This window comes from Alexandromys fortis, unplaced genomic scaffold, assembly GCF_014885135.2.
Source record: "Alexandromys fortis isolate MF-2015 unplaced genomic scaffold, M_Fortis_MF-2015_v1.1 scaffold_6, whole genome shotgun sequence".
Lineage (NCBI taxonomy): Eukaryota > Metazoa > Chordata > Mammalia > Rodentia > Cricetidae > Alexandromys > Alexandromys fortis.
In genome coordinates, this window is record NW_026067902.1 from 6,942,971 (window position 1) to 7,066,820 (window position 123,850).

General features: G+C 42.0%; 1 protein-coding gene across 3 annotated transcripts; it reads left to right on the forward strand.

Annotated features, from left to right (window-relative positions):
* Window positions 1-49,395: 49,395 nt before the first annotated feature.
* Gpcpd1 (glycerophosphocholine phosphodiesterase 1) lies at window positions 49,396-107,458 on the forward strand. Of its 3 annotated transcripts, none has more exons than XM_050134093.1 (20): window positions 49,396-49,560; window positions 55,968-56,040; window positions 57,342-57,438; window positions 62,154-62,238; window positions 69,084-69,159; window positions 70,887-70,928; window positions 74,342-74,465; window positions 81,381-81,612; window positions 84,463-84,625; window positions 84,913-85,045; window positions 86,583-86,637; window positions 89,682-89,774; window positions 92,018-92,095; window positions 92,926-92,965; window positions 94,363-94,424; window positions 96,939-97,004; window positions 97,945-98,081; window positions 98,685-98,820; window positions 99,471-99,631; window positions 105,806-107,458. In XM_050134093.1, the coding sequence occupies exons 2-20, from the start codon at window positions 55,992-55,994 to the stop codon at window positions 105,993-105,995; spliced, it is 2,019 nt and encodes a 672-aa protein (XP_049990050.1). In that variant the 5' UTR covers window positions 49,396-49,560; window positions 55,968-55,991; the 3' UTR covers window positions 105,996-107,458. The 3 variants fall into 3 exon arrangements, with proteins under 3 accessions (XP_049990050.1, XP_049990051.1, XP_049990052.1); XM_050134094.1 differs by having other exon boundaries at window positions 49,407-49,560; window positions 55,965-56,040; XM_050134095.1 differs by lacking the exons at window positions 49,396-49,560; window positions 55,968-56,040; window positions 69,084-69,159 and having other exon boundaries at window positions 57,379-57,438.
* The last annotated feature ends 16,392 nt before the right edge of the window (window positions 107,459-123,850 follow it).

Below are 123,850 nucleotides of genomic sequence, written 5' to 3' on the forward strand. Positions count from 1 at the left end.
CTCTCTCTCTCTCTCTCTCTCTCTCTCTCTTCTCTCCTCTCCTCTCCTCTCCTCTCCTCTTCTCTCCTTTACCCTTTTCTAAATAAACTCTACACTCAAGCTCTGTCTGCAAGGCAGCGTATTTGTTTCCCACCCACTGTGAGACCTCTGGTTCTCACCAGCCAAGGTCTCTCTCAAGCTGTTTTACAACACATACTGTTAAATACATGGCTGCCCATCAGTCTGGTCTGAAGGGCCACAGTAGTAGCAGTGTATGTTTAAGTATAGTACAAATAATGTATTTTGGCCTAAAGAGATGGCTCAATGGTTAAGAGCAACTATTGCTCTTATGGGGGACCCAAGTTCAGATCCCAGCTCACAGGGGGTCTATTTCCTCTTCTGGCCTCTGCAGAGACCTGCATAAATATGGTGCATATGAGCAAGCGCACAATTAAGAGCAGATGATCATAGAGGACATGTCCTTTATATGAGGTGGAGAGTGTAACAGGCCCCCAAACCTTAGCACAACTGACTTCCGAAAGGTTTCCATACCCCACTATTAAGTCTCTCAGCCAATTCAGGAAGCCAAATTAAGCCGAATTAAAAGGAAAAGACCAGGTTCATTGGGAAAAACATTCCCAGATCAACCCCAGAGATGAGACACGGATAGGAGACCGGAAATATCACATGACCACTCTCTAGAAGGCAGTAGGCACGGTCTTGAACAGCTCCAGAGGAGGAGCCATCACTTGGCGGGCTTTCTGAGGAGCAGGATCTGGAATTGCGATGAGTGGGGACTGAAGAGGAGCTTCCAACTGAACAACTTCCATGTTGAAAAGTACCATGCAGGCCATTAAACTCAGCACACAGCATCATGAACCAAAACAGAGACCTAATCCATCAAAGTCCATCATTCTGGTGAAGTCTGTAAATGGACCAACTTGCTTTTTTGACTTCTGTGGTTCCACTTCTGGCTGACTATTCTTGTTGACGGAAGTATGTCAACCCAGGAAATGTTTTTTTGTGCTTAGAAGTTCACCCTGAGAAAGGCTTGTACTGCGCTAGGACTCAGAACACTCAGTGTAGTCTATTGGCCTAAACCCATGTCTGAGCAGTCTTCTCTGCTGAATACCCCACAGCGTGAGCACCCCAGTGGGCCTTTTCTGCACACCCCAGAAGCACTCCCAGGCTAGAGCCTCTGTTCAAGGCCACCATTGTGATCACTTCATCAGCCGTGTATAGCTGTCCTTTCAAATCTACAAGATCCCGGAGAGCTTAGTCTGGCTGTGATTAAAGGTGGAGGACAAGATGGTCAGTAAGACAGAGAATAGCATTAACAACTGGCAGGGCGGTGGTGGTGCACGCCTTTAATCCCAGCACTTGGGAGGCAGAGGCAGGCGGATCTCTGTGAGTTCGGGACCAGCCTGGTCTACAAGAGCTAGTTCCAGGACAGGCTCCAAAACCACAGAGAAACCCTGTCTCGAAAAACCAAAAAACAGGGCTGGAGAGATGGCTCAGAGGTTAGGAGCATTGCCTCCTCTTCCAAAGGTCCTGAGTTCAATTCCCAGCAACCACATGGTGGCTCACAACCATCTGTAATGGGATCTGGTGCCCTCTTCTGGCCTGCAGGCATACACACAGACAAAATATTGTATCATAATAAATAAATATTTTTTCTTAAAAAAAAAGAAAAACCAAAAAACAAACAAACAAAAAACCAACTGGCTTTTTAGTGGGAAGGTTTCAGAGGAAGACCATGTGGGCAAAGCTACCAAACATACGTGTGAAGCCCAGGGCAGCCTGGCCACACCTAGGAACCAGGCCGCACAGCTACCATAGCAGGCAGCACGGGATTCCAGGAAAAGCCATAAGCTGGCACCACTCAGAACAGACCATCCAAAGGAAATTCCTAACATTCCAACCACTGTGGACAGGATCATCTGCCAGCACACATCCACCGCTTTTCACCAGGACACCCCTAGACAAATGTCAGCCGATCGGGGATCCTGAGCCTTAAAAATCCCTCACCCCTACCTGTACCACTATAAAAACATAAACCCTAACTGAGCTTGAAGCTCTCTGGTCATTCCAACACGTTGGACACACAGTCCAAGTCTGCAAATTTGTATAAGAATAATGGCTCTTTGCTTTTACACACAGGACTTAGTCTTCTAGTTGGTTTTGAGGGGACACTGTGATCTGGGCATAACACACAATCACCTGGGTTGGTGTTGCCATGACTGGCCTAAAGTCTTTTGTGTTTTGTTTGTTGGTAGAATTCTGTTTTACTTTGTTTTGTGATAAGATCTCACTATATAAGCCTATCCCCTAATGGTTTTGCTTTTCTTTTCTTTTTTGAAATAAGGTCCCACATGGCCCAGGCTAGCCTCAAACTCATGAGACAGCTGAGGATGACCTTGAACTTCTGGTCCTCTTGCCCCCCCCCTTTCTAGTGCTCTTGCTATATGTGTGCATCACCACAACCAGTTCTCGTGGTGGTGGGACTCGAACCCAGGGTCTCCGATTACCTAGGAAAGTGCTCAATCAATGATCCACATTCCCAGCTCCCCCTAAAATTTTGTGCACATAGCTGACTGTCCTTTTCTAGGGTGGTAACTTTCCATCCCTTACTAATTTTTCAAAAGAAAGAACAGTAGGAATTGTTTGTAGTTAAAAACAAAATCTTGGCCGGGTGAGGAGGTTGCACACCATTAATCGCAGCAGAAACAGGAAGATCTCTTGAGTTTGATGCCATCCTGACCTACAGAGTGAGTTCAGAACAGCCAGGGCTACATAGTGAGGCCCTGTCTCAAAAAACAAAAGTAAAAGTTAAAAAATTAAATTAAGAAAATCTCAGCCAGACTAGGTGGCCGATGCCTGTAGCCAAGCTCTTAGATCTGGCTGAGGCAGGAGAATAGCTGAGAAGGCAACAGAAAGAAATTTTGTTTCAAAAATAAGTGAATAAATACATAGAAATCCCCTGCTGGGAAAAAAAAGAAAGAAATGGCAGTGCTAACATTTTAAAATGTCAATTAATTGTTATTTTAGTGATCTGGGGTCACTCAGAGATTCACCAGTCTGACCATGAATAAATTTCAACACATAAAAGGCTCTAGTAAATACTGGCCAGGATCATGGATTCTGGCCAGGCCCATGTCCAAGACTCATGCTCAGAGTATGGGCCAAATTACATTAGCCAGGGGCTTAAACCCACAAGACTATGTACTTCCTGCTTTCATTCCATCAGGGGCAAGCATACATCCTGACAATACTTCCTGACTACGTACTTCCTGCCTTACATGTGATGTGGGGGTCAACCAAGCTTGTTTATAGAAGCAAAAATATGCGGCTTACTATCTTACATTAACAACAGCCCCCAGCATTCCAGAAGTCAGCTGGCCTTGGGCAAGTAGTACTTACAGGTTAAAAGCCTTTGTGTTTTATGCCCCTGAAGCACAGTAATTTAAACTGAAAACATAATGTTAGCCATTACATATGGATTTGGGTGTTCTGTCTGTATGGATGTCTGTGCACCAGCTCATGTGCTTGGTGCCCGCGCACACCCTAGGACTGGAGTTACAGATGATTGTGAGCTGCCATGTGGGTCCTAGGATTGGGTCCTCTGGAAGAGCAGTCAGTGCTGACTGCTGAGCCATCTCTCCAGTCATTGTACTGGCATTTTGTTGTTGTTATTTTGTTTTGTAATTTTAGAGAGGTGATTTTTCTTTTGTATAGCTCGTTATTTGTTAAAAATCAAACATTTTATCCAGGGGTGGGAGGGTGGAGTGGCACACTCCTTTAATCCCAGAATTTGGGAAGTAGAGGCAGGCAGATCTCTGACTTCAACAGCCTCATCTACAGAGCAAATTCCAAGACAGCCAAGGTTACATAGAGAAGAAGAAGAAGAAGAAGAAGAAGAAGAAGAAGAAGAAGAAGAAGAAGAAGAAGAAGAAGAAGAAGAAGAAGAAGAAGAAGAAGAAGAAGAAGAAGAAGAAGAAGAAGAAGAAGAAGAAGAAGAAGAAGAAGAAGAAGAAGAAGAAGAAGAAGAAAAAGAAGAAGGAGCTGTTCTTTATGAGGCGTCGAATCTTCTAGCACTTTGACCTTGGACTTCAGAGCTTCAAGTACTGTAAGAAGTACATTTCTGCTGCTTACAGGATCATCCTGTGTGTGGTATTCTGTTCCAGCAACCTAAACTCACTAAGAGAATATTCAGTAGTTCTCAGCTGGCAGGTTTAAAACAGAATGTTCCAGGATGACATAAGCTCATACACTGCATAGTAATCGGATCGTGTCCTCCTTTTGGTGATGGTAAAATGTAGACTACCATCCATCTATACAGAACGATAAGTCTGTTTCCATGACACCTCAGGCCCGGAATTCTCATTCTCCTCCCTAGAGGCCACTCTTTATTCTCACCGTCATTTCCCCAATTATCCCAAACAGAAAGAGGCATTTTATACCTTTTAATACTTCAGACACAAACTTTCTAACACCCACTGTTTCAAGTCTTGCTTTCCCCACATGGAAAAAAAAAAAAAAAAAAAAAAAAAACAACGGTCGAGCTCATTCCAGAAGTGCCTGTGCTTCACCAGGGTTCCTCAAACGTGACAAGATGACACAGGAGGCAGAGACTGCTTTGACTTTCTTCTTGTGAAATGGATTGGCATGAAGCCCCCACTGTGCGGTCTGGCATTCAGGGGAGATGAGTCGGAGGTCAGAGGAACCAACCAGAAGCACGCACGCGCCAGCAGCTTGCCCAAGCATTTCCTGGTCAGCCTTTGCCAGGATTTTACAGTTGTCGCTGGAGCTTGGGAGACAGGGTAATGCAAAGAGCACACTTAACGCAGGGAAATATTAAAATAAGGAGGATACACCATTTCAGAACCACTGGATTGGCTAGGTTTGCAAGTCAGGGATCACAGCAACGGTGGTGGAAGTGGAAGGTCAGAAATGAGGACTTTCGCCGTGGTCTACAGAGCTAGTTCCAGGACAGGCTCCAAAGCCACAGAGAAACCCTGTCAATTAAAAAAAAAAAAAAAAAAAAAAAAAAAAAAAAAAAAAGAAATGAGGACTTTCAGACCCAACTGTGGAAGTGAAGGTTGGAATTATTACAATTGGGAGCAATTCTACAGAAAGGAAAGCTGGATGGAAGCATACATATATATGCAAATATGCATATGCAGGCTTGGATATGTGGGTATGTTTGTGCATAAATGCATATACGCATATGTGCACTCAAACAAGATTCTTGCACGTATGCTCTGGTCCCCACGCACATAACCTGCTCAGTGTAGGAGGGTGAAATGATGACGCAGGAGGGAGTTAAAATGGACCTGTGAATTAGTGCTGCAGTTTTCAGCACGGATAAACAGCAAAAATAAAATGGTGCTGGGTGTGGTGGCACAGGCTGCAAGCCCAGCTACTTGGCAGGCCTACACAGAAGATTTATAAGATCAAAGCCAGCCTGGGCCACAGAGTTCAAGGCTATCCTAGGCAGTTTAGCAAGACCTGGTCTCCAAATAAATAGGAAGAAGCCTGGAGAAGTTACTTGGTGGTGGAACACTTGGTCTACGGCTGCAGGAGGTCCTAGGTTCAATCATAGGTACTGCAAACGAATAAACATGTAGGAACACCAGTGAATGAAAGAGCAAACAAGAAAGCCAAGAGTAAAGGTGATACATATCAATTTGTAAAAGCACAGAAACAATGCCTTGTGTTGTGAACACAAATTCCCCGTTATCTCTACCAATCTCTGGCATTAAAAGCTTTATAGAAATCAGCAGCACCTCTCCTCCTTTTACCTTTACTTTTATTTACTTAAATTATCTCTTTTGATTTTGGGTTTTGAGTTAAGATTTATAGCCCAAGCTGACCTCAAACCTGTGATCCTCCTGCCTCCACCACTTGAGCGCTAGGATTATGAGCTGCCCTGCTTGGCTCTATTTATTTACTTTTTTTTTTATTTGATTTTTGAAATGAGATCACACCACACTGTTCAGGATAGCCCCATGCTTCCTGGTTTCTTTTAACCCCCCTGGCTCTTATCCAGTGGACACACACTGGTAGGAAGGAGTTTAGAGGGAGCAGAAGAGGGAGACTGGTAGGCTCTGGTCTCTTCTTCCAGTCACAGAGCCTGGCTTTGTGGGCAGGACTGTGTCAATTCTGGGAAGACCACAGCTACTGTCAGGGGCCTCTGCACAGGGACAGGCAGGCCTTTCTGGGTTCTGTATTGCTGCTTGTTGCCACTCTGAAGACTTCACACCCCTCACTGTGTCCCCTTGAACTTTCAGGTTTGCAGGAAGTCTTTGTTCAACAGGCATCCCTTCCTACTGTCTGTAGCCTGCCAGGGCCTGGAGGGTGCACATAGGAATGTGGGCTGACCTGGACCATACTGCTCTCAGGAGGCCGATATGTTTATGATAAAAAGGAGAAGAGAAAAGCTGGCAGGGTACAGACAGCAGTGTTAGCTGTATTTTCAGTTTTATTTGTTTCTTTTCTTTTCTTTTTTTTCGAGACAGGGTCTCTCTGTAGCTTTGGAGCCTGTCCTGGAACTAGCTCTTGTAGACCAGGCTGGCCTCGAATTCACAGAGATCCACCCGCCTCTGCCTCCCGAAGGCTGGGATTAAAGATGTGCACCACCACCACCCAGCTGAGTGTGAGGTGTTTCTTTTCTTTCTTTCTTTCTTTCTTTCTTTCTTTCTTTCTTTCTTTCTTTCTTTCTTTCTTTCTTTTGTGTGTGTGTGTTTCTTAAATTAAAAAAAAATCTGTCATCTTGGGGGGTGATGGTGCACATCTTTAATCTTAGCACTCTGGAGGCAGGTGGATCTCTGAGATCAAGGCCAGACTGGCCTACAGAATAAGTTCCAGGACAGCCAGGGCTACACGGAGGAACCCTGTCTTGGAAAAAAAAATCCAAATAAAGAAGCCAGGAGGCCTTTAATCACAGCACTCTGGAGGCAGAGGCAGGTGGATCTCTGTGAGTTCAAGGCCAGCCTGGTCTACAGAGAGAGTTCCAGAACAGGCCCCAAAGCTACAGAGAAACCCTGTCGTGAAAAACCAAAACGAATAAAGAAATACAACACATCAGAAGCAATTGTGTTAACTCTGTTTGAATCCGTTGTAGGACAAGAGTAGCATCTGAGACCCAAGGTAAATTGCACGGGATGAAGAATTCTTCCTCTCGCTGGATACCTTGGATGGGCTCTTCTTCATCAGGACCCCCTCCAAAGATACAGACCCTACTGGAGTGAGGTGAGTCTGTCCTCAGTGCCTGGAGACAGTGAGGAGGAGCAAGATGAGAGCGGGAGAAACTGGACCTCCTCAGGCGAGGAGGTGAGTGCTAAGGTAGCAAGTTTGCCTTCATCATTGTTGTTACTGGAGGCGCTGAAGAGCACACTCAGGGCCTTGTGCACTGGGCAAGTGCTCTATCTCTAAGCTGTTCTCCAGCTTTGGGTTTTTGAGATAGGGTCTCAGTATGTAGCCCGGGCTGGCCTGGAACTCAAGACCCACCTGTCTACCCTCCCTCTCCAAGACCGAGATTACAGTTGTGTACAACCAAGACCAGTTCTTACACACCATCTTTGTGAACTAAGACCCAAACTCAGCAAAAAATGGACACACAAAACATGTACAAAAGGGGCTGGAGAGATGGCTCCGTGGTTGGGGGCATTGCCTGCTCTTCCGAAGGTCCTGAGTTCAATTCCTGGCAACCACATGGTGGCTCACAACCATCTGTAATGAAGTCTGGTGCCCTCTTCTGGCCTGTAGACATATACACAGATAGAATATTGTATACATAATAAATAAATATTTTTAAAAAACATGTACAAAAGTGGCATGACTTTTTAAGTTCTTGAATGTTGGCTGTTGTATAGCTCAGGGACGAGAATCAACCTTGTATTGCCTTGCCTAAGGTATAGCTCGGAAGGGGTGCCTGTGTGGGTGTGAGAGTATGTAGGTGTACATACATGTGTATGCATGTAATGATGGTATTCTTGTTCTTTGTTTGTTTGTTTGTTTTTGTTTATTCGAGACAGGGTTTCTCTGTGTAGCCTTGGCTCTCCTGGAACTAGCTCTGTAAACCAGGCTGAACTCACAGAGATCCACCTGTCTCTGCTTTCTTAGTGCTGGGATTGAAGGTGTGTGCCACCACCGCCCAGCAATGTGGAGGTTTTAAAATAGTCTTCTTGCAGCCAGGTATGGTGGTAAACATCTGAAAATCCTAGCACTTGAGATGCTAAGGCAGGAGGATTTCTGTAAATGCTAAACTACACAGTGAGTTACAGACCAATTACAAAAGATGAGCTTGTCTCAAAAAAAAAAAAAGGCAGGGATAGATTGCTTTTTATTATATTTATGAAAGTTACATTTATTTCTCTACAAAAGTAATTAACAGCTGTATAATCTGCTTCACACACCCCCCCCCACCATATCCTCCCTTCCTCTAAAATGAACACTGCTGGGACTAGATAATATAATCCCACTATTTGGGAGGCAGAGACAGAAGGATCAGTCTGTGAAATCACCTGGCTGGTCTGGGGTATATACTAAAGCTCTGTCTTTAAAAAGAAAAAAAATGTGTTGGGGGAAGGGTCACTTGTTCATTCCAACCACCCAGCCATGAAATAATTACTCAGAAAACCATATGCAATACTGTTTGGCCAATAGCTTAAGCGTATTTCTGGCTAAACTCGTATCCTAAACTAACCCATTAATTTAACCCATCCCCATTAATCTGTGTATCGCCACGTGACAGTGGCTTACCAGCAAAGTTTCAGCACGTCTGACTCTGATGGCGGCTCCATGGCATCTCTCTGACTCCACCCTTCTTTCTCCCAGCGTACAGCCTAGCTTTCCCCGCCTAGTTCTGTTCTTCCTGCCATAGGCTCAAAGCAGTTCTTTATTCATTAACTAATAAAAGCAACACACCAGACAGAAGGACCTCCCACCCCACAAATGTCAAAAATCAAAACAAAACCATAACACTACTCTTAACAAGGTATATTTATATTTATATATAGACACATGCATATAGATACATGTTTGTATATGTGTCTATGAATATGTATGTATGGTGTATGTCTGCATGAGTCCAGGCACGTGTGTACCATGGCGCAATTGTGCAGATCAGAGGACAATCTTAGATGTTGATCCTCACCTTCCCCGTGTTTGAGACAGGGTCTCTTGTTCACTGATGTTGTCTGTCAGACTAACTGACCCAGGAGCTTCCAAGAATTGTTCTGTCTCTACTGCCCATCCCTCCACAGAAACACTGAGATTACAGACAGAATCCAACTTAATGTAGGTGCTGAGAATTCCAGTTCGGGTATTCACACTTGCATGGCAAATGCTTTCTTTCTCCACCAACTCATCTCCCTAGCCCTAGATACATTATTTTTCATGTAAAAACTTTGACTCCTTGCTTGGTCTCAAAAAACTTGTTTTTCTTTTTCCTTTCTGTCTTTGAAACAGGATTTTATATAAGTTTGTCTAGCATTCACAATTAGCCAAAGATGGCTTTGAACACCTGACCTTCTGTGATGGCTCTTCATGGTTGTCAATTTGACTATGTCTGGAATGAACTACAATCCAGAAATGGAGGGCACACTTGTGATCCGGATCTTGAGGCAAGAAGACAACCTGCCTTTGATCCGGGTCGTGAGCCTGGAAGATACACACCTTTAATCCAGACTTTAAGGTGAGGAGGCACACCTTTCATCTTTAGTTCTTCTGCGGGAAGTCTATATAAGGACAGGGAAAGAAGGAATGGTGCCCTTCTTCACCTCCTTGCCCTCGCCTTGTCAACACATCCACTCCTGCACTGGCATTGGAGCAACTTCTTCAGGATTCCAGCAGATACAGAAGACCAGCTGGGACATCCAGCCTGGTGGGACTGAGCAACCACTGCTAGATTCTTGGACTTTCCGTTCACAGCTAGCCATTGGTGGACTGTAGCTTGTAAGTCATTCCAAAAAATTCCTCTGTGTGTGTGTCATTCGTAGATAGATAGATAGATAGATAGATAGATAGATAGATAGATAGATAGATCCACCAGAACCTAATAACCAGGACATTCTGAGCACGATTTCAACACTGGCAGTCCTCATTGGTTCCCCTTGTGCCAGATTTTGTCTTGTTACTGCCTCTGGGTCTGCTCAAATCATCGCTGTAGGTGTTACATGTTGTCAATAAAATGTATGACTCATGGCTCACATAGGCACTCTCATGCAAGGCGTTGTGCTGTCTGCAGCCTGTGACTCATGCCTTGTCTTGTAGTTGGCCCTTGGTGGATATGAGTAACAATTTCTTTGGACTCGATGGCTAAAATTTAAAGTGCTGTGTCATATACTCACTCTTCTCAAAGGCTTGGCCAGTTTTCAGTACCACCGACAGTGTATATCCGTGGAGGTATTGGACATCATCAGTGCTTTGAAAGTTTTTAAGGAAGTATGGCTCCCTACTAACTCTGGATATTACCATTTTTTACAGTATTGTCATAAACTGAGAGTGGTAGAATATGCCTGCAATCCCAGCTCTTGAGAAGCAGAAGCAAAGGGATTGCTCTAAATTCTAATCTGGGCTGCTGTCTAAAAACACTCCCACGCCAAGACCAAAGCACAGGGGTGATGCCTGTAAGCCTAGGACTCAGGAGGCTGAGGCAGAAGGATCCCTATGAGTTTGAGGCCAGCAAAGGCTACACAGTGAGTTCAAGGTCAGAGTGTTGGGACTATAGGCCTATACTATCAAATCTGACTGCTTTTCTTATTGGTTCATATCAATGTATATAATGACTAAAATTCTTTCTTTCTGGTGTACATATAAACATTCATTTTGGGGATGGGCATGGAAGCAGAGGTAGGTAGATCTTTGTGAGTCTGAGGCCAGCCTGGTCGATTGGATGGATAATTCAAGGTTGGTCAGGACTACTTACCTAGAACCTGTTTTTTTTTTTTTTCTTTTAAAACTTGGGTTGAGGAGATAGTGGTAAGGCATTTGCGTACAAGCAAGAGGACCAGAGTTCCGGTCTTTAGGATCTGTGTAAATGCCAGGTGAGAGTGACAACTTGCCTGTGATTTCAGACTTGGAAAACAGACAGGCTGTAGCACAAATAAGAAAAACCCAGAGACAGACATTGGGTTTAAGCTGAAGATCAGAAAAGCAAAGTAGCCAAGCCACCAGAGAGTTCTTACCTCTACCAAGGCTCAGACAAAGGGGCGATGATGTGGAATTCCCCTCTGTATGCCATGAATATGTTTTATTGCCTTTGGTTAATAAAGAAGCTGCTTTAGGTCAATGTCTTAACAGAATATAGATAGGCTGGAAAAAATAGAGAGAGTAGGTGGAGTCAGAGAGATGTCACGCAGTTGCCGCAGGAGACAGATACAGGGTGCCCGATGAACCTTACCTGTAGGCCACACCACATGGCGATATACAGATTAATAGAAATGGATTAATTTAAGATATCAGAGTCAGCCAGAGATATAACTAAGCCAATAGTCCAAGCAGTGTTTTAATTAATACAGCTTCTGTGTGGTTAATGAGCTCTTGTCTACTCCTGTCATACACACACACACACACACATATATATATAATATATAAGATTTATTTATTTATTTATTTATTTATTTATTTATTTTGGTTTTTCAAGACAGGGTTTCTCTGTGGCTTTGGAGCCTGTCCTGGCACTAGCTCTGTAGACCAGGCTGGTCTCGAACTCACAGAGATCTGCCTGCCTCTGCCTCCCGAGTGCTGGGATTAAAGGCGTGCGCCACCATCACCCGGCATAAGTTTTATTTATTAAAACACAAATAAACTCCTACATTGCTGGTGGGAATACAAGCTGGTACAGCCCCTTTGGATGTCAGTGTGGCAATTTCTCAGAAAATTAGGAAATGACCTTCCTCAAGACCTAGTAATACCACTTTTGGGTATATAGCCAAAGGATGTTCAATCGTGCCTCAAGGACATGTGCTCAACTATGTTCATAGCAGCTTTGTTTGCCATAGCCAGAACCTAGAAACAACCTAAATGCCCCTCACCCAAAGAATGGATAAGTAAAATGTGGTACATTTACATATTGGAGTACTACACAGCAGAAAAAAATAACGACATCTTGAATTTTGCACACAAATGGATGAATCTAGAAAACATCATATTGAGTAAGATATGACCCAGACCCAGAAAGACAATTATCACGTGTACTCACTCATAAGTGGTTTTTAAACATAAAGCAAAACAAGCCCACAAATCACAATCCCAGAGAACGTAGGCAACAATGAGGACCTTAAAAGAGACATACATAGATCTAATCTACATGGGAAGTAGAAAAAGACAAGATCTCCTGAGTAAATTGGGAGCATGGGGATCTTGGGAAAGAGTTGAAGGGGAGAGGAGAGGCAGAGAGGGGAGCAGAGAAAAATGTAGAGCTCAATAAAAATCAATTTAAAAGGCACAAATAAAAATATCACTATATGGGGGGGGGACGTTGGAGCAAGCTGGTTATCAAGAGTAGCAAAGATGAGGAGCGCTGAGTTTGATTAAAAGATCATGCCTCAAAAGAATAAGGTGAAAGAGCAATTGAAGAAGGCTCTTTTTTGTTTGTTTTTGCTTCTTGCTTTTTGTTTTTTGAGACAGGGTTTCTCTGTGTAACTTTGGAGCCTGTCCTGGAACTCACTCTGTAGACCAGGCTGGCCTCAAATTCTCAGAGATCCACTTGCCTCTTCCTTGAGGGTGATTCTTGACATAGCTTTCATGTGTACCTGCACACACATGTACCCAGATACATGCAAATACATACACAAATACACGTATAGCACATAAAAAGAAGAAAAAGAAAAGAGCGCTCAAATTGCTGATGTTTTCGGTACTTCTATCAACACTTTAACCTAAGAACAGACACAGCTCACATTTATATAAATAGGTATAATTTGTAACACATATTGTGTAATATGTAATATATGTATTTTGTACAGGGGATTGAATGGCCCTTATGTATACATGCTAGGCAAGTGTCCTACCACAGTCCCTAATCTCTCTCTCTCTCTCTCTCTCTCTCTCTCTCTCTCTCTCTCTCTCTCTCATTAAATTTAGATATGGTCTCATTATGTAGCCGAGCTGGCTCCTGCCTTCTGAGTGCTGAGATACATAGATATTACAGATATACACTACTATGTCAACTTTCTCCCTTTGGTGTCAGAGACTGAACCAAAGCTCTTTTTACATTGGTAAACAAATATTCTACTACTGATCTACGGCCACACCCCTGACCAGTTCATTCTTGAAGAACAGCTGAACTGTTTGAGACACTAGAGAACGTAAGATCATTGTTGTGCATCAACGAAACACAAGGTCCTTAGCAGGCTGTGTAGGGAAATGTAGAGGTTGAAGCATCTGCCTCTGATATCAAGATGACAATTGGATGACACCCGGAGAAGTCCAGGGAATCCCCTTTGCAGTGAGGAGGCTCTGCTCGCACTAGGATCCTCCACCCTAGATGACTCTGGCCACCACCCCTTGTGATGGAAACCCTTGGCCGTGCCCCTGCGCTTCAATCCTCCAGGTTGCATGGGATTCACCTAGGCACAGAAGCAGCAAGTGTCATGTGGAACTTCGCTTGAGGCCCTAATTCTCATGGGTCTCATTTGCTGTCTTGCCACAGGCACTGAAGAACTAAGGGCAAACTTTCCGATGTTTTCAAAGAGGATGTCACAATAACCGAGCTCCCGAGTTTGGCTAGAAAACTGTGTGGCTTGTCCCACTAAGGTGGCATATATGGTGGGGGAAAGAATGTACCGTAGAAGCATAACTTCAGTCTCAAGTCAGACTTCTGGGCTGGACAGTCATTGTGCGAAGGGATGCCATGCTTCATCACCACCTGCTTCACACTAGTGTGAGTGTGTGGCACGGGGTCTCAGCTGCCACTCAGGCGGGGTGGAACTCCGTATGCTGCCCGACTTTGCCTTCTGAAAAGATGGGATTGCAGGTGTTCCCCACAGTCTTCGTGACAGTTTCCCTTGCTGTGAAGAGACACCATGACCACAGCAACTCTCAAAAATGAAAGCATTTAATTGGGGAGATTACAGTTTTTACAGTTGGAGACCCTTCCTTTCTTCTGGGAGGATGCACTGTGACATGGCAAAGGTACGGGTGAGAAGGAGGAATAGAGAATTAGGACCCTTACTGAATGGTAGTTTATGATTGAGCACTCTGGAGGCAGAAACAGGAGGATCTCTGCAGGATTGGAGACAACTTAGTCTATCTACAAAGCAAGTTGCTACATAGTAAGAGCCCCTCTCCCACAAAAAAGACTAGAATTAGGACCTTTAATACAATCACATTCTAATACCCTTGACCCTGGGACATGCCACTGATATATCAACACACTGTTTTAAAAAAATTCTCCTGTTAAAAATTCTCCAAAGGGTAAACCAGACCCAGGAAGATAAATATCACATGTTCTCACTCCTATGTAGATCTTAGCACTGAGTCTTCAGCATGGAATGTTTAGATTGCAGGACCTGTCCAGTCCAGGAAACTAGAAAGGGACCACTGGTGAGAAGGGAGAAGAATGGTTTTAAGGGCTGGGGATATTAGAGCACAGGTTATATGAAAGAGAATAATTGTGAGGGAGGTTTAGGCAGGGGGAGGGATGGGAGGATAGGGCACAGGAGAGATCTGGGGGAGGAATGACAAACTCTAAGGATGCTTGAAAAAGCCATATGGAAAGATGCTATTTTAGAAGCTTCATATATATTCATATATATGCATATTAATATGAAAGTCTAATTGGAGCTACTCTACACAGAGGACTCGCCCCAATAGCCATAGGCTGCCAGATAAAAAGCCCAGTAGTGCCAAGTATGAATACCTCCTCTTGAGTGGTGGTCAAAGATACCCCAGAGACCCTTAAAACAATACAGACTATCCCCATTGCTCTTAGTGTGAGCTGGATTTTAAGACCCTATTGTTAGCCTGGCGATGGTGGTACATGCCTCTAATCCCAGCACTCAGGAGGTAGAGGCAGGTGGATCCCTGTGAGTTTGAGGCCAACCTGGTTTACAAGAGCTAGTTCCAGGACAGGTTCCAAAATGACAGAGAAACCCTGTTTCAAAACCCCAAAAATATATAAGCGAAATAAAAAACCAGACCCTATTGTTGAAGACTCTACATACCTTGGGACCTAGAGAAGTCAAATTGGTACCAACCAGGAAGTTTCCTCCCTGCTGGCTAACTCTCCTAACACCTGAAGAGACTATGCAGCAGGCTCCTGGGTTGGGTGGGGTGAATCAAAAGTCATCAACAAGATGTGACCAGCACAACAAGATACAGCAATGGAGGCATGAATATTTTGGGAGTAATCAACCACTTTTGGGTTGAATTTAATTCCTACTCCATAGGAAGAAACACATGCCTGGTACTGCTAATTTAACCAAGACCCTGTGGTTAGTGAGCTAACCAGCCTTAGGGAAGAACCTACTACTATTATTTGCTAAATGGAATACCCTCTAAATTCATTTCTCTACCCATACCTCATCAGAGGTCACCAGGTGTGTGATCTTGAATAAAAATGGCTCCCATAGGCCCATAGGGAGTGGAACTATAGGAGGTGTGGTTTTGTTGGAGGAGTTGAGGTGTGTCTGGGTCACTTCCTGCTGCCTGTGAATCCAGATGTAAAATTCTCAGCTACCTCTCCAGCAACACGTCTGCCTGCACGCTACCACGCTTCCTGCCTTGACAGTAATGGACTAAACCTTAGAGCCAGCCCCAATTAAATGTTTTCTTATAACAGTTGCCATGGTCATCTGGTGGTGGTGGCTCACGCCTTTAGTTCCAACACTTGGGAGGCAAAGTCAGATGGATCTCTGTGAGTCTGAGGCCAGCCTGGTCTACAAGAACTAGTTCCAGGACAGGCTCCAAAGCTACAGAGAAACCCTGACTTGAAAACAAAACAAAACAAAACAAAAAGCCTCAATATGTTCATTATGAAGACAATATGAATAGAGAGACCCCTAACTCCCTCTTTAAGGCCAGCAATGCTACCAGATGAAGACTCATCTTTCGTGACCGCATAACTTTACCACCTAAAAATTCTATCTCCAAGTACAGTCACTGGTGATAGGGCTTCAGCCTTAAGAGTTTGAGGCTGCTGCAGTCCACAGCAAAGAGTAAGTAGTCCATCTCTAGTCTCAGCATGGAGCTCCCTAGTGACCCATGAGAGCAGCTGTCATTCCTGAGGCAATGGCAATTGGGAGGAAGAAGGGAAGCGTGGCACAGGAAGAGAAGGCCTGAAGGAAGCACCCTGATTGAGGACTGTCATGGAGTCACGAAGGTTGAATGCAGTTTTTCTACACTGTGACTCCAGTTGTGTGACCACCTTGATTGCCAACTTCCTGTTGCTTTTGTGAGAATACCCAGACTCTGTCTCTGAGGAATCACCTTGCTATCCGACTGAACACTTTCTCTGGGGCCAAGAATTCCCTTTTGCCTTTAGTGTTGTTGCCGGTTACTTCCCAGGACACTGATCCAGGCAGCAGCTCCATCTCATCCCCTCTCTTCGGTTTGTGCCAGATAGTGTGCCCTTTCTCATCTTTGAGGTCTCAGCTTAGAGGAACAGGAAGTCTGGAATCTATAGCATGACATGTTTGTGCACGTGCAAACTCTATCCCTAAGAGACACTCTGAACTGAAAACTGAATCTAAGTTTAGGAGGCTTCCGAGCTCTTCCCTCTCCCAAGATCCTCTAAATATAGCCCGGTGCTTAGGAAATCTGCCTTGCTCTTAACACAAACATGCTCAGATCTGAATCCAACAGAAAAAGACTTTCCTGCCTGGGAGAAAACCCAGGGCTCCTGCTGAGTGACGCGGGTGGTTGAGGAACTGTCTGAAATCATTTACCCTCCCTTGAGAGCGTGTCTCCTCCCACACTCCTGAGCTCTGCACTCTAGTCTCTGAGCAAGGAGACCAGGAGATTCTTGGTGAAATCAGGTGATCACCAAGGAGAAAAATGCAGAGTGTTGCACTCTGTGTACCTCATGTTCAAGAAGGAGATTCGGATGAGCCAAGAACAGAGCAAAATTTATATTTCACACCAGCAACCGATCAAATTCAGTCTCATCCAGAAAAGCTGCGTGTTTGGCTGTTCCTATGGGAGCCAGATGGAATTAAAACAGTTTATTGGATTCAGCTTCCATGGGTTGACCTTCTAAAGTTGAGTTGGAGTCCTTCTTTGACGTCAGGTGTTTAAAAGCTGCAGGAAGATTGCTTCTTTTAAAGTTTTATTCACGTCAGGCAAAGGTGGTGCACAGCTTTCATGCCTTTAATCCCGCACTTGGGAGACAGAGGCAGGTGCATCTCTGTGAGTTCAAGATCAGCCTGGTCTACTGAGTGAGAATTCCAGGACAGCCAGAGCTGTTGTATAGAGGAACCCTCTGATGAAAAACAAAAACAAACAAAAAAAAAATAAATTTTTATTCATTTATTTGTGTGTGTGTGTGTGTGTGTGTGTGTGTTCATGTGCACCAAAGTAGAAGTCCAAAGACAACCCGTGGGAACCATTTTTCACCTGCTACCATATGGGTCCCAGGACTCAAATTCCAGGCATCTGACTTGGCGGCAAGTACCTTTACCTTCAGTTATTTTTCCAACACTGGGCTATTTTCTTCTGCTGCTGTGTTTGTTTTTATTCTTTCGTTTCTTTGAAACAGTCTCACATAACCCAGATTAGCCTTGAAATCACCATATAGATGAAGTTGACCTTGAATGTCCTACCTCTCCCTCCGGAGTTCTGGGCCTGCAGGTGGGCATCGCTGTGCTCAGTTTGTTCAATGCTTGTGGATTGAACCCAGGGCCTCAGGCATACTAAGCAAGCGCTCAACCGAATGTGCTACATTCTTACTTCCTGATGCTTCTGTTCTCATGAGAAAAAAATGAGCCTGGTATTTGTGGGATTTTATTTGTTTTGTTTGTAGCCATGGCATACTGGCCAGAGGAAGGCTATGACCACCGATGGCACACATGTGCCCTCTGAATTCTGCATCATCGTATGAAAGGGGGATCTTGGGAGCTGTAGCCACTGCTGTGCTGCCTCCTCCTCCTCCTTCTCCTTCTCCTCTTCTTCCTCTTCCTCCTCCTCCTCCTCTTCCTCCACAGGACCTCACTCTGTAACTCTGGCTGGCCAGGAGCTTGCTATATAAACCTAGGTGGTCTCGAGCTCTCAGAGCTCCTCTTGGCCTCTGGACTGCTGGGGTTGAGGATGAGCACCCTTACACCTGGCCTCGCAACCCCTGCTTCACAGCCTGTTCTGCTGTCTGTTCTGTTAACAAAAACATTCATCAGGGAGGCGACTTCTCTGTAACCTTTCCATGTTCTTCACATTCTCATTTGTTCAGAGTGGACAGTCCCCGGGTGAGACTCTGGGGAGACCTCTTGTCTCCTTAGCTGCCCAATGAGGTATGTCATTGCTTCCTCTCCCTGCCTGCAGCCCTCTTAGCTACTCATAGGACACACACGGATGGGCAGATGCTACTTAGAGATTGGGTCAGCTTCTCTCCAGAAATGCCCTCCAGCAACGAGTGTGTGGAAACAGAAAGAGTCAGCAACAACGTTGAAGCCAGGGCAATGGCCTCTAAAAGATCCGAGCTCGGATTTGCAATGCTTGTGTTTGGTCTGTTTGCTGTTGCTAGAGACTCAGTAAGTTATTTTTGCTCGTGGATCTACGATGACTTTCTTAGGAGAAGAGGTCATAGGGCAAGGGAGGGCATGCTGGGGACCTAGCTCGTGTTAAAGGAGAGCTGCTCCCCAGGAAATCCAGCCAGCCCCTAGCACTGGCAGGCTGGCAGAATTCTGGATTGGTAATTCAAGGTTAACCTGGACTACTGTGAGGAAAACAAAACAAGAAAGAAGGAAGGAAAGAAAAGAGGGAGGGAGGAAACCCATTGGCCCAGGTTCTACCTCTCACAGAATGCGTGGGTGTACTCGTGAGAAAGACTTCTTTTGCTTTCTTTATTTCTTTCTTTTCCTCATTTAAAAAAAAAGTCTCCCCTGTAACCTATACTGTCCTCAAGCTCACTATTTAGCCCAGGCTGGCCTTGAATTTGAGCTCTTCCTTCCTCTACCTCCCAGGTGCTGGGAGCACAAGTGTGCACCACCACACTCAGCTTGGGGACAGACACCTGATCGAGGCTTAAGGTCTCACCTGGCCCACATCTTAGCATCTAATCAGGCAGCTAGAGTTTCAACCTAAGTATTGGAAGGGGAAAAACCTGGGTGACTTTTCTTTTTTTTTTTCCCCTGTAACTGCTTCCTGGTTACTTAATACACTCCCCAGATTCCTCTTCAGGTTGGGAGGGCTCTTTCTCCCAGTGACTGGAAATGTTATCAGCAGAACGATTATCTGAAAAGTAGTCATCCCTTGAAATTATCCTCCTTCCCTTCCTCCCTCTTCCTGCCTTCACAACACACAGACTACACTGAGCCACCAGGGTGTGGGGACAGCGGGAGAGAGTCCCTGGTCTCTCTCATACTCCATCCATATCAGGGGCTGGAGTCCTTGGACAGACTGCCTGACGTCCAGCTTTTCCATTCAGCCCCACTCCTTCCCTTCCTTCTCCTGGGCACTGGTCCCCAGGGCTCTCTCCAATAAATCTGTACTTCAAAGACTATCTCAGAATTGGCTACCCAGGATACAAATCTGCATCTCCCAGGGTAGGAGGTGGTACTTTCCCTATTTTTACAATTCATTTTAGGGTGAATTTTTTCTCCATATTTAACCTTGCATTTAAGACACTAGAAAAAGTCTATCTCCTTCCCCAGTATTGACCATGCTGGTTCTGAGTTAGGGCCAGGGAACAATGAGAAAAGCTTCCCCAGTACACCGAAAGGGTAAGCAGAAGACATTTTCTGTCACCGGATATGAAGGAAGAACACACTGTGGCTTCTGAGTGACTCACGTACTGTGAGACGAACATGGGAAGAGCGTTTTAAACACTGGCAGAGCAGAGCTTGACCTACTGGATCAGATTATACTTGCCCAGCCCCCTCTGAAATTAACCTTTCTCTGCACTTCTCAACTTGTAAACCAAGGATTTCGCTTCAGCATCTCAGGCAAATTCACATGTCCCACTGAAATACACCACGCCTCTAACAGATGGAAAAAGCTGCGCGAAGCTGGCTGCGGTAGCGCACGACTGCAGTTCCAGCTTTCCAGAGCTAAAGTCAGGGGGATTTTGAGTTCAAAACCAGCCTGAGCTGCATTGGTTAACTGTTCTGAATAGCCAGGCCTGGTGGTACATGCCTGCTATCCCAACAATGAGGTAGAGGCAGGAGGATCATGAATTTAAGGCCAGCTTGGGTTTCATAGGAAATTTGAGGCTAACCTGTGCAACATGACACCCTGACTCAAGGATAGAAAACATGTTCTTAATGTTACTTATTACTATGTTTCTCTCTCTCTCTTTTTTTTTTTTTTTTTTTTTTTTTTTTGGTTTTTGGAGACAGGGTTTCTCTGTGGTTTTGGAGCCTGTCCTGGAACTAGCTCTTGTAGACCAGGCTGGTCTCGAACTCACAGAGATCCGCCTGCCTCTGCCTCCCAAGTGCTGGGATTAAAGGCGTGTGCCACCACTGCCCGGCTGTTTCTCATGTTTTTGTGGCTAATTTAACAAAAGTGAAGACTATTATTTCCTTTATTATGGCCTCCTTAAAGGTACAAGAGTTGTTCATTCACCGTAACTAGGCCTTTGAAGTTTGGTCTAGAGCTGAAAGCATCAAATATTTTCAAAGCTGCAGTATTTTTATTTTTATTTATGTTTATTTATTAGGGGTGTGTGTGTGTGTGTTGGTGTGTGGGTGCTAGTACCAACATGTATAGTGATCTGAGGACAACTTGTAGGAGCCAGGTCTCTCCTTCCACCACGTGGGTCTCAGGGACTAAATTCAGGCTTGGTGGTAAGACCTTTACCCATCGGTCTATCACACTGGCCCTTCAGGGTTTTTTTTTTTTTTAATGGGAATGTATAATCCATGGTTCTAGTTAGCATTTAAGTATCAACTTGACACAGTTTAGACTCACCTGGGCTGGGAGTCTCAACTGAAGGATTGCCCAGGTCAGACTGGGCTGTAAGCATGCCTAGGGGGTATTGTCCTGGATGTTAACTGATGCAGGTGAGTCCACTGTGAGCAGTAACATTCCCTGGGCAAGTGGTCCTGGGCTGTATTAGACAGCCAGTTAAATATGAACCAGTAAGCAAGTCAGCAATGTTCCTCTGTGGTTTCTGCTTCGGGTTCCTCGAGTTCCCTCATTAGTGGACCACGACCTGGAAGAATAAGGCAAATAAACCCTTTGCCACCAGCCCCCCAATGTCCTAAGTTGTTTTTGGTCAAAATGGTTTATCAGAGTCACAGAAAGGAAAACAACACCCACAGACAGTTACAGACGTACCAACAATCAAAGCTTCCCGTGTGCTGGGTATGTGTGTGCTTGTGTCAAATGTGAATTCACTGTTTTGCTGGAGACTCCTAAGAAGCCTGTGTAGTTAGCACCATTATTATCACTACCGGATTACTGGAGAACCCGTCTGGTGAGTTTCAAGAGGGCATTGTAGCTCACGCAGAATTTGACAGCTCTTTTACTCTGGATTTAGACACTTCGAATGCAGCCTTGAGTCACAAGACTTTTTGTTTCCAGAAAGCAGGAGACAGAATGTATACAGGGTTTGTAGTCTTGAACACACACACAGTCACCTATGCACGCACGCACGCATGCACAGACACTGCATAGATTTTGGTTTCTCGCTGTCGTCTAGAGCAGTCTGTACCGTGCCATTCGGCGAGCAGCTTCAGCTGGGTCTCTTCCGTGCTGCGGAGAGCAGCTGTGGGGAAATGGGGGTTTGATCACAGTTCACTTGCATATTCCCAGGCCCGAGAATTCCAAGCTGATCCGGGCAGGGCGAGGCGGATCAAGGAAAGGAGAGAATGCTGCTTGTGTAAAAAGGTGAAATGTTACGTTCTTTGGAAAGAGGCAACTCAGAAAATTACAGGGTGTGTTTGGAAAACATTCTACTTCCTCCTTTTATATTTAGATTCAGACTGTGCTAAAAGTTGTCTGATGTTTTTGTGTAGGGGGAAGGAGAGTCAAAGCAGGGTCTCATGTACAGCCAAGACGGGACCAGATCCTTCTGTCATTTCCCCAGTGCTAAGATCACAGGCGGGCACCACACCCAGCGTCTCTGTGTATTTGCAGTTTTAAGGTTCTTGACTAGCACACGGAGTAACATGTGCAGCTATGGTTCTTCATACCTGCCCGGTTTCGGTTGATCCTCCTAGGTCTCCCCCAGCCTCTGACCTCCTCCTCCACTGGGCAATTCCACCCTAGTACTTTCCTTTCCAATGTGTGCTGTTACCCTCCCCGTCCCCTTTCCTTACAGCCTTGTCTTCCCTCTCGTGGCTCCTTTTTTTTCCTTTGAAGGGCCTCATATTCTGTACTCAGACTCTCTCCCATAAATGCACATATACAAAAACTGGACCCTAGGATCCACATAGAGAGAATTTGAAGTATTCGTCCTTCTGAGTCTAAATAACTGGGCTTAAGGTAGCCAGATCCATACATTTTTTTTTTTTTGATTTTTCGAGACAGGGTTTCTCTATAGTTCTTTGTTTGTTTATTTGTTTTTGTTTTTTATTTATTTTTATTTTTTTATTTTTGGTTCCTGTCCTGGAACTAGCTCTTGTAGACCAGCCTGGCCTCGAACTCACAGAGATCCGCCTGCCTCTGCCTCCCAAGTGCTGGGATTAAAGGCGTGCGCCACCACTGCCCAGCTAGATCCATACATTTTCCTAGAGAATTCATTTTTTCTTTATGGCTGACTAAAGTTCTACAGGGTATATGCATCATGCTTAGATGATCTGTTTATGTACATCTTGGCTGACTGCAGTTTCTGACCACAGTTATACTGGAGAGCTATAATGACAGAGTCGGCGTGCTACTGGCACAAAAGCAGACACATAGACAGTAGAACAGAACAGAGGGCCCCAGAATAAACACACTCAGCTACAGACACCTAGTTTTGGACAAAGGTGTTAAAAAGATATACTAAAAATAAATGCTATCCTATCTAATAAAGGAACTGCGGAAACTGGACCCCTGCCTGCAGAAGGCACTAACATGCTGTCAGAAGTACAGTGCGCAGATGTTGTCTTCCCTCTCTGCAGGCCGTGTCCCCTCTGATGGTGACTTTTTTGTACAGAATCCTCTTTAACTTCATGCATCCCATCTGTCCATCTCTAGAGTTATTTCCCGAGCCATATCTTTTGCCCTGCACAAAAGTAAATTCAACTGGCTGAAGAGATACTCAGTGATCAAGAGCACTTACTGCTATTGCAGAAGCTAGACCCTTCTCTGGCTCAACAATCACAAATTACACGAGTGTGAGCACATGTACGAGCATGTGTGTGCGCGCACACACATACGCACACACAAAGCCAAAAGAAACGACACGTTCTTTAAGGAGAAAAAAACATGAGCAAAGACTTGAATCTAAAATCTGAGACACTGAAACTACTACAGGAAAATGGAGACACAGTTCAAGACATAGGCAAGAACTTTCTGGAAAGAACTGTAAAGTGCTGTTCCAGGCTAGACAGCAGGACCTGCTGCTCAGGGAGAAATGGACCAGAACTCAAGACCAAGCTCTTTGGAGAAGGGTTGGGGTTCAATCTATAACTTTTAAACAGATTGGAATATTATTATTCACACCTGTGTCTTTGGCTATGCATGTGTGAGTGTCCATAGAAACCAAAGGTCTCGGACCCCCTTGGAGCTGAGCTGGTGTTACAATTGTGATCGGTCTGACGTGGGTGTGGGGAACTGAACTTGGGTCCTCTGGAAGAGCAATTCAGCTCCTAACTGCTGAGCCATCTCTCCAGCACCAGGCTGGGGTTTTGAGTTTACTCGGGAATTGGCAGAGTGGGGATGCAGGACCACCACGGTGGAAAACAAACAAGTCAGAAAGGGGAGACCAGGAATAGCATTGTAAATTTTTTTTTTTTAAATACAGGGTCTCTCTATGTAGCCTAGGCTAGACTTAAGCCTGTGACTTAGCTCAGACTGGCTTCAAATTCATAATCTTATGCCTCAGCTTCCATGTGCTGGGATTACAGATGTGTACCACTTCCACGTCTGTGAGGGGAAGGGAGAGGATTATAGATAGGGTCTCACGTAGCCAAGGCTAGCTTTCTGTGTAGGCAAAGATCACCTTGAGCTGCCGATTCTTCTGGATCTATCTCGTAAGGGCTGGTGTCACATATTCACCATCATGTGCACCTCCTCCTTTGTTTCTGTTTCTATCAGAGCTAATGAGCCAAGTGAAGCAAGAGCTTTGACGTTGTGGCTTTGTCAAGAGAATAGGGAAGTAGAACCTGTACAAGTGTCATGCCACCACAGGAACAGTTGCGAGGGACTAAATGTCTGTCCTCCTGATAAATGGTTGCTACAGACAACATCCCCCGTGGTTTCCTTCTGCTTTCGGGTGATGGAATTGTCAGGTGTGCTGTAGTGGGAAGGTACTTTTCTTTTCAGATATCCTGCCTGCATACACATGGAAGACTAGGGATATAGCTCCATCAGTAGAGCGCTTGCCTAATGAGCGTGAGGCCCTGGGTTGGATCCACACCAACACGTAAACCGGTCATGGTGATCTACACGTGTAAGCCCAGAACTCTGGAAATGAAACAAGAAGACCAGGTCACCCCTGACTACACAGCCACTTTGAGGCCAACCTCGGCTACGTGAGATCCAATGATCTTATTTTGTGTGCATAAGTGTTTTACCTATATGTATGTCTATGCGCCACAGGTGTGCCTGGTGCCCCTGGAGACCTGAAGAAGGTTTTGGACCCCTTAGAACTAGAGCTACAGACACTTGTGAGCCACCGTGTGGGTGCCGGAAATCAAATCCAAGTTCTCTGGAAGAGCAGCCGGTGCTCTTCATCACTGAGCTGTCTCTCCAGCCTCGAGAGTAGGAAAATTCAGATCTGTTCATCAACTCCAAAATAAAAGACTAGTCAGTGATTTTTTTCCCCCTATGGAAATGTACTAGAGAAACCTTTAGGAGCCCACGCCCACACTCTGGGGCACGGCTTGCCTTCTTCCTAAATGTCTTTCTCTTAACTATCGGGCTTTAAAAATCTATATTAACATCTTTTTAAATAGCTCTAATTCTGTCGGAAAGAAAAGTGGGAAGAGGAAGCGGAGGAACACAGAGGGGAGGACGCATGAGCAGTTGCACAGTCGAAAGTCCTTCCAGCCCTGGAATATCTGCGCACTGTGCATCTTGCTTTACTTTCCTCAACAGTGGAAGAACTTGGATCAGGCCCATTCTTACAGGACATGGTTGAAGACGACTGGATTTTGGGATTGGCTAATCTGGGTGACTCACAGAGTGTGTCAAGCTTCTTGTCTCCACTGTTGAGTAACCAAAGGGGAGCTGTGTTTGTGTCTCCTGGCTTTTTGTAACTTCCAGTTTACCAGATGCAGCGAGTTAGAGATAGGACTGATGTAATGTCCCAGAGATGCTAAGTGGGACAAAAGCCAGTAGGGTAACCTCATGTCTATCCCAGAACTCTGTCAGGAGACAGAGGCAAGAGGGTGACTTTAGGGACAGCCTGGGCTGTAGACCTTGTCCCATAAAACCAAAAGGAGGAACTGGAAAGCTGGGGGAATCGGAAGCTCCCATCTCCTTATAAAAATAATTCCTCTCATAAAGAAGGAAACAAAAACAGTCTTGAGATACAGTCTGCTTAGCTGTTTATGAAAAATCTCTTAATTCAATAACCTGGCCTTTATTCTAAAATTAAAGTTTCTAGGTGTAGTGGCACAAACTTTTAATCCTAGCACTGGGCAGGCAGGGGCAGGCAGATCTCTCTGAGTTTGAGGCTAGCCTGGTCTACATATCAAGTTCCAGGCCTGCCAGGGCTACATAGTGAGACCCTGTTTAATGAAGGAAAGAAGGAAGGAAGGAAGGAAGGAAGGAAGGAAGGAAGGAAGGAAGGAGAGAGAGACAGAAAAGAAAGAAAAATTAATTAGTTAAGGTTTCTGGACTGAGGTTGGAGAGGATTTACCAAGGCCTGGGCTAGGACTCAGCACCAGAAACTAAGAAAGACAATACTGCTAATGTTTATTTGGTGTTAGTTTGAATTTTCCACTGAGTCCTGAATCAAAACTTCATGAAGATGGCAGAAGAAAACACAGAAAGGATTTCAGCTCTGCACTAGGCTTCTTCCTTAGAGAAATTAATGTAAACAGGATTCATTTCCTCAAGGACGTGGGAGCCTTGGGTCTTTGACCCTGCGGTATCTGGCAACTCACTTTTTTCTTGACACGAAAGTCAGTTTATTTATATGAAAATGCTTTGCTGACACAGCTCTGCTCTTCCTAAGGAACTTTATTTGCCCACTCACCACATATGACTTCCTTATGTCCTAATTCTTTCCAGAGGCGGGGATCAAACCTGAGTCCTCGCACGTGATAAGCAAGCATTTTACCACAATCAGAAGATTGGATCTATTGACACATATGAAAGATTTTTGTTTTCTTGGAGGATGGTTCTCCGGGGACTCCCCGGTGAACTAGACATTCAGGATCAACAAAGTCAACAAAGGCGATTTGTGGTTTTTTTTTTTTTTTTTTTTTTTTTTTTGTATGCTGAAGGCAGGTGAGGCGTGCCCATGCATTCAATTCGGCTGAAAACTTGGCTAGTGATCAACATTTTGAAGCCTAGCGACGTCAAAAGCATAAGATCGCCAGGTGAGATGGTACACGTCCGCGATCCCAGCACTTGGAAGACTGCGGCAAGGGAATTTCAACTTTTAGGCCTGCCTGGGCTGCAAACAGTATGCAAAAAGTACAAACACGAATAACAAACTAAACAGATAAGTGTTAGATCTGTTGTCAGCTCAGCATATATGACATAAAGGGCCTTGTCATGAGAGGCTGCACCCTGAATGCACACTAAATGTCTTCCCAAGCCCTGAATGAGATGCTGGACTAGTGTGGCTCTAGAATGTTGGATTTCCCAGGAATCTAAGACTTTCTAAGTGCCAGAACCTAATCTGGGATTTCCTTCATGCACTCACACAGCATTTAAGTTGCTTTCAAATCTTCCTTTCTTGTTCCTGTCTCCATCTCCTGGGACCTTGGTCGTAGAGAAGGGGAAAAGGAGAATAACAACAGACTCGAGTGAGAAACACCGGAAACGAGGCTTACCGTGAGAAAAGTCTCCCAGTGTCTACTTGCTCTGTTGAGTACAGCTGTGTCATCGAGGGCCCAGCCTACAGCAAAACAGGAACTGGGTTTCACTGAAAGGGGCTCAGGAGCATTCTCATTTTTATTGTCACGTGCCGCTGTGTCTTACCAACATGTAGATTTGAGCGCTGCTGTACAGAGGCGAGTACACACAGAAGGAAAAGAAAAGGGCATGCTCTTTCCCTTTTTCTTAGATCTAACGTGTTCCTTGGCTTAGCTATGGGAAAACTGGGCTAGCCTTAGCACTACAGGATTTACTGTGATGGTGGGAAGAGAAGAGCCAAGCCATAACGGAGCAGAATGACTTGTTTCAGATAGGATGGATAGGGGAGGCCACACTGAGGGACCTAAAGGAAGAGGGAAAGAGTTTCTAGGGGAATGGAACCGCAGATGCGAAGACCTTTGGCTTGGCAGGATTGGAGTTCTGAACCAAAGCCAGTTACATGAAATGAGTTTGGGAGGGCGGTGAGAATTCCCGGAGCTGGAGAGATAGACCAGAAGTTCAGAGCTCTTGTAGAAGACCCAGGAAGGGCTCCCAGCACCCCTATCAGGTGGCTTACAGTGCCTGTGGCTCCAGCTCGAGAGGTTCTAATGCCTCCGGTCTCTGTGGGCACCAGCACTCATGCACACAGACATACATGCATATATATAAAACAAACAAAAAAATCCCTTTCCCCAGCTTAGAGGGTTCTGCAAGTTTCTATCATCTATCTGTCCATCTCTCTATTTATCTACTTACCTACTGGATCTAATGCTTTTGGAGACAGGGTCTTGAAGACTTCAGTCTCCCAAAGGCTGGTATTATAGATATGTTTCATCAAGTACAAGTTTATTTTCAATTCTATGGGAAGTAGGAATCCACTGAAGTGTCTTGTGTAAATGCTAGTATAATATGGTTTTTATTTCTCCTCTCTCTCTCTCTCTCTCTTTGGTTTTTCGAGACAGGGTTTCTCTGTGGCTTTGGAGCCTGTCCTGGAACTAGCTCTGTAGACCAGGCTGGTCTCGAACTCACAGAGATCCGCCTGCCTCTGCTTCCCAAGTGCTGGGATTAAAGGCGTGCGCCACCACCGCCCAGCTTTATTTCTCATATATATATATATATTTCTGTAATAAGAATAGGTTGACCAGAACGGGAGATGGGCAGTGATAGAGGTAGCCATGTTTGCGGTGAGTTTTGGAGATAGAATAGACAGCACCTTGGATGTACTGGATGCAGAGAGTGAGGGGAAAGACAAACCCAGGCAGGGCATCTAAATGACAGGTGGTGCTGTTTCAAGGCAGTTAAGGTTTAGGGTGGAGCAACAGGTTTGGATGGTAAGGAAGAGCAGCAGGTAGCACATCTGGATGGCTGCGGATTCCCTAATGAAAACATCAGCAACACAGTTTGGATATAGTTATCTCAAGCTGCAGGGAGAGATAGGGAGAGGAACATAAATCTTAGCCTATGGCATCTGATGGCATCAAAGCTATTGAATTGGATAAGATCACACGGAAGGACACAGATATGGCCCAAAGCACTTAAGATGCTCAACATTCAGAGGCTGAAGAGTACACAGATAGCCAAAGATGTGGCAAACAGCGAGACAGGGACATTCCGGGTACTAGAACATTACAGAAACAGCGGGTGATCGACTGATTGGCCTTGCTTAGGTTAGAAAACCTGAAAACAGAAACACGTGTGGGGTTGGGCAACATAGACGCCCTTGCTGCCTCTGATGAAAGCCGATGAGGTGAGGGGAGGGGGAAGAGCCGGCCAGAGGGAAGTGGACACAGACCGAGAGGGAACGCTTCCAAAAGCTCAGGTCCAGATGAAAGTAGTTTTAAGGCCTTTTGCTTCCCTGCACGTTGTGAAAGAACAAAGCTCTAAGGTTACTGTCAGAACACAGCAACCCAGTGTTCCCTTCCTGTTTGGATCACAAAGTCCGCTTTGCTTCGGGTTTTCAATTAAGGCGTACTAGAAAATCATCTCCTTTCATCCCAGCACGAACCCTGGACACGATTGTTCTGCAAATTAACTCTTAATGATATTGGCACGAGATAGCTTCCTGGCTATGTCCTTGTTGAGGGGTGACCCTGATTTCTTGTTAGAAGTTGAAAAATGTCTTCCTGGCCAGGCAGTGCTAGTGCACACCTTTAATCCCAGCACTCAGGAGGTGGAGGCAAATGGATCTCTGTGAGTTCGAAACCAGCCTGGTCTACAAGAGCTATGGTTCCAGGACAGGCACCAAAGCTACATAGAGAAACTTTGTCTCAAAAAACAAAAAAACAAACAAAAAAAAAAAACACACACACACACAAACTAAACAAACAAAAAATGTCTTCCTATCATCATCATGAAGCTAATTACTATTTCAAGAGAAATATTCTTCTTGTAGTTCAGCCAAGAAATTGAAAATGACCAAGCATGGACAGCCCACTTCTGTTGTTTGTGCAGGAATAACAGAAAAAGGAGGAGTTGGTGTCATCGTCCTCTCTGTTTTCACTTATCTTCTGCCGCCATGCAGGGGACTGCTGACTGCTGAGCTGTTTCTCTCCCAGGCCCAGGAGCTAAGTCAGCACTTGCCTTTTCTGACTGCCCTGGGGTCTAACGCTGCATCCCTGCATCTGTCTCCCTCTGGACTAGCTCAGTCACTCAGCCATCTCTTCCCCTGTCATCCTCTCTCACTGACCACAGCTGGCCGTTGTGACTGACAGGACACCGTGGAAATGCTGTGGGATGACTTCCAAGACTCGGCCACAAAAGTCACAGTGGCCTTTCGCTTGCTTGCTTTCTCTGGATTTTGTACTCTTGGGGAAGGCAGCCACATGTCCAAAGAACACTGAAACAATCTGTGGAGAGGCAACCAGAAAGACAGTGAAGCATCTCCCCAAGGACCAGGATTTATCTTGGAGCTGAATCTTCCGACCCTAGCGGAGTTTCAGAGAGCTACATGCCTGGCAGCCATCTCGAATGCAGTCTTCCTGAGAGATCTTAAACCAGAGCCTAAACCAAGCAGCTCTTAGCACTTGGTAGATACACAGAATACTTCACTGAGACTGGACTGCAGGGAGCAATGTTACAACCGCCTAGACAAGTTTGTATATTTTAATGATGATTTTTTTTCCAAACTCAGGTATATAACAGGTACATTTTAGAAAAGAGGAATAGATGTGAAGGGTCCAAGGTATAGGGAGAGAGCATTGCTTTATTTTTGAGACAGATTTGTTTGTTTGTTTTTCGAGACAGGGTTTCTCTGTGTAGCTTTGGAGCCTGTCCTGGCACTTGTTCTGTAGACCAGGCTGGCCTTGAACTCACAGAGATGCACACACCTTTGCTTACCAAGTGTTGAGATTAAAGGTGTGTGCCGTCACCACCCAGCTTGACGCAGATTCTTATGGAACCCAAGCTGGTCCTGAAGTTCTGCTCTTTATACCTCCGATTTCTGCCTGCTGGAATTCCATGTGCTAGGTTTGAAGAGAAATCATTATTGTGTGCATAAATGTGTTTGAGATGTAGGAAAGGGCAGAAGATACTGACATGTCCTTGAAAGGTCACAGTGTTGCTTTAGAATAAAAATATCCCTTAGTTTGTATTTATCAGAGCTTATTTCCTCCCTAGACTTAAAAAAAACAAACAAACAACAAACCAAAACCCCAATCTATTACTTAACTAGATTACTGTGGTAACTGTAGAATAGCCACTCCAGGGGAAGCCAGCCACCAGGTAAGGTGTCTTTCTTTAGCGCCCCATGCTGTGAGGAAGTCCGTGTGGAAAAGAGCTGTGGTGAAAACGGAGATGCTATGGTGAAAACGGAAAGATGCCTGTTCCAATCATTCCAGCTGAAAGACCACGCATGAGCAAAGCAGCCATCATGTGGCCCAGGCAGGATCAGCTCCGTGAGAAACCCTGAGTCCCCAGCTGAGCCTGGTCAGCCAGCGGCACCGAGGGAGATAATGAAATGGTTGTTTGAGGTCACTACATTTCAGAGTTTGTTCTGCAGCAAAATTAATCCAAGAAATGAAAGAGGGAATTGATCAGAGGCACAGTAGAAATCCTTGTGAAGGCTACTGGGCTTCTGTGTGATGGAGCTGTTTGGCTGTGTGACTTTCTGTAGCTTTGTTTCCCAAGGCCAGGAGCAGGATAAGAGAACAGTAGAGTTTATGCATGATTCCAACTTTACCATAGGGCAGGGAGAGACATCAAGCACCCAAGGAGGGATGAATAGGCATTTAATAAAGTTGGGTTTATTTGTTTGCCTTTTATAGTATTGGAGTTGAACTCAGCAACCCACTCCCTGCCACTCCCGTAATGCAAGCATCTCATCATCATTAAGCTGTATTAATAAGACTGGATTTGATCTTAAAGGAAAACAAGAATCCAGAATGGAGGTGTGGCTCCTATTGACTTGCTTAGAACAATGTTACCCAACTAAATTCACTTGTCAAAGAACAGTGCCCACTATTGAGACCAGCAGGGACAGTACTAATAAAAGCTAATGCCTGGCCACAAGCATTTCCTCCTCTTGATCCATAGTTGTGTTTCCTCAGTGTAATCACTCCTACACTCAAGTGATTCCCGGTTTTGAGGTGGTGGCATCCAGCAGCACAGGGGCTATTGTGTTCTTTTGAGCATCTCTTAGCTCTTTGCTCAGTGCTCAGGGACACTTCTAATCAAGAATGTGTACATGGATAACATTTAAGAAGAAATATCACTGGGCGACGGTGGTGCACGCCTTTAATGGTATGTACTTAGTGCACTTGGGAGGAGGAGGCAGGCGGATCTCAGTGAGTTTGAGGCCAGTCTGGTCTATAAAACAAGTCCCTGGGAAGCCAGGACTACGCAGAGAAACCCTGTCAAGGAATGTCCACTGGTTTTTGTAATATTAAATTGGGAGCATCAGCCCAACCCCTGGCCTGGGAGTTGTGTTGGTCTGGACTCTAACTCCCAGCCTGCCAAGCGCTGACCCCTCCCCTGGGGGAGGGGGAGGACCACTCCCACAGGTGATTTAGGCTCATTGGAAGAGGGATACGTGTTCTCCTGGGTTTGTGCTGGCTCCTCTCCCTGCCACTGTTGTCCTTGGTCCACCAAGAGTGCCGCGTTTATTAAACGCAGGCATCTTAATTTGGTCTAATCTGGGTTTAATTGGAGTTATTTGTATCGGTGGAGTGCCTTTTTTTTAAGATTAAACCAAACAGTTTTATCATGAACTTTTTTCTTGAGCATGAGCCAGTACTGGGCACTTTGGAAACCACTATCAGTCACTGTAGTTTTTGTAGTTGTTTGTTTTGTTTTATGGTGTGGGAGATGGAACCTAGAGCCTAACACATGCTAGGCAAGGGTGTTATCGCTGAGCTACACCTTTGGGCCTGGTATTCTGTCCCTTTGATGTGCCCTCTTGGTCAGATCAAACCCCCGTCCTTGGGCTGGTTCTTGACTTGGTAAAGACTTCCAATGTCATAGAGTTTAATCTAAGATCTCAAGTCGTGATGAGGAAGCTTCAGGAAGGTAAAGAAACTGAGGATGCTGTTCTTCAACGTAAGGTTTCAGCAAGGACCTGAGGCTAACAGGGAGATGCACTTGGAAATGGAGTAAAGGAACTCCGGGCTGGGCAGGTGGACGGTCATATAACAGCTAAGAATCGGCCATTGATCTTCAGAAGGCAATGAAATGACACGGAGGGTGTCGTATGGTCCCTTTAACTGCCTTCTCCGTGCTCACTCTTCTGAAGCTGCTATTCTGACTGGAAGATAAGCATGGTCCACATCTCACGTTACGTTAAAGTGGTCTCAAGGTTTGCTGAAAATTACAAACTGCCTAGTCACCACTTCCCAGCCACAATAATAACCGCCGAAGCCATCCAGTGTGGGAAGTGACCGCGGTGTCAGAGAGCGGGAAGAGTGAGTTTAACAGATCTGCTTTGACAGTGTGTTGACTGGGACAGACAGATGTCCACACAACGGGTCTAGTCATGTCACCAAGCATCACCAGAACCCTCTTGACAGATGAGGGACAGAAACAAAGAAAGGTAAATGCCCGGTTCTATCTGTGGAAGGCCTGGGGCCGCTGGGCAGGAACCAGAGGTGGTTTCTTTCTTGAAAAGGGTGAGAAGCAAAGGCATTTTCACATTCCTTTAAAAGCATCAATTTCCAGCACAGCATAATGGTGCATTCCTGTAATCCCAACACCCAGGAGGCTGACCCAAGAGAATCCCAGAGAGTTTGAGTGCTGTGGCATCTATGACCTGCCTGGGGGAAGAATTCAGATTTCTATGATTGCCTTTCGGGAGGTGGAAAAATGAAAAAAGAGGGCAGGGGAAGGGCAGAAACCACCTTAAGCTTCTGAGACCTTCATCTTGGTGTATTGTTTTCTGAATTCCAACCTTAGCTTGTAGAATCATAGTATCTGACTCACCCAAGGTCTCTACAGAGGTGAAGTGGGGGCAGTGACACTGGAACCAAAGGCCAGGCTCTGGTGTTCATGCTGTCAATCCCAGCACTCAGGAGGCTGAGGCAGGAGGATTGAAGATCAAAGAACAGCTTGGGTAACATAGCAAGACTCTCAACAACTGACATGCCTAAAGCAAGGAAACTAGAACCAAAGATGTCGAGTTACAGTCTTGATGTTTGATGGTCACCTTTTGTGTAAATATTGTCACAGACATTAAAAGTGACTTCATAACTCTGGAGCGTTGGTAGCAAGGCAAACTAAACCTGTAGAGAATGAATTTAAAATTTGAATTGCAGCCCAGTTGTAGAAAGGAGCAGCAGGCTGCATTCCCGCCCGGCTCCCGCATGTTGAAATAAGGAACGGAGGGGCTGCGTCCCCAACACCCCGGCCGCTTGGCTAGCTCATGCCCGAAATAACAACACGCAAACTGTATTCATTTAAGAACTGCTTGGCCCATGAACTCTAGCCCTTACAGGCTAATTCTCGAACCTGGACTAGCCCATTTCTAATAATGTGTGTAAGCACCCCAAGGTGCGCTTACCGGGAAGATTCTAGCCTCCATCCATCGTTGCATCTACCCAGGAGAGCTGAGCATGGCGTCTCTGCTCCAGCAGAGCTGTCGGGTCTCTCCGGGAGCAGAGCAGAGTCTGACCTCACTTCCTCTTCCGCCCAGAATTCTATTCTGTTTACTCCTCCCATCTATGTTCTAAGCTGAGGCCAAGCAGTTGGTTTATTATAACTTAACCAATGAAATCAACAGATTGATATATGACACTCCCACATCACCCGCATGGGCACCACTCAGTAGTGGTGGGAGCTGCGGGCTGTGTCCCACCACCCAGCTAGCTTTACACCCGAAATAATTACATGGAAACTGTATTCTTTTAAACATTGTCTGGCCCATTAGTTTCAGCCTCTTATTGGCTAATTCTCACATCTTGCTTTAACCCATATTTATTAATGTGTGTAGCACCACGAGGTGGTGACTTACCAGGAAATATCTTAACCTGCGTCTCTCTCGGGTGGGAGAATCATGGCGACTGCCTGACTCAGCTTCTTTCTCAGCATTCTGTTCTGTCTACTCCGCCTACCTAATTTTCTGTCCTATCAAAGGCCAAGGCAGTTTCTTTATTAATTAACCAATGAAACAACAGATAGATAGATAGATAGATAGATAGATAGATAGATAGATAGATAGAAGACCCACCTACATCACCCAGTGAACGTGCAAGAGGCAAGCAAACCCAAGATCCTCTTTGCTGCCCTGGTTAACTTATAAGTCACTGTGTAGACCAGGGTGGCCTAGAACTCACTGAGATCTCCTTGCCTTTAGCTTCCAAATGCTGGATTAGAGGCTTTTACCACCACACCTGGCTCCATTGAGAACATTCTCCAGCCAAAGAACTTCAAAGGAATAGAAGGAACCACAGATGCCAAAGACGTCACTTGGAGCTCCTCAAAGCTGTCAAATCAGAAGCTGCCCTCCCCCGGGGGGGGGGGACTATCAAGTCACTTTCCCATCTAACAGGGCTTCCCGTGAGGGCCCTGCAAGCTAAAGTTTGAGAAGTGTTTCCCAAGGATGGTTGTATGGTTTGCGTATTTGTGTGTCTCGAGACTCACAGGTTGAAATGCCGGCTCAGGAGGTGATGATGGTTGGGGGAAAATAACTTCTGGAAAGTTATTAGGTTATGAGGGAGGAGCCCCCGCATTGCCATTAGTGCCCTTATAATAGGAGACTCTTGAGAGCCATCTAGGATCCAGAAAGCAGCCCTCGTCAGTCAGCCAGTGTCTTGATCTTGAACTTCCTGCCTGCAGAACTACGAGGAGCAACTCTGTTGTTCATAAGCCACCTGGTCCATTATATCTTTTTATAGTCACCCAAACAGGTAGGTATCAGAGTCTGCAAGGCCCTAGAACTAGGTGTAGAGAAGTAGCTGTACTCAGAGCTCTGAGGAATGCTTAGAACTAACTGCACAACCTGGGGTTGCAGGAACACAGCCTGGCCAGAGCGACCCATCAGGAGGACTTAGTACACGTTTTCTTTGACTCTGGTCTCCTGATTTGGGAGCTGGGAGCATAGCTCACAGGCACAAGGCCTGCCTAACCTGTGAAAGGTTCCTAGCACCATTTAGGGAGAGGGGAGCCATGTTTTTCCAGGAAGTATATTCGTTGTCAACTCACCCCGCTTTCTGCCTGCCCTGAAAGTCACCTGCACACAGCTCTTTTATAGGTTTATGGCTTCCTGTTTCTTCTATATGTCTGAAAGTATTTTCTGGTCACTGCCTTGACTGAGGCAAGCCAGCAGGTGGAATTTTTATGGCCCTGGAATTAGTCTTCTAACAGTAAGAGCTAGAGTTGAAAGATGAATGCCCCAGCTTTTTTGTCTCTCAGTTTACTCTACAAGGCTCCAGCTTATTGTGCTCATGAGAGCCACTTGCTTCTGCAGAAAATTTGATAACCTTTGTACAGCTTGTCCTATCTCAGCGTTTGGTGATGACATGTTGGTGACTGGAGATGACTGTGGGGAATATTTATACCACTATGATTGGCACATGCAACACCAGATGCTTTAATGTTCTAGAGCACATTCTTAAACGTGTACCAACACATTGGTGACTTACATGCTTTCTTTTATTTATTATTATTATTATTATTATTTGAAACATGGTCTCTCAGAGTCTCATTGTGTAGTGTAGTCCTGGCTGTCCTGGAACTCACTTTGTAGACCAGACTGACCTCAGACTCACAGAGATCTGCCTCCCAGGTCCTGGGATTAAAAGTGTGTACCACTGCCACCCAGCAGCACGAATGCTTTTTNAAACATGGTCTCTCAGAGTCTCATTGTGTAGTGTAGTCCTGGCTGTCCTGGAACTCACTCTGTAAACCAGACTGTCATCAAACTCAGATCTGTCTGCTCTACCTCCCTCGTGCTGGGATTAAAGGTGTGCACTGCCACACCCAGCTTCCCTCTCTGCTTCCCCACAATCTTTAGTACAGGCTATCCTGTGGAGGATGACTTTGGATGCTGGGTCCTCCTGCCTCCATTCCCAAATGCAGACAGATTACAGATGTGTCTCACCACACTGGGTTAAAAATAGCCTCCCCCCCCCGCCCCACCCCCTCTTCTTTTAAGACAGAGTCTTTCTACGTAGCCAGACTGACTCAAATTCATGTTCCTCCTTCCTCAGCAAGAAAATGCTTGCAGCCGGGTGGTGGTAGTGCACGCCTTTAATCCTAGTACTCAGGAAGCAGAGGTAGGCTGATCTCTGTGAGTTTGAGGCCAGCCTGGGCTACAAGAGCTAGTTCCAGGACAGGCTCCAAAACTGCAGAGAAACCCTGTCTCGAAAAACCAAAAATAAATAAATAAATAAATAAATAAATAAATGCTGACATTAACAGGTGTGTGTTGCCAAGTCTAGCTTCATTTTAAGTGCTCTCTCTCTCTCTTCCCTGGCATGTATGTGTGTGTGTGTGTGTGTGTGTGTGTGTGTGTGTGTGCATTTGTGTGGAGGGGGAACAACTGGGGATCGAACCTGCAGCCTTGCACACACTAGCTGGTGCTCTGTCACTGTCCTTGACCCTGTTTTACTTTTTGTTTGTTTGTTTGTTTAGACAAGATCTTGCTACGCGTCCTAAACTGGATTTAAACTTATTCTGTGGCCCAGACTGACCTTGAATGTGTGGTTTTCGGGCCTCAGCTTCCTGAGTAGAAGGAATTACAGAACTACATTCTCATACTGGGCTTTCATCACAATTTTAATTGGCATTTTACTCTTTTAAAAGAAGAGATAGCAAAAAAAAAAAAAAAAAAAACCTAAAATATAAATAAATAAAATAAAAAATAAAAGTAGAGATAGCAGAACATGGTAGCTCCTGTCAGTAATTCCAGCATTTGAAAGGCATGGGCAGGAGGATTGCTGTGAGTTGGAGACTAGCCTGGGATATATAGTGAGTTCCAGACCAGCCTAGGCTATAGCGTGAGACCCTGTCAAAAAAGCAGAGGTAAGTCAAGCATTGTGGCACAGTTCTGCAATTTTCCCATCTTCTAGGAGATGGGGCAGGAGGATTATGAGTTCAAGGGTAGCCAGAGCTACATAGGGAGACCCTGTCTCAAAGCAAATAAGGACCCAGACATCTATCAAAGGATAGTTTCTATGCTAGAAATTTGTCTTTGCGATAGCAGCGGGATGGCTCAAGTGGTCAAAGGTGATTGCCACAAATTCTGAGAACCTGAGTTCAGATCCCTAAGCCCTCTCCTGAGAGCTATCCTCTGACTTTCATATGTCCAGTATGGCATGTGACTGTCCCTTCAACATACACAAATAAATGTAATACATTTTAAAACTTTGTCTCCACAAAGACTTATTATCCCTCTGTGAATCCTAATTTTTCTCCTTGGCTGATGAACTTGTCTGTCGGTCTCATCACCTGTTTGTACACTGACTTTGGGGAAGTTATTCCTTTGGTCAAAGATGATTAAGGTTTGAATCTGAACTGTCCCCTATAGGTCCATGTGTGAAGGTTCAGGTCTCTGAGAGAAGTTTTGGTTACTGTAGCTGCTGCTCTGCTGCTGCTGCTGCTTCTTCTTCCTTTAGTGTTTTTTTTTTTTTTTTTTTGGATTTTTCGAGACAGGGTTTCTCCATAGCTTTTTGGTTCCTGTCCTGGAACTAGCTCTTGTAGACCAGGCAGGCCTCGAACTCACAGAGATCCGCCTGCCTCTGCCTTCCTAGTGCTGGGATTAAAGGCGTGCGCCACCATCGCCCGGATTCCTTTTGTTTTTTTAAGACAGGGTTTCTCTGTAGCTTTGGAGCCTGTCCTGGAACTAGCTAGCTCTTGTAGACCAGGCTGGCCTCGAACTCACAAAGATCTGCCTGCCTTTGCCTCCTAAGTGCTGGGATTAAAGGTGTGTGTCACCACTGCCCAGCTGATTACTGTAGCTTCTTGAAAATGGAGCCTGGATGGTGGCTGGAAGTGAGACTGTGAAGGTTATGCCTACTTCTGGCTCTACTCTAGCTTCCCGGGCTTCCTGGACAGAGGACCAATCCTCTGCATCATCGGTCCACTGACAGATCTTCTGCTTCCTGCTTCCACTCTGCCGTCCCCATCATCACAAGACTGTGTTCTCTGAAACCAGGAGGCAAGACGAAGCTCTCCTCCCTCCAATCAGGCATTTTGATCATGGTGACTCATTCAGAAACTAAATCTAGGCCCAGTGGTTTTCCAGGATGGAAGAGAAAGTCACTGGGGTGAGCAATGAGAAAGGAGTAAGCGAGCCGCTGGCAGCAACACAATGCAGACCACACGCTGCAGCTTCCAGGGGTTGCTCCCTGTCTGTTTTCCACACCACATATGTTCTGGCAGTCTCCTTTGGATTCATGACGGACTTGGCCCGGTTATTCACTACCTCCTCCCCAACTATGCATCTTCTACGGAGGACCCCTGAGTATCCGCTAAGGGCTGAATCATGTCCTGTTCAAGACTCAACTGCTATATCTGTAAATGTGCCTTGATCTGGAAATGGGGCCTTGCAGATGTAATCGAGTTAAGGTTAGGCGGCTAGGGTGTATGGCTAGGGTTCAGTAGGGAGATGGATATATATATATATATATAAACAGACACACACTGGGGACGATACCACAAAGCCTCAAAGGCAGACACATAAGGAGAATGAGCCAAATGACAGGCAGAGATCAAAGACATTTCTGCAAATCTAAGAATGCCCCAATTGCAGGCACTATGTGAAGCTGCAGGCCTAGAGAAGCTGCTTTCTTAGAGCCCTCGGAGGAAGAACCTGCTGCAGATAAGGTGACTTGAACTTTTCAGCCTCTGGAACGCAGACAGAACTCATTTCTTGAGTTTTAAACCACTGAGCATTTGGTACTCATTACAGAAGTCTTAGAAACAGACAGCGTAGTCTAGCTGAGGCTGTGGAGAAAAACTGATTGGCTGGCTATGGGTCACATGGCTAATCATGTGACCAATCAGAAGGCAGGGCCTTTTTTAAAATATTTATTTATTTATTATGTTTACAATATTCTGTCTGTGTGTATGCCTGCTGGCCAGAAGAGGGCACCAGACCCCATTACAGATGGTTGTGAGCCACCATGTGGTTGCTGGGAATTGAACTCATGACCTTTGGAAGAGCAGGCAATGCTCTTAACCACTGAGCCATCTCTCCAGCCCCAAGGCAGGGCCTTTTTATTTTCTTCAGCTAGACCTACAATGTTGAATGTTGTAGGCTGCAGCCGCAGGAGCATGCCAGTGGAGGTGGTCAGAGGGATGAAGATGTGAGCGCTGTGGAAGGAGGGTTTTGGCCCCTACTGGGTTGAAATGTCACAGAGAAAAGGGACGTTTTCAGGGGTTGGATGTCGGTCACTGAAATAATGTTGGCTAATACTGCTTTATTCTAATAAGATATCTTAATTTCTCTAAATCAACCGTTCTTACAGAACATGGCCCTGTAGAAGAAAAGCTAGTGCCTGATTGATAAACAGCTATGACAAGGCATAAGCACAACAACAAAAATTGTGTTAAAAAAATTGTCAGTCTGGGTCCTTTGGGGCAGCCATTGGCAGCATAGACGTTTTGGTTTTGGTTTTGTCATTGTTTTAAAGCTCGCATCAACAACCCACGATGTTGTGTGTAGTGTATTGTGCTTCCCTAATCAGACTGAAACAGCCGTAAAGTGGAAATCCTTTTTAGGGGCTGTTTTTCCATGCTTGGAATTACTTTGTATTAAAGCTGGGGAAAACAAGCCTCATGACATGCAGAGCCAAGTTATGAATCAGTGCATCTCATAAAAGGAAAGAAAAATCTGAATTTTAGCCAGCCCAGTAAATCCATGGTTCCTCAGTCTATGAAGTCTGGTGGCTGGGAAATATTGACCAACAAGCTCTTCAGGAAGAAGGGCCCTGAGGGGCTTATAGTATTTCCTGGTTCCCCACCCCATCAAGGTCAACTCTAAAATCCCAATCTGAGAAGGGCAAATTGGGGTTGGAGGAGGGTTATCCAGTCAGCAACTGAGCTACCTCCGGCACACTATAGCTCAGGAGTCTTTATGGTTGTCTTTAACAACTGTAAAAAAATATTAATTTTTGTTTTTCCTAGACCAGGTGCTTTATACAAGAACTCCTTCACACTTGGCATTCTTTTTTGATTTTATGTTTGATAAGGGAGATTCTGTTTTGGTTTTCTAGATCAGAAAGAACCGTGAAGAGAATGAGCCAGTTGCATAAAGTCAGTCAGTCAGACAGAAGCGGCTACGTGTCTACCTCACTGGCCTTCATCCCATTCAGTGATGCCATCTCAAGGATGCTTCGGAGGATTAAATAAATTCATGTCTGCAAGATGTCTCCTATGCATCGGTTCTCTATTGAAAGACAAGAGTCACACACGAAATCCTAGCCCTTGGAAGGTGGAGGCAGGATTACCAGGAACCCTAAACCCAGCTGGGTTACACAATAAGATCAGGCAAGCTTGGGCTACAGAATGATCCTATTTCAAAAGGCCAAAAGTTGGAAATTGAAAAACGTAAAGCAATATAAATGTTCTTAGAAAATACTAATCTACCAAGCCAACAAACAAACAAACACCCCACAGAAAACAGTTCTTAACTGCTAATGATCTTGGTGCAGAATTCTTTTGTTACATATTACAACTTATGAGGGACTGTCTCAGTAAATAAAACACATTTTCTTTCCAGCTTTAAGGAATTTTATTTGGAGAGAGTTCCAGGACAGTCTCCAAAGCTACAGTGAAATCCTGCCTTGGGAAAAAAAAAAAAAAAAAAAAAAAGAAAGAAATTTTATTTTTAGGTCTAGAGAGATGGGTGTTTGCTACTCTTCAAGAGGACCCAGGTCTGAATCCCAGCACCCACGACGTGACTCAGAACAGTTGATAGCTCCAGTTCTGGGGGATCCGATTCTTTCTTCTGGCTTCCACAGGCACCAGGCATGTACACGGTACACAGGGAGGGCAAGCAAAACACCTATACACATAAAACCAAACCAAACCCGATTCTTCCGAAAAGGCTGTTGATTTTGGATGTGCGCATGTGCATATATCTGTGTCACTGGGCGCATGTGGAGGTCAGAGGACAATTTTCGGGTGTCAGTTCTTTCCTTCTACCAGGAAGTTCCGGTAGTTCAGCCCAGGTCCCCAGGCTTGGTGACAAGTCAGGCTTTACTGATCAAGCCTTCTCATCTGCCCTGAAATACTTTATGGCGAAGCGCTGGAGCAACTGTTGACCACAAGTCTGTTTGCACTATGAGAGGAGTTTAGTCCGGATGCCTGAGGATTGTGTTTAAAAATAAATTAGAGCCAGGCAGTGGTGGCGCGTGCCTTTAATCCCAGCACTCAGGAGGCAGAGGGAGGTGGATCTCTGTGAGTTTGAAGCTAGCCTGGTCTCTAAGAGCTAGTTCCAAGAAAGGCTCCAAAGCAACACAGAGAAACCCTGTCTCGAAAAACCAAAATAAATGAATAAAATTAGAACAGGAGTAATAAAGTCAATGTCACTCACATGTGCTAGAGTGCCACCATGCTTTTTCTGGAGTTACGGGGGAAGTGGTGCAGTCAAGCCCCTGAGCATTTAATAGCCATGTCGGGACTGTTTCTATTTCTTGGGAGTAGTGACTTGAACACATTCGTAACTAAATAGGAAGTGCAGATGTTCTTCTAAGTCTAGGCTGTTGTAGGGTGCTCCCTGAAGTACTGTACAGAAAGGACTCTGGGGTTCTCCTCGAAGGGTGCGAGGCGGGAATGAGGGCTACGTGTTCATCACAGCTTCCTCGTCTCCCTCATCAGCGTTGTATGACATTAGGTATGTAAAAATGGGGGATTACTGGAAGCGAGCAATGGGTTAGCCTTCTGAAACCAGAGAGCCACAGCTTGGAGTAGCCCCGCCCTTTTCGTACTAGGACAGAGCAAATGCTCCAGGGAGATTTTATTTTTATTATTTATTTATTTATTTTTGGTTTTTCTAGACAGGGGTTCTCTGCAGCTTTAGAGCCTGTCCTGGAACTAGCTCTTGTAGACCAGGCTGGTCTCGAACTCACAAAGATCCACCTGTCTCTGCCTCCTGAAGGTGTGTGCCACCACTGCCCAGCTCCCTCAGCTCCAGGGAGATTTTAAAGGAGAGATGAAAGACAGCCCTGGAGGAGTTGGGACTTGGACCAGCCTCACTGTGCTGAGAGTCTGAACTAGTTGGATTTGTTTGTTTTGTTTTGTTTTGTTTGCTTGCTTTTGTTGTTTTTGAAAAGTGGTAAGTGCTCTACCTCTACCGCAGGGCTCCCTCCCACTTTGTATTTTGATACCGTTTTTTTTTTTGTTGTTGTTGTTGTTTTTTTGTTTGTTTGTTTTTTTGTCAAGTTCACTAGGTTGGCTTTACACTCACTTTAAAAGCACAGCCAGGCCTTGAACTTCCAATCTTCCCTCCTTAGCTTCCAAAAGCTGTAGCCCTAGGCCTGGCTCTCATCTTTTTCTTTAGGACAACATTTGAATTTTTTGATGTCATATTTTTATATATAGTCACATGAATTGATTATGTAGTACCACTGGTGAAACCTGAGAGGTCTCTTTGTGGCCCTTAGACCGGGACTTAATTTGCTGTGTAGTAGGAAAAGCAATAAATGTTCATATAAAGGTTCCCTTTAACTCATCAGTACATGGACAATTGGATATTAGTTTTGTTAACTTAGAATCCAAACTTAAAGGCCTGGCTGGGTCAAGGAAACGTAGGAAGTATATGATTAGGATAGTCAGTGAGCTGACTCAGCAGAGTGGAGGCCTATATTAAGTGAGGCTGTGCATTTATGCACACATAAGAAATAGATTAAATATAAAAATCATAACAGGCCAGCCTGGTCTACATAGTGTGAGTTCCAGGAGAGCCAGAGCTATGTAGAGACTCTCTCTCTCTCTCTCTCTCTCTCTCTCTCTCTCTCTCTCTATCTATATATATATATGTGTGTGTGTGTGTGTGTGTATTATTCATATATATTATTTTATATTTTTTTTACAAGGTCTGGATAACCTGGATTGTTCTTGAACACGTTTGCTCCTGCTGCCCCCCGCCTCCTAGGTGCTGGGTTCACAGTGTCTACCACCACATCTGACCAAATCCAGGCAATGAACTGGGTGTAGTGGAGCAAGTCTTTAATCCCAGGACTCAGAGGGTAGAGGAAAGGGAATCACTATGAGTTCCAGTCCAATCTGTTCTACATAGCAAGTTCCAGGTTAACCAAGGCTTCATAGGGAGACCCTGTTTCAAAAGAAGGAATAAAGGAAAAAGGGGAGGAAGGAAGGAAAGGAAGGAAGGAAGGAAGGAAGGAAGGAAGGAAGGAAGGAAGGAAGGAAGGAAACAGTAGATCTGGTCACCATTACTTTATCATTGATAATGAAATAATGACAGCTAGAACTACCACATGGACTTAGCACTTCTCCTGAACTTTCCTCTGTCCTGTGGAGGTGCCTTTACTGCTGCCGTGCGCCAGGTCTGATGCTGGGGTGTGATGATCTGTGTCCCAGCTCCTTCCCTGGCAGCCCGGTTCTAGGAGGGCCCCCTGCAGCTACATCAGATAAGCTCCGTGTGGTGTCAGTTCCCGCTCTCGTTTTTTGTCTATAGGTAAAATGATAAAGGAGGGGTGAGAATCTGCGAGTCAGGAGTAGACAGAGAGCAGAAACACGGCCTCTAATCTTCTCATCAAAAACATGCACATAATTAATGTGCCACGCTTGCCAAGAAACCCTGCCTCCCTGGGTCCAGTCCCAGCTCGCTTTGGCGGGCTGCCAGGCTGCCGTTGGCAACTGGGTATTTAAGCCCAACACACAGTAACAGTACTCTTAAGAGTTCTTTTGTTTACAGGCAGGATATATTCTGAAAACAGTAGTAGCTCATTTTGAGGAAAGTTATCAGTATTTTCTGTAAAATAAAATTATAACTAGTCAATTGTTGAATCATTTGAAAAGGGTAACTCTCCCCCCCTCCCGCCAGGTGGTGGTGGCGCACACCCATGACTCTTGCACTAGGAGGCAGAGGCAGGCAGATCCCTGTGAGTTCGAGGCCATCCTGGTCTACAAAGCAAGTTCCAGGACAGCCAGAGCTGTTACACAGAGAAACCCTGTCTTGAAAAAAAAACCTAAATAAATAAAAAAAATAATAAAATAAATAAAAAGTGTTCCCTTAAAGTGCTGGAGATTGAAGCCAGGGTCGTGTACGTGTAAAGCACACATTTGACTTACTATTGACTCTAAGGATTTTTTCTCTCTGATAGAAGATCTCCTATAGCCTGTATTGGCCCTGAGCACCTAATCTAGCCATGAATGGCCTTGAATTTATGATCCTGCCACCCCTTCTTCCCAGGTGCTGGGATTACAGGAGTGTACCACCATATCTGACAATATCTGGGGATGATTCCGTGGTCTTACACAAGCCTGGGAACCCTGGTTTGATCTCCAATACTCTTGTTTTTTTTTTTTTTTTGTTAAAAAAAAAAAAGCCAGAAGGGTGATTGGCATCTGTGATCCTAGTACTCCTAGGGAGAAATGGGAGGGGAAAGAAAAATGGCAGAGAAGCTTAAGGCCAACTGGCCTGCAGTTCACAGTTTAGCAGCTGAGTGGACTGCACACGTGTGTTAAGATATGTGTGTACTCTACACACATATCACCTGTATCACACAAGTAAGCATGCTAAGAAAAGTGTTCCTGGCTGGGCAATTATAAAATTAAATTATAAAATTAAAATATCAATAAACTCCGAGAAATGTTAAGATATTCTATATCCTGTAGTTTCAAAGTTTGGGTTATTTGTGGTTCTGAGAGTTGAACCCAAGGCTAAGCCTGTGCCAGGAAGGGAGTCTACCACGGAGCTGAATCTCCTGAAGTCTTTGGAGATAAGGCCTCACTAGGCTGCTCAAGCTGGTCCCGAACTCACTTTGGCCCTTGCAGGCATTGAATTTGTGATCCTCCTACCTCAACCTCCCAAGTAGCTAGGATTATGCTATCAGGTCTGGCCAATATTTAATTCTTTGGATTTTTTATTTTTTGTTGTGTTTTGTTTTGAGATAGGGTTTCTCTACATGGTTCTGACTATCCTGGAATTTCCTATGTAAACCAGGCAGGCCCCAAACTCACAAAGATCCATCCTGTCTTCAGAGTGCTGGGATTAAAGGCATGTGCCACTGTGCCCAGCTCAAGATTTAATCTTTATGTAAAAATAGATCAAGTTTCATTTGTTTTAATAAATAGTAAAACTGGTATGCATACCAAAGTGTTAGTTTAAAATAAATTACTTTATGATTTATTGCCAATAAATGTTTGATTTGTATGCCTATTTTACGTTTTATTTTACTCTTTGACTTTTTTTTTAAAGATTTATTTATTCATTATGTATACAGTGTTCTGCAGGCCAGAAGAGGACACCAGATCTTATTACAGATGGTTGTGAGCCACCATGTGGTTGCTGGGAATTGAACTCAGGACCTCTGGAACAGTAGGCAGTGCTCTTAACCTCTGAGCCATCTCTCCAGTCCTTGATTTTTCAAGACAAGGTTTCTTTGTGTATTTCTGGTTGTCCTGGAACTCACTCTGTAGACCAGGCTGGCCTCAAACTCAGAAATCCACCTGCCTCTGCCTTCTGAGTGCTGAGATTAAAGGCAAGTGCCACAACTGCCGGGCCTTTATTTTATTTTATTTTATTTTATTTTATTTTAGGAAGGAGGGATTTATTTTGACTTGCAGTTTGAGAGGATATAGCCCCTTATAGAGGAAAGCCATGGCAGATGGCTCCACGGTGGTGGGAGTTTGTCCTGCACTGCTCTCTTCCCTACACATTGGCAGAACCTATTTTACACCCCAGGGCTAGTAAAACTCTCACACGGAATGGGTCGCGAGTATTAGAAGTTCAAGAGGCCTTGACCTACAATGTGCATTCTGCTGCGGGGCTGAGTTAGGACTCCCTTGGAGTAGCAAGGCCACCGCGTGGTTCACAAACCACACAACTGATAACGTGGAGAATGATAAATATGCCGATAGAGAACTCTAGTGGAATGTGGGATCAGTATCAGCCTTTTATCTGAGCCAGAATACTTCTAGGAAAGAAAACACACACAAAACAAAGCTGATAGCAGCTATAACCGCCAAGGGAGAAACACACACACACACACACACACACACACACACACACACACACACGGAAAATCAGTACTTGTGACAAAAATACAGACTTGCAATTTTAAACTAAATTTAAACAATATTAAATAGTAAGAAAAGAACCACACTAACAATGGTAGGAGCAATAATTGGTGGTCAGCATGAAGTTATTTTCTTTTTTTTTTTTTTTGGTTTTTCGAGACAAGGTTTCTCTGTGGCTTTGGTGCCTGTCCTGGAACTAGCTCTGTAGACCAGGCTGGTCTCGAACTCACAGAGATTCGCCTGCCTCCGCCTCCCGAGTGCTAGGATTAAAGGCGTGCGCCATCTTCACCAGGCATTAAGTTATCTTCATGTTAAAATGCATATGAGAAACAGATTGAATAAACTAACTTCAGTAACCTGGAACTGGAGCACTTTAGCAACGGTCCAACTCCACGTCTAGGAAGTTGACTAAGAAAGTAAACAGGCTCCCCGGAATTCTGTCAAAATTCATGAGTAGCAATAAATCTACTACTGAATATTTATATTCATAATGCTACAGATGGCAATGGACAGAGCACAAATCTAGGCCTCGCTCCCAAGCTGAGAACTTTCCCAAATGAAATTGCGTGCTGATTCCAGACAACTGAGAATGCATTTCATTATTCCATCAAATAAAATGGCAAATGTTAAGTATTTTTGCGAGTATAAAGTACTCCGCGCCCTTTTGGTAATAATAAAGTTAATCCTCGAACTAATCTCATCAGGAATGTGTTTGAGGAATTATGATGTCCCCCACATGGGGACTGGCAGCAAGAGGAAGGGACACATTGCCAGGTCTTGTTTTAGGATCTCTGGTGGCAGGACTAGGCTCTGGTTGACATAAATGGTGCTATCCAAGAGTTTCTAGGCATGCCTAGAAAACATTCCAGGAATCCCTTCTTGACCTGTGTGGATTCAGGTTTCTTTGAAAATCCTCTCCTGTTACCAGCTAGTTATCTTGCAGAAATCCCTGTTTCTGGTCCTAGGTCATCCTTCCAATGTGTACAGCTTTGGGGTCTGTCCTGGAGCTAGCGCTTGTAGACCAGGCTGGCCTTGAACTCACAGAGATCCGCTTGCCTCTGCCTCCCAAGTGCTGGGATTAAAGGTGTGCACCACCACCACCTTGCTCTTTAGTTTTTTATTATACCTAATATGATGAAAATGCTTCATAAGTATTTGCTATACTGTATTTAGAAGAAAAAAGGCTATGGTTAGCACAAATGTATGTTTTCCTATTTTCTTCTGTGATTGCTTGAATCTGCCAATGTGGAATTCAAGGATATGTTGGGCCACCCAAGCTTCTGTTACTGTTTTGAGACAAGGTCTTGTTCTGTAGCTCTAGCAGGTCTGGTATCCACTGTGTAGCCAAGGCTAGCCTTCAACTGGTAGCAATCCTGACTTAACTTCCAGAATTATAGACCTGCCTAAGACCCAGACATTTTGTTTATTATTTCAAGAGGATTTAGGGAGGGGCACGAGTCAGGTCTACCATCTTTTAGCTTAGTGAATTGTACAGCTCTGGACCTTCCTTAGCTCTTTCAAAGAGAAGGTGCTTCTGTTGTTTGTTTACAATCTCGATTTAAGTAACCCGTTTTATCGCACCCACGCCTTTAATCCCAGCAGAGGCAGAGGCAGGCGGATCTCTACAAGCCGTCTACAAGAAGAGCTAGTTCCAGGACAGGCTCCAAAGCTACAGAGGAACCCTGTCTCAAAAAAAACAAAACAAAACAAAACAAAAAGTTACCTAGTGGTCGATTTGTGGAAGGAGGAAAATGTGTGTGTGTGTGTGTGTGTGTGTGTGTGTATGTGTTTGTGTGGGGGGGGGAGGGAAGGAGGACTTTAAAAGGAAGAGGGGTAGTTTTAGAAAACAATAAAGACCCCTGTTGAGGGAGGGTCTCTATCTGGTTCATTTATTATTTAGTGTTTGTGACAGCAGGTTTATAGCAGTCTTCCCCACTGTGGGTTCCAGGGGTTGAACTCAGGTCGTCAAGCTTGGTGGACAGTGTCATTACCCACGGAGTTATCTCCAGGTCCTTATTTCAGCTTTAATGGTTTCTTTTGTTTGCTTTTTGCTTTGTTTTGCAAGACAGGGAAACCCGTCTGTGCAGCCCTGGCTGTCCTGGAACTCACTTTGTAGATCAGACTGGTCTCGAGCTCACAGACATGGGCTTGTATGCTCAGCCACCACCCGGCAGCATTAATGATTTACTCTGTGTTTGGTGTGTTTGGTAAAGAAAGCTAGTTTCCAGAAAACGTCAGGCTACCTTTGCAGCCTAGCTTGGCCTCGAACTCGCTACCTTCCTGCCCTGCTCCACCTCCCGGATGCTGGGATTACAGACGCACCCTCGTGACCCCCCCTTCCTCAGCTGAGCCTGACAAGGCGAGCTGGGGGGCCCCAGGCCACCTCAGGTCTCTGGGCCCGCCTGCCAGGAACGCGCAGCCCGCCCCCGGCGCGCGGCCGCCGATTGGCCAGGAAGGGACCGGGCGTGACGTCAGGCCCCGCCCCTCCCCGCCTCCCTTCGACCCCGCCCCACGGGGTGGGCTGGCAGTTTAGTCTAGGGCAGCTGAAACCGGTTTGAAAGGAGGCTGTAGCAGGGCTCCGCGCTGCCAGCCGCCACCTAAGGGAGCGCTGGCGAGGCGCGGACGCTCGGCTTAGTCGGCCGCGGCCCAGGCTCTCGGCGCGGCGCGGAGCGGCAGGTGAGGGCGGCCGGCGGGCGGCGGTGCGGGCGGGCGCTCACGCGGAGGTGCGGGCGGGCGCTCACGCGGAGGTGCGGGCGGGCGCTCACGCGGAGGTGCGGGCGGGCCGGAGGCCTGGCGTCCCGGAGCCGCGCTGCGGCTGGAACCCCGGCTTGTCCCCCGCTGCCGCGTCCCTCCGGGCGGCGTGACCCGGGACCGCCTCGGAAATACCGGGCGGAAAATTGGGGAACAAAGAAACGGCAGCGCTGGAGCCGAAGCCCTCTCCGTGCCTCCCTTCCTCGGGGCGCCACCTCCGCCACCTCGCGCCGGTGCTGATGACTCGCGCCGTTTTGACAGCTGCTGATTTTCCCAAATTGCCTAAAATTAGTGCTCACCAAAGAAACTCGGGGTGACAGTACAGTAGGGTGGGTAGAGAGCTCTGTCGTGGAACTCGGTCGTCGGGGCCCTCGGTGACGTTTTAGGGTCGCGGTCCTCTTCTTGGTGTCGCCGGCTTCATCAGCCGGGTCCAGCCAGAAGCGGAGGGAAGCCGGGAGTTTGCCGGGTTCTAGAGATTCTCTGATCGAGCGAGCCGGGTGGACGGGTCTGATGTACCCCTCCGTACTCCTGTCCCTGCCGCCCTGCTCCTGCCTACTAACTCTACCCTTCTGCTTGTTACATTTCTAACACTTACATAACGAAGAAATAAATACAAGCTATTAGTCTTCCCCCCCCCCCCCATTGCCTAGTGTTCTAGAAACAAACAGTACAAAATAAAAAGCAGGTACACCGCATGCAGTGACTTAAGTACTAGGGGAGATAAGTCAGTGTTTTAAACACAGTTAATCTACAAAGAAAGATACAGGAAATTAGGACGCGGAGGATTAATGAACACAAAACTGGGTAATGTTTGGTGTGCACAAAAAGTTAATGGTGGGTGAATTAACTATTTGTATATAACAAGCACATGATAAATACTTAAGAAAATAATAACAAAATGAAATGAAAAATATTTGGAAAACGCCTACTGCCTGTCTAAAGCTGATGAAAATATTAATTTGGCTTAATGAAATCGTCATAAACGCTTGCTTAATGAAAAAGCTATTCTTGTTTAAAATATTGGCTTAGAGTATATGGAGGTCTTAGAAGTAGGGCCATAATGATCCCCGCCAGCCTGAGTAGAAATCAATATGGGCACTTAAACTGTTTCTTGATTGTAGGATGTTCTGAGGATCAGAGCTGGTGGAATCTAGGGAAGAACGAGGAGAATTAGAAACAGCTTTTTTTCTTCTTCTAGAAGCTGTAAAGGAAAACAGAGATGTTCTTTTTGGCTAGAAATATACCCGTTAGCTAAAAAACACCCACCTTTAGTTCAGCTGTAACTGGAATGGTCCCATATCTTTGGTTAGCTTAAATCTCGAGTGTGTTTCCCATGCTGGTTAGCTGGTTAGGTCCACTGTTGAACGTTTAACAAAAAGTGAAGTTGATTTTGCTTGGTAGGGCAAACTGAAAAGTTTTAATGTTAAACAAGTTACAGTGGCATGTAAAAACCTCTTGAGTCTTCTAACTGTTAAAATAGGCCAGGCCTGGTGGTGCACACCTTTAACCCAGGCACTTAGAGGTGGAGGCAGGCAGGTCTTCTAGTGAGATCCTGCCTCAAAACTAAGTAAGCAAATTAACTTTTCAACTTCAGCTGAAAGTGCTGTGTAGTGTTTATCTCTAGACAGTACAAATTGGAGGTTGTATTGGAAAAAAGTTTCCAAAGCCTAACATCAAAACCTCCAGAAGTGTGCTGTGTAGTAAGGTGATAGTAAGCCGGTGTCTGTCTGAGGAGCTACATATGCACGGTGACTTGCAGTTTTTACTGTTTTATGTGTATCTGAAAGACCTCCTCCATCCAAGTTGAGATATCTTTGTTAAGCAGAAGAAATAAAGGTCGATGCGCAGATTTTGAGATTCTCAGTAGAAAGGCACTTTTTAAAACTACCACTGTGGTTTGGAAGCAGTTGGGTGCCAAAATTTTATGCTTTAGTCCTGCACCAACATTTTGGCCTCTGTCCATCAAGTCAAGTAAGCTGCCACTGAAGCAGCATCCCAGGTGGCAACTGAAGTAGATTGCTGGCTTCAGAGAGTTGAAGTGGACTAGAGCACCGGTCTGCTGGGGTGGTTCTGTCTGTGCTTCCTTCCGCGTGTGTGGCTGCCTGTGCTGCACCCCCTGCAGCTGTTCACTGTCGAGTTACTGGAGCTGTGTCACAGCTGAAAGCTTGGTTGGGTTCCCTTTTATCAAATCCACAGACTCTTCTTGGTGTCCTCATGTAGTAGACATCTAGAGCTAAGTTTGTACCCGCTGTTGATTTGAATATATGAGAATAATTTCATGTGCCTTACCTTACATCGACTGAATTGGTTATTGCAGTTGATGAATAGTTAGCTTAGTACCAACCCTGCAGGCTTTTAGATGAGATTGCCCTTAGTTTAGAATTGTAAACACTGGGTTAAAGTTCCGGTTACAGTTTAAGACTGACAAGGTGGTTAGACTCTGAGCAGAAAGGGATGCTTACTGAAAAGCCGAGTTCTGAGGGCGTAAATTTGATATCTAGGATATTCATGGTAGGCGAGAACCAATTCCTGCAAATTGTTCTTTGACCCTCACGTGTATACCTTGGAACTCCTTCCCTCGCCTTTTCTCTTTCTCACATACATAAATGAATTCAGCCATATTGCTGAGTTATGGGTTTAGGTTGTTTCTTAAAATTAATTCAGCATGCCAGGTGGTAGTGGCTCATGCCTTTAATCCCAGCACGGAAGAGGCAGAACCAGGTAGGCAGATCTGTGAGTTGGAGGCTAGCCTGGTCAGCATTTGAATTCTGGGACAGCCAGGGCTACCAAGAGAAACTCTGTCTCGAAAAGAAAAAACAAACAAACAAACAAAAAAACCAACTCCACCAAATCAGTAACTTTAAAGTTTTAGGACTTCTTTCTTGATATAATTTGGATCTACTAAATGAGGGTTACAATGTTTCAATGAACATTTCACTGATTCAGAACGGTTTTGTCAGACATCTAAAAGACCTGTTGCAGTGTTCAGGTAGCAGGCTAATCCAGAACTGTTCATATGTGGAGATGTTCTTTATCAGTTCTAGCACAGGATGGATTCATATGAAAAGATCTTGCTTATTTTTAGAAACAGAAAATCAAGTAGGTTTTACAAATTACTTTGCTCACAGACACGTTTTCTCCTGTGTATAGTCTTGGCGTTTTTATCATAAACAAAGTTATCCAAGTACAACATGATACTACATTATCAATCTTGCTTTACATATGTGTGTAAAAATGTATGATTTACATTCATAAAATATCTTCCAGCATTCCATTTTCTAATTGTTGTATATGTGACAAAAAGGTAGTAAAATGTATATGATACCGTACATTTATAAAATATCTTTCAGCATTACATTTTCTAATTGGTGTTTATGTGACAATGCATCTATAGTGTGTAGCTAATATTAATTGTAGATTTGATTACTTAATAGCCCTCTCTAGGTATTATAGGTCTGGCTTTTGAACCTCAGACCTATTGCTGTTTTGATCTGGGCATTATTTGTGGAGGGGACTGCTCAGTCACTGTGATATTAGCAGCACTGTTGGCCTCTGCCCACTGGATTCTAGAAGCATCCTTATTCATAAATAAAATGAAATAAAATTTAGCTGGTAAGTTAAGGGGCATGCTGCATAAAGAAAGATATGATTGGAATTCTTTTAGAGACCTGGATTATTCCTCCACAAGTGTCTGGGTTTTTTGGATTTTTTTTTAAGTTTTGGGGGAGCATACATTCTTTTTTTTTTAAATTTATTTATTTATTATTTATACAGTGTTCTGTCTGCAGGCCAGAAGAGGGAACCAGATCAAATTACATATGGTTGTGAGCCACCATATGGTTGCTGGGAATTGAACTCAGAACCTCTGGAAGAGCAGCCAGTGCTCTTAATCTCTCCAGCCCTGGATATTTGAATTATGTTTGGTTTTTTGAGACAGGATTTCTCTGTACCTTTGGAGCCTATACTGGAACTAACTCTTGTAGACCAGGTTGGCCTCGAACTCACAGAGATCTGCCTGCCTCTGCCTCCCAAGTGCTGGGATCAAAGGCGTGAGCCACCACTGCCTGGCTTGGATATTTGAGTTGTTACGTAAAATGTCTCACCATTTGAAGAATGTATTCTTTGTTTAGACTTAGTAACTATCTAGAGATGTATGTATCTATGTATATGTATATACTTAAAAAGTAATTTCCTGTCTTCCCTTAGTTAAGTATGGCAAATGTATTTGGCTAAGTCTGGAGGTGGCAAGGAAAAAATTGGAGAGAAAATATTAATAAAAAGGCAAAGTATTTCAGCCTTAGAAGTGTAGATTTCTGTAAATAAAATCTGTGAAGTGGTTAAGACAGTACTGAGAAGAGATTTAGAATTCAGAGTACCACGAGATGTGATTTTGCATAATGTTGTTGACTTGAAAGTGCAGTGGTCATGTGAACATCAGATCAAGTTTTTTTGTTGTTGTTGTTTCTTTTTGTTGTTGTTGTTGTTGTTTCAAGAGAGGGTTTCTCTGTAGCTTTAGGGCCTATCCTGGAACTCTGAAGACCAGACTGGCCTCGAACTCACAGAGTGCGCCACCACTGCCCAGCTTCAAGTTTGTTTTTATTTTTGTTTTGTTTTGTTGTAATAGACTGTAGTTGAGACTAAATTTAAAGAATCTGAGTGTGCTGATCCTATGAAGAAAAAATATCTGAAAAGACTTAATTTTGAGGAAGGATTTGTGTGGGTAGCAAGTTAACATTGTATATTAGAAACAGATTCATAAGCTTTTTTTTTTAAACCAGACATAACTAGTTTCTGTAGGTCTAGCTGAAGGACTTAAGTTGCTTTTTTGTTACTAAAGTAGAAGTCTTTAGTTGAGCTTTTTCTGTCTCTAGGGTTTACTTTTCCTACCACTGTAACCTAGACCTGGTTAAGAAAGATAGGTTGACTTAGCACAGCTGCTTATCAAAGGAGAAAGTATGTGGCAAGAGAATCCTGACTCTCTTAAAGTAAAGCTTGGGCATACTTGTTTTGTAATATTTCTGGTGCACTCATTCTTGGGTTTTTGGAAAGTAAGTGTGTAACAAAACCTGAAGTCTTGCTGGATACTTCTACTTAATGCAGTCAGTTTGTATATAAGGACTCTGACTGCTTGTTGCTTATATCCTTTTTCCTTTTAGCCTTTTTCTTATCAAAGTTATTTACTTTTTAATGATGAAGGAAGATGTAAAATGAAGTTGGGATAAAAGGTAGTAGGCACTCTAGGTGGAGTCGAGTGAGGAAGTGGGGCATAGATATGATCAAATTGTATAAACATTTTCAAAGAAAAAATATTTTAAAAGTAAACTTATCACAGAATTACAAAGTCATTAAATATTTTAGTTCTAAATCTCCTGGAATTCAGAGATCCCCTACCTCTGCTTCCCAAGAAATGTGATTATATGGTATAAACCAATTTAATTTTTTTATTTTTGAGACAGGATTTCTCTGCAAAGCCCTGACTGTCCTGAAACTCTTCATAGACCAGGCTGGCCTTGAACTCAGCAGACCAAGGGAACCTCTGCCTTCTGAATGCTGAGCTTAAAAACACGTACCATCACTGCCTAGCCATTGTCTTATTTTTTAAGACAGGGTTTCTCAGTAGCTATGGAGCTAGTCCTGGAACTCAAGCTGTAGATCAGGCTGGCCTCGAACTCACAGAGATCCACCTGCCTTTACCACCCGAGTGCTGGGATTAAAGACATATGCCACCACTGTCTGGCCAATTAAATTTTTTTAAAATAACATTTATTTACTTAAGTGCATGTGTGTCAAGAGCACAGGTCAGAGGACAGCTTTCAAGAATCAGTTTTCTTCCATTTTTACTTGGGTCCTGGAGATCAAACTCAGGTCATCAAGCTTGGTGGCAAGTGCTTTTATTCTCTGAGCTGTCTCATTGATCCATTTCTTTGTTTTTGTTTTTTGTTTGTTTTTCGAGACAGGGTTTCTCTGTGGTATAGCTTTGGTGCCTGTCCTGGAACTGGCTCTGTAGACAAGGCTGGCCTCAAACTCTACTGCCTGCCTCTGCCTCCTGAGTGCTACCACTGTCCAGCTGTTAAGTCCCTGTTAAGACAGGGACTCTGTATCGCAGATTGGCTTCCATCTCACTGTACAGCATGGATAACTTTGAACTTCTGATCTCTTGGTGCTAATTAGTGCTACCATGCTAGGTTTACTTGGTGGTGCTGGGGATTGAACCAAGGGCATTGTGCACTGGATCAACTGAACAACGCTCTTCCAGCCCCATTGTGTACTGTGGTAAAAAGCTATTATCTTTGTATACAATTAGTGACTATTTTTCTTTTCTTCCCTAGCAGAAATTCTAAAATAAATCCATCAGAATGACACCTTCTCAGGTCACCTTTGAAATAAGAGGAACTCTTTTACCAGGTAAAGCTTTATTCTAGAGTATTTTTTAAAATTAAGTTGAGCATTTTTTTCCTAGATTTTAAAAAAAATTAATCATTTAAGAAATTTCCCCCTTATTTTATGTGTATGGGTATTTTTGCTTGCATGTATGTCTGTATACCATGTGCATATAATTCCTGGAGAGGCCAGAAGAAGGTGTATCTAAGTTTATGTTCTCAACCAGAAAGCTTGTTTCATACCCTGGGCAGAATTCTTCAGATTGCCGCTTAGCTGATGGATATCACTGGCCATTGCTCATCTCTGGGCCTATATGTAACCTCCTAGAGACTACAGTCTAAGTTGTACTCCTTTTTGATACAGAGTCTCATATATTTCAGTTTTACCTCTAGTTTTCTAGGTAGCCAAGGACTTCTGCTTCTGTTTCACAAGAGGTGGAGTTACTGGTGTTAGGGATCAAGGTTGGAACTCTCACCCTTCAACAGTCCCCATGCTATCCTCCTCCAGGAGAGTTGAAAACAGGCAGTTTAAGTTAAAAGAAACTGACTACATCACAGAGATGAACTAACGAGAGTTAGCCACAAAGTTACCCCACCTTTGCTAACAGGTGGGCTCTCAAGTTTAGGGAGGTAGAGGAGCAGAGGGGGGTGTTGGAGGAGACTCTTACAGTTATTAATTGATATTTCTCTAGAATTCTTAGTATGCCTTTGGTAGCCCATTGTTAGCACTCTGGAAGCAGAGACCTGTAGATCTCTATAAGTTCAAGGACACCCACAGCTGCCTGATAAGACCCTGTCTCCAAACAAACAAATACCCACTTTGGTGTTTATTTCTTTAAATTGGGAAGCTTCAATGAAGGTACTGTGTCTTCATCACTTTGCTACTTGCTTGCTTTTATTTGCTTACTAAGTAGTTGAAAAAATAAAGAAAAGCTTGTTCCTGTGCCTATTTCTTCTTGCTACCTCTGGTTCTGGAAAGATGAGTCAAATTATCTTTTTTTTGTTTTGTTTTGTTTTTCAAGACAGGGTTTCTCTGTGGCTTTGGAGCCTGTCCTGGAACTAGCTCTTGTAGACCAGGCTGGTCTAGAACTCCCAGAGACCCGCCTGCCTCTGCCTCCCGAGTGCTGGGATTAAAGGCGTGTGCCACCACTGCCCAGCTGAGTCGAATTATCTTAAAAGGTGGTTAGAGTGGTCAGTGGGTCAAAAGCCTTGCCCAAGGCTCCTCTTTCTCGACTCAAAAGACAATTGCAACCGACTGCTCTCTTCTTGCTTCTAAAATTGGAAAGTTTGGTGTTTGGAAAAGTCTGACTGCTCTGATTTCTTTAGGAGAAGTTTTTGCAATATGTGGAAGCTGTGATGCCCTGGGAAACTGGAATCCTCAAAATGCTGTGACTCTTCTTCCAGAGAATGAGACAGGAGAAAGGTAAGTGCAAAAATGCCGGGTTACAGAGTAATAGTGACATTATAAATTTAGGAACCTCTGAGGTGTTATATATATTTTTTCTTTTAGTTTAATATTTTTGTTTTTTGTTTTTCAAAACTGGGTTTCTCTGTGACTTTAGAGCTTGTCCTGGAACTAGCTCTTGTAGACCAGCTGGCCTTGAACTCACAGACGTCCGCCAGCCCTGCCTCTGTTTCCCAAGTGCTGGGATTAAAGGCGTGTGCCACCACCACCTAGCTTTTTTAGTTTAATTTTTATGAAAGTTGTGATTTATGCAGTTTTAAAGAGTAAAATCACTTTACAAAGTTTGTGGAAAAAGAGGTTCCTTAACTTCCATTCAAAACTCTTTGACATCTTTTGACTCTTACCATCCTCACCCCCCTTTTAATATGTTTTTTGTGTATTTTTTTATTAATTCATTTTTATTTTATGCACATTGGTATTTTGCCATGGGTGTTAGGTTCCCTGGAACTGGAATTAAAGACAGTTGTGAGCTGCCACGTGGGTACTGGGAATTGAACTCAGGTCCTCTCGAAGAGCAACCAGTGCTCTTAACCACTGAGCCATCTCTCTAGCCCTGTATTTTTTTTATTGATATTTATTGAGCGCTACATTTTTCTCTTTTCCCCTCTCTGCCTCTCTCTTCCCCTCTTCAATCCTCCCCCAAGGTCCCCGTGCTTTCAATTTACTCAGGAGATCTTGTCTTTTTCTACTTTCTACTTCCCATGTAGATTATATCTATGTAAGTCTCTCTTAGTGCCCACATTGTTGTCTAAGTTCTCTGGGATTGTGGTTTGTAGACTGACTTACTTTGCTTTATGTTTAAAAACCACCTATGAGTGAGTACTTGTTATAATTGTCTTTCTGAATCTGGGTTACCTCACTCAAAATAATGTTTTCTAGCTCCATCCATTTTTCTGCAAAATTCAAGCTGTCGTTATTTTCTTCTGCTGTGTAGTACTCCATTGTGTAAATTTCTTATCCATTCTTTGATCGAGGGGCATTTAGGTTGTTTCTAGGTTCTGGCTATGACAAACAAAGCTGCTATGAACATAGTTGAGCACATGTCCTTGTGGCACAGTTGAGCATCCTTTGGATATATACCCAAAAGTGGTATTAATGGGTCTTGAGGAAGGTTGTTTCCTAATTTTCTGTGAAATCACCACACTGACATCCAAAGGGGTTGTACCAACTTGCATTCCTACCAGCAATGCAGAAGTGTTCCCTTTTCCCCACAACCTCTCCAGCATAAGTTGTCATCAGTGTTTTTGATCTTGGCCATTCTTACAGGTATAAGATGGAATCTCAGAGTTGTTTTGATTTGCATTTCTCTGATGACTAAGGATGTTGAACATTTCCTTAAGTGTCTTTCAGCCATTTTAGATTCCTCTGTTGAGAGTTCTCTGTTTAGGTCTGTACTCCTTTTTTTTTTTATTGGATTATGTGATCTTTTGGTGTTCAATTTTTTGAGTTCTTTGTATATTTTGGAGATCAGACCTCTGTCTGATGTGGGATTAGTGAAGATCTTTTCCCATTCTGTAGGCTGTCACTTTGTCTTGTTGACCGTGTCCTTTTTTTTACAGAAGCTTTTCAGTTTCAGGAGGTTCCATTTATTAATTGTTTCTCTCAATGTCTGCTGGGGTTATTTTTAGGAAGTGGTCTCCTGTGCCAATACCTTCAATTTAACCTAAGAGCTTTATCCCTGAGTTACACAGCCATTCCTTTTGTTTTTTTATTTTGAGATAATCTTGCTGTGTTAGTTACCAGGGCTGGTCTTGGCCTTGAACACGAGACCTGCACCTGCTCAGCTTTCTTGTAGTTGTTGTGCAGGCCCATGCCATCGCTCTAGTTTTGCCCTCCATCATTGTTCTAAATAGCGGTCTTACCTCATTTAAAACAGAATCTAGCCGGCCAGGACAGGCTCCAAAACCATAGAGAAACCCTGTCTCGAAAAAAACAAAAAAACAAAAAACAAACAAACAAAAAAAGAATCTAGTATTATATCTAGGTTTCTCAGGTCATTGTTGCTTTTTCTTCCTTCTGTTTTTCCTTCCTTTTTTTCTTTGTGTGTGTATTTTTGGGATCAGATGTAGGCCCTCATACATGCTAAACATGTATACCGCCATTGAACTGCTCTTATTATATTATTTTAAGACTGCTTTGAACTCGAGACCCTCCTGCTTCAGCCTTCTGAGTAGTGAGATTGCAGGCATATACATTCACATTTGGTATATGAAGCTATTTTTGTTTTGGGGGGCAGTACTGGAGATTGAATTTAGGGCCTTTGTGAAAGCTTGAGGAATGTTCTACCTCTGAGGTCTTTACTTGTTTTTTTTTTTTTTGTTGTTGTTGTTGTTGTTCACTCTCTTGCTTCTTTTTAAATTGTATTTCTTTATTATTCATTTAGGTGTATATATGTATATATGAGTCAACCCATGCCATGTGTAGACAGTTTTCGGGAATAGGTTGTCTTCTGTGTGTCTTGGAGATTGAACTCAGGTTGTCTAGCTTGGTGGAAGTGTCTTTACTCTTTTGGTTTATTTGTTTCTCTGTGTAGCTCTCACTGTCCTGGAACTCACTCTGTAGACCAGGCTAGGCCTTAAACTCAGATCACAAATCTGCCTGCTTCTGCCCCCCAAGTTCTGGGATTAAAGACCTGCACTATCACTGCTTGGCTAAGTGTCTTACTCGTTGAGCCACCTTGCTAGCTTTTTAAAGAAAAAGATAAAAATTAGATGGTGGTGGTGCATGCCTTTAATCCCAGCACTTGGAAGGTACAGGCTCCAAAGCTACAAAAAAACTCTGTCTGGAAAAAACAAAAAAAAAAAAAAGAAAGAAAGAAAAGAAAAATACTAATTTTTGAGACAAGATCTCACCGTGTATCTCTTAATGGCCTGCAACTTGCTATGTAGAGACCAGGCTGGCCTTGAACTCACAGAGATCTGTGCTCTCTACCATGTGTACACTACCATGCCCGGCCTAGCTTCTGTTCTTACTTTGTGTTTTGAGATTGGATCTTAACTAAGTTACTTGAACTCACACTATAGTCCAGGCTACCTTGATCTTGCAAATTTTCCTGCATTAGCCTTCTAAGCAGTTGATATCACAAGTATGTGTTAGTATGCTTGACTGAAACTACTCTTTGGGAAGTATGTGATATTACTGAGTAGAACATGCCATTTTGGTTCCTTAACTACAAAGAGAAATGTAGTCACTAGCAGCATTAATTTCAGTGTAAACCTTTTGCTAGTGCACTAGACTAGGATAGGGCAGACCTAGGTGTATGCAGTTAATCTTGGGCAGAGTTTATGGATCCAGGCTTTAAATTTCTAATTTCATGGAAAAGTGGTTAGGATAGAATCACATTTGTTTTACTGGTTGTCCTAAATATTGTATGTATATATCTAGTGTCTCTATGAGCAATACCAGCTGGTATGATTTTTAAGTTAAAGAACAAAGGACAGGGCTGGAGAGATGGCTCAGTGATTAAGAGCATTGCCAGAACTTCCAAAGGTCCTGAGTTCAATTCCCAGCAACCACATGGTGGCTCACAACCATCTGTAATGAGGTCTGGTGCCCTCTTCTGGCCTGCAGGCATACACGCAGACAGACTATTGTATGCATAATAAATAAATAAATGTTTAAAAAAAAAAAGAACAAAGGACAGTTAGTAGACATAACTTACCAGTTATGGCTCACTTATGGCCTGAAGGCTTTACTCCAAAGCCTTTTAGTAACACGTAGTGTCTCTGGGTAAGCTGGAAGACAAAAGAGGATTGACAGTATATTTTGATTTGTTTTTTGTAGTTTTTCTGCTTTTATGTGTAGCTGGTTACTTCTTATTCTTTAAGTCTCAACTCAGATAATCTTTTTCATTGAGGATTCTGATCCTAAGCTTCCTCCCAAGTTTGGAGTCTTTCCTTCCTTCCTTCCTTCCTTCCTTCCTTCCTTCCTTCCTTCCTTCCTTCCTTCCTTCCTTCCTTCCTTTCAAATCTAACACAGAGTCTTACCATGTAGCTCAGGCTTGCCTTGAATTTGCTTTGCAGTCAGTCCATTCAGACCTAGAACTCAGAATTTTTCTGCCTCAACTTCCCAAATGCTGGGATTAAAGACTTGCACCTCTCCACCTGGGCTTGTTAGTTTAGTGTTTGCTGTCTGCTTTTGCATTTGCCTACCCATACAGGAAAGCAAACTCCTTGAGAGTGGGGTTATCCCTGCATTCCCATTGCCTTCTGGGCAAGCCTGGAGTAAAATCATGGGTAGAATGTAGCTGGATTTTTCTTTGGACCACCAACACAAATAATGACATGGAGACTTAGTTCACCCTTAATTTAGGATTGGTCTCAACTAGCTCTTACAACTTAAATTAATCCATTTATATTAATCTACATTCTCCCACATGGCATTACCTTTCTTCCATTCTGCACCTCCTGCTTCCTCTCTGAGTCTCACTGGTCAGTCCCACAGGCCTAGATTCATCCCTCTGACTTCCTCTTTATGGAAGTCCTGCCTCTTCTCTCCTGCCTGGCTATTGGCAATTCAACATTTTACTACACCAGTCACAGCAACACATCTTCACAGTGTACAGATATCCTAGAACAGTAGGGACCTTATTTGAGAAATTTTGTGAATTATGAGTTCTTCATACATTTTACCTTGATGTTAATGGTGTTCTTTTTTTTGTGTCATTCCATCAGTATATTATGGAAAGCAGTGATTACTCTCAGTAGAGGAATATCAATTCAGTATCGCTACTTCAGAGGGTGCTTTTTAGAACCAAAGGTATGTCTTTCTGTCTTTTTTAATTTCTTTAGCACTTTCGAAAGCAACTAATTTAAGTTTGAAAACTTTAGAAGTAAAATGAATATGTTTTGGTCAAATAGAAATTGAACTCTTAATATTTTAGTACCAAAAAAAAAATACTCAAGTAAGTATCTCCTTCACAGACAGACATATCTGTCATGGGATTTTTAAAAGACTAATAAATAGTAAGTTTATTAGTCCTGTTACAGTGTTTTCTAATGCGTGCATTTTCTGCAACCTTGTAAACTAGTATCAATTGCAATTTTTCATTTGTTTTTAACATTATGTGGTATAAATACCTTTAGCAAAGTATGTAAACCAACTTTAAGCAAGTTACTGTTTTAAAAAATTATTTCATGCAGTCGTCTGTCTCTGTGGCTGCATTGTTTAATGCCTACCAAAAGCAAAGTGATTCCTCTCGGAGCTTCCCATAGATGCTGCTGACCAGTCAGGGTCTTCTCTGAAAGCTTTGAGTGTCTATTAGTTCTCAATCTGCCTGTTCACAGCTTATTATTTTAGGATTGTTTTCATTTTCAGAAAAGTAAAATGTTAACTTGTTTCCTTAGTTTACAGACATCGATTTCTTTAGTGAAAGAATTCTTTCCCTTTAGTGAAAGGATTTTTACCTTTGCCACACTTGTGCATGTGTGACCAAGAGTTTAGCAGGGGTGTAAGAAACTAAACATGGATTAGGCCTTTGGAAAAAATGTATTTCCCCTTGGTAATTATAGAACACTTTTGTTATAGATGAAAGGTACTAGCAACTACTGTTACTTCACTCTCAGCTAACATAAAAGCTGACAAATCCACTTCAGCTGTCTTTTGCACCTATTACCTGTTTTATTCCAAGAATATTTTGTAAACACTCTGTAATTGAACTGAAATTACATTGTGGGTGGTCATTGTGTTGGCTTATCTTGACAATAGTCTAACAAAAAGCATCTGCTTATTTGGTCTAGAGGTCATGGTCTAGTCCTCCAGTACAAATTAAATTGTATATGAATAAACAAACCATGGCACTCTGGCGTTAGAAGAGAGTCCTGATACACAGAAACTTTGTGTAATAGGAAATTAAATTTTATTTGAAAAGGAGGATATGGACAGTGAGAGTCAGTGAGTCCCTTGGGCATAGTTATATAAAGCTATTGTCAACACAGGTCACAGTAAGCCAACCTGTAGTGTGGTTCTTTTCATAGAAAAAGTAACCAAAAGCAACAAATCAGTCCACTGACGCCTCTTGGAAAATTGTCAGTAATAAACTGGGTTTTCCCTTGTAATACTTGCAAAAGTTTACAGTATATGTTGGTGAGTGTGTTTCTTTAAGTAGGTGCTTGCTCTGTATCGTGTACACATGTACCGTGTGATGCAGGGGCTGCCCTGGTAAGTATGTTTTTCATGGACTAGAGTAAATAGCTACATAAAATCCCATGCATATGACTGCTTTCTTTTCCCTTCATGCCAGCTTAAAGTAACACTTCTAAAAGTTGGTGGCCCTTTTAAAATAAAACACTTTTTATTATAATTATTATGAAACTTTATCTTAACAGTATATTGCCAAATGATAGACATATGCAAGGCATCTTAAACAATGAAAATATACAGATAGGTGAAATCCATATCTTAATCAATATTAGGGTTGACAGGAAAGCTGAAATGGGAGATAAGGGGGTCACTGGGCAGGAGTTTTAGGGGTCTAACTTGGTAGCTGCAGAACTTCAGGCAGATGAGCTCTTTACCTTTAGATGGATGCCAGCTCTATCCATAAGATGAAGGGCTTAACATACAGGCTTCCTGGGTCCTGTTCATTATTAAATTAAATATTATATGCAAATACAGTGTCACAATTCATGCTTCTTTCCAGACATTGCTTCTCCTTGACATGTTCTTTTTTAGTTCCTAGAGTTGTAAAGTCCCTTTCCCCCTCACTTTTTTCTATTTTCCTTTTTTCTTAATGTGTATATGTGTGTGTGCGTGTGTGCACATGCACGAGTGTGTGCTCATGTACCAGTGAGTTTACTTGGAATTGCTTACAGGAGCATGGGTGAAGGGTTATTTATAGGAGAATGAGCAACTTGCCAATCTCTCGACCACTAAAGAAAACGTCTATCCCTAGCAACATTGACAATCTGTGGAACACAGGAAAGGGAGGGTATTGTGAGCTCCTCCTTTTTCTCAGTTTCTCAAAGCCATGTTTGTTCTTGTAGACTTTGTAAAGTTGGAGTAAGATGTTAATGGGATAAATTGTAGTGATTTTGTAGGTAGCACCTATTCCCTTTATTTAACTATAGCAAACAAAGGCGATGGACATTCCTGAAATGGAAACTCAGGGTGGGTCCACACAGAGTCCGTTGATTTCACATCTTCACTACATATTCATCATTATAAGATTTATTTCATTTATAAGTATTTTGCCTGTGTGTCTATACGTATGTCCAGCATGTGTGTGCCTGGTACCCCTGGAGGCCTGAAGATGCCCAGAGGCATCATAGGACTGGAGTTATGGATGACTGTGAGTCATGGTATGGATACTGGAAATTGAACCCTGCCTGGGTCCTCTGGGAGAACAGCCAGTGTCTCAACAGTTGAGCTATCTGTTCAGCACCTAAACTACTTTTTTAAGACATTAAATTTTAAATTTAAGGAGTTGATGATTTTTTTTTAGAGTGAAATGTTACACAATTTTTATTATACTCTTTGAAAAATTAGTTCATTTTTGTGAAACAGACCATTATATTTTAAAAGTATCATAATTTTTATAATGCCAATACTCATAATTTAATTCATTATTAACTTATTTTTACCTTCATCTTTCCTATTTTTAAAAATGCTTTGACAGATCAGTCAGCTATAAGTAATTGTTCATTTTTACAATAGCCTAGGTTGTCGTTTTTTTAAAGATTTATTTATTATATATATGACATTCTGCCTCCATGTATGCCCTCATGCCAGAAGAGGGCGCCAGATATTACTACAGGTGGTTGTGAGCCACCATGTGGTTGCTGGAAATTGAACTCAGGACCTCTGGAAGAGCAGCCAGTGCACTTAACCACCGAACCGTCTCTCCAGCCCCCTAGGTTGTCATTCCTACCTTCTTTGTTTTGTTTTGTTTTGGTTTTCGAGACAGGGTTTCTCTGTGGTTTGGAGCCTGTCCTGGAACTAGCTCTTGTAGACCAGGCTGGTCTCGAACTCACAAAGATCCGCCTGCCTCTGCCTCCCAAGTGCTGGGATTAGCGTGCACCACCACCGCCCGGCCATTCTCTACCTTCTTGATATAATAATATTCTTCTGGATGCCAAATGCTTTACTGTTAACTTGATGTCTACTTTACTTTATTTGAATGGGATGACCATTTTCTTGTTGGACTTACTAGAAATGTTGTTAAATATATTGGGTTTGGTATTGTAGAGTAAAATCCCTGCCTTCATGCATGCGGGTTATTTTTTAAATTGTGGGAAGAAAGGAATCAGTAAAAATTAATTTTAGTTCATCTGCAAGCAATGCCTTTACCCGACTCACAATTTTGCATGCTGATGTATTAAAAACATAAACCAAACTCTACATGTTCTTTTACTTTTCCTGTTGCTTGCTATAGCTGAGTAGTATTCAGCTATTTAAGAAAGAGACACCCTGTCTCGAAAAAACCAAAAAAAAAAAAAAAAAAAAAAAAAAGAGAGAGACAAGTAGGGTCTTTTCAACTTCAAGGAATCTAATACCTCTGGTCTCCAAAGGCACCTGCACCACCACATACGGACACACCTATACATAATTAAAAGTAATTTTTCTAAAGAGAACAACAGCTAAATCTTTTCAAAAATTAATGCAAATGTTTTTGTTAATAATACATGTTTAGAGCTATTTCATAGTCTTGATTTTATATATTAAATTTTGAAGTAACTACAGGTATTTATGTTAATAATACTTGTTACTCTTTCTCCAAAGGTAACCTTCTAATTGAATCCAAAAGCTTAAAATTAAGACATCATTTGCATAATAGAACTGTTCTTTCTTAAAATTTTAAAGAATAGGTCATTATAGTTAGTATATAGATTAGCATATTAGCATAAAGGATTACGTGTTTTTGAGTCATTACTGAGATTTTAAATTTCCCAATATTTGAGTCTTATTTTTTAAGCCCACCAGTGAAATTTAAATTTAAGATTATGGGGACTGGAAAGATGGCTCAGAGGTCTGCTCTAGAGGTCATGAGTTCAATTCCCAGCAGGCAAATGGTGGCTGACAACCATTGATGATGAGATCTGGTGCCCTCTTCTGGCATGTAGGCCATTCATGCAGCCAGAACACTGCATATATACATAATAAATAAAATCTTTATAAAAATAAATGAATAAGATTATATTCCCTAATGTAAAAGTTACAGACAGCAATGTAGGAATCAGTGTACTTATTTTAAAACTAGGGATTTTGTTGGTTTGTTTTTGAGATGGGTCTTACTATGTAATAGCCTTAACTGGCCTGGAACTTGGCTGTATAGACCAGGCTGGCCTCAGCTCAAACCCATCTGGCACTGGCTCCTGAGTGCTGGGATTAAAGGTGTGTTTGTTTGTTTGTTTTACTCTCTAACACTCTGTATTAGCCAGCACGTATCTGTATTGGGAATGTTTTTAGACAGAAAGTCGCCTACTAAACTGGGCCTTTGGACTATTCCTCATTATTCAAGTTCTAGGTGATTGTATATGTGAGTAATGGATTTGTCACTAAAATTGATGAAATGAAAGGTAGCCCGGGCTACATACTGAGACCATATCTCAAAAACTCAGAGCTGGAGGGGGCTGGAGAGATGGCTCAGAGGTTAAGAGCATTGCCTGCTCTTCCAGAGGTCCTGAGTTTAATTCCCAGCAACCACATGATGGCTCACAACCATCTGTAATGAGGTCTGATGCCCTCTTCTGGCCTGCAGGCCTACACACAGACAGAATATTGCATAATAAATAAATAAATAAATAAATAAATAAATACTAAAGTAGGTTTCCTGTGAAGCATAATTTACAAGACTATTCTTAGGATAGATGCAATAGTTATTTTGTAGAGTTATCCTGACACTGGACCTAAACCAAAGCAAAATTAACCCTCCTTTCTCCCTCTGTTTTTATCCCTGCTGATAGTTATATTGATGGTACTCTTCTTAGTTTACATTTGGTTACTGATAGAAGTCCACACCATCTTTGAAAAAAAGATAGTTTGGCTGCCAGGAGGTGTAGAAGGGTATGAGTGAGAAGTGGAGCGAATAAGAAAAGGCTTAGGTTAGTTCATTATGTGCTTTCATTACTAAGGAACACGCCTGTTCTTAATGTATACATTTGCTCCCTTTGAAGGTTAAAATAAAAGACAGATGGAAATATGCCATTATGCGTGTACATATGCACGCGTGTGCTCACATACACTCAATAAATGTAAAAAAATTAAAACACTTTTGTATATACAGCAGATGATACAGTATTAAATATACTATGTTTTAGTGTATTAGAAATAAAATTCACCATATTTTAAGATGACCCATATAATGGCAAAAAGTATTATGAAAGAACATGTCATTTAGTATCTCAGATTTAGCAATTTGAGTAAACCTCCAGTGCTATTGTAGTTTTTAAACTGTTTATAAATTTGAGAAAAGAATTTAACTTGTTTGCTTAAGTCCTAGAATTAGTTACTTAATAATATGCCTCTTTTGTTGGATTATTTGGCACACTTACCAAATTAAATCAACAGTTAAATTCAGTAAGATTTGTGGGATACTTTTATGAAAGAGCCATCTAAAGGTATATAATGTGCACAGAGAAACTTATATACTCGAGTTTCAAAGATTTATATTGGTAGTAGTTATTCTGAAATAGTATAATAGTAATTTTTATATTTACTTTTTTCTTTTTTGTATTTTGTTAAAATTATCATAGAATAAATCCTATAGAGTTGTAATTTCAAAGTCTGCTTTTAAGATGTATAAATGCTTTTTTGACACATAATTTTAAGTATGTAGTCTGCCCTGTGTTTGTTCAGAGGGTCTTTGCTGTTGCTTCGTTCCTGTTTTAAAATTGTGTGTCAACAGCAGCACATAATTTTCGTTGCTATTAAGGAAACATGATGGCAGCATTAGGTATTATTATATATGACTTTTAAATTTGAAAGCATAAATCTCAAATTTGATGTTAATTTAATATCACTTTTCTCACAATTATTCTTGAAACTTGGCTGTTCACTTATGTATTCAGGGTTTTTTGTTCTCTTTGCAAACATGGGTTACTATAATATGAAAAATATAATAAATTTAATATTCTTAAGTAGAGGACTTTGCTATCCTGTAGCTTCCTGCAGTAATGTGTGCTGTGTGATCTGAGGTACTTGCTCTTTCCCTGCTCTTCTAAGCTTGTTTAGGCTGTCTTCTAAACATGTAGTCTTTCTTAAGTAAAGCAGGGGAATATTTAGAAACACCCCTTTGACACACCAAAGAAAGTATAAATGATGTTAATTTTAACTTAGAATTAATATTGGTGCAAAGTTAATTTTTCTTAAAAGAAATCAAAGTACTCTAGATAAATTTGCAAATGGGTTTAAGGGAGTTTTGTGTGCCAGTTCATCTCAGTTATTTTATTTATTGATTTAACTCATTTTTTGGTAATATTTCATCATGCTTTGTGACCTGGGCATGTGCCAGATTTGGTACATAATAGTATTAATAACTAGCAAGATTAATTTCTTGTTTCTTGGTCTTGTATTTAGTTAAGACTTAGGCCACAAACATCTAATGGAATCATGGTTAGAAATAAGATATAAGAAATTATTGCAGACGTTTAACTTTTAAATTGCAGACTATCGGTGGTCCATGTCAAGTCATAGTTCACAAGTGGGAGACTCATCTACAACCACGATCAATAACCCCTTTAGGTATGGGCATTAACTGCATCTGTTTGAGGCGTATGCATAAAGTTACTAATGTGCTGCACAGTGGCTTAGGGACTGAATACACTTTTATTCTGAAGTTTAAAATCAATGCGTTGTCAGTACTCCAGATTGCTCTTAGCATTTCATGGATCTTGCAAAACTGAACAGTTTTAGTAGCCATTCTTTATAAACTATTAAAAATGCTTGTCTATATATTTTATTTGAGGGTTTTAGACTATTATAAGATTTTTCAATTTGGAATTGTTAGAAAGTTAACATTATTCTTCTTTATTGAGGATTCATGGCTTTATTAGCTTTTATGCCCAGAGAGCGTTTTAAAAAAAAAATTGATCCAAAACAAAAACTCTAAAAAATTGTTTTGAATGCTAATAAAGTTATCATTTTTAATTTTTAAATACTATCAAATACTTAAACAAATGAATTTACATTTCTTTGTTATAGTTGACACATTCTAATTCATTTTAGCTCCCTCTTGACTGTGCTATTCTTTATATTCAGAGGCTTTTTTAAATTCAATTTTCAATGCCAAAAGTAGTATTTCTTTTCATACAAGTGTTTTAGTTCACTTGTCTATGCTGAAAATAGATCTTGACACTCATTTTACAGACACGAAACTACTTGTATTTGTGAATTGACTCTGTCTAAGAAGTACATGTTTTAGTTCCTACAGAAGATCAAAATTGAGAACTAACAACTGGTTGTGGGTCTCGTAGCTTAGATTAGAAAGTGGTGGGAGTTTCTGCTTTGCCCTCTTTAAGGGGCACATCTTGTTAATAGATGTCTCATTCCATCCGGGTTCTTTTTACATGCTTTAATATATTTTTTTTATTTGATATATTTGATAGTTCTTACAGCAGCATCTTTAGAATTACAACAATTGCATATTGAAGTTGAAGCTTAATGAGAATTAAGTATTTTAAAACACAGTTTGCATTTGGATGCATCTTGAAGTTAAATATATTTTTGCGTTTGAGAAAGATTTTATTTCTATTCTCATAGAAATTATTGTTTTGCTTTTTGAGGAAGGTGGTGTAAACTTAAAAGCGATGTGTAGTCCGCTGGACAGCCTTTAGGAATCACCCCACTTATTTTAACAGATGCTTCAGGCTGCTTAAAGTTAGCTGAGGAGAGTACTAAGAAGAAAATGTATTTCATGTGTTACTAGACACAGCTTTGCAGCTTTTTTTATGTTCTTGAATTGTTAGTGAAGGGCTGTGCTAGCACTTACTCTGGGTAGCTCTCCACAGCTCTGTATGTACAGGTAAGTGGATGCTGTTTATAAAGCTTTTGGCTGGCTGCAAGAATGTTGGGGTTTGAGGAGATTCACACCTTAGCTAATTTATGAATGTGAACCACATAAAAATAAGTATTTTAATTGTGCCAAGACTGTTGCAAGGAGATCTTGTCCAACAGCTCTGTAGGCTCATGCATGGTGGGTGCTGAGCTTTGTCCCAGTCCTCCAGGACACCTTCCCAGGACCTTGTCTCTCTTTGTGAACAGTCCCTCAAGTCTGTAGGGTCAACACTGCTTGCTAGCCTCCTGAAAGGGAACGCTTTATCCAGGGCCACTATAAATAGGCTTATTCACTTTAGGCTACTTTATGTTATAGAATTACCATTTTAAGCAGTAAAGTAAAATTCTCAGTTGTTCATTCATTCTGTGGACATCATGAGTTTTTAACTAGGCTTCTTACTTTCCTTGAATTCCAGAAAGTGAAATCATTATTGATGACGGACAATTTGGAATCCACAGTAAGTGAGACTGAATTTTTAAAACATTTATTGATATGATTAACCTGTTGCCTTAGCATATCATTGGAAATAGCATAACATACCGAGACAACACAATGCATGTTGAAAACAGAAAAGTATATTCTGTTAAATCATAAATAGCTTCAAGGCTTTGCTTTTAGTGTTTGGTCATTTCAGATTTATGAGCTTATATAATTATAAATAAGTATACCTGGTAGAGGAAGTGGATATGCTAATTTCTCGATTTGGTTAGGCAGGGTATATATGTTTTTAATTAATGAGACTATACCCTTAAATTGGCACAAATACTTTTAATATTTATTTATTTATTTATTTATTTATTTATTTATTTATTTATTTATTTTGTATACGATATTCTGTCTGTGGTGTAAGCCAGAAGAGGGCACCAGACCTCATTACAGATGGCTGTGAGCCACCATGTGGTTGCTGGGAATTGAACTCAGGACCTTTGGAAGAGCAGGCAGTGCTCTTAACCTCTGAGCCATCTCTCCAGCCCCTACAAATATTTTTAAAATTAATATATATTATTAGTATTAAAGTATTAGCATACCATTTCCTTTTAGCATTTATTATGTAGAAAATGGTTCTAAACATTTAAACAGGTAAATGTTGCTTCTAGGCTAAATTTGTATATTTTGTATGTTTAAATAATGTGTTTATAGCTGGGCGGTAGTGGCACACGCCTTTAATACCACCACTTGGGAGGCAGAGGCAGGTGGATCTCTGTGAGTTCAAGGCCAACCTGGTCTACAAGAGCTAGTTCCAGGACAGGCTCCAAAAGCCGCAGAGAAACCCTGTCTCAAAAAAACAACAACAAAAACAAACAAAAAAAATCTTTAAAAAAGTAATGTGTTTACAATAAATCCAGACAGCCAGAATGTTCTAGTAATTATGGCTAACTCTTCAAAAATTAATTTATAGTAAAGTTGAAAATTTCTTGTCTTCAAGATACATTTAAAATATTTTTAATTTCTGCTCCAATTAGTACTTTATCCTCAGAATTCAAACTTTCTCTAGTGGCTGGAAGTCTCCTGGTCCATCAGACTGCCATGTTGCCTTGTCTTATACTGGGTGCTGTACCTGAGCGTCAAACGTGGCCTGACTCTGAACCAGAGATGAGTTACTGGTGACCAGTGTGCTTTCCTGCCAAGAATGCTCTTTAGAGAATTTACTATATTCATTAAACACAGAGGCTGTACATATCCTTTGGCTGCATTTGAAAAGGAATTAAACCTTTCCCCATTATTTCATTATGAAGTATATTATCTTAGAAATAATATAGTCTAAAATGTTTGGATAGCTTTAATGCTTACTTGTCCTATTATTTACAAAGTATATTTATGCTATATTTTTTAGAACTTTATAGAGAATGGTTTTGTTGTTGTTGTTTTGTTGTTTGTTTTGGGGTTTTAGTTTTTTGAGGTAGGGTTTTACTATGTTACCTTGGCTAGCCTCGAACTCCATAGAGCTCTATCTGCCTCTGTGCTACCACTCCCAGCTAATATTATTTTATTTTTGTGTGTGGATATGTGTGCGCCCACGTGCACCTGTGTGTACATGGGGCCAGAAGAGGGTGGCAGAGTCCCTCAAGTGGGAGTTACAGGTATTGTGATCTGTCTTCTGTGGATACTGGGATTGCAACTCAGGTCCTCTCTAAGAGTAGATGTGCATTTTCTCCAGCCTCCAGAGAATAGCTTTTGTTTTTCAGCTATAATATATGACATAATATCTGTCATTAATTACTTTTTATGGTTATAAGTTGCAGCATTTCTGTCTTTGTCTCTATCTTCTTTACTTCCTAGTGTCATATTATTTTCAGCTTTAGTTAGTTTTCAGGGTGGAAAAGCATTTCTTTGACTTTGTCCATTTTATGAATAATATTTGAATTTTGAAGATTTTAAGACATTCTTTTTGTTTTGTTTTTTTTGTTTGTTTGTTTGTTTGTTTGTTTTGAGACAGGGTTTCTTTCTAGTTTTGGAGCCTGTCCTGGAACTCATTCTATAGACCAAGCTGGCCTTTTGATTTTTTTTTAAAGATTTATTTATTAATAATGTATACAGTGTTCTGCCTTCATGTATGCCTGCAGGCCAGAAGAGGGCATTGGATCTCATTATAGATGGTTATGAGCCACCATGTGTTTGCTGGGAATTGAACTCAGGATTTCTGGAAGAGCAGCCAGTTCTCTTTAACTCTGAGTTCTCATCTCTCCAGCTCTTCTCCATTTGATTTTTTTTTAATGCCTGTTGGTTTAAAACATTAGGTTGAAAACAGCACCACTAGTATTTATGAAAATTTTTTACCTTTATTAGTAGGTAACTTCAGGTGAAGTAGTATTAACAGAATGCTATTACACCATTTGTTGTGGTGACACATATTAGTGGGAGAATCAGAGCTGACTCAGTTTGGTTCTTCTCGTTTCTCAAGTCTTCAATACAACTTTCATGGTCAGTTTTAGGTGGATATGAAGCCTTTCAAGTTTTGCTGTTTGTTTGTTAATTATTTTTAGACCAGACTGACCTCAAACTCAAAGATTCTCCTGCCTGTGCTTCCTGAGTGCTGGGATGGAAAGGTGCCATGTCTAGCAATAATGTCTGTCTGTCTGCCATCCATCTAGCCATTTATTTTTCTTTCTTTTAAAAAAAAAATATTTATTATGTATACAATATTCTGTCTGTGTGTTTGCCTGCTGGCCAGAAGAGGGCACCAAACCTCATTACAGATGGTTGTGAGCCACCTATTGGGTGGGTATTGAACTCAGGACCTTTGGAAGAGCAGCCAATGCTCTTAACCTCTGAGCCATCTCTCCAGCCCTCTGGCTATATTTTTCTATTTGAGACAGGTCTCTTACTTACTATGTAGCTTTGGCTGTCCTGGAACTAACAGACACCTGCAAGCCTCTGTCCAGAGTCTTCCAAGGATAAAGGTGTATTGCTGGCTGGGCAGTGGTGGTGCACACCTCTAATCCTAGCACTCGGGAGGCAGAGGCAAGTGGATCTCTGTGAGTTTGAGGCCAGCCTGGTCTACAAGAGCTAGTTCCAGGAGCCCTTCCCCCACCAAAAAAATTAAGGTGTGTACTGCCATGCCCGGCCTATAATGGCATTTCTTATAGATTTACTTAATTTACTTGAGTTTCTAAGTAGCCAGTTGTTAGTAATCATTTAACTTTGTTTCTCTAACTTCAAATGAAAGTTCCTTTTCAGTGGTGATACATTCAAGATTACTCTTAATTACAGTTAATTTATTAATTACAATTAATTTGGGAAACGAACTAGAATTTTATAATCTCAGTGTATTGAAATATTAATGTGAACTAGAGTTTTTAATACGTATTAAACTTAACTGGAGTGCTTAAAAGTGTGTAATTGTATTATCCTTTCTGTTTATCCCACCAGATGGTGTTGAAACACTGGATTCTGGATGGCTCACATGTCAGACTGAAATTAGATTGCGTCTGCATTATTCTGAGAAGCCTCCTGTCTCAATTACTAAGAAAAAATTCAAAAAATCTAGATTTAGGTATGACTATGTGATTTTATTACTTAGGCCATTTATTTTTGCTATTAGTGTGGATTTCTCACCTTTACATTCTAGGGTTCTCAGATAGTGAACTATTTTTTCCCCTCAGATTGCTGCTGTTACACATATTTATATTAGTTTTTAACTCTTAAATTTGCAACCAGAAAAATTTTCTTTTGTAAAATCAAGTTGTTTCTAGGCTTCTGTATTTTGTAGTTTCTGTCAGTTAACATTTTTTTTTTTACTGCAGGATTGCTTTAAAATAGACAAAACAAGTGTTTTTGTGGTGAGAGGAAATGCCTTTAGAGCCCAAACTTTGTTGTGACCTCGTCTTTCCTTCATCTTCCTCCTTTTCCCCTCCTCCCCCTCCCTATTTTAGGGGATAGATGGAAAAGCTTTGCAAAGATAGTTAAATTAGTTTTGTTGTTATACCATTGACCATAAATCTGAGTAAGCTGGCTTCCTTAAGATATAGTCTACCTTGACTCTTGACATCTAATCTTGTGATTTTGGAATCAAGAATTCTAGGCTTTGTAATTCTAGGTTTTGTTATGTAACAAGCAAGCTTTTCTGGTATATCAAGGCTGGGTAGAAATGCCCATTTGCAGTAACTGGAGACCTTGACATCTTTTTAGTATAATTCATAACAATATTATACCCTATAAATCTTTAGTTATTTATTCTCATTACCTAAACATGTTATAATACATATCCCAATCATAGGTAAGAAAAAGTGGGTAGCTGCCGGAAACCTACTTTGATGGGAATGGTCTGTCAGTTCCCAAAGAGGATGTGTGGGGTTGGGAGGGGGTAATTAACGTGATCAGAGGGAGAATCAGGATGGTTGCCAGCAGCATCTATTGAAAAAAGAACACACCTTTTATACTCTAAGAGTTGCACATAGGATTAAATTAAAGGGGATGTGAGATCAGAGATTGAGGAATCTAGCATTGATCTTGATAGTAGACACCAGCTCTGTGTTAAGGGAAGAGCCACAAGTTCCTCTTGCCAGAGATAAAAAGAGTAATTTTATTTGTAGCTAGCAGTAACTTTCTTCAAGTTCGTTCCTGAGGGACTGGGGACTCCATCCAGGTGCCTGACCTTGGGGAAAAGGACTCCTGGGAACAGACACTCCTACAGTTAAAGAGTAATTTACATTTCTCTAGGGGATTAGTACTGAGCTGTCCCTAATCCTGTCCCTTTAGGTCTTGCTATTACTATATTGGGCTGTTCCCCTCCTACACTCCTGAAAGGGAAGGAGGTCCCCAGTCTTGGTCTGAGAATCCTTCTGATTTCTCCATACTTTTCCCCTTGATGCCCTCGGGCTGTGGACCTTCTGACTTGTAGGCATTTCAGCCTTGGGATCAGGTGCCTCTAGAAAATTTCTAACTTTCCTGTTCTTTGTGTAATTAGGAGGGCATGATAGGATTCCTTGTTCTGAGGTATCAAGTTTGTTTTTTTTTTTTTCCAGAGAATTACTTTGTTTAGAAAGGCTACCATTATTCACATTTTCATCCTTTACCAAAGCAGAAAATTCCCCAAAGGGAAAGACATTAATAGTGAGAATTGTTAAAAATGAAAGTAAAAATGATGGTAAAGTGTGATCTGCAATGTCAAAATGCGGGAACTTTGTCAAGCAGTGGTTGCCTTGTGGTCCATTCCAGGTAGCACTTTAAACCCCATATATTAGCTGTTGTGATTAGAGAGAATTTGATATGTGTGCCTTGTCTATTTGACTTCTATTTTTTAAAGTAGTCTGCTATGTATAATTAAGTTTTTGTTTAGAGATTGTTTTAAAAAGAAGGGAAAAGACGCTCTTTTGGGGGGATCATTGTGTACCCAAAGTGGTCTTAAACTGCTGCTTCAGCCTGCTCAAGTGCACAGGATTTGAACATGCACTAATCTGCAGAGTTGAGTGAATTGTCTCACTAGACTAAGGTTTTAGTTCACTTACTAGGACTTTTTTCCTGTCCTTCATTTAAGAAATAGTTGATGTTGGGGGTCTGATTTTGATGAAAATTAATACTGTATCTTATACCATTCTTATTTATATAGAAGTCATTTTGAGGGGTTTTATTGCTACTTAGCTCATTAGTCTTTAACTGAAATATTTTCTTACAACTCTATGTAGTTGAACTCAACAAGTTAAATGATTTATTTCTTGTTGAAATAAAGTACATAGTTAGAAATAGGTGTCTGCCTGTTCTGGTCATTTTTTTTTACCCAAATTTATCTTAGCCATAGACTTAACCATAATGGGTTAGAAAACAAGTGTCTATAATGCCCTCAGTAATTTTAAAACTTGGCATAGCTTTTGCATTTTAAGTAGCAACAGACAAGCATCTCGGTAGTAAAAGTTTTAAAGATAGCTTTCTTTTTGTTTGACTCATCCATAAATAGAAAGTAACAGTGCTAACTTTGTACTGGATTACAGCATTATATAGCTGTTTGTGAAGACATCCTTTTTCTTTTGTTCAATTACAGATCCCTTTCTTTTAGACTTACTTCCCCTTTTAAATGGTTTTCTTGTCTTCTCGTTTCTGTACATTCCTGGTTTCTCCTGATGTATCTATCTCTCTGCCTGGTTAATAGTTGTCCACAACCATTCCTAAGAGTTTACTTTCTGAGAGGAGATGATGTTTTTTGTTTTGAGTTATTGAAATGTAATAGTGTAATGCCAGAACAGCGTTATTAATAATCTGCATGTTTGGCTGATCAAGAAGACCTCAATTATATGGCTTACAACAGTGGTTGGGGTAGGAGCTTATACAGAGAGAGCAGCCCACACTCTATTATTTGTTAGATTGCATTTAAATCTAAAATGCTCCTTAGCATGGGTGAGGCCCTAGGTTCAATTCTCATCAAGCAAAAGCAAGTCTAGAATAAATTTTTTTAATCTGTTACATTCTACAATAACTTGCTCTCTACGTTAGTAGTACTTAATTTGATTAATTTCCATTGGTAGAAGAGATTATCCTAGCCTCAGTATACTTTTTGGCATTAAAAGTTTCTGCAGCTAATTACCCCTCCTTAGGAGTAGACTAGTCTTTTTTTGATTTTTCGAGACAGGCTTTCTCCGTAGCTTTTGGTTCCTGGCCTGGAACTAGCTTTTGTAGACCAGGCTGGCCTCGAACTCACAGAGATCCGCCTGCCTCTGCCTCCTGAGTGCTGGGATTAAAGGCGTGCTCCACCACCGCCAGGCTTAGACTAGTCTTTATGGCCTGTGGTTTGGGTAGTGGTTTTTGCTATGAGGTTTATTCCAGATTCTTTGTTTGATTAGAAAAGTGGGTTGGTTCATAAGTATATACATGCAGATAATGTTCATGCAAAGAACCTCAGATTGTGGCTCATGTCTATAATCCTAGCATTAAGGAGGCTGAGATAGGAGAATTACTCTGAGTTTGAGGCCAGCCTGGGCTACATAACTAGTATCAGGCCATCTGAGAGACATAGTCTTACACATTGTTTCAAAACAAATGAGAAAAATAAAAAACAAAATATTTATATATACACAAAGTGATGTTGCTGTAATACTTTTCTTTGGCAGCTACTTTTTATAAGCTACGTGGATTATCACTGTGGTAGAGAGGAGCATGGCAAGTGTTCTATAGACAGATATTTGTCCCACTTCCCAGCTCCCTAATAAACTCCATATGGAGCTTTATTGATGCCCAGTATCCTTTTTGGGAAGTAAATTGGTGCTGATAGGAGCAAATGTGTCTCACTGTCATGAAAAGCCTTATGCTATTAAGACATTTTTTAAAAATATTTATTTATTTATTATGTATACAATATTCTGTCTGTGTGTATGCCTGCAGGCCAGAAGAGGGCACCAGACCCCATTACAGATGGTTGCGAGCCACCATGTGGTTGCTGGGAATTGAACTCGGGACCCTTGGAAGAGCAGGCAATGCTCTTAACCTCTGAGCCATCTCTCCAGCCCCTATTAAGACATTTTAAATGCCATATTTTGTAGGTCTTTGAAGTATTTGAAGATCTAAAATATATCCCTGTATGATCTTGAAAACATGACTAAGTTTGGTAGATATAGATGACTATTAATCTGTATTTATTATCCTAAATAGCTTTTAAGGTTAAAACTTCAACCTTTTAAAATGAGTTGCATAGGTATTATACCTTAAACAAGAATAGAAATATATATTATATATATGTTTAATATATATTTATATATTTAATTTAATAATATATATTAATAATAAATTATATTATTTTCTGTTCATTGGTGTGAAGGTATCAGATCCCCTGGAACTGGAGTATCATATAACAAACATAACCTTACATTTGTATCTATGCAAAAATCCATACCATTATAAATTATTTGAGACTAGTGTGTTGTAGAATATTATAAGATGTTTTACATTAGTTTATGGTGTGGAACATTTGTTTAATGATGCAAAAATGTATTGCATTCTTTTATGTTACATTTGTTTAACTCTGTGATGCTGTGTTATTTTGCCTCCCAAAACAACTGATTGGTTAGTAAAGAACTGAATGTCCAGTAGCAAGGCAGGAAAAAGGATAGGCAGGGCTGAAAGACAGAATAAATAGATGAAAAAGAGGGATTGGGAAGCAAGAGGATCTAGGAACAAGAAGAGAAGAGAGGGCAACACCAGGGGCCACCCACCCAGCTACACAGCCAGCCACAGAGTAAGAAGTGAAGAAAGATATACAGATATAGAGAATGGTAAAAGCCCAGAGGCAAAAGGTAGATAGGCTAATTTTTTTCCCTTTTTTTTTTTTTTTTTTTTTTTTTGGTTTTTCGAGACAGGGTTCCTCTGTAGCTTTAGAGGTTGTCCTGGAACTAGCTCTTGTAGACCAGCTGGCCTCGAACTCACAGAGATCCGCCTGCCTCTGCCTCCCAAGTGCTGGGATTAAAGGCGTGCGCCACCACTGCCCGGCTTAGGCTAATCTTTAAAATAATTTATTTAACCTTATTTTCTGTTCATTGGTGTGAAGGTGTCAGATCCCCTGGAACTGGAGTTATAGGCAGTTGCCAGCTGCTATGTGGGTACTGGGAATTGAACCCCGGTCCTCTGGAAGAACAGTCAGTCCAGTGCTCTTAACCAATGATCCATCTCTCCAGCCCTAAATGGAATAAGTTTTTTTTTTTTTAAATGCCTACAAACAAGTCAAGCTAAGGCCAGGCATTTATAAGTAATAAGACTCTGTGTAGTTTATTTAGGAGCTGGGTGGCAGCCCCCTAAAGGAGTAGGGAGAAAAAAAAAAACAACACTAGTGGTTTAAAAATAGATTCAAATTAGTGACAAGTGGGAAATGACAAATGAAATGTTGGCATCATCACTTTTTTTTTTTTTCCTGAGATAGGGTTTCTTTGTGTGTAGTTTTGAAGCCAGGCCTAGAACTTGCTGTGTAGACCAGGTTGGTCTTGAACTCACAGAGATCACCTGCCTCTGCCTCCCAAGTGCTGGGATTAAAGGCACATATGTACCACCACTGCCTAGCAGCATCATCACTTTTTATTTTGATAAAAATGTCTCAATTTGCAATGATAAAAAGTAGACTTAACAATCTACCTTTTTATCTCTCATTTCTATACTCTAATCCCCTTTTTTATCCTTCAGAAAGAGATCCTTGAGTTTGCCCGCTTTGTTTAGCTTTTTTCCTGACCATGACCAATTATAGCTTGTAACCAGTCTCCCTAAATGATGACAAACATCTATAGCCCATTGACCGAAAGCCACCTACCCCACTTCTTGGGATGTGGGCGTCATGTTTTCTAGATTGCTTTCTGTTGCCTGAGGGATATGGCATCTTTAAGAGACCCTGGGGAAGTTGGGGTAGCAATCAAGTGCTGGGAGAGCTAGCTGTAACTTTTGTTGTCCAGTCTCTGTGCAATGGGAAAGTGCAAGTCTTGACTGAAGTAGTCTTTGCGGCTGGGCCATTTCAGCAGCAGCCTTGAAGCTGTTCTGGGTGCGGAACTCTAACGTACTGCAACAGAGCCATTTTGAGAGGCTGGGTCACCTGGGCTACCCGTTTTCATTGGTGTCTGGTCCCTTGCTCTGAAAATACACAAGTATGTGATGTGCAATGTATACAAATCAATTAAAGGTGATTTCTTGTTTTACATTTGGTCAGGTAAAAGGCATCTGTGAACTTTGTAAGTCCATTTGGACTGTTTAATCAAACTAATATAAATCTATCCATGCTGTATGAAAAGATGGCATGTAATAATAAGTCATGAGGATTCTGTAGCCAGTAAGATCATGTCTCATCTCACAGCTGTTCCCATGTAAAGGATTTACACATCACCTGTCCTATAATCTTTTTGATTTCCTATCCCATATCTATAGCCAAGATACTCAGGAGGTTTCTCCCAGTCAAATTTGATTTCTGGAAGGAATTCACAGGCTTTTGTTTTCTGTGGAAACAAAAGGCAATGACTTGTTTTTCATTTTGGTGTTAGGACATTTTTAAAATATATAGTTAGTTAATTTAGCAGTTTCCAAAATTCAGTGTCTCTTAGCAGCTGTTGTTTCTTTATATATTAGCATTTAAATTCAAAGTTAACAAGATACCATATAGGATCCAGACACCCTGTGTATTTTCCATCTTTACATGTCCTTTTGTTGTTGTTACTTTACTCCCCCCTAAAAGACTTTCTTACCTAGTAGATTTTGGTTTAGTTTGTGCTTTTGAAATCAATTCATCTATCATACCATCTACCTAAAATGAGATCTCCTAAAAGGAGTTCTTGCTCTTTGAAGGCTAAGAAACTGAGAGCAAGCTATAATTGATATTACAGTAAATAAACCTACAATGTGGATTGTCTAATATGTTTTTGCTATTTGAAAAACACTATAACTGTACTTATGTATATTCTGTGATTTTATTTTTTTTCTTACTGGGTTTTATTATTCACTCTTCTCAATACAGGGTAAAGCTTACACTAGAGGGTCTGGAGGAAGATGATGATGATAAGGTGTCTCCCACTGTTCTTCACAAAATGTCCAACAGCCTGGAGATATCCTTAATAAGTGACAATGAGTTCAAGTGCAGGCACTCACAGCCAGAATGTGGGTATGGCTTACAGCCTGATCGCTGGACTGAGTACAGCATACAGACAATGGAGCCCGATAACCTGGAACTCATTTTTGACTTTTTTGAGGTGAGTAGTTGTTTCAGTGAGGAACTAAGCAGAGAATTCAGGTATGAACTTACATTTGTATATGGTCAGATTTTGCTCTTTAGGAAAACTTAGTGGAGCAGAACAAGCAACTTCAGTAGAATTATTTTTAATCGGGACAAGATGTATGTGCCTATTTAAGTAATATAATATAAAACCTCCAAAGACCTTTCCATGGATTGAGTAGAGAGGGTAGAAGTCAGATTATTTTATTTTTTTTCCCTAACAAGGCCTTTTGTAGCCCTTTCATGTTGACCTCTAACTCAGTATGTTGTCAGGAAGGATCTTGATTATAGACATGGGCATCTATGCCCAGTTTCTGTGGGGCTGCAAATGGGATCAGGTCTTCATGCATGCTAGACATTCTCAACTGAGCTACATCCTCAGCTTCAAATGTATTTTTTATTGTAACAAGTCACTTTGATGGTAGGTTTATTTTATAATTTAATATGTTTAGCAACAAGTTAATGAAAAATTTATTATATGTATGTATGTACATGATGCCATGTGCTCATGTTAAGGTTAGAGGACACTTAGAGATTTGGTCCCCCCCCCCCATTTTGGTTTATTGAGACAGTTTCTTGGTAGCTATGGAGCCTATCCTGGAACTAGCTCTTGTATTCCAGGCTGACCTTGAACTCACAGAGATCCTCCTACTTCAGCTCCCCAAGTTCTGGGATTCAAGGTGTGTACTATCCCCACCCAGCAAGATTTGGTCCCTTCTGTTTGTAGGTCTGGATTCTGAACCCAGGTTTCCAGATGTACTGGTTGGTTTTTTAACTTGACACAAACCTAGGCATGTTTGGGAAGAGGGTATCCTATTAGAAAATGCCTCCATAAGATTGGTCTGTAGGCATATCTGTGGGTATTTTCTTGATTGATAATAGATGTGGGGAGCCCAGCCCACTGTGCCACCCCTGGGCAGGTGGTCTTGGATGATATAAGAAATCAAACCGAGAAAGGCGTAAGGAGAAAGCTTTTAAGCAATACTTCTGTATGACCTCTGCTTCAGTTTTGGCCTCCAAGTTCTGCCTTGTTTCCTGCCTTGACTTCCCTGGTTGGTAAACGACAAGTTGTAAGACAAAATAAACCATCCTCCCGCCCCCTGCCCCTCAAGTTGTTTTATTTAGGTCATGGTATATTATCAGAACAGTAGAAAAGTAACTAAGACAAGGTAAGCAGGCTTTTTACCTGCTCAGCCATCTATGTTAGGTTTTGAAAAAGCTATGCTGAGGCCCCAATTTAATAACACATAGGACTGTTAGCTTGTTTGCTTTCTACAAGTAATACTTGCTTGATACCTTCCTTTAAAGTCCTTATACAGTGTCTGTAAATTATACGTACTGGTTCTTAGCCACTAGCTCCTTTGCTGCCCCTGCTGATTTCTGTTTTTTTTTTTTTTTTTGGTAATACCTAGCTACATTTTCTTGATAGCAACAGAATTCAAGATAGACTTAAACATACTGAGTGAAACTTGCTACATATAATTAAAAGTTTTGTAAATTTTGAATTGTTCAATTTGGTGGTATTTTTAGATTCTTTTGTGAGTGTCTTTTTTACTGTCTCTTAATATGTAAGACCTAATGTGAAAATTATAGATCTAAACTTAACATGATGGGAAGTTTTGGTCAAGCATTTTTTTATTACTCAAGTGCCTACCTTAAGATTTTACTACAAATATACTCCCCGCCTTGGCCTTCTAAGTGCTGGTTACAGATAAGTGTCACGAGGCTTGACTTTATCATGTGTACATTTATCTTTGAGGTAGGGTTTCATGCAGCTCAGACTAGCTTGAATTGCTGTTTAATTGGACATGACCTAGGAGCCGATCCTAGTCCTCCTGCTTTGTCTTCCCAAGTGCTAGGATTATTGACATGAACCACCATGTCTGCTTTTGTCCAGTGCTGGGGATCAAACCTAAGGCTTCATAATACTTAGGCAAGTACCACACCAATTGAGCCTCTAGTTCTAGATTTCTTTCTCATTAGTTGTCTTCATAGAGTCCAAGTTCACATGAAAGCTTTTTGGGGGATGTTTAAACTAACTATGTTTAAAAATTTGGGGCAGTCCAGAAAGGTGGCTCAGTGTTGCAATCTTTTTTTTTTTTTTTTTTGGACTGCAAGCCCACAAATAATGGAGACTTATTAATTATGAAAGCTTGACCTTAGCTTAGACTTTTTCCCAGTGAGCTTTTACAACCTAATTAACCCATATTTTTTTAAATCTACGTTATGCTATGTGGCTTGGTTACTTTTTAGTATGGCACATGTGACTTGCTGGTGAAATCCCTATCTCTTCCCAGAGCTCTCTCTCTCTTCCTGGAATTCCCACCTAGTCTCTCCTGGCTATCTATTGGCCATTTGGCTCTTTATTAAACCAATCTATAAGTGCCTTAGGCAGAGACACATCTTTACAGTGTACACAAATAGTCTGCAACAGCTCAGTGGTTAAGAACGCTGTCTGTTTTTGTGGATGACCTGAGTTCTGTATCTAGGTGGACAGCTCTTTTCCTCCTGTAACTCTAGCTCAAGGGGTTCTGACCTCCTCTTCTGACCTCTTTTTAAAAAAGCACATTTTTTAAAAGTTTTTTTTACTGGGTCCAGTGAAAACATGGCTCAGTGGATAAGGGTGGTGCTTGCTTATAAGCCTGATGATCAGAGTTCAGAATTCCTGGTCACACGTGAAGAGGCCCTAGCTTGTGGTAAGTTGACCTCTACATGTACGCAGTGACATTTGCAAGTCAAATCTCATTCTCTCCCTGCACACAATTTTTTTAAAATATAAGTAAGAATCAGGACATTCTGAACTGCTATTTATTTATTTATTTTTTAGGAAGATCTCAGTGAGCATGTAGTGCAGGGTGATGCCCTTCCTGGTCATGTGGGCACAGCATGCCTACTGTCATCTACCATTGCTGAGAGTGAGAAGAGTGCTGGAGTCCTTACTCTTCCCATCATGAGCAGAATTTCCAGAAAAACTATAGGCAAAGTCAGAGGTAAGTTGGGGAGAAGCAGATAGGCCCTTAAAACTAACCTAAGCTTGTGCTAGAATTTATACTAGTTTAAATTGAGTATTTGCAAATGATGAAGACAAAATAAACAATTTACTTTCATTATTAATAGGATAATAACACTTTAAGAAGTATACTTACTGAATTTTCTGCACTAGTTTTGCCTTGATCTTTTCTTGTTTGATAGAGATTAACAAAGCTGGTTCTATTCAGATGTCGCTTAGCTCATAGTGGTCTTTTTAATCATACCCTCTGCCCTTTCCCCATGGAAGTTGATTTTATCATCATCAAGCCATTACCAGGATACAGTTGTTCCATGCAGTCTTCATTTTCCAAATATTGGAAGCCAAGAATACCACTGGATGTTGGACATCGTGGTGCAGGGAACTCAACAACAACTGCCCAGTAAGTTTTATATTTGGATAGGATTACCATTCAGTAGCCTGTGCTTGGTGAGATTAATGGATTTGCCTGCTAAGTATCTGAAAATCCTTTTCATTACCCTTAGAATGAAATGAAAGTGATGGTAAGAGAAAAGGATTACTATTTTAATAGAAACCAAGTCTCTCCTGAGATAATGTTCAATCTTTTTTATATACTGGATGCATAATGAAAAAAACATAAAAAATGGAAAACCAGGAGGGAGATTTTTATGCAGAAAGCTTTTTTGGTCTCCTTTTTATCTTTTGATTGTTCTTGCAAGCTGCTCTCTATGGGTCTTACTTTCCTCACCTGTAGAAGGGTTTGGTTAAAGTTACCTGTAGTGAGTGTTTCTTTCTTACCTACATAGCCATAGCTCTAAGGAAGTATATAAGTAAGTTCAGTCTAGACTTTATCAGATACAAATGTCAGCCTAATAAAGTTGTTTCCCTTCCAATTTTACAAATCTTTCAGTGGCGTACTTCATTGTCAGAGGCTTTCTTCTATAAAATGTAATCCCATCTTTAAAAACATAGGGTTATTTTGGTGTTTTGTTTATATGTGTGTGTTCATTTGTGTACAATACTCATGGAATTTAGAGAGGGCGTCAGATCATCTAGAGCTGGAGTTACAGCTTGTTGTGTGTGTAGTAGAAACCAAACTTAGATCCTCTAGAATAGCACATGCTGTCAACCACTGAACCACCTCTCCAATCCCCACATTTTTAAAAGAGTGATTTTTAGTTTGCTTTGGGTATTGTGGTTGTCATTATGATATTATAATAGGTCTCCAAACCAAGTCAGTTTACATTTAAGGAAGAAATATTTTCAAGTTTCATGTTAATAAGCTCTGTGGGTGTCACTCTGTACCTTTGATACCAGGTTACTGAATGTGGAGCTGGTCTGGCAGCCAGCAAGCCCCAGCAAACCTCTTCTGCCTGCCTACTACAACACTGGGGTTTTAGGCATATACAGCCATCTCTGGCTGCTGGTTTTTTTTTTTAAACATGGATGTGGACATCATGGGTGCTGCTATCTGAACTCAAGTCCTTATGCTTGAGTAGCAAGCACTCTTTCCCGTTGAGCTATCCCTGTAGCATCTTTCCTTTTCTTAATGAAGTCTACCCTTGGTGTGTCAGTCATTCCCAGTTCCCCATGTTTTTCCAGTATGAAGACATTTCCAGGCTTTATTGCAAGTAGTAAACTTCTTCTGTCTTAGTTTCTTCATGCCCTTGAAAAGGATTGCTTTTCTTAATCAGGCACCTCATTTGTCTCCAAGAAAAAAAATCCAAGTACAGGGAAGGTATGTGTTGTGATGTGGAATACATCTGTCATTATAAGTAATAGTTATAACTTGTATTTATGAAGTAAGTGCACAAATCATTTAAGTTTGTTCCCTATCATATTTTGAGCATAACAAAATTAGCCTCTGTGAAAAGGTAAGTCCTGTTTTTACTGTTGAAGATGCTTACTGCAGTGTTTCTTTTCTTTAGTACTTATGACTACTTTTTCTTCTATTTCAGGCTGGCTAAAGTACAGGAAAATACGATCGCTTCTTTAAGAAATGCTGCCAGTCATGTAAGCACCATTTCTTTCCTTTCTTTCCTCTCTCTCTCTCTCCCTCTCTCCCTCTCTCCCTCTCCCTCTCCCTCTCCNCTCTCTCTCTCTCTCTCTCTCTCTCTCTCTCTCTCTCTCCCTCTCTCTCTCTCTCTGGTTTTTTGAGACTGTTTCTCTGTAGCTTTGGGGCAGTAGACCAGGCTGGCCTTGAACTCACAGAGATCCCTTTGCAGTGCTGGGATTAAAGGTGTGTCCTCCACCATTTACCATTTCTTTAAGTAACTTTAGATTGTTGAAATAGAGACAGAGAACTCTTCCAGATTGTACTAACTGATAGAAAGAAAACTATTCCTTGTTCTGAAAATGTTTCTGAGTGAAGATAAAAAGATAAAATACCTTTTGGTGTATATGTTTAGATTTGTGGTGAGGATTCACATGTAAACAACAGAATAATAACCAACCTTTTAAAAGACATTTTGTGTGTATGAGTTTTGTGTTTTGCCTGAATGTGTGTAAGTGTACTGCATGTGTTCCTTGTTTTCTTGGAGGCCAGAAGGAGGTGTCAGATCCCCTATAGATGGCGTTACAAACCTTTGGGAGCTGTCCTGTGGCTGCTGGAACTGAACCCACGTCTTTTGAAATAGCAACAAGTGAATAAGAACTTTTAACTGCTTTCTCCAAACCCTCCACACATACTTTTTTTTTTGGAGGGGGGCTCTTTCTGTCTCAAAAATAGAGAAACTGGCCTAAATTGTCTGATTTAACCCAGCCAAGCTGGCCTTGAACTTTGGTGGGTCCCCGCTTTTGGTTTTCAAGTATTGCCATTATGCGTTTGAGCCACCATGCACCCTTCCCACCTGTTTTTGAGATAAAAAGTTCCTAATGGCTGGTTTTAGCTTAGAAATAATGCTTACAGAAGGGAATGATATATCTATATAACACTTCATTGCATTTTATTATTTATTGGGGGTAGGACGCTAGTACATGTCTACATGTCATGGTATACATGGGGAAATCAGAGGACAGCTTGTAGGAATTTTGTCTCAGCAACCTCCTCCTACCATGTGAGTCCCAGAGATTAGATTTAGGACATCAGGCTTGTTGCCAAGTGTTCCTACCCATTGAACTATCTTCTGGCTGTCTATATATAACACTTTTTAAAAAAATGTACCAATACACATATAAAATACCATATCGAATGAAATATGTTATTCTATACTCTTAAAAGGAAAAATAATCTTGATTATGTTAAATTTCTTCTTTTATTCAGTCACAAAGTATCAGTTTATTTTGCTTACTTCACCTGACCAAGAGACTCAGACTCTAGACTTAACTGGTGTATGGGACGAGAGGGCATCTCATCCTTTTCCTTCCATATTTTTTCACAGTGGCTTCATGTTCCTTATAAAGTAGTTTAAGCCTGGCATAGTGGTGCTTGTCTTTAATCCAGCACTTGGGAGGCAAAATAGGAGATCTCTTTGAAGTGGAGAGTTCCAGGACAGCCAGAGCTAAATAGAAAGATAGTTTCCTCTCCCCCTTCCCCCCAAAAAAGAATTGCATGGTGGAGACAGGAAGATTACCATGTATTTGAGGCTAGCCTAGGCTAGATGAACCTGTCTCAAAAAAAGAAAAACAAAAAAAAAAATTGAATTATATTTTTTCCCGTATAACAGATTGAATCTAAGACCTCTGCCTATCTCTGCTTCCTGAGTTCATAGATTAAAGATATGTCATTATGCATAGCTAAAATTAATTTTCCTTTGGAGTCTGTCCTGGAACTAGCTCTTGTAGACCAGGCTGATCTCGAACTCACAGAGATCCTCCTGCCTCTGCCTCCCAAGTGCTGGGATTAAAGGCGTGCGCCACCACCGCCCGGCTAAAATTAATTTTCTTAACTACAATTCCTGTCCTCTTTTTCATCAATTTAGGTTTCTGCCTCAAACTTTATATGTATATTATTCTTGTCATTCCTTCTCTGAATATTGAACAGCAGTTGTGTTGAAATAGGAGCGGCAGGGCTGCGTCCCCGGCACCCGGCCGCCCGCATGGCTAGGTTGTACCCCAAAATAATTACATGGAAACTGTATTTTTTTTAAACACTGCCTGGCCCGTTATCTGTAGCCTCTTATTGGCTAGCTCTTACATATTGTTCTAACCTATTTTTAATATTCTGTGTAGCCCACGAGGTGGCTTACCAGGGAGAATCTTAACCTGCGTCTGTCTGGAGTGGGAGAATCATGGCGACTCCTTCACTAAGCTTCTTTCTCCCAGAATTCTCTTCTGTTTACTCCACCCACCTATGTTCTAACCAATAAAATGGGCCAAGGCAGTTTCTTTATTATAATTAACCAATATCCTTCCTCCATCACAGTTGTAGCTTCTTCTTTGATCCAATTGTCACATTTTTCTTTTTTTAAAAGAATTTTAGTTTGCATGCATATTTGTGGGTCTGAGTGTGTGTATGTGCACCATATGCATGCCAGTGCCTGCAAAGGCCAGAAAAGAGCATCAGCTCTCCTGGAACTGTAGTTACAGGTGAGCTAGGGAGCTGAACCTGGATCTTCTGCTTAACTGCTGCTCCACCTCTCCAGCCAATGTCCATTTTCTAGAAAAACCTTGTGAGCTAACTGTACTGCTCACACGAATCCCAGAGCAGAGTGAAGAGGTTTTGCAGTGTTCTCTTCCTCACTTCTCCCTGAGGTTCAACCGTTTAGTTTACAGAGTGCTCCTGTTCAATTCCATTTCTGCTCATAGCAATGACATAGGCAATATTCTGAAGGCTGTCTCGCTGCTTCTGAAGTGCTGTGTGTGTTTGCAAATGGATCAGGACACCCCAGAACACACTTTTTTTCGTCAGAAAAAAGTTGTAACCTTGCAAAAGAAACAATTGTAGGAGACTAATTAATTATTTTTGGAGAAGTTTGAAGTGAGATTATTGAAGAGATTTTATGGTTTTATGTGCAAAATTATAATTTTACTCTAAACAAAAAATTTTGATCTGTGTTGAGAAATGTGTTGTCTACCAGTATTTTGTTTCAAACACTTGCTTCCTTTTCTTTTGTCAGGGTGCAGCATTTGTAGAATTTGATGTCCACCTTTCAAAGGACTTTGTGCCTGTGGTATATCATGATCTCACCTGCTGTTTGACTATGAAAAGGGTATGTTGAAATTTCTGTATTTCCTACTTAATGTCATAAAATGTTTAAAAGAAATTTTGTTACATGTTTAGTTTTTTGTTAGAGTTAGTAAATTCATTTTCTAGTGAAATACTGCCAATTCTTAAGCCCTTATAATATTAAGACATAGGTTTGATGGGAATAATGATTTCCATAAGTCAGGCATCAGTGTTGGTAAATTTATTTGCCTTTTGATATTGCTGATGAAGGGACATGCCAGGTGTTTTCTTCATTTTGTCAGTATTATGTATTCTGGCCTGGATCAAACAGGGAGAAGAAATTTTTTTCCCAAGACCCCATGTGTTTTTGCTTCATATCTTAAATCAGTCACCTGGCACAGTTTAGCCAAAGCTACAAGGTACCACAGTGGAGTGGTGTGGAGTTAGTATGTAGAAGGCCTCAGTCAAGGCAGGCTAGATGGGAGAGTTAGGAAGAAAGGAAAGCCTGTGGCTGAAAAGAGAAATGTTCAGAGCTAAACTTCAACACCAATCCATGTCTTGGTGACTGACAGAGGAATTTGATGGCTACTGAGCAGTGAGACAGGTGCAGCAGAAGCAGAAAGAATGGAGAGGAAGGCGTGATACAGGGAAGAGTCTATAGGGAGGCGTAAAAATACACGTAGAATCCTAAGATTTATCATTACTAGTGTAAGAACATAATTGTCTGTATTCTGGCCTGGAGCATGCAGATGAACTTCCTGCACTTTTAAAATAATGGTTGAGTATCATTTTCATGCGAGCTGGTTTAAAGTCGAGGCCAGTTTGCTGCTATGTAGAGCACTGTAGCTGACCCAAGTGTTGGACAGAATCTGATAGGATAGCTGGCTCTGCCCGCTCCGCAGATGCATTCTAAGCACAGACCTAGATAAGGACCCTCTGTCTTTGAAATATGTCAGGAGGGTAAAAAGGATTCATCTACACTATTGATGATGGAAGCAGAATACCTAAGGAATAATAGTGAACGTGGTTTTTGCTACAAGAGAGTACTATTTCTAAAATAGCTTATTGAAGAGTCTTACTGATCTCTTATTGTCAACAGACTATCTTGCTATGAAGTTGAATCTGAATGAGTTAATGATGGAATGAAAGTAATGAATTGTATATTTTTACCTTGAGTTTTATTTCTTTATTCATTTTTTAGGATTTTGTTTGTTTGTTTTTTAGTTTTTTGATTCAGGGTTCTCTGTATTTAGCCCTCATTGTTCTGGAACTTGCCTTGTAGACAAGGCTGGCCTCAAACTCACAAAGATCCACCTGCCTGTGCCTTCCAAGTGTTGGGATTAAAGGTGTGTACCACCACTGTCCAGTGAGTTTTATTTTTTAAGTTAGCAATTTTGTGTAAAAAACAGTTTCTCCATGTCCATTAAAAAAATGCAAGTAGTTCAAAGAGTGAAATGAATGATAAAGCTCCCTCCCCCTCCCTTGATCTCATTCCCTTACTCTTAATAGTTTCTTGTGTGTCCTTCCAGAAAAAATTTGTTCATACACAGGTTTGTACCAATGTTCATATTTGTGCAGTGGCTTTTAATGTTGAGTTAATTTAATGGTGGTACCTTAACTCATTTCCTTAAGAGAGTGGTACTTCCTACAGCATAACATTTGATATGGCTTTAAAATTTAGATTTGCCTGTGGAGAATACATGCTCGATAGTAGTAGTTCCTAAATATTGCTTATAGATAATCAGACACAGATTCATGGAAATTTCTTTGTGTGGCTGCTACTTTTAGTCAAGTTAGGTATTTGAAGAGCTTAGAAAAAAATAGAAACTTACTTGCAGCATTAATTCGCTTATAATACTTGCATGTTGATTTCCTAGGCATGTAGCATGGATAAATGTCAAATGAACACTGCATGAAGGAGGCAGTGAAAATGATGCCTGACATCATGCTCTGTCACCAATGCTTCCACCCCTCCCAGATGCTTTTTTCTTCCAGATACTGGATGCCTGCATTAAAAACAAAAGCCAGGGACTTGGGTGTAGCTCAGAGAGAAGAGCTTTTGTCTAGCATGTGCAAGGCTGTTGGCTCTCCTAAGCCTACAGGGCAGGGAGCCAGACAAGAGCTCCTGTAGTATTAGGTTCTTCTGACGTAATACTACAGCATGGGGTCACAATGGGTTCATGAAGAGCTACCTCACCTTCAGTAAATTGAGGTTATGGGTGTATGTAGTACAAACATTCAGAAATAGTAAAACAGATTAATGTCTCCCTCTCTCTTTTCTAATAGAAATTTGAAGCTGATCCAGTTGAATTGTTTGAAATTCCAGTAAAAGAATTAACATTTGACCAGCTCCAGTTATTGAAGGTATTAACAGTGACACAAAAATATGGATTTTCCTTCAGCTTTAGTATGATTTGCATTTGTCTGATTTAGTAATACTGTCTGCACTTAAGACTAACTATGCATTCAATATACATGAAGTATATTTTAGTTTCTGGTCTAACTAAGGGATGGGCTTATGCTCATCTCTAATATTCTTTGCTGGTATCATGGGTTCCATTCTTAGAGGAGTTAGCCTGTAAGTCTCAGCTGTGGAGTATATGTTCACAGTCTTAGGTTGCTTCTGTCTGCAGAAGCTCTTTATAGAACCATCATGTTTTGCAATAGGACTTTTATGTGATAGTTTTATTCATATTTCAGATCTTAGTATATTTTGTTTTGCTGTGTTACTTTGCATGATTCTGTATCTCATCCCTGTTAGATACTTAAGTTAATAACTAAGTACAAATAGTTTCCTAACTTAAGAGTTTTTGTTTTGGTTTGGTTTTTTTAAGACAGTGTTTCTCTGTGTGTATCTCTGGCTGTCCTGGAACTCACTCTGTAGACCATGTTGGCCTCAAACTCACAGAAATCCACCTGCCTCTGCCTTTGAGGGATCAAAGTCTTGTGCCACCACTGCCTGATAACTTAGGGTCTTTTTTTTTTTTTAATTCTTTTACCCCGTAAGCATTTGGTAATGATTTTATATAGAAAGTACCATAATGCTTACTGCTTATTATTAAACTGGTAATTCCATATTTTGTCTGTTCTAGCTTGCTAGCTTTTCTAGTTACTTTTAATTACCTTTAATTACTAGTTACCTTCATAAACTATGGATTTTTTTTCTAATTGTATTTTGTTTGCTTGTTTTCTAGCTTTCTCATGTGACTGCACTAAAAACCAAAGATCGGAAGCGTATGTGCCAGTTTGGAATCACTGCTTTTGTTTTATGATTGGCATTGATAGGATGAATATTCCCCATTCATTTTAATGTATCCTTGGTCATCTTAATGACTATAGTATTGGTCTGTCTGAATACAGTTTCATAAATGTGTAGCTCTTACATTGATTTTTCAGATGAGTGTTACGTGCATAGTAGGCTTCCCTTAGTTTTATTTCAGTTCTTTCCAAACCTTCTTAACTATTACAGAGAAGGGTACCTCTCAGGTACAGAGTCTAGTGCCAGGAGTCTGATCAGCCCTATCCCCTCTAGCTGTGACTGTGGACAGGTCACTTTACTTCACTACTTTGTGCCCCAGTGTCCTCACACAGTGTGGCCTCCAGCGTTGCTGTGGAGGACCACTTTACATTCCTTTCTCAACGGAGCTCAATAATTCATTGAGACTCTTGAAACCTATTGCTTTGTGCTCCCTTTCTTTAGCTAGACTATGCTGTCTCTCAAAGGCAGGACAGTGGTTGCATAGTCCAGAGACTGACTTTCACAGTCTTTCTGCAAAGAGCCAGTGCCCACGTGACTGCCTTTGTGAAGGCTTATGTCCTCTAGACCCAAGACAATCTCAAAATAACGACTTCATAGACATATTTTATGACAGTACACAAAAATTTTACTTTTATTCAGTTGCAAACTTTTACCTAATTTTAATTTTAAAATACATTTATGATGTACATGGATTGATATTTTATTTTTCCTTTTAGGAGAAAATTCTATGATTCTTAAAAATGTAATCCATTTTGGATTAGAAGATTATGATAACAAAAGTAGCTATAGATTTTCCTGTTTGTTTTTAAGGCAGTTTCATGTAGCTTAGCCTAGCCTTAAGTTTACTATATATAAGTTTACTTTAAGCTTACCCTCCTGCTTCTACTTTCCGAGTGCTAGGATTACAGGCATATGCCATGCTTACTTTCTTTTATTTGGTCTTGAGACTGGAGCTCAGGGCTTCATCCATGCTAGGCAAGCTCTTTACCATCCTAGCTGTGCTCCGACCCTTAGATTTTTTAAATCTGATTAGTGAACTGGTTTTGATAGAACTACGAATTTCATTGAGAGTAATTACTGCTTTTCACTACTATTCAGAAAGTAATCTTAACAGTTTTTAATTTAAAAAAAAATCACTTGTTGGGGCCACAAAGGATGATGTTTACGTGAAGTATTATGAACTAGTCTTGTTGCTAGATGCTCATTTAGAAAATGGGGTTCTTCTTAATGGCTAAAGGTAATAAGTGCAAGGGCCTTCAGAAATACTAAGCCTAAGATCTGGTAATTGCTTCAGTGCAGGGGTTCTGTTAGGGTTTAGTAGATCTGCTCTAGTGCATTTTATTTACCAAACTTTTATAATTTGAAATTTCAGAAAGTGTGGTTGAGGAAGAAAATTTCCTTTCTGAAAACCAGCCATTTCCTTCTCTTAAGATGGTAAGTTCCTTGAGGTACCTGGACAGGGCTATCTCATTGATAGCTGATTGCATAATGGGTTTTTTTTCTCTCTTAAATGGGCACTAAAAAGGCTGTATCAGTTTATTATCATGGGTGTTGTGGGAGGTTTGAGGCATGATATCACATAGCTCATGCTGGTCTAGACTTTTTGAACTCCTGGTTTTCTGCCTGCCCCAAGTGCTGGGATTGCAGGTGCTGGCTATCATCCCTGAGGCTCAGCTGGTTTTGAAGAACTGCTTAACTTTTAGTTGAGTAAGACCTCCCTCGTTGGGCTAATTTGGTGACAATAACAAGTTCGCATGTTTCTGTCTGAAGGAAAGGAGAGGGCTCAAAGGGGAAGACAAGAGGGGGAAGGAAGATGTGATGGTGGAAGAGGCCCTTTTGTAGTATTTAAAATTTACAGTCTGGAGAGAACATAAGAGGCTTCATTGTTTAAAAAGGATTTCAGAAATACACCATGAATGCAAAAACTAGTATTAAGATTTTAAAATTTGGCCAGGCATGGTGGTACACACCTTTCATCTCATACTCTGGGAGGCAAAGACAGGCAGCTCTCTGTGAGGCCAGCCTGATATATAGTCAGTTCCAGGATAGGTGCTACATGCTGAGACCCTGTCTTTAAAATAATAGTAATAATAATATTTTAGAAACTGGAGACAATTTACAGCCTCAGGAAAGTCCATATAGATGCTAGAGAGATGCTCATGTACTTTCATAATGAACCCCTCTTTCAGTCAGTTGTTTGGTCTAGTAACTATGCTTTTGTTCATGCTGGTAATTGCTTGAATTTTTGTTTTTACTTTGGTGGTATTGGTAGGAATTTACTTAGGACCTCTTTCAAGCAAGCACTCCTTATCATTTTTTAAATTTGATTTTCCAATTACAGCTCCCTAAATGATCAGATTGCCATGTGTCCCGATCATTTTCTTTAGAAAGAATGAGCAACTCGTTTATGATTAGTGTGTGTGTGTGTGTGTGTGTGTGCGCGCCTTTCTGATTTATGGACATCAGTAGCAGTATTTTCTGGGGGTTATCAATTAACATGGTATTTGTTGAACAATGACACCTTTTAAAAAGTTAAAAATGATGATTTTATTTAATCTCTTTTTTGGTTTTTGTTTTTTTGTTTGCTTTTCGAGACAGGGTTTCTCTGAAACTTTGGAGCCTGTCCTGGAACTAGCTCTTGTAGACTAGGCTGGTCTTGAACTCACAGAGATCCGCCTGCCTCTGCCCCCCAAGTGCTGGAATTAAAGGCTTTTATTTAATCTTAGTATATTCCCCATATCTGAATGTAATTCAGAAAGCATGACTTGAATTAGGGTTAGGCTTAGAGTTAGGGATAAAGTCTTCCTCAATTCAATTCTTGCTTCCAGTAGCTCACTTTAGATATTTTTTAAAGGAATGATGAAAAAGATTTTAGTTTTAGTGTTGTGGGATATTTTACTCTTGACTTTTTGAGGGGCCCACCATCCAGCTCCCAAATAAATCACACACAGAGTCTTATTCTTAGTTATGAAGGCTTGGCCTTAGTGTGGCTTGTTTCTAGCCAGCTTTTCTTAAATTATCCCATCTACCTTTTGACTCTGGGCTTTTATCTTTTTCACTTCTGTATGTCTTATTTTCCTTCATACTCCATGAGTTGCTGGGTGGCTAGCCCCTGTTTCCTTTTTTCCTTGTTCTCTTGTTTTTTATTTTTTGGTTTTTCAAGACAGGGTTTCTCTGTGGCTTTGGAGCCTGTGGCTTTGGAGCTCTGTAGACCAGGCTGGTCTATAACTCACAGAGTTCCGCCTGCCTCTGCCTCCCGAGCGCTGGGATTAAAGGCTTGCGCCACCATCGCCCGGCCCTTGTTCTCTTGTTGTTCCTCTTTCTCTCTTCTAGATTTCTCCTTCTATTTATACTCTCTGCCTGCTAGCCCCACCTGTCCTTGCTCCTGCCTTGCTATTGGCCATTCATCATTAGGTCCATTGGGTGTTTTAGACAGGTGCAGTAACACAGCTTCACAAAGTTAAACAAATGCAACGTAAACAAAACTCACACACTTGAAAATAATACTCCCCAACAGTTAAGGGTCTATTTTTTTTTCTTCTCAAGATAGGGTTTCACTGTAGCTTTGAAGCCTGTCCTGGAACTAGCTCTTGTACGCCAGGCTGGCCTCAAACTCACAGAGATCCGCCTGTCTCTGCCTCCCAAGTGCTAGGATTAAAGGTGTACCACACTACCTGGCTTACGGGTCTATTTTTATGATGAAAATTGAGTTATCAAAGATATTACTTAAGCCTACTGTTTTTTTTAAATTCTTTCTTCTTATTTAACATAAAAATCTGTGTTTTCAGTTGAGTATTAGAATAGATAATGAATTATAATGACAAAAACATATTGGTAATATATTCTTACTGATTTTTGTAATAATTCTGTTTTCCTCCCTCCCCCCTTATTTTGCCATCCATCTTGCCAAAAACCAACACAATTCATCATCAACACCCAACCCTGTAGGTTTTAGAATCATTGCCAGAAGATGTAGGATTTAATATAGAAATAAAATGGATTTGCCAACACAGGGTAAGTAATTTTTTTTGTTACTCTTTTTTGTTTTTTAATGACACTGAATAAAACTGAAGTCTTGTGTTTCTTTCTTTGAAGCACGTTGTTTGCTGAACCTTTTAGAATTGAAGACAAAGTAATTTGTGTGTATTTTTGTGAACGTGTGCCATGATACCCATGAAGGTCAGAGGATAACTTTTAGGACTCTGTTCTCCTTCCACCACGGACTTGGGATCAAACTCAGGTTGTCAGGCTTATGTAGCAAGCACCTTTACCTGCTGAACCAAGACTTTTAATAAAACATACTTTACACTTATACTAGTATTTGAATGCTTTTTAATTGCTTAGCGTATATTGTAAAAGTTTTGGTATACATGTGGCTTGTTTGTACATTAATGTAAACACTTTTTGGTACATTAAAAAATAAACAGTCAAGCTCTCACTAATTATTTCTTTATAGTCTACATCTAAAAATATTGTAATAATTTTCTAAGAGCATTTTTAGTTAAATATTACCACAGGAGAAGAAATTTTTGTAAATATGTTTTTAAATCATTCCCAGGTTTAATTATTCATTATCCACAAATATTTACTGAGAAGTTAGAATTAGTTACTAATTGCATTGAGGGAATAAACAAATCAGAGGTCAAAGAATACAAAATACCTGATGTGCTAACGATAGAGATTCATATACAGCTGAAGGATGTGCGTCATGCTATACATGAGATGCGTGTTAAAATAAGTTGATCTCCTGCTTCCCAAGCGGGGGGCAACTGTAAAGATGGATATGATTATTTGCTTTAATAATCTGTTTACTCTCTGTATCCTGTAATATCCTATATACCCTTGGAAAACACATAACTACATTTATAAATATTGGACTGATTGTTCTTGGCATTTGTCTAACACTGCGGCTCCAGCATGTCTCACGGCCTCTCATTTCCTTCTTTCTATATAGGATGGAGTATGGGATGGCAACTTATCAACGTATTTTGACATGAATCAGTTTTTGGATATAATTTTAAAAACTGTTTTAGAAAATTCTGGGAAGAGGAGAATAGTATTTTCTTCGTTTGATGCAGATATTTGTACAATGTGAGTAATATTCAGGTCTTTTTGTTTGTTTCTGCACCCTTTGATTATAGCTAGGTTTGGGGAGGCAGTATTGGGAGGTTGTCCAGATGGCACCCTGATTTGTCCTCAGCCAGTTGTCCATTTCTTTCCTTCCTAAAAAGCACTTTTTTCCCAAGTTCTCTTCATCGTGACACCCGTTGTCTGTACTGTACTGGGTCTTGTATCACTATGTCTGGTATTTGTCCTCCATACAAGCTGTAAACCCTCCTGCGGTTTCCCATTTTCCATTTCTAAGATTATTGTACTCTTGTGTATAAAGGCTTTAAATCTTTATGTTTGACATGATTGTGTCTGAGTTTGGGGTGGTCCTGTGTTTGGTCCTGGGATTGGTCTTTCTTGTTTGTTCTGCTTTTGAGAGTTTTCAATCTGTAGACCAGAATTCACTGTGTAGCCCAGGCTAGCCTTGAGTGATCCTCCAGCCTCAACCTCCTGGAGCTGGGATTGTGGGCAAGAGCCACATGCATATCTTTTGTTTCTTTCTGTTTTGTTTTCTTTCTTTTTAGTAGTTTCTAAGATAATATTATTATCTTTCTACCATCTTTTTTCTTTATCCTGTCTATTTAGGGTTCGGCAAAAGCAAAATAAATATCCCATATTATTTCTGACCCAAGGAAAATCTGATATTTACCCTGAACTCATGGACCTCAGATCTAGGACAACACCCATTGCTATGAGCTTTGCACAGTTTGAAAATATTTTGGTGAGTTATGTATGTTCCAGTTTTCTTCTTTAAAAATAATTAACTTAATTGTTACTGTTATGCACATGCACACACATATACAAAAAATATATAAACCCAGCCTGCTAAGTACATCAAATGTTGCTTGTACAAACGTTTTCTCTCTCTTTTTTATACAGTATTAAATAATGGTGGGTTTTTTTTTTTGTTTGTTTGTTTGGGTTTTTTTTTTTTTTTTAAGACGGTTTTTCTGTGGCTTTGGAGCCTGTCCTGGAACTAGCTCTTGTAGACCAGGCTGGCCTCAAACTCACAGAGATCCACCTGCCTCTGCCTCCCAAGTTCTGGGCTTAAAGGCCTGCGCCACCAATGCCTGGCTTATATAACGTTTCCTATTCTAACAGCTGATTATTGGTTTTACTAATGTGAAGTACAGAAATGACAACGACTACACATTCAGTGTGCTTATAAATTACATATAGGTATTAATAATATGTTGGGTTTATATGCACACATGTATATAATCCATTAAATAAGGGAAATTATAAGAAAGATATCTGCCCATTTTTCCCTGGTTCGTCTCCTCTAAAGACCACTAACAACCTAGAGTCTGATAGTTTAGTATTTGTAATGACATTTCTTTTTTTGTAAACAATGAATTTTTTTTCCTTCAGGGGATTAATGCTCATACTGAAGATCTGCTTAGAAACCCATCTTATGTCCAAGAGGCAAAAGCTAAGGGATTGGTCATTTTCTGCTGGGGTGATGATACCAATGATCCTGAAAACAGAAGGAAACTGAAGGAATTTGGAGTAAATGGTCTAATATATGATAGGTATTTGTTTCTTGTAAAAAATCTCCATGGAATGTTATAAATGGTGTAGCTTTTATCTTCTAAACTGTTAAATTTAGTTAGGTTAAAATGATGTAGTTTAGCCTAAAGTTTATCTTGATAGCTTGTGAGCTTTTTCCAGATGTTGAACTATGTCAAAGCCACTTGAGAAGCCTTAACCCAAATGTACAAGTTACCTTGGGTTGAAGACAGCTGCCTGTCCCACACGTGTTTCCTGTCTGTCAGAACTTTCTCAGTGATTGTCTCAGTTACTTTCTGTGCTGTGAAAAGGCACCATGACAAAGGCGTCTTACAAAAGAAGGCATTTTAGTAGGGGTCTTGTTTGCAGCTGCAGAGGTTGAGCCCATGGCTATCATGGTAGGGAATATGGCAGCAGGCAGGTAGGCACGGTGCTGAAGCAGTAGCTGAGAGCTTACTTCTGATTTATAAGCAGGAGGCAGAGAGAGACAGACCTGTTGGCTTTTGTAAGCTCAAAGTCCACCCCTGTGACACACCTCCTTCAAGCCTCCTAGTCCTTCCCAAATAGTCTGTCTACCAGGACCTGAACATTCTCATTCAAACCACTACATTGATCTCATTTGAATTCTGTGGGGTTTTATATCTTTATACATTCCCAGTGATATATGTATCCAACTCAGGACATTTCCTTGACCTTTTTAAACTTTTGTCCCTTCTTATCACCTTGGTTTCAACATAAATGGCCACTCTGCTTATTGTATTTTTTCAGGGAAGTCCTTGAAGTCTTTCTGACAGAGTTCGTCACCTCTCAGTCCTGTTTTCCTCTGCGTCTTTCCTCTCATGACTTCCCTCTGTGTGCTGCTTCTTTTTGCTTCAGAGAGACATTCCTGTATGCTGAAATGTCGCTTGAAGGAAGGCTATATAATTTCACCTATACTTGCCAGTAGCTTCTGTTCACAGGGCACTGCTTTTACTTTGCTCAACATCATTTATCAGTGACTGACACACAACATGCAATGTATTACACCGTGTATCTACTTTCCTTCCTGGCCTCTTTGAATTAGTGCCTCCCTGTTCCATATTGCACACACACACAGAGTGTGGGACACACAAGAGCAAGGCATTTTACTTGTTTTGTGTACTCTCTTCAGAGGCTAAGGCAATAAAATAAAGACCGTGGGAGCAAATGTTACTGACTAGATGGGAAAATAGTTTTCTAGGAATTAGTATTTTAAGATGCAAGTTTAATAGTCTAATAGTTGCTGATACTCAAGGTTGTTTTTCCTTCTTACTCTTTCTTTCTTTCTTTTTTATTTATTTATTTATTTAGTTAGTTTATTTTGAGGCTTTGGGTTCTAAAGAACCAGACCAGCTTGAAAACCAAAAATATACTTTCCTTGGATTTAATACATACTATGCTTTGTCCTAATAAGTTATATTATTTTTTAATAAAGATTTTACTCCCACTGTTTTGTCTAAGCTGGTCTAGTTTATTCACTTACTTGCTTAACTTTATTTTGATTTTTGGAGACAGGGAGAGGTTTCACTGTGTAGCTCAGGCTGGCTTAGTCTTGCAGCCTTCCTATCTCAACTTTCCAAAGCCTAGTCTTATAGTTGAAAGTCACTATGCCTAGGTGCTCTACTGCCTTAAATTGTAGCCTGCATGCTACGTACCTGTCTACTTGCCTTCTAAATTAGTTGGTTTATTTTGCATAAAGCAGAATGGCTGACTGGTTTTTTAAAAATAGGTGTTTCCAACTAACAAAATAAAAATAATTAATTTTATATTAACAATTTGATAAAAATACTGGCTTTAGCAAATGTTGGGAAATTTTATGTGTATCTGTTGAGTATAAAGAAGAAAAAATGAGGGCTGGAGAGATGGCTCAGTGGTTAAGAGCACTGCCTGCTCTTCCAAAGGTCCTGAGTTCAATTCCCGGCAACCACATAGTGGCTCACAACCATCTGTAATGAGGTCTGGTGCCCTCTTCTGGCCTGCTGACATACAGACAGAATATTGTATACATAATAAATAAATAAATATTTAAAAAAATAAATAAAAAAAAAGAAGAAGAAAAAATGACTAAGTATTTGGGGGCAAGGAAAAGATCGTGTGAGGTAATTCCATGGATGATTTTGCCAAGGAAAATAATTAGGCAGCTCCTTCCTCTGGAGGACGTTTATGGTTGGAGCTGGATGTTGGCATGACTAGCAGAACAATATTATACCAAGTGCTGAGGAAGACTCTGCCTGGCTCAGCATCTTTGAAAAGAGGGACAGGGTTGGAAGTTTGAGATGGGCATATTTTCTTTGATAGAACTTACATTTCAGGCCTAGGTTCAGCATATATGAGGCAGGGCGTGACTGTTGAGGTATTTGGAGGGCCAGGCTGGCATGGGCTCTAATTAGGGCCCAAGAGACAAGGGAGGTTATATTGATGTGAAAATATTTGTGTATAATATAAAAAAAAATTCTAATAGTTACTAAGGCTTACAATAATAAAAAAAAAAACCTACCAGTTTTTTATTCCTTCAGTTGTCCCTGGCCAAGTCCCTGTCTTCTTATTGTTTTTTTTATATTTACTTTTATTTTTTGGTTGTTTTATTGGGGTGTGGGGGTTCTAAGACAGTTTTTCTCTGTGCAATAGCTGTCCTGGAACTCTTTGTAGGCCAGGCTGGCCTCGAACTCACAGAGATCTGCCGGCCTCTGCCTCCCATGTGCTGGGATAAAAGACATGCACTACTGCCTGGCTTCTATGTTTCTAAATGGACAAATTTAGGTGGTTTTGAGTGGTTAGTGATTTGGAGCCTTTGGGGAACTTATGAAAGAGGGGTGATAGGAGTATAGGTTTGGTTTGGTTATATAGCCCCAGCTGGTTTCTGAATTTACTGTATAGCTAAAGATGACCTTGAACTTCCAATACGCCTGCCTCCACCTGATGATGGGATTGTGGTCATGGGTCACTACCCTGCTATGCTATAGATGATGCTGGGGATGCGTGCTAAGAACACACTAGAGCACCTGACCTGCAGCCCAACCTTAAGTATGCATTTTCAATGATGAAAAACTATTTCTCTACAAAAGCATTAAAGCACAGATTGGACAGGTAGCCCTGATTTGTAATGTAAAACTGTTGCATTTTATTTTCTAACATTTCACTGGGAGTGATTAATTTATGATGGCCTTTATAGCTTTGTTAAATGTTCATCTGGCTTTGGTACAGCAGACAATACAGGGTCTAGTATAGCGAAGCAGGCCCTGAAATCCTACTCCTCTTGCCTCTATACAAGCACTGAGATTGGAGGCATGCCTACCAATGCCTAGCTTGACCCATTCTAGGGGTTTGGAGTCCATAGACCAGTGACAGAGCACTTAAGTTGCCTTGTGAATGACTTAAGTTCAGTCTCAAGCACCACCAACAGCTTCAAAGAAGAGAGGGAACAAGAGAGAAGAGAGAAAAATACAGCAAACACTTGTAGTGAGTTTAAAGGCAAGTGATTTTAAATCCTCTGTGCTTCTGTATAATCCCAGGTTTTCCCTCCCTTCCTCCCTCCTCCCCTTCTTCTCTCCCTCACCTTTCCTCAGCCACTTAATTTCTCTCAAATAGCTTTAGTCTTATTTCAATCCTTAAATAATATGCCATTTGACATTTATATGAATTTAATTTTTATGCTTTGTTGTGGTCTTAATCCATTTTTCTATATAGCTATAAATTACTTCTAGCTATATATTCTATTGTTTATTCTACTACTTAATAATAATTAGGCTGTTAGTGTTGATTCACCAGGTCTCATGAAATATAGATGTAGAATTTCTCCAAAACTTTGCTTACTCACAGTACAGATACATGTGTGTAAGATTAAAAACAAGGTTCCTTAGTTCTTCCCATTTTGTGTTATGTACTGTTAGATTCAGATCTTGACTTCATTGGCTTTGTGATCCACTCAGCTGCTAGCGCAGCAAAATTAGGCCTCCACATCTGAGTCCGACATTTTTAGAAGAGTTGCAGGATAAGTAAGTTGGAGTCCATCAAAACCTATGGCCAGTTCTCAGGGTAAAGTCCTGCCAGGTGAGAAGGAGACTACATGAGCCCATGGTTCAGGCATATTGTATTAAAACAAGTTTCTGGTTGAGACTAGGGGACTCTCCTTAGATACAAGACCACTGAAGTGGCAGTGGTTTCCTGTTTTCACTAAGATGTCCCAGTACAGACCAGCTGGCTTCTGTGAGCACAGGCACCTTCCTGAGAGCAGCCACTTGCTGGCATTTCAAGTCTTCAACCTTCTGTCTCCACAGCCATATCTCTTCTCCTTGTTCGCTATCATTGATACAGAGCACATCCTTTACGTCATTCTGAGAGAGGAAGACATAGAATTAATTGTAAATGTTTGTAGATTGTCTTTGTTTCACCATCGTGCTCTGTTTTCTGTGTTAGCATTGAGAACTGTGAAGTCACATTGGTTGATGTTTCCTTAAGTATAATTTGTTTCCCCTTTGAGGCTTCAGAGAATCTACTTTGTTAACCAGTGCTCTGAAATCCTAGAAATGGATCTTCTGAGTGGTTTTACCCCTGTTCTGAGCAGTTGGTACCCCACTAGCCTCTTGCTTGATGTGTGTCATTAAAGACCGGACTGGGCATGCAGCATAGTTGGTACAGTGTTTGCCTAGTGTGCTCAAAACCAGCACAGCACAAACTTGGTGTGGAGCTACATGGCTGCAACCCAAAACGCTTGCAGGTAAAGACAGGATCAGAAGGTCAGTTCCAAAACCAGACATGAGACCTTGTTTGGGGAATGTAGAGGTGTGGAACTTTAGGTGGGAATGTAGTTCAGTGGTAGAGTGGGTCCTGGAGAAAACGGGGAATGTACATTTCTGAATTCAGTTTTGTGTTAGCCCTCTGTATCATTGACACTTGGACACAACATTTGTGATCCATTCTCTGTTTTGCTCTTCATCCTACTCCGAACCTTTCCCTCTGTTTCTGTTGAGTTTTCCTTACATGCTATTATTGTGTTTTGAATTCCTAAGGCCTTGTTTTGTGCTGAAAGTGCTATGTGGGAAGCATGTCTGATGACAGTCCTCTTTCTCCCAGGTCAGGACAGTTAGTCCCTTTTGTCTTGTTCATATTCCATGTTTAAAAGTATTCTTGGCTTCCTAGATGAGAATGAAATCTAGAAAATTAATTAGAAGCTCTGGGTTAGTGAGTGGATTGTTGAGGTGGGTGTTGTTTTAGGGTAGTCTTGGTGGCCTGCTTGTTCAGACCTCTGAGGTTACTTACTTAGTGTTTAGGGCTTTACTTTTTGGCTGATCTTCATAAAAGAATGTGTGCATCATATTTGGGGGACTTTAACTGGCTGCTAATGTGGTCAGCTGAGAGAACTGAGGGTAAAGGGGGTGGGTTGTCTCTGTGTTTAATTGGTTAACACATTCTTTTGCTGCTGGTAGAAGTGGTAGTGGTCTTCTAAAATACCAGAGCCTCCCGTGGACCTCATCTTCCATTCTAAGAGGCATCTGTTTGTCTTATAAGTCAGTGTCAGAGGGAGGGGCAGCTGTGGCCAGAGAGATACTGAATTGCTGCTCTGGCTCCACCTCATCCTTCTGCCCTCCCACTTTACTTTCAGATCAAGGGAAACTTGTGTGCTACTTTTAAAGCTGTTTTCCCTATGAATGGCTGGCGATTGATCTTTTGTTCTAACTAAAACTTTTGTCTGATATTTTTCTCCAGTCTCTACAATTTCACGGCTTTGTCTGCTAGCTGGCATTCTCCTGTTCTGACTTTCACAGGGCAGCATGTGGAGCTGGTCTCTGCTGTTGGGCATGCCTCACTCACCAGAGGCTCTATCTGCTCTCTCCACGCTAGATACTGTTCACTTGTGACTTGTGTCATGGGGACAAGCTCCAGCTCTTGGTAGCCTTTTCTCCTGTGAAATAAGGCACCACCAGTTAGTTGATTTGGAGGACATACACTTTGAGGATCGCTAGGAACCTACGGATTCCATTTTCTGATTTGAAGAATTGCTTTGTAACCAGGGCTGTAAAAGAACAGTTTTGTTAACCCTTTGGTTTTATCAGAAAGCGGAATAAAGTCTCTGTAATAAGAGCATCTCAGGCACTTTTAAAAATGAATTTTCTTGAAAAGGTTAAGTCAGGCAGCTTTAATAAACATGGAATTACATTACTTTTTTTGTTTCACCATAGGATATACGATTGGATGCCTGAACAGCCAAATATATTCCAAGTGGAGCAGCTGGAACGCCTGAAGCAAGAATTGCCAGAGCTTAAGAACTGTTTGTGTCCCAGTGTTGGCCACTTTGTCTCTTCTTCTTTCTGTGGGGAACCTGGTATCCATGTAGATGCCAATGGCATTGACAATGTGGAGACCTCTTAGTTTGTGGTGCACAGAGGACGTTTGGGGGCATGCGTCACTGTTCTGATGCTCAGTTTCATCCTTGAACACTGCTTCTCTGCCGTTTAGGTTCTCAGTCCAATGAAGCAATAATGAAGTATTTTACTATTTCATTACAGTTCCTGCAAGAATATCAAGTATACTATTTGTCACTTGGCCAGGTATAATTACCAATCAGTCTATACAATGAGAAAATCTATTGTTAAATATTTTCAATTGGGTGTCTAAGCCTTTGATGTTGAATCTTCATTAAAAGCATAATACTTGGAAATTAATTCTACAAATATCTGATATTTAAAGTTCAGGCTTTTCATTTGATTAGGTCTTAAATCTTCAGTGCTTGAGAAAAATGACTGCATAATTATACCTGACCATGAAAAAATAAGTACCTCAAATGCATGTATTTGCACTGGTGACTCCAGCTGTACAGATCTTTGTCATCTGTGTACATGGGTGTCTTACATGAGTTGATATGAATGTGCACCGTTTCCATTCAGTCTAAACCTCAGACTGCTGCCATTTCCCCACTGACCCAAGCCAGCCTGCAGATGAACCATGAAACTTGTTTTATAAACCTTTCAAAACTGTTTTGCATAAATGTTAAAATTCCAGAATGCTGCAGGGTAACTTAATGTATAAAATGTTAGTAAGAAGTATATATTGCATACATAGTAGTATAGATCACAATATATAAATTTGACTCAATGCATGCTTTAGGTTTTAAGCATGAGACTGTACATGTTTACTGTTAAGTCCTTGCATCTGGTGCTAGGTGAGTGAGAAGATGTCAAGGACTGAAAAAAAAAAAAAACAAAGTCTGTTTGTAGACACGTTGAATATGCTTATTTAGTGTCTCACTACCTAGTACACGTAACTGCTGTGTGAATATTACACAGTAGTTAAATTCCCATGCAGAAAAATAAATGTCCTGAATTCTCAAATTGGTATTCTTTGTTTAATATATATCATGTATGTAATTTATTTAGGAATGTCGAAGATCTTACTGTGTATAAACGCATGTTTTTAGGCTTATACTAAGATTTCTTCATTAGAAGCAGATTGTATTGATAAAACTGTAACTTCAGAATGAATGTTAAATAAAATGACAGATTTATTATTTTTTTCTTTATCTTAAGAAGGTGTTACTTTTGAAAAATGGTTTTATAATGGTATTCTAACAAATAGCAATTTCATTCTGATCGTAAGGCTGGCTCACTACCCTTTCTCAGTGTTTCCCTACTGGGGCAGTTTGTTCATGCTTAGACATATTTTGACAGGAGCCAAGAACCTAAGACTTGAAATGACAAGTTGTTCCTTGTCTGTTTGTTTGTTTGTTTTGAGACAACCTGTGTAGCCTTGGCTCCTGTGTGTAAACCAGGCTGGCTTTGAACTCTCAGGTCCTCCTGCCGCTGCCTCCTGTGATATTAAAGTCCTGCGCCACCGCCTTCAGCTTCCTGGTTTGTTTTTTAATAGTGCACCAATGGGGCTTTGGTCAGGTCTTCACTGCGGAGAGATGGGCCTGCAATCCTACAGTATTGTATTTGTGATGTTTAATGGAGCATAGTTTAGAGCATGTCTTCTGCACGGGCATTTCTATCTTTGCCCACGTCAAATGGGAATTTAGCACTTTGATATAATCGGTACCTTCGGAAACAGACCTTTTCTTCTGTAGACCTGCACACCATGTGTGAGCACTCCCTTAGATTTTTCTAGTTTTGTTCTAGCTCCATGGTGGTCTCCAGGGCAGAGGGAAGTAAAGGGGCACCACAGAGAGGTTATGGAAAGGAGTTGCTGTGGAGTGTGGGTTTAGTTTCAAAGAGCTGGGGTGACTACCACATAACCCTTTTCTCTCTTCCTGTTAATGGGTAACTAGACTATTTACCTGAGCTAACCCAGGCTCCATATCACTAGCCGCCACCTTTCCAGCCCTGCGCCCTTGTGCCCTTTGCTTGGGAACTTTCCCAATCCCTTCACCCCACCACACTCTGTCACTGTGCCATCTTTCTCCACTGCCAATACTGTCGAAAGGGACCTTTTACTACTCGCTATATTGTGTGTGCCAGTGATCTTACTGAACCTTGAGACACAGGTAGGGTTCATCGTACCTACTGTATTTTTCTTTCCACGGTGCATGACATGTACTTGCTATGAATGCACATTTTAAAGTGCATTATGACCACTGGGATAGTTTGTTGACGTCAGGTCTGTTTGGTTGGTTGGTTTTTATTATTGTTGTTTTCGAGACTGGGAGAGGGGGAGTGTTTCTCATCTAGCTGTCCTGGAACTTGCTCTGTAGACCAGACTGGCCTCAAATATACAGAGATCCTCCTCCTCTGCCTCCCAAGTACTGGGTTCAAAGGTGTGCATCGCTACACCGAGCTCTCAGCTTTTGCATGTAAAAGTTCAGAATAAGCCAGGCAGTGGTGGCGCACACCTTTAATCCCAGCACTCTGCAGGCAGAGGCAGGCAGGCAGGTGAAAGAGTCTCTGGGTTTGAGGCCAGTCAGATCTACAAGAACTAGTTCCAGGGCAGCTAAGACTGTTGCACAGGGAAACCCTGTCTCAAAAAAAAAAAAAACAAACAAAAAAGATGAATGTAAAATTGTTTTTATACTTTCTGGAAAGTTGTATGATTCTTTGGCATTGCTCCCTGGAACTGTGTACTGGCACTGCCTAGTAAACCGAGGCACACAGCTCCCCCCTGAGGCCGCGTTGAGGGTTGGCCTGACCTGTCTTGTCTGGGAAGGTAGAACTTGTTGGGCCTGAGTGTGGTGCAGTCCAGCTTGGTAGTCATAAGGAACAATCGTCTCTTCTGCCTGTCTTTCCCTGTGTAGCTGTCTCTGCATTGTATCATCTACAGTGAATAGGTTTGATTACATTGGATTCATGAAAGAGTACCCTTCATTGAGATTTAGATACAGTTTATTTACTCTTTTGTTTTGATTATGTGATTTTCAAGTTGAAAGTAGGATATTCATATCAATGAGTCATCTAACTGGCCCATAAAATGGGCTGAGATGTCCAATTGCAGCTCCAGCCTCCAGAGCTGTCCTCTTGTGGCTCTGCCGAGTATACCCTGGCTTCCCCATAGGCCAGGATATCTTTGCAGCTCCGGAGCTGTAACTCTCACACTCCCATACAGGGACACCTCTTAAGTCTCAATCTTAGGCCTTCTGATGTGGTTCTTTGGACATTCTTTTCATCCTATGAGATTTCTCACTTTGTTCCACAACTCCCACTTCTTTCCAGTATCAGTTTGAGTTGTTCTGAGGCCTTTAAGCATGTCTGTGAATGGGAATACAGGTCTGTAAAATGTTCTAACATAGTTTTGTGTTGGTTTTCATTTTAGCAGCTTGCATTTTATTCTCACAGTAAGATAAATTGCATACTTAGGACTAATAAACATTTTTCAAAAATTGGCTTAGGTTGATTTATGAGCATTTGGCCTACATGTATATGTGTGTGTGTGCACATCTGGTGTTAGTAGAGGTCAGAGGGCACCATTGGATCCCCTGGGACCAGAGTTACCGATTGTTAGGAGCTGTGGAGGTGTAGGTGCTGGAAACTAGGGTTTTGTGCAAGAACAGCAGTGTCCTAACTGCTAAGTGATCTCTCCAGTCCCAATAAGCATATGTTAATTCAAGTGGATGATTAAAATGTTTAATGTTTGACAATTTTATTTATGTAAATAAAGCATTTTGATCAAATCCACCTCTACCCCATGCCCTGTCCTGCTCCCCCAGTATTCCCTCTCTATTTTGAGTGCTCTTTTAAAACTGTTTAAGGACTTATCATAATTTTATGTATATGAGTGTTTTGCCTACATGTATGCATGTATACTATGGTGTGCCTGGTACTGGCAGAAGCCAGAAGAAGGTTTTGAATCCCTTTGAACTGGAATTCCAGACAGTTATGAGCCACTGTGTAGATGCTGTGAACTGAGCCCAGATTGTCTGAAAAAAGAAAGTGCCCTTAATCTGTAGAAATCTCTCCAGCCTCGTTCGTGTATTTTTTTAAAAAAAAAATAAAATAATCCCATTGAATGCACTTAGTGCTGGCAGTGTGTGCCCACGTGGGACTATCTCCTGTGCCATAGGCAACCTCTCAGGGGGCCACATCCTTGAAGAAAATGGTCTCCTCCTCTCTTGGAAACTATTAATTGACAATAGCCCCAGAGCTAGCAGTGGGGTTTCATGATTTCCCCCATCCCATCCATACTGGAATTTGGGCTGGCTTGATCTTGCACATGTCTTATGCATGCAGTCAAAGTCATGTGAATTCATACAGCTGTTCCAATAGTGCCTGGAAAATACTGTTTAGTCACTACCTCTGCAACCTGAATTGAAAAATTCCTTTATCAGATTGACTATAGGCAAGTCTTTTTTTTTTTTTTTTTTTTAAGACAGGGTTTCTCTGTGGTTTTGGAGCCTGTCCTGGAACTAGCTCTTGTAGACCAGGCTGGTCTCAAACTCTGCCTCCCAAGTGCTGGGATTAAAGGCGTGCGCCACCACCGCCCGGCTGTAGGCAAGTCTTTAGGACATTTTCTGTATTACTGATTGTTGTGGGAGGGCCCAGCTTGCTATGTGTGGTACCATCTCTGGGCAGATGGTCCAGGGTGGGATATTGTAGTATGAGGTTGGGTGCCATTCTGTAACACGAGGGCCGGCTTGTTAGGGTTTCTGTCTGCCTGGTATCCCACAGTCCCAAAGAAAATCACACAAAGATCTCCATAAGTTATAAAACTGATTGGCCCATTAGCTCAGGCTTCTTATTAGCTCTTGTAACTTTATTAACCCATTGTTCTCATTTATGTTAGCCACATGGCTCAGTACCTTTTTCGGCGGGGTTGGTCACATCCTGCTTCTTCCGTGGTCTGGACAGGAATACCAAGGGAGCTTCCTGCTTCCCCGAATTCTCCTGTTCTCATCACCTCACCTCTACTTCCTGTCTGGTTGACCCACCTATATTTCCTGCTTGACCAATCAGCATTTATTTAAAATATGATTGACGGAATACAGACAATTCTCCCACACCAGATATAAAAGACTGAGAAAGCCTTGAAGAAGTCAGTAAGCAGCATACCTCTGTGGCTTCTGCTCCAGGTTCCTGCCTGGGCTTCCCCTAGTATATATAAGTCCAATAAACCCTTTCCTTCCCAAGTTGCTTTTGATCACGTTTTATCACAGCAGTAGAAAGCAAACTAAGAGATACCCCTCTTTCTCAATGACCCCTAAACCTGGGGTAAGGACTTCCTGAATAGGACTCTGGTCACACAGGAAATTGGCAGATGTGTTTCATGAAATTCACAAGTTTCTGTGCAGCAAGGGAAACATTTGAATGAAGAGCAGCCTTCAGAATGAGAAAACTTTTTACCATCTGACATTGGGTTAGTATTGAGAATATGCAAAGCACACAAAAAACTATAAATGTCAAAACAAAAATGTGCTGTGGAACTGAACAAACTGTTCTCAAAGATGACAAATGGCTAAGAAATATTTTAAAAGGTTCAACCTCTTTAGTTGTATTAATTAGGATGCTCTAGTGGAATAAGACTGTGTGTATGCATGCGCACACGCATGTGCATTAAAGCTGGTTATAGTGGCTCATACCTTTGATCCCAGCACTCAGGAGGCTGAGGCAGGAGGATCTCTGCAAGTTCAAGGTCAGCCTGTTCAACCGAGCTAGTTCCAGGATAATCAAAGCAGGAGTAGTGATTCTTAACCTGTGGGGGCGACCCACCGGATGGACTGACCTTTTCACAGGGGTCACATATCAGATATTCTGAATATCAGATATTTACATTACAATTCATAACAGCAAAATTACGGTTATGAAGTAGCAATGAAATAATTTTATGGCTGCAGATCACCACAATACAGGGAACTGCATTAAAGGGTCGCAGCATTAGGAAGGCTGAGAATCACTATTGTAGAGGTCTGGCTGAGGCTGCCTTGTGGGGAGCCGCATGACAGGCCCTAACAGGACTAGCTGCCCAGGGCCTGGCAATGCAGAAGAGGTTGGGGATACAGTAGGGGTGAGGTAGGGGGTGAGGTAGGGTCGCGGTAGATCTGGATCCTCCTCCCGAGGTGGGAAGTGAGGAAGGTTGACAAGAGCAGAGATGGCAGGCCCCGCTGAGACCTCCCTGAGAACCTGCAAGGCTCATGGTGTCGCTGACTAGTACAGGAGCTGTTTGCCAACCTGCAACATTTTGGATATCCGTGTAATTGGTTCTACAACTGAAAACAGAAAATACAGTGCTCTTCCGAAGAAGCCAGGGCGCCCACCTCTCAGCCTGCTCAGGCAGCACCCTTTTTTTGTGTGTGGATGAATGTTTTCATGAGTGCCTGCAAATATGTATATATAACTATATTCACGCCTGGTGCCACAGTGACCAGAAGCGGCATTGGAGTTGGAGTTACGGGATGGTTGTTAGCCTGCCCTTTGGTGCTGGGACTTGAACTTAGGTCTGGAAGAGCAGCCAATGTTTTTAAGCAAGGATTCATCTCTCCAGCCTCCTATCGTTGAAACTGCTATCTTGCTGGGTAGCTCTGGCTGGCCTGGAACGTGTAGTGACCCTTCTCCCTCTGTCTCCCAAATAATGGGATCAACTATAGCCATGTGCCACCATGGCCAGACTTTGTCAGTTTTTGTTTCGTTTCCCAAGGCTGTCTCTTTACATAGACGAGGCTGGCCTGACCTTGGTGCAGTGCTCCGACTGTAGCCTCTGAACGTTGAATTTACAACAACCGTTCTGGCTTTGATTTTATTTTTCTTGATGAATTGCCGATCATTGTCACTGATTCCATTTTATGGAAAATTATAAGTAGGTAGATAAATAATTGTACTAGTTGCAAAAACATATTTCTACTTAAGATATTTTACTTTATTTTAGACCCGTGGTTGCAGTGGAGGTTTAGATTCTGGCGGGCATTGCAGCAATAAAATTTTAGATGTGAGCGCCACCTTGCGGGCACCTCGTGCACCGGTCCACTGCAGCACCGCAGGCGAATGCATTATCAATGCCCCTCAGCTTCTGAGCAGGGTTCCATTATCAAGGCTTCTAACAATTTTTACCTTTCCTCAGCCGTACAACGAAAGTAAGTACTACTATGACAGGTGGCCGCAGCGGTATGATGAGGTATGTCAGCCACTGACTGCCGTCCAACAGCAAGCTAAATTCTTCATAAATGAATGGAAGCAATTAGGGCACGCAGCGGGCTTCAGGTGCGAGGCGCTCACATTCTCTTGACTGAAAAGTGGAGAATTTAAACTACACGATCCCTTGTTGTCTTTGAAATCTGCATCCAGCTCAGACATGCGTGTGCTTGCGGCAAGTTATTGTAAAGGCGTGCATCAGCTTTGAAGTCAGGATTGCCCCAGCCTAGGTGAATCGGGACTTTGCCGAGCCTGTGACACACTTGCCCTCTGCGAGATCTGAATAGTCCTCTGAGGGACATCTGGGTGCTTTCCACTTTGGCCCGGTGAGAAGAAAGCTGCTGTAGATATCCATGTACTGCTGTTGTGCACACGTAATCCCCAAGACTGCAAAGTCCAGTGATTACTGTATGTTCGGGGTTTTTGTTGTTGTTGTTGTTTATTTATCCTCATGTTCACATTCTACCGAGATTTTTTTTATTACTGAAAATGTATTTTTTCTCACATAATATATCCTGACTGTGGCTTTCCTTCCCTCTACTCCCCAGTTCCTTCCCACCTCCCCTCCCATCTGGGCCTACTCCCTTTCTGCCTCTCATTAAAAAACAAACAGATTTCTATGGGATAATAATAATTTAAAATTTAATAAGACAAAACAAGACTTAACAGATCAAAATTGGACAGTACAAACAGACAGAAGGTAAAGAGCTCAGGAAAAAACATAAGAAATATATTTAAAAGCAGAGACCCACTTGCTGACAGTCATGAATCACATGAAAACAGAAAACTGGATTCCATAACATATATGTGGAAAACCTGTATGATAAAAATNATTCATATTCTGAGGCACTGGAACTGACCCATGCAGTCCCTGTACACATGACACACGGCTTCAGTCTCTGTGAGTTTCTATGGGTATTGCTCATGTTGATTGAGAGGGCCTTATTTTCTTGGTGTCCTCCATCCCCTCTGTTCTCTACTCCTTCTGCCTCCTCCTCTGAGGGATTCCCTGAACTTGAACGGAGGGGAAGGATTTGATGGAGACACCACCTTTTAGGTCTGAGTGTTCCAGGGTCTCTCTCTCTGCATCACGTCCAGCTGTGGGTCCCTGTATGTGTTTCCTCCTATCTGCTGCTGGAGGAAGCTTCAGCCTGGAGTTGCATGTTCAGTTTTCTGTTTGTTTTGGTTTTGTTGTTTGTTCATTTGTTTTGAGACAGGGTTTCCTCTCTGTAGTCCTGGCTGTTCTGGAATTTGCTCTGTAGATCAAACTGACCTTGAACTCAGATTTGCCTGCCTCTGCCTCCCAAGTGCTGGAATTAAAGTCGTGTGCCACCGTGTGTTGCTTGTTTAGCTTTTTTTTTTTTTTTTTTTTTTTTTGAGACTGCTGAACTTTTCCACAGAGCTACCATTTTACTCTTCCAACAACATCATGTGGGAGACTGGTTTCCCACCCGCCTTGCTAGTTCTTTCTATGGTCACTGTTTTTTTCCTTCAGCTATGCTAATAGACAGAGATGTCACTGTGAGCCTTCCTCTGGCCTCCACAGGCACCAGGCACAAATGTGATGCGCATACATACATGTGGGCATTCATACACATATGTAAAATAAATCTTTTAAAAGAGGAAGAGAAGAGAGGAAAAGGAAAGAGAGGGGAGAGGAAAGGAAGGGAGGGGAAGAAGAGATGAGAGGGGAGGAGAGAGGAGAGAAAAGAGGGGAGAAGAGAGTAAAGGGGGAAAGGGGAAGTGAGAGGAGGGGAAGATAGGAGAGGAGGGGAGGGGAGAAGAGAGGGAAAGAGAGGAAGGAGAGGAGGGGTGAAGAAGGAATGAGATTCCAAGGGCAGCAGCACAAAGGGGTAGATGTACTGACCAGAGACAAGTAGGAACAGAGCCCCTGGCCTGGGAGGTGTTGACGAAGGAAGGTGAGTCCCTGAAGCCTTGGGCTCTGGACCAGGGCATCAGGGCAGCAGCGATCGGGAGCACAGGACACTGGGATCCAAACAGCTTCAGTTGGTGACCAAGGGTGGAGATGTGTCCAAGATAGCTCGCCCTAAGACCAGTTCCAGGAAGCTGTGCTCAGGCCCCATCTTTGAAAGACTGTATGTTGAGAGGTTGTGCAGGACAGAGTCCCCCATCACACAGGCCTGAGCTTCCAGCAGATGGAGGTCGGGAAAGAAGGGTCTGGGTGTCAGTCAGGTTTATTTCTTACCACACTTGCACATCTGCATGGACTGAGCAGCCAAATAGCTTCCAATGTAAGCAGTGACATCCTCTCCTGGTCCATCTGCATCACACACTCTCAGAAAGCCAAGTTCTCTGAGCTGAGCGGAGCGCTCTCCTACACCCCTCACACCTGCCATGGCTCCGGCTCTGCCAGCTTCTTGCCAGGGCATCCTGCTGTCTCTCTCCTGTTCCGTGAGGACTCAGGCCTCAGGATGGTTAGATGGTCATTTATTGCAGCAATTTGGGTCACAGTGTCCTCTCTTAGTGGAGACTTTTCCAGTGGCTTCCCAGCAGGCCTTGCTTGGCACATTTTCTTCTGCAGAGCTTCTCTCTGTTAAGTTCCCTAGGCTCATTCTTGCTTACTTATCTCTGAGTAAGGTTTTGCTTAAATCAATTTTTTAGCACGAAGCTCACCTGGAGGAAGGAAGAGGGAGAGCTGTGGCCCAGACTCTCATGAATTATCATCTAATCAAGGTTTATTTTTTTTTCTATGCTCAAAAGAGCATATAAATTGTGCACACAATACAAAGAGTGCCTCCTGACAGCACCTACCACAACTCGACTGTCTGCACCTCCGCACACAGACCCTGCAGTTATTTCTGAATGCCCCTCTCTCCTACCACCATCATCTCCAGCAATCCTTTCTAGAATGTTCTCATTATCCATCAGTTCCCTTCTTTACATTTTGCCTATAGCTCTTCCCTCCCCCTCTTCATCCCTCCCCTCCCCTTCCCTCTCTGCTCCTCTTTGCATGGCCACAGGCTACGCCGAATAGTTTTGTGTATCTTTGAAGTGGTGTCTTCCCTCTGGACCTCTGGTCCTTGTCAGGGACTTTATGTCATGGAGCCATGGTTTGCTTGCATCTCTTCAATACTACAAAGCACTTCCTCCAACTGTTTCTACTGTATTTCATCTCCCTGGCTAACGCTTGCTTTGCTGTTTATTTCTCCTGTTGACACATAGTTGGGTGGCATTCAGCTTTGCTGCCCTGAGCAGGATTGTCACCATCCTCTTGGGCACACATGCCAAGTGGTCTGGTTATGAAACTGCAGACTCTACTTCATCAGTTAAGACCAACGCGATACAACTGGTTTATGTCCCCTGCTGTGGGATAGCGCTCTTGTCCACTGTACAGATTTGTCACTGATAGGTTTAATCAGTAGCCAGGCAGGAAGTATAAGCGGGGCGACCAGTCTAGGAGGATTCTGGGAAGAGGAGAGGCAAGATGCAGTTGTCATCCAGAAGCAGAGGAAGCAAGATGAGGTTGCCACACTGAGAAAAGGTACCAGGTCACATGGCTACACATAGATAAGATTATGGGTTACATTGTAAGAGGCAGTTAGTAATAAGCCTGAACAATAGACCAAAGAGTTTGTGATTAATATAAGCCTCTGTGTGTTTATTTGGGAATGAATGGCTGTGGGACTGGGTGGGACAGAAATTCCCATCTACATCCCCCACTCCCCACTCCCCACTCCCATGCCTGAAGTGGGTTGCTATGATTCTACTTCCAAGTAAGCACTTTAGACCTCTGTGTGAGGACGTTCATCCACCGACAGGCAATGTAAGGTAATAACAAGACTCCTTTCCTCAGTTTTCATAGTTCAATGTTGTTTACTGCTGCCTCTCCCCCTTTAAAATGTGAGTCAGGAGAAAGGGGCTCTCACGAAGCTCCCACTGAAAGGCCTCTGTTGTGTCTGAAAGACACTGTTTGCATGGTGTCCTCCATCCCTTCTGGTTCTTCTCTTTCACCTTCTCTCCCACATGGGTCTTTGAGCCCTGAGGGGAGTCTCTCACTCTCTACACATTGTCCAGTTGTGGGTCTTTGTATTAGTTTCCATCTACTGCAAGAAGAAGCTTCTCAGATGAAGGCTGAGTGAGGCACTGATTTAAGGGTATAGCAGTATGTCGTTACGAGTTATTTTATTGCTATGCTCTTTTAATGACTAGTAGCATTTGGTTTTCTAAGTACTAGTGCTGTGCAATAATTCTCTTATACACTGTAAAGGTTTGTCACTCAAATTGGCTTGGTAAAATGCTGATTAGCCAGTAGCCAGGCAGGAAGTATAGGCGGGACAACCAAACTAAGGATGATGGGAAGAAGGGCAGAGTCAGAAAGAACAGGAGATAAATGTGCCATGCTAATAAAGGTACCACCATGTGGCAGAGTATAAATAAGAAATATAGGTTAACTTAAAATGTAAGAGCTAGTTAATAATAAGCCTGAGCTATTGACCAGGCATTTATAAGTAATATTAAGCCTTTGAGTCAATTATTTGGGAAGAGGCTGTTGGATATTTGGGAACAGGTGGGCAGGACAGAAACATCCAATTGCATACTAGAGCTGTGACCTATCCAGTCTCAGGTTCTTGGCTACTCTAATAGTAGGCCTTAAATCGAATCAGAGAGTGGTTGGTTACTCCCATAATATTTGTGCCACTATTGCACCAGATTATCTCGCAGGCAGGTCACTGTTATAGGTCTGAGGTTTGTAGTTGGGTTGATTACCATCCTCCTCTTCTGATAATGTGCAAAGTGTCTGCCAGTACCATGAACACTAGTCAGCAGGGGTGAAGTCTCTGCTTAGGTACCAGCTTGACTTTTTTGTACTCAATATATGTTGTCTCCAGGAATAGGTCTCACCATAAGTTTGTGGGAGTCAACCAATAGCCTGAGTTGTTTGGAAGAGTCTATGAGGCCTCTTTTGCCAATGATTCAACTAGATGTAACCCCATTCCTGACACTGGATGTTTCACTTGGTGGCATAAGATGTCTAGTTGGGGCGTTCTCTCCCCCATTATTTATAACAATTACAGACATCAAAACAGAATGGTAGACTGGGTTTGTAGCTCAGTGAATACAGTGCTTGCTTAGCATATCTGAAACCCAGCACCACCAAAACTGAGTGTGGTGGCACATGCCTCTAGTGTCAGGTTAAACACATGCAGCTAGGGAACACATATTCCATGTCAGAGTTACCCTGGGGATAAGCAGTCACAGGGGACTAGCAAAGCTGCCTTGCAGAGAAGAAGATGGTGGTCAACCAGATTTGGGAGAGCAGGAGGATCATAAAGAGCTTGGTGTGGGCCATCATCGGTGTTTGATCATTCCTCTCAAAGATTAGCTTTCACAAGTGGCAAAGATGTTCACAGAAGAGTTTGGAACCACATCTTACATGAAGTCATGAGATTTTGTCTTTGAGTGGGAGCTGGCACATCTGTATGGCAGTCATTACTCCACACAGAACTCCTCCAAAGGGCCTGGGTTTCTGTTGTGGAACAATTGTAGGGAAGGAGGACAGGAAAAGAAAGTCAGCGTGGACCTTGAGCCTTTCAAATCAATGAGCACATCATTGTGTGTGACAGATTCCATAGAGGCTTTGTGACACAGCTTTCAGTGACAGCAGTTTGACTTTGTGTCATAGGTGGCAGTGGCAGAGTTCTTTGCCACCCTAAAAGGAAACACAGGGAAGCCTTGTGTGAATTCTCTGACAGTCTGGAAACGAGGGAAGTAGGAAGCAAAGTTAGAATTACTTCCTTTTAGCTCACCCTTGCAACAGTAAACAGGCAGAGAGGAAAAAGCTGAGGAGGGCTCAAATGGAGTCAGCTGGATATGTTGTGCAGAGGTGACCCAGACCTTTAGAACAGGTGATGGAAATGGCTTCCCAACCTGCTATCTGCCGAGCTCGGCCCCACATACTGTCACAGACGAGGAGACACGAATAGGGTGGTACTTGGATGAAGTCAGCCTGACACAGGCAAGCCCTGCTCTGGGCGAGAATGAATCACAGGCTGTGGAAATTACAGCTGTCAGGATGGTAACATTCTATGAAGCCTGGCTATGTATCCCTGGCTGTCCTGAATTCCTTATGTAGACCAGGCTGGCTTCAAACTCACAGGGATCTGTTGCCTCTGCCTCCCAGGCTAGGATTGCACCACCACACCTAGCCTGCAAAAACTCTTTGACTGCTGGGTTTTTTTTTTCTCCCAGAAGTTGATAGAAGTGAGCTAGAGAGATGGCTCAGTGGTTAAGAGCACCTGCTACTCTTGCAGAGAACCCTGGTTCAATTTGTAGTATTCACATGGTGGCTCATCACCATCTACATGTAATTCCTGCTTCGGGGATCCAATACCCTCTTCTGACCTCCACATGTCCTAAGCACACATGTGATGTATATACATATATGCAGTTAAAACACACATGAAATAAATCTAATTTTTAAAAAGCAAATAGAAGCGAGATCATGTGGGTATGTTTCTTATTTTGACCAGGTGAAAATTGAGTTGCTGCATTTCTTTCTTTTTTTTAAAAAAAAAAAAAGATTTATTTATTTAAATAAATAAATTCAGCCTCCATGCCTGCAGACCAGAAGAGGACACCAGATCTCATTACAGATGGTTGTGAGCCACCATATGGTTGCTGGGAATTGAACTCAGGACCTCCAGGAGAACAGTCAGTGCTCTTAACCTCTGAGCCATCTCTCCCCAGTCCTGAGCTGCTGCATTTCATAGTGACCCACTTAGCTGGCATTCTCTGCTTACTCTGCGTAGGAAGAGATGTGGTTGAGGCTGGAACTGGTTCCTTTTTGGTCTCTGTGCCTGGCATACACCACTGTGTCTAGCGTTGTATCTGAACCTAGGTCTTCACGCTCATGCAGGGAGTCACTTCACAAGCCCAAGATGTTGTGTATCAGCCAAGGAGGCAAATCATCTAAATGAAGACCCCAGAACTGGTATTTATGCAATCTGTAGAAAAGCACTGAAACATTTTGAGAAATTTAATGGGAAGTTGACTACTCCCTCCATTGGGCAATAACCCTTGGTGTCATCTCCTTTGTTTATTTTTTTGCATTTTCGTGTCAACTAGCTTTTAAAAGATAAACACACCTACCTAACTTTCTATAAGCTGGCCATCGCCATTAAGAGAGCTATTGCAATGCTGGGGACATCACCTGAAAACACTCAGATAGCAATGACTCATTATACAAGCATGAAACAACCTTCAGGTGCCCCTAATTAAAAGAACTCTCGGAACACACAGATGCCACATGAATCACCTTTTCTCCTTCAAAATTCTGTTAACTGTGCTAAGTAGTTCTACAGTCTGTGGCAATGCTTGTCTATTTGCGGAAGGGCATGGTCACATGACCGTCAAAACACTATTCTCTTAATTAGTGAATCCTAAAACCACGTGTTGATCCAGAGAAAGGAAAACTAGCCTGCAACATAGTGAGATCAGCAAAATGCCATGTTGGAGCTGGAGAGAGGGCTCAGTGGTTAAGAGTACAGGCGGCTCTTCCAGACGACCAGGGATTTGATTCCCAGCACCCATATGTTGGCTCAAAACCTTCCATAACTCCAGTTCCAGGGGATCCAGCGTCTTCTTCTGCCCTCCATAGACACTGGAGGCCTGGGGAGTACGGACATCCACCGGGGACAAAACAACCATACACATAAAGATAAAATTGAAAATCCTTATGTTGATGAAAATGAATAAACTACATATGATTTGGCCTTAGCTAGTCATAGGACTTTTTTTGGTCAATGAGATTTGTGGACATGGTAAACAAAACCAAACCAGCTAAAATATGGTTGTGTTCTAGATCTGGGTCCTCTTCATGTCTGCCTTTGCCGTTCAGAGACCACGTGTTTGGAATCCATAGATAACAGAGATATCAGAGGCTTGTGGAACAGATTTCAGCACAGCCTGGACCCTGGGTACAAGCTCATCTGATCCCCACCAGATATAACTCAAAATCAGAGAAGTTCCGGAATAAGACTGAAAAATGTCGGGAGGGTTAGTTATACAAGCATCCAAATAGTCAACCAGGAATAGTGCCAAGGAGAACACTGAGAACTGAGAAATCTACTCCACAAGGAATAACACCCCAGGGGTAGGAGACGCCAAGTACGTTTGGTTTGTTGTAGATTTCACACATAATGTTTTCTGTAGGCTCTTGCATGGAACGGTTTGTCTTCATTTGATGGTGCTATTTGGGATGAGATTAGGACCTTAGCTAGATGGGCCCTGGCTGCAGGAAGCAGGTCACAGGAGGTATGTGAAAGTTGTACCCGACTCCTGCTTTGCCAGGAGGTGAATAGCCACCTCCTCCACAAGCTCCCACTGCCATGGCGTTCTCTCTAACAAGGAGTCCAGAAACACGCTCTCCCTAGTGCCTAGAGATGTGGCACAGGGGTTAGAGTGCTGGGCTTGCTTGTACAAGGCCCCGGGTTTGAAACCCTGAACTGAAAAAAGTTTCAAGTTGTTTTGTTGAAGTTTTTGACACAGCAATGTAAAGCCCAACTAACACACAGTGTGGTCATATGATATTCAAAGTTGGGGGTTCTAGGAACAAAGTAGAAAAATATTCCTGGGAGTTGGGGGCACACACCTAATCCCAGTATTTGGGGCGGCAGAAGCAGGAGGATTGCCAAGAGTTCAAAGTCAGCCCGGGCTTTGTGGTAAGCTCCAGCCTGGGTTAAAAGTAAGACACCGTATAAATAACTTATTAGCATTACAGGAAATTTACATGAGTCCTTGGACTTGGCCTAGGTTCCCACCCATGCAACAAAAGGCCCAATCGATGTTGAGTTTAACCACAGCCTTTGCGCTCTGGGTCTTGTAGCTGATTAATTGAGTAGTAACCAACTGAGCGGCTGACTAAGCCGTACCCCATTAAGCTATTTTATGTTTCTTACCTCCGGTTTTCTAAGATGCTGTCTGCTCACATCGCTGTCTAGAGTTCTTTGAACTTGCCCTGATTCTGGGAACTGCTTAATTCGAGATTGGATTTCTGATTTATTTTGTTTCTCTTTGCTCAGATAAATTCCACTAAACTAATTGGTCTAGGGAACATCCAGAAGCAGAAAAGGGAAGCAAAAAGCGGCATCTCTGTAGGGCTAGTCCCTGCGATGCCCACGTCGGACGGGGGACGCCGAAGGAGTCACCACTAGAGGGCAGCAGAAGACGAAGGTGCCAGAGGCAGACGATTCAGGGGATGAAATCAACGCAATGGTTTTTGTATTTTGCAGTGGTTCAATAGGTAGCCTTTAAAATTGTATGCTGAAAATAAAAAGGAATATGTATTCAGAAGAGACACCCCTGCATGTTTAGCGTTTCTCATTTTCCTCATGCTTACCCGTGAGCACAAGGGCCACTGTGCCCCCAACATTCTTCTTCTTATGGGTATGTCAATTTGTTTAATGCCCATGAAGAAGGTTCACATCGACATCTCTCTCTTCGCATAGCTGAAGGAAAAAAACAGCGACCATAGAAAGAACTTGCAAAGGTGTGTGTGTGTGTGTGTGTGTGTGTGTGTGTGTGTGTGTTGGGCGGACCAGTCTCTCACAAGATGCTGTCGGAAGAGTAAAATGATACTCTATGGAAAAGTTCAGGGTGGTGTTTCTTCTATGGCACTTGCCCAACTGCCCCCTCTTCTGCCTCCCTTTCAGTGCCGTCACCACTCACCAATGACATCAGGAGAGTATGCTTGCCTTCCTCTGACCCAAGGACGCGCTGGAACTCTTCTGACTTCACTTAGAAACCTCTTACCGTCCTAACTCTAGCCACCACCCACTCCCCCCACCCACACACTATAACACCACCTTCCCTGATGTCAGCCCGCCTGGACATCTACCCAAGATCGTAATCCGGGAAAGATGAGCTGTATGTTTCCTTTTAAGCCCGAGCACGCCTGCCTTTCCCCCAGCTCATCCTTCCCGCTCTAGTTACTGGGATCTGATTGTCATTGCTGGGCAGCTCTTCTGTCACTGAGGCCCCAGAGTGTTGTAGAAGACTCACAGTCTCCCATGGAGCACTTTTCTCTCTGGTTCCCTTACGGTTTTCACCGCTATTGGTGAAGCGGCTTCTCCTGCAGCTGCACACAGAACTGGTGTGGACTGCATGCATGGCGACCACAGATGCTTGACAAAGTTCCCGCATTTCGACTTGGCAGATCACAATCCTCCAGCACCCTTTAACTTCCATTTTTAATGATTTTCACTATGTGTTCCCTTACATCTTTTCCTTTGAGATTTTTTTTTGTTTGTTTGTTTTTTTGTTTTTCGAGACAGGGTTTCTCTGTGGTTTTGGAGCCTGTCCTGGAACTAGCTCTTGTAGACCAGGCTGGTCTCAAACTCACAGAGATCCGCCTGCCTCTGCCTCCCGAGTGCTGGGATTAAAGGCGTGCGCCACCAACGCCCGGCCTTTGAGAAATTTTGTGTAGGCTTTGAAAGATGAAAATGTATAAAGTGGCAACCTCTTTAACAAAATAATTCTTTGGGAAAAAAAAATCCCCGCCACCCACACAAGTTAATATCAAGCTGCTTGAAAGTTTAGATTAGTATATGCTTGACAAATAGGGTATATTTGATAAATATGATAATAGGCTTCCTGACCCCCCCCCCATAATAAGTTTCCCCATTGATGCAGTAAGCCAGATCAAGCCAGATTGAAAAAGTATAA

What these genes read in the sequence shown, in the direction of transcription:
- Gpcpd1 (XM_050134093.1), top strand. Translation starts at nt 55,992, where the DNA reads ATGACACCTTCTCAGGTCACCTTTGAAATAAGAGGAACTCTTTTACCA. An exon ending in TTCAAAAAATCTAGATTTAG is followed by an intron (nt 74,466 to 81,380) that starts GTATGACTATGT and finishes TTCTCAATACAG; the next exon opens with GGTAAAGCTTACACTAGAGG. An exon ending in ACCAGCTCCAGTTATTGAAG is followed by an intron (nt 92,096 to 92,925) that starts GTATTAACAGTG and finishes CTTGTTTTCTAG; the next exon opens with CTTTCTCATGTGACTGCACT.